Source organism: Chelonia mydas, chromosome 3 (assembly GCF_015237465.2).
Source record: "Chelonia mydas isolate rCheMyd1 chromosome 3, rCheMyd1.pri.v2, whole genome shotgun sequence".
Lineage (NCBI taxonomy): Eukaryota > Metazoa > Chordata > Testudines > Cheloniidae > Chelonia > Chelonia mydas.
The window spans coordinates 161,531,944-161,675,069 of NC_057851.1; the positions used below are offsets into that span (position 1 = coordinate 161,531,944).

At 44.1% G+C, this 143,126-nt stretch overlaps 5 protein-coding genes and 1 long non-coding RNA gene across 17 annotated transcripts; 3 read left to right on the forward strand and 3 right to left on the reverse strand.

Annotated features, from left to right (window-relative positions):
• Positions 1–10,511: 10,511 nt before the first annotated feature.
• FLVCR1 (FLVCR heme transporter 1) lies at positions 10,512–33,690 on the reverse strand. Of its 3 annotated transcripts, XR_006289840.1 has the most exons (11): positions 32,942–33,637; positions 28,199–28,343; positions 22,633–22,773; positions 21,620–21,687; positions 21,267–21,370; positions 20,169–20,279; positions 18,526–18,631; positions 18,170–18,281; positions 13,304–13,371; positions 12,245–12,329; positions 11,812–11,846 (listed from the first exon to the last, which is right to left on the reverse strand). XR_006289840.1 is itself a non-coding variant. In XM_043543672.1 (10 exons), exons 1-10 carry the CDS (start codon positions 33,551–33,553, stop codon positions 11,772–11,774), a joined length of 1,542 nt encoding a protein of 513 aa, XP_043399607.1. In that variant the 5' UTR covers positions 33,554–33,690; the 3' UTR covers positions 10,512–11,771. The 3 variants fall into 3 exon arrangements, 2 of the variants coding, with proteins under 2 accessions (XP_043399607.1, XP_043399608.1); XM_043543672.1 differs by lacking the exon at positions 12,245–12,329 and having other exon boundaries at positions 10,512–11,846; positions 32,942–33,690; XM_043543673.1 differs by lacking the exons at positions 12,245–12,329; positions 22,633–22,773 and having other exon boundaries at positions 10,512–11,846; positions 32,942–33,660.
• A 9,452-nt stretch (positions 33,691–43,142) lies between these two features.
• On the reverse strand, positions 43,143–67,218 carry LOC102930317 (putative deoxyribonuclease tatdn3-A). 8 transcript variants are annotated; one of them, XM_027826015.3, is made up of 11 exons: positions 67,002–67,132; positions 61,738–61,770; positions 60,306–60,379; positions 58,200–58,281; positions 58,053–58,115; positions 55,158–55,220; positions 54,494–54,603; positions 52,105–52,160; positions 50,901–50,920; positions 45,890–45,970; positions 43,143–43,473 (listed from the first exon to the last, which is right to left on the reverse strand). In XM_027826015.3, exons 1-11 carry the CDS (start codon positions 67,059–67,061, stop codon positions 43,330–43,332), a joined length of 786 nt encoding a protein of 261 aa, XP_027681816.1. In that variant the 5' UTR covers positions 67,062–67,132; the 3' UTR covers positions 43,143–43,329. The 8 variants fall into 8 exon arrangements, with proteins under 8 accessions (XP_027681816.1, XP_043399611.1, XP_027681803.1 ...); XM_043543676.1 differs by having other exon boundaries at positions 45,885–45,970; XM_027826002.3 differs by having other exon boundaries at positions 50,901–51,013.
• On the forward strand, positions 67,207–69,591 carry LOC114020328. Its single transcript, XR_005224855.2, has 3 exons — positions 67,207–67,346; positions 69,070–69,178; positions 69,348–69,591. It is a non-coding gene; the product is annotated as an uncharacterized LOC114020328 (long non-coding RNA).
• Positions 69,592–73,714: 4,123 nt separating this feature from the next.
• LOC102930759 (putative deoxyribonuclease TATDN3) lies at positions 73,715–88,519 on the reverse strand. Of its 3 annotated transcripts, none has more exons than XM_037895739.2 (10): positions 88,321–88,519; positions 85,336–85,368; positions 81,485–81,558; positions 80,513–80,597; positions 79,794–79,856; positions 77,577–77,686; positions 77,123–77,178; positions 75,916–76,028; positions 74,330–74,407; positions 73,715–73,941 (listed from the first exon to the last, which is right to left on the reverse strand). In XM_037895739.2, exons 1-10 carry the CDS (start codon positions 88,378–88,380, stop codon positions 73,798–73,800), a joined length of 816 nt encoding a protein of 271 aa, XP_037751667.1. In that variant the 5' UTR covers positions 88,381–88,519; the 3' UTR covers positions 73,715–73,797. The 3 variants fall into 3 exon arrangements, with proteins under 3 accessions (XP_037751667.1, XP_037751666.1, XP_037751668.1); XM_037895738.2 differs by having other exon boundaries at positions 74,330–74,410; XM_037895740.2 differs by lacking the exon at positions 74,330–74,407 and having other exon boundaries at positions 88,321–88,445.
• On the forward strand, positions 88,501–104,543 carry NSL1 (NSL1 component of MIS12 kinetochore complex). The gene is made up of 6 exons (XM_037895737.2): positions 88,501–88,731; positions 90,814–90,898; positions 96,442–96,572; positions 98,142–98,196; positions 102,080–102,147; positions 102,854–104,543. The coding sequence occupies exons 1-6, from the start codon at positions 88,501–88,503 to the stop codon at positions 103,127–103,129; spliced, it is 846 nt and encodes a 281-aa protein (XP_037751665.1). The 3' UTR covers positions 103,130–104,543.
• Positions 104,544–123,960: 19,417 nt separating this feature from the next.
• BATF3 (basic leucine zipper ATF-like transcription factor 3) lies at positions 123,961–130,302 on the forward strand. Its single transcript, XM_037893506.2, has 3 exons — positions 123,961–124,601; positions 127,049–127,153; positions 129,659–130,302. Exons 1-3 carry the CDS (start codon positions 124,530–124,532, stop codon positions 129,842–129,844), a joined length of 363 nt encoding a protein of 120 aa, XP_037749434.1. The 5' UTR covers positions 123,961–124,529; the 3' UTR covers positions 129,845–130,302.
• The last annotated feature ends 12,824 nt before the right edge of the window (positions 130,303–143,126 follow it).

Below are 143,126 nucleotides of genomic sequence, written 5' to 3' on the forward strand. Positions count from 1 at the left end.
CAGTTCAGAGGGACTTGTATTTGATGAGAGAAAGCAAAGGCCAAGATTATTTAGCCCAGCAAATGGAAGGGGCGGAGGGGAGAAGGCAGGACCAATGGAAGTTACCAGGAGGAGAACGAGAGAGATCAGTGGACAAGGAGGGTTTTAAATGAAGGAACACACAGGAAGATGGGCCAGAAAGAGGAAGCATGGTGCAGGAAAGAGTGAGCAAGGTCACAGAAGCTGGGAAGAGGCTCCATAAGAGAGAGCTCAGCCAGGGTGCAACAGCCAGCATGAAGAAGGGACACCCTGCCCTCCTGGACCCAGATGGTCCCCCCAGGACTCACAAGGAAAGGGCGATAGAAAGCAGGAGACATTTGTGCTTTCATACATTTGTTTTCTAGAATCTGTACTCTCCTGTGCTGAACAGGATTAAATTGAAGAGCATAAAGATGTCAGACTGGGCAAAGCATGGGTGTACGTGTATATATGCTTCTCTGCTGTGTGTGAAGCTTCACACCTTTTGGGTGGAGTTCTGGAAAAGGGTGTGTGGTAAGTACTAGGGACCTGAAGGGGTCAGCACTGAGCCCAGGTTATTACATTTTAGGTGTTAAATTCAATACTATAACTACACATTATAAAATACAACAATTAAAAAACATAATACATTAAAAGCATACAAAGACAAATCTAGGGAACCAACACAGGGGGGAATGGCCATGAGAAATTAAGGGAAATGCAAATGAAGAACCACCGATGACCACACAAAAAGCCCATCTCCACTAATACACCCATATGGATCATACTAAAAAAAATACCTAGAGGAAAAATTAGGGGGTTCTGAAACCGGGTAATTTGACTGAAACATACGCTGAAGTGAGTGCCACACTGCAATGAAGCCTAGTACTATAATAAAGGCCAATTGCCTTATAACCTACTGCCTTGTGTACATGGGGACACGCAGGAAAGTTCAGCTAAAGGCATGAAGTCAACACGCATAATTTATAGGGCATTAAACCAGTGCGGACGCACTCATTCGGAAGTAAAGTAGCCTTAGTTTGCTGTAGCTTAATCCCACAGTGAACTAAGGCTGCTTTACTTTTGAATGAGAGCGGCCACACAGCGGTTTAATAAGCTTTAACTAAAGTGCGTTGACCACAGCTTTAGTTGACTTGTCTGCACAGGGACACTCAGGAAAGTTAAGACAAGCCCTAAAATGCAGTAGCGGAATCCCTAGAAATTGGATGATATTTGAATGAAGTCATGGAAAAGGTGGCACTGAGGCAGTGAAATTCAGCTACTTAATAAAGCTTTTGATAATCAATCTGTTAAGTGTGATACTCAGTAACTATAACTATAGCTTTCTCTGATAATGTCAGCAGTGACACTGGTTGAAGGGAATGCAGATTCCGGTGAATAAAGACAAAATGATATGGCCCTGGGGGAAGGCTGCAATCCAGCTTGAGAAGATCCTGTTCTTGTAGCGCTTGTAAAGTTCACGGACTCTGAGTAAAGGATGCCAGAGAGTAAGGATACGCCTACACTTAAAATGCTACAGCTGTGCCACTGTAGCACTTCAGTTTAGACACTGCCTACACCGACAAGAAGGGCTCTCCCATTGGTGTAGGTCAGGGGTCAGCAACCTTTCAGAAGTGGTGTGCCGAGTCTTCATTTATTCACTCTAATTTAAGGTTTCACGTGCCAGTAATACATTTTAATGTTTTTAGAAGGTCTCTTTCTATAAGTCTAGAATATATAACAAAACTATTGTTGTATGTAAAGTAAATAAGGTTTTTAAAATGTTAAGAAGCGTCATTTAAAATTAAATTAAAATGCAGAGCCCCCCAGACCGGTGGCCAGGACCTGGGTAGTGTGAGTGCCATTGCAAATCAGCTCATGTGCCATAGGTTGCCTACCCTTGGTGTAGGTAATCCACCTCCCAGAGAGGTGGTAGCTAAGGCCATGTCTATACTACAAAATTATGTTGATGTAACTTACATCAGCATACAGCCACCGCAGTTATTAAATCGCTTGTGTGCGCGCACACCTGGCAATGCGCATCGTCACCAGGACTGCTTGCATTAATTCTATTATCAGTGTGGGGCATTGTGGGATGGTTCCTGGAGGCCAGTAAAAGTCAACATAAGCAACACAGTGTTTACACTGACACTGCGTTGTCCTAATTACATCGACCGTGACTCTACACCACTCAAGGAGGTGGTGTTACTGAATTGGCATAGAGAGACACTTATGTCAGCGGGAGCCAAATTTAACCGAAGACACTTCCACAGCTAGGTTGACCCAAGGCAGCTTACATCGACCTAACCCCGTAGTGTAGACTAGTCCTAAGTTGAGGGAAGAATTTTGTAGCGCTGTCTATACTGGGGGATAGATTGGTATAGCTACGTCTCTCAGGGGTTTGAAATTTCACACCCCTGAGGCTATGTCTACACTATGAAATTAGGTCGAATTTATAGAAGTCTATTTTTTAGAAATCAATTTTATACAGTCGATTGTGTGTGTCCCCACTTAAGACCATTAAGTTGGGGGAGTGCGTCCACAGTACCAAGGCTAGCATCTACTTCCGGAGTGTTGCACTGTGGGTAGCTATCCCACAGTTCCCGCACTCTCCGCCACCCATTGGAATTCTGGGTTGAGATCCCAATGCCTGATGGGACAAAAAACATTGTCACGGGTGGTTCTGGGTACATGTCGTCAGGCCACCCCTCCCTCCCTCCCTGAAAGCAACAGCAGACAGTCGTTTTGCGCCTTTTTTTCCTGGGTTACCCATGCAGACGCTATACAGAGCAAGCATGAAGCCCACTCAGCTCACCGTCACCGTCCGTCTCCTGGGTGCTGGCAGACGCGGGACTGCATTGCTACACAGCAGCAGCTCATGGCCTTGTGGCAGCAGATGGTGCGTTACAACTGGTAGCCGTCCTCGTCATCTCCTGGGTGCTCTTGGCTGGTCTTGGTGAGGTTGGTCGGGGCACCTGAGCGGACATGGGTACTCCTGGCAGACCTCGGTGAGGTCTGTCAGGGGTGCCTGGACATAAATGGGAGTGACTCAGGTCATTCTCTTCTTTAAGTTTTGTCTAATGGAGATTCTGTCCTGCCTGGAATATCGGCAGAGGGATAGCTCAGTGGTTTGAGCATTGGCCTCCTAAACCCAGGGCTGTGAGCTCAATCCTTGAGGGGGCCATTCTGCCTCAGGCTGCTCTAGCTTGCACTGCAAGCACCCAGGAGATGATGACAGCTAGCAGTCATACTGCACCATCTGCTGCCAGCCTACCCCTTGCTCCTCCCTCTGTGAAAGCAACGGTCGACAATTGTTTTGTGCCTTTTTCCACGCAGGCGCCATATTGCTGTCAGCATCGTCATCCACCCGCCGCTTCTGCTGCCACTCTGCTCTCCTGCAGACGCCGTACCACAGCAAGCATGGAGCCCGCTCAGATCACCGCGGCAGTTGTGACCGTTCTAAACACCATGCGCATTATCCAGCAGTATATGCGGAACCAGAACCTGCAAAAGCAGGCGAGTAGGCGACGGCAGCGCAGTGAGGAGAGTGATGAGAACATGGACACAGACTTCTCTCAAAGCACGGGCCCCAGCAACGTGGACATCATGGTGGCAATGAGGCAGGCTCATGCTGTGGAACGCCGAGTCTGGGCCCAGGAAACAAGCACAGACTGGTGGGACCGCAGAGTGTTGTGGGTCTGGGACGATTCCCAATGGCTGCGAAACTTTCACATGTGTAAGGGCACTTTCATGGCACTGTGTGACTTGCTTTCCCCTGCCCTGAAGCACCAGAATACCAAGATGAGAGCAGCCCTCACAGTTCACAAGTGAGTGGCAATAGCCCTCTAGAAGCTTGCAACACCAGACAGCTACCAGTCAGTCGGGAATCAATTTGGAGTGGGCAAATCTACTGTGGGGGCTGCTGTGATCCAAGTAGCCAACGCAATCACTGAGCTGCTGCTATCAAGGGTAGTGACTCTAGGAAATGTGCAGGTCATAGTGGATGGTTTTGCTGCAAGAGGATTCCCTAACTGTGGTGGGGCGATAGACGGAACCCATATCCCTATCTTGAGACTGGACCACCAAGGCAGCAAGTACAGAAACCGCAAGGGGTACTTTTCAATGGTGCTGCAAGCACTGGTGGATCACAAGGGATGTTTCACCAATATCAAAGTGGGATGGCCGGGAAAAGTTCATGACGCTCGCATCTTCAGGAACTTTGGTCTGTATGAACAGCTGCAGCAGGGGACTTTCTTCCCAGACCAGAAAATAACCACTGGGGATATTGAAATGCCTACAGTTATCCTTGGGGACCCAGCCTACCCCTTAATGCCATGGCTCATGAAGCCACACACCGGCACCCTGGACAGTAGTCAGGAGTTGTTCAACTATAGGCTGAGCAAGTGCAGAATGGTGGCAGAATGTGCATTTGAATGTTTAAAAGCACACTGGCGCAGTTTACTGACCTCAGCAAAACCAATATTCCCATTGTTATTACTGCTTGCTGTGCACTCCACAATATCTGTGAGAGTAAGGGGGAAGATATTTTTGTCCGGGTGGGAGGTTGAGGCAAATTGCCTGGCCGCTGATTACGCGCAGTGACAGCAGGGCAGTTAGAAGAGTACAGGAGGGCACGGTGCACATCAGAGAAGCTTTGAAAACCAGTTTCATGACTGGCCAGGCTACGGTATGAAAGTTGTTTGTTTCTCCTTGATGAAAACCCCCGCCCCTTGGTTCACTCTACTTCCCTGTAAGCAAACCACCTTCCCCTCCCCCCTTTGATCACCGCTGGCAGAGGCAATAAAGTCATTGTTGCTTCACATTCATGCATTCTTTATTAATTCATCACACAAATAGGAAGAACTGCCAAGGTAGCCCAGGAGGGGTGGGGGAGGAGGGAAGGACAAGGCCACACAGCACTTTAAAACTTATTAACTGCCAGCTTTCTGTTTCTTGGGCAGTCCTCTGGGATGGAGTGGTTGGGTGCCCGGAGGCCCCCCCACTGCGTTCTTGGGCGTCTGGGTGAGGAGGCTATGGAACTTGGGGAAGAGGGCGGTTGGTTACACAGGGGCTGTAGCAGGGGTCTGTGCTCATGCTGCCTTTCCTGCACCTCAACCATATGCCAGAGCATAACAGTTTAATCCTTCAGTAGCCTCAGCATTGACTCTTGCCTTCTGTCAGCAAGTTGACGCCACCTATCATCTTCAACCCGCCACCTGTCCCCGTGTTCATATTGTGCTTTCCTGGACTCTAAAATGGTCTGCCTCCACGCATTCTGCTGGGCTCTTTCAGTGTGGGAGGACTGCATGAGCTCAGAGAATATTTCATCACGAGTGCGTTTTTTTCACCTTCTAATCTTTGCTAGCCTCTGGGAAGGAGATGATAGTGTGAGCATTGAAACATTTGCAGCTGTGGGAGCAAAAAAAAAAAAAAAGGGAGACTAGTAGCTGAAAAGACATTTTAGAGGACAATGGGTAGACTCTTTCAGGGTGAACCTTGTTAACATTACATAGCACGTGTGCATTCGGTACAAGGTTGAATTTTACCTCTTTTTTGAGGGTCTGCCAGTTTGGTGTGAGAGATCACACACACAGGGACGGCGGGCAAGAGAATTCAGCTTGCAGGCAGACATGGTAAGCCACAGTCTTTTGGCTTCTTTAACCTTCATAACATGTGGGAATGGTTTCAAACAGCAGCGCCCTCATTTCCCATACCAAATAGCTGTTGGGTTGGCCATTTAAAAGAAGGGGCTGCGGTTTTCAGGTTAATGTGCAGCATAAACCCAACTAAACCCCCCCACAACACACCCAATTCTCTGGGATGATCACTTCACCCCTCCCCCCACCAAGTGGCTAACAGCAGGGAAGATTTCTGTTCAGCCACAGGCAAACAGCCCAGCAGGAACAACCACCTCTGAATGTCTCCTTAATAAAATTACCCTATTTCAACCAGGTGACCATGAATGATATCACTCTCCTGAGGATATCACAGAGAGATAAAGAATGGATGTTGCTTAAATGCCAGCAAACACTGGGACCATACGCTGCCATGCTTTGTTATGCAATGACTCCAGACTACATGCTACTGGCCTGGCGTGGTAAAGTGCCCTACCTTTTGCAAAGCCTTTGGGAGTACATCCAGGAGAGCTTTATGGAGATGTCCCTGGAGGATTTCCGCTCCATCCCCAGACATGTTAACAGACTTTTCCAGTAGCTGTACTGGCCGCAAATTAATCATTAAACACGCTTGCTTTTAAACCATGTATTATATTTACAAAGGTACACTCACCACAGGTCCCTTCTCTGTCTGGCGGGTCCGGAGCCTGCCTTGGGTGGGTTCGGGGGGTACTGGCTCCAGGTCCAGGGTGAGAAACAGTTCCTGGCTGTCAGGAAAACCGGTTTCTCCGCTTGCTTGCTGTGCACTATTTCTCGTCCCCAAAATGCACATCCCTGTTGCGTAATAATCCATTGATGGAGTCAAAGCACAGGGGTTGGGTAGTGGTGGCTGCACCCCCTAGAATGGCATGCAGCTCATCATAGAAGATGCAGACGTTTGCCCCTCTGGTTTTTTGGTAGGCTTGTCTGAGCTCCTTAAGTTTCACGCGGCACTGCTGCGGGTCCCTGTTATAGCCTCTCTCCTTCATGCCCTTGGAAATTTTTTCAAATGTTTTGGCATTTCGTCTTTTGGAACGGAGTTCTGATAGCACGGATTTGTCTCCCCATACAGCAATCAGATCCCGTACCTCCTGTTTGGTCCATGCTGGAGCTCTTTTGCGATTCTGGGACTCCATCATGGTCACCTCTGCTAAGGAGATCTGCACTCACCTGCAGCTTGCCACGCTGGCCAAACAGGAAATGAGATTCAAAAGTTTGTGGGCCTTTTTCTGTCTACCTGGCCAGTGCATCTGAGTCAAGAGCGCTATCCAGAGCGGTCACAATTGAGCACTCTGGGATAGCTCCTGGAGGCCAATACCTTCGAATTGCGTCCACAGTACCCCAAATTCGACCCAGCAAGGTCGATTTTAGCGCTAATCCCCTCCTCAGGGGAGGAGTACAGAAATCGATTTAAGAGCCCTTTAAGACAAAGTAAATGGCTTCGCCGTGTAGACGGGTGCAGGGTTAAATTGATCTAACGCTGCTAAATTCGACCTAAACTCATAGTGTAGACCAGGGCTGAGACACATAGCTATACCAATGTAAGTTCCAAGTGTAGACCAGCGCTAAATACTACGAAGAAAGCTAAGGACTAAAGTGTTCAAACTGGGAGCTGAAAGTTGGGAGCCTTATGTCCATATTTGGGTTCCTAAATAAAAGTGGGCTGCTTTTCAGATTGCCAAGCGCTTACCCCTTCCACTGAAATCACTGAAAGCTTCTAGTGCTCACCATCTTTCTTGACAGGTCTTTAGTAAGGGTTGTGTACTGCCGAGGGTCTCCCATGGCAGGGGTTACAAAACAGGAGCACAGCCTAGGAATAAGATGATCATTGGGAGAATGGGGTTGTATTACTGAAGGTTTTTAATGGCACAAGTACACGGCAGCTGCAGACAATGACCAAGATACTGGCATTTTACAATATCTAGATTGGGGGGGGGGGGGGGGGGGGGAGGAGGAGGAATGAACTGGTGAAACTGCACCATTTCTAGAATGGCAGAAGCCAGCCAGAATTGTACAAGGGAAGCTTCCACAAGCACATTTCTGGAACTTTGTATCTTGCTTGTGCAGGCTGGAAATGTTGGTATCACCAGATTGTATTTCAATCAAAAAGCATGGGAGCAATTCACATTGGAACAAGTAATTAAATTGCTGAGAGTGGCATCATGGAAGCATGGTGCCCCCATTCTCTCCCAAGTATCTATATGCCAACTGAATTACAGATTGCTTTCCCCCATCTCGCCAAAAGCAGGAGAGCGAGCCTGTTTCCATCCTGCACCATAACTGGCAAAAAAAAAAAAAAAAAAAAAAAAAAAGAGTAGGGGGCCTATTTTGGAAGAGGGCTGCTTCAACACACGCTGATCTTATTCAAACACTGTCTATCTTTAATGCACAGTTCTAGTCCCAGCTCAGCCTGTGGTTTTGTTCAGAAAACTACAGACAGAGCATTTCTTATCAAGCTAGCTGACTCCCTAAAGCTGAGGGGCTTCTGGAAAGCTGGGATGGCATTAGGTAAAGAAAGGGCAGAGCAGATTACTTAGCGCCACTTAGCAAGTCTGGAACTCACAACCCTCACTCTAACACTCCCTGGAAGTAATGTTGCAGGATATCCCCTCCTTATTTGCATACCACCCTTGGTCCAGGTCAGGGCTCTCCATTCAGACAGTGTAGAGAAGGAAGGGGAAGAATTTAAATTGTGTCTGGAAATAACCACTTGGGTAGCTTTTAGAGGCCACATGATCAACAGTATCAAATCTGTAGACTCTCACTGTACTATAAGAGAGGTACAAGGGAATATTTCCAAGAAGTTTCAGCTAATACAAGGTAGGTCTTTTTCACAGCACTGACAGGGTCTTAGAATTAATCTATGTGGTGCTTCGTTTTGCAACTGCCTCAGTTACTACTACTTGGTTTGAACAGAGGTAACATCTTCAAATGCGCTTAAGTCCCATTTTCATCAGCAACTTGGGCACTTAAAAGTACAACCACGGAGAGTTTTTAGACCAGGGCCCACATAACACAGAAGCATTAACTCCCTATCCCAAACCAGGAACCTTTGAAATCTTCACAAGAAATGAACAAGAAATTAAACCCTTAAGATGCTAGCATGGATCCTGTGCATTAGACTAGAATGTGCTGTGTTTAAAAGGGAAAAGAAGGAGTCTAAACACTGCAATTTCACTTGGAAAACTTCACAATACAAACAACCTTATTTTGTCCCCTCACCCTTCTTTCCTCCTTTGATCCTTCATTTCCCCCCTTCCTACCCATCAAATAAATTTGTTACTGTTAGATTTTCATTCCCTGCATTTTGTTGGCTTACGGCACAAACTGACGGCACAAACTGTTTGATTCACAAGGGAACTTTTGTGTTTAACTGACTCTTTGGGCACCTAATGCCAATGTTTAAGCACCACTGACATTCACAAAACCACTGCTCAGCTGCTGCCTATCCCCGTAGGTGTCTATTCCCATGATCAAGCAGGTTTCCACTAGGGGGCATATGCAAAGCCCCCTAACACCTGATGCTGCTAACAAGCTGCTCAGAGCCCTACCTCATGCCTAAGACCCAGCAGGGATTCTCAAATGTGGCATTCCCTTATCTATCTCACCTGCAAGACCCAAAATGATAAAGCATGCCTAACCTGCACAGAAGACAGCCAGGGAGGCGGTGAACAGGTCAAAATTTTAGGGGTGGGCTGGCTGGAATATGTGCATCCAAGAATACCTAAAAACCCAGTGGGTAGGGCACTACCTGGGATGCTGAAAACCGAGCTTTGAATCCCCAAACCACATGATTTGGAGCAGGGACTTGAACCCAGATCTCCCACATCTCAGGGAGATGCCCTGACCAATAGGCTATACAGTCACTCTTAGTTTCTCTCTCTCTATCCTAAAAGAATATTTCATTATTAATACAAAGTGGAACAGCTCTAACAGAAAGATCCACCCAAGAATAGCCAATAGCCTAGCGGTAAGGGAGTCACCCGGTTGGTAGAAGACCTGGGGTTCTAGCCCCAGCTCCAAATCAGGCAGAGCAGAGATTTGAAAACTGGTCTCCCAGTTGGATGCCATAACTACTGGGATAGTGGCAATAATGGGATGGCCTCTCTTGCGCTCTCCAGTTTTTCCTGAGAATGGGCTGATATGGCCTAAGTCCAGGAGAGGACATACAGCTAAGAATCCCAACCTGAGATAAGTGCCTAGCAACCAGGATCAATGGAAGTTAAAAGCATAAATACGGAGATGGATCTGGGCCCTGAGCACCACCCCCTTCCTCTGCATTTCACTCCTGGCTAGCTTACATGGGTTCCCATTCACTTTGCTGCCTTCTGAAAAATCCCTTTCTCAGGAATCTAACTCTCCCAATGCAATGCATAGGGAGCCTGGGCAATTAACTCAGGAGCTGTTATTTCCACTGGCAGCAGGGCACCTATTAGTTGAGGAATTAGGGGTTGCAATGCCTAATTCCCCTTTATATTTATGATTAATACTATGACTTGGGCATGGAAATATTCAGTAAATGTCACAGAAAAGGTGCGGGCAAAAGTGATAAGTCACAGAAAGTTAAACAATGTAGTTTTTGTTACATCAACACATGCAAGAGCATAGTGAAGGGTGCTGAAAGGCGAGGCCTGGGGGAGTTATAGAGTGAGCTCACCCCACAGCAGCAGCTCCCCACTCTGGCTGTTGTAACTCAGTGCATTTAGCTCACAGCACCAATCAGCTATGGTCCATCTGCCCCTCTGTAAATGGGGAAAGAAAGTAAATGGGGTCAAACCTGAGTAGCGCTCTGACCCTGAGCACCAGGTTGCAAGGCCACTCTGTCCGGGGGCATAATCAAATATGTTTTACAACCATTTCCAAGATTTCACAGACTTTATTCAAATTCATAATTTCCATGATCAGTGTGACAAAATCACAACCTTATTTATCACACACAGTACAAAGAGCACGGAGGTCATGAAGCACTTCCCTTTCACAATTTGTTTAAATCTGTATGGACTGAAGGACAAACATGTTTTACTTCTAAGCAAGTTGTTTGCAAATTACATGATAAACACAAGCATTGAACTAGAGACGATCATTACAGTTCATGACGCAGAGGCATGGAAAGGATGGAAGACATTTTCTGTTAAGTTAGCAAATACACAGAGGAGGTGTTTAAACCTGTGCAATGGAATTTCCCCGGCAACACAAGACAACACATATAACTTCGACTGAGCCAAGGCTCCGGGTTACAGCGTTCAGCAGCAAAGGCACCATCTTTCTGTAAACATGGACTCCTCTCACACCAGCTCTCTAAAGTAGCATTCAGAGCATTTTATGGAGGTACAGCAAGTCATAGCCCTCCATTGCCTATGACCACTTTACCTTTGTGAAAGGGTTTCGATATTCAATAGATCACTATTAAGTCTCCCCTGTATGTATTATGATTAATTCATGCAGAAAGTGCTTCCCCTTGCCTGTATTGGGGTACCAAAAAGTTTCATATACTGTGGTTTTCCCCAAGGCAGGTAAAGCTTCAGATTTCACTCTGACACATTCATGCCTGCAATTATTTTTTTGTTCTAGGTATTGTGCTAAAGACAGGATCCCTCAAACAGAAGGGCTGGTTTAAAATTTGCAACACATTTATATTAAAAAATACTGTTAAAATATCAATCCCTTTTAGTTGTGTGTCTGCTCAGTCCCTCTCTCCCCAGTAACAGATTGTGCATTAGGAAAGAGTGACTTTGCGCAAGTGAATTCATCAAATGTATTGACTTCATTTAAAACTGACTGGCCATTTGTTATGACATTTATATTTTTGATGCAAGTTTCTTTACCATGAGGTTCTGAGCGTGCACTGCTTTCAGGAGGGTAGACAGCATTCAAAGAAACCTTTACCAATAAGACTACCAAATTTGAAAACAGCTATGATAAATATTCAATATAAAGTTAAAACCATTTATGCCTTAGACAAAATGAATTGTGCATCTTCATTCAGTAATACTGAACGACTCACACCAATATTCTAACAAAATTCTTACGACTCATACATACAAATCCAGTGATTATGCTAATTAGTGCACTTCACTATTACATGAAACTTGTGCGTTTCTACAGTATTTTCCTTCTGTCTCACAGGGCTGATTCTGACTGGTATTTTAACTCAGTATTATTCTTTTCATGTTCTGTAGGACTGTCAACTGGTACCTGCAGAAAGAATTAAGGGATTAAGTAGTTATACAAATGAAGCTATCCCTGACTTCAGTTTGCCAGTGAACAATGAAACTAATCACTAAATTCTACAGTTCATATAGCCAGTTAGACTACATTACTGTTTTAGAAACTAGATTTGGTGAATAATTAGTTTGAGTTAGATAACAGAAAGGCATAAAAAAAAACAGATTCCCTTCCCCCTTCAATTTACGATTAAAAATTATATGGAATTTAGATCTCCTATAATTTTCCCATCTATATTACAGATGAAGTGTTGACATGGATCTTACTGAGATTAACATTCAGTTCATTCCCACTGTATTTAAATACAGTAGAGGAGGATCTTGAAAATAAGGAAATCCTGCTGTAACTTATAGGTACACGTGAATTACCTAAAGTAGGCAGAAAACTATGTGATAGATGCTGTTACAGTAAGACTTCACAAAGGCATCTTCATTTCCTTGAAGGTCAAGAAAAATACAGGATGGAAAATTTCAACTGTTTACCCTCATTTAAACAACTAGTGACTACATAATATATTGCAAAGCTAACAGCTAGGAATACACATCTTGTGATCTACTAAAGAACATAAAGCAATGCTTATTGCTCAACTTTCCCTCACTTCAAAAGGAGCAAAGGGATACACCAGGGATCAGCAACCTTTGGCATGCAGCCCGTCAGGGAAATCCACTGGCGGGCCAGGACGGTTTGTTTACCTGCAGCGTCTGCAGATTCGGCCGATCGCAGCTCCCACTGGCCGTGGTTCGCCGTTCCAGGCCAATGGGGGCTGTGGGAAGCGGCGCAGGCTGAGGGATGTGCTGGCTGCTGCTTCCCACAGCCCCCATTGGCCAGGAGCAGCGAACTGTGGCCAGCGGGAGCTGCGATCTGCCGAACCGGAGGACCCTGCAGGTAAACAAACCGTCCTGGCCCACCAGTGGATTTCCCTGACAGGTTGCGTGCCAAAGGTTGCTGATCCCTGGGATACACCTAAACCGCACTCAATAAATTCACCATGGCATGAAACTCTACCATGCCTCTCTTTCATACATACGTGGATCTCACTTAAAGGGAAGAAATGCCAAATGTATAGCATATACTCCTAAGCCTATACTTAAAAAAAGCTCTTTGCAGTAAGCACTGTAAATTTTGATGCAGTTAAAGGGCTAATCTGCAGCAAGCAATATGGAGACCAATACCAGCTATTAAGAATAGAGGAAACTCTGAAGGCACAGGTGGCACTGTCCTATATTCTGAAGAACCGCTAAGAGATATACACATATCAGTTACATAGAGAAATAATCAGATAACTGAGGGAAGGTCCTAAAGTGTATCAGCTGCTCTAGCTGAATTAGGAAGCAGTCACATATTGTATTTTGATGTTAAATACTCATGTAATTACAATATTAAAGTGCAATAATATAATCAAAATAAAAAAAGGTTAAATCACTTACAGCTTTAATGTCTGTGTTCAAAATCCCAGAATTTATAGTCTGTCTCCGCAAATCTGATTTGATTAAGGCTGAAACAAAGAAAACATTTGTAACCCCCCAACTTTCACATACCGCGACCATTCCAGGAGACTGGCTGTACCACTATGGCACAGATGTGGCAGTTTCTTTATCACCTGTTCAAAAGAGATTTCTTTATTTGCACTCTGACTTATTCACCTACCCATATTCTTCACAAGTTTTAAACTTGTCCCTCACAGAAGTCATTTAACAAGTTTTTACATGAGACATTTTCTTAACCACATTAAGACATCAGTAGGGGCATGGTGAATGTTGATGTTTTTGGCAAATACTTCCCTGTACACATGTAAACTTCCCTGTACACTGAGTAAGTCCCAGGTATAAATTTGTGAACAAACAGTAATTTCTCTAGTCTGAGAACGTTAGAGCTGCCCATAATGAAGTCTTGTCAGGCTGTTTGCATGTCTCTAAATCCCTCAGAAGAAGACCCTCAGAATAGAAGACTTTTGTACAGAATCTCTTATATGAAAGAACAGAACAGTTTTATTTCTAGAGGGAAAGCATCTACTTCCACGCCCCAGCACCTCTCCCACGTTCCCTCTGAGTGCACAATGTCCAGGGATTTCTTACTCAACATCAGACCACCAGAAAAGAATGCTATCAAGCCACCCACTGGGGAATGAAAGCATGTGAGTGGGACACAGTATTCCAGGAATCACTCTCAGTTAAGTTTCCTCCAAGTCAGTTCCTCTCTTCAAAGCAACATGCTTTGACATTCAAATGCATTAAATTACAAGTATGGTCTAGTGAACCAAGCACAGGCCCAAGATCAAAAAATCCCACACTCCAACCATGAATTTGACTTGTTGTGGCACATTGAGCAAGCCACTTTATCTGAGGCATAAACAACCTCCTGTCTATATAATAAGCATGATTTGCTTCAGTTTCTTTGCACCACATTATATAAGTATTAGGATTATTACAGTATCAAAAATGTTCTGGATTACTACAAAAGTGAGGCAGTGCTATCATTCACTTTTATGGGCTGATAAAGCTTTATAGGCCTATTTACAGTAACCACCAAATTTCTAGTTCTTCATTGGATAATTTACCTTTAAAAAGGTCCCTAAGCCAAGGAATCAAACTCAAGCTAGTGAGGGTAAACTTTCATACACACATAAAATGCTATTATTTCTTCACCAGCCAATTGACATTCAGCATTCCTCATAATCAAAAGGTTCTTATCTTAAGCCCACTCTCAGTGGTGGGTATTTCTAATTGGCTAACAAGGTTAGTTTTTCCTCATTATATTCCATAATGGACAGTTTTGCCCTTGCAGACAAAAAATAAATGTGCAGAATGCCAATGCCACCCAAAAATTTAACAAGTCATTAAAAAGTGAATGCCTAATCAGTTCTCAAAAAACAGCTACAAGACATGAATGTTTTGCACAATAGCAGCACACCGCTAAAAAACATTTTTAAAAAAGTAATTCGTAAGACAATTACTAGTAAAATTGTCTATGCCCCACATATATATGGCTTCAGATAACATGAGATCTTATAAGACAGCCTTGCAAGCTTGTCAGTAAAACCTACAGGCAAAAATCTCCTATCACACTCAAACACCAATATGCACAAGAGCCCCATCCCCCAATACACACACCACCTGCACATGTGGATATGTGCAATCCAACACTGTAGTGATGAGGCACATAAAACTTTGAACTCTCTTGAGCTATCAGGTTTGAGTAAAGCTCAACAATACATAAATCTACCACTAGCAACTAGTTTTACAGATTTTAGCCAACTCCTTACTCTCATAATTTTGTAAGTAATACCCCTCTAGCAGTCAAATCTCCAGAAAATGAGATATTAGCCATCAGTGATGGCAGCTACCATAACTAGGCAATTCCATCCCTTTTCTTATGGCAGCTGGAAGGAATTTGTGGTTTTACCTCCAAACTGGCAGATCAAGTTCATACAAAGAAACTTCTTTTTCACAAAATAAAGTTGTGCGCTGTCTGTTTATACAACTATTGGATCATTCTATTTTAGAAGAGTGATCACCTCAGGCAACTACTAGAGAAAGTCATTCACTCCAAAAACATTGAAATCAATTAAAAACACCTGGAGCTTTTCACAGGCCAGAAAGGACCATTGTGATCATTTAGTCTGACCTCCTGTATAACACAGGCCATACTACACAAGGCCAAAATAATTCCTAGAATATATCCTTTAGAAAAAATATCCAATCTCGATTTTAAAATGATTGGTGATTGAGAATCGACCATGACCTTGGTAAGCTGTTCAAATGGTTTATTACTCTCATTGTTAACAATTTATTCCTTATTTCCAGCCTGATTTGCAGTTATTTGCTGAGCAATGTATTTGATTGTAAAAGAAGAAGCTTACAAGAAGTGGAAGGTTGGACATATGACCAGGGAAGAGTATAAAAATATTGCTCGGGCATGTAGGAAAGATATCAGGACGGCCAAATCGCACCTGGAGCTGCAGCTAGCAAGAGATGTCAAGAGTAACAAGAAGGGTTTCTTCAGGTATGTTGGCAACAAGAAGAAAGCCAAGGAAAGTGTGGGCCCCTTACTGAATGAGGGAGGCAACCTAGTGACAGAGGATGTGGAAAAAGCTAATGTACTCAATGCTTTTTTTGCCTCTGTTTTCACTAACAAGGTCAGCTCCCAGACTGCTGCGCTGGGCATCACAAAATGGGGAAGAGATGGCCAGCCCTCTGTGGAGATAGAGGTGGTTAGGGACTATTTAGAAAAGCTGGACGTGCACAAGTCCATGGGGCTGGACGAGTTGCATCCAAGAGTGCTGAAGGAATTGGCTGCTGTGATTGCAGAGCCCTTGGCCATTATCTTTGAAAACTCGTGGCGAACGGGGGAAGTCCCGGATGACTGGAAAAAGGCTAATGTAGTGCCAATCTTTAAAAAAGGGAAGAAGGAGGATCCTGGGAACTATAGGCCAGTCAGCCTCACCTCAGTCCCTGGAAAAATCATGGAGCAGGTCCTCAAAGAATCAATCCTGAAGCACTTACATGAGAGGAAAGTGATCAGGAACAGTCAGCATGGATTCACCAAGGGAAGGTCATGCCTGACTAATCTAATCGCCTTTTATGATGAGATTACTGGTTCTGTGGATGAAGGGAAAGCAGTGGATGTATTGTTTCTTGACTTTAGCAAAGCTTTTGACACGGTCTCCCACAGTATTCTTGTCAGCAAGTTAAGGAAGTATGGGCTGGATGAATGCACTATAAGGTGGGTAGAAAGCTGGCTAGATTGTCGGGCTCAACGGGTAGTGATCAATGGCTCCATGTCTAGTTGGCAGCCGGTGTCAAGTGGAGTGCCCCAGGGGTCGGTCCTGGGGCCGGTTTTGTTCAATATCTTCATAAATGATCTGGAGGATGGTGTGGATTGCACTCTCAGCAAATTTGCGGATGATACTAAACTGGGAGGAGTGGTAGATACGCTGGAGGGGAGGGATAGGATACAGAAGGACCTAGACAAATTGGAGGTTTGGGCCAAAAGAAATCTGATGAGGTTCAATAAGGATAAGTGCAGGGTCCTGCACTTAGGATGGAAGAATCCAATGCACCGCTACAGACTAGGGACCGAATGGCTAGGCAGCAGTTCTGCGGAAAAGGACCTAGGGGTGACAGTGGACGAGAAGCTGGATATGAGTCAGCAGTGTGCTCTTGTTGCCAAGAAGGCCAATGGCATTTTGGGATGTATAAGTAGGAGCATAGCGAGCAGATCGAGGGACGTGATCGTTCCCCTCTATTCGACACTGGTGAGGCCTCATCTGGAGTACTGTGTCCAGTTTTGGGCCCCACACTACAAGAAGGATGTGGATAAATTGGAGAGAGTCCAGCGAAGGGCAACAAAAATGATTAGGGGTCTAGAGCACATGACTTATGAGGAGAGGCTGAGGGAGCTGGGATTGTTTAGTCTGCAGAAGAGAAGAATGAGGGGGGATTTGATAGCTGCTTTCAACTACCTGAAAGGGGGTTCCAAAGAGGATGGCTCTAGACTGTTCTCAATGGTAGCAGATGACAGAACGAGGAGTAATGGTCTCAAGTTGCAATGGGGGAGGTTTAGATTGGATATTAGGAAAAACTTTTTCACTAAGAGGGTGGTGAAACACTGGAATGCGTTACCTAGGGAGGTGGTAGAATCTCCTTCCTTAGAGGTTTTTAAGGTCAGGCTTGACAAAGCCCTGGCTGGGATGATTTAACTGGGACTTGGTCCTGCTTCGAGCAGGGGGTTGGACTAGATGACCTTCTGGGGTCCCTTCCAACCCTGATATTCTATGATTCTATGATTGGTTCTAAAAACCCCCACATATTTAAACGATCATTCTGGCTTGTAAACAGACAGACATTACTGGCAAAACTAACTTCACCCTGTAAATCCATTTAACCAAATCTATCCAAAAATCTCTATTTCTTAAGTGTGTTTTTTCATACTTTGGATTTAAAAATCCAGCTTTATGTACTAATTTAAACTGATGTATGTTTCTTTCATTTGTGTTTACTAAGATGTTTTGCAATGCTTTGAAGATAGTAAAATGTTCTAAATTTATGAAGACACTGTAGAGATGCAGCCAGGAACATGACTGTATACGTAGTTACTGTGTTGTCCTTAGAATGAGGTATGCATGCAGTAAATATTAACAACAATTCTTTAATCAAGGAATAATTTTCCATCCTTTGACATAGATAAGAAAACTGTGTGTTTAAACTCTATTGCTTTGTTGGAGACATTAACTCATCAACAAAGAACAAAAATACCTATATAAATAAAGGTAAATAGCAAATGTGATTAGTTACCTGTCAAAATAATGCCTATTAACATCCAAGCACAGAGGAAAAGGTTTCCTGCACGAGGGCCATAATCTGTTATGAGCTTTCCTTGAACCAGTGTAAAGAAAATCCCAAATATCTGTAATCAATCATAAAACATTTCAGATTTTATTAGACTCATTTAGTAAATCTCTTCTAATTTAGCTTACAAAAAGTCAGATCAGTGTATTATAGTTATTCTACCAGTCTAGAGACTGGTAAACAAACACTATAGGAGCACAATAAAATGCCAGCAGTCAAATCTAGGACTGTTTCCCCAAAAATTCAGGCAGAGAGGCTTTATTAAATGTTACCCTCATTTACAAGAATAAGTCTGCAATAACCTGTGCTGAAGCATTAAGGAGTCCTGATGAAGTGCCTTCAGACTCTGGGTAGGTAATTTCCACAGCAAACTCAAAGCCAAGTGGGAGATAACCCGTCATGAAGAAGCTGAAGGGGGGGAAAAAAGAAAAAAAAAAAAAAGGTGAGAACAAGAGTATCCTAAGTGTGGCGCTATTCCATTGCTATGGATATGAAAAACAAACCTGAACAAAAGGTCATTTTAAAGTATCAGGTTACAGTGTTATGTGCTTGATTTCAAGAATTTATATAGTTTAGGGCTTAATCTGGCCCTCCCTACTTATCTGCCCTTGTTTTACAATGTCATTCTCATATCCTTCCACCATTCTAGTCCTGACACGTTTGTCTGGTTCTCATTCATAAACGATCTGTGCCGTGACTCCACGCAGCTCCTGGAAGCAGCGCGGCATGTCTCCTCTCCAGCTCCTACGCATAGGGGCAGCTAGGTGGCTCTGAACGCTGCCCCTGCCGCAATCACCACCCCCGCAGCTCCTATTGGCCAGGAACCACGGCCAATGGGAGCTGCAGGGGTGGTGCCTGCAGAGAGGGCAGCATGCAGAGCCACCTGGCCGCGCCTCCACATTGGTGATGGAGGCGGGACATGCCACTGCTTCTGGGAGCTGCTTGAGATAAGCGGGCCTGGACCCTGCACCCTGACCCCCTCCCGCACCCCAACCCCTTGCCCCAATCCCCCTCCTGCCCTCCGAACCCCTCAGTCCCAGCCCAGAGCACCCTCCTGCACCCCTCAACCCCTCATCCCCACCCCAGAGCCTGCACCCCCAGCCAGAGCCTCTTCCTGCACCCTGAACTTCTCATTTCTGGCCCCACCCCAGAACCCCCAACCCCAGCCAGAGCCCTCACCCCCTCCTGCATCCCAACCCCCAGTTTTGTGAGCATTCATGGCTCCCCATACAATTTCCATATCCAGATGTGGCCCTCGGGCCAAAGAGAGTGCCCACCCCGCTGTGGAGGAACGGGATTGACCATCAGTAGAGACACTAGAACTGCACCTGGGGATTGCTGTGGAAATTGGGGGAACTGAATGGAGGGCAGATGGGAACTCAGTGTACTTACTTTTTACAATTATAACTTAGACTTAACGCCTATCATCACCCCAGTCGCTTCACTTGTATATCCCTTTCCCCACCTCTTTGTTTTTTTAGATTATATGCTCTTGGGGGCAAGGACTGTATCTTCCTCTGCATTTGGGATGTGCCTAGCATATTTTGGTTGCTAGAAAAATATACATTGTACATAGTAGCAATTATTATTAGTGAGCTCAAATGCCCAACCCCACTACTTTTGTTTATTTGGGGGCCTGATCCAATGCCCACTGAAGTCAATGGGAAGACTCATTTGTTTCAATGGGCTTTGGGTCAGGCTCATATAAGAAAGCTAAATTCTGGTCTTCATCACACTGGTGAAAATTGAGAGTAAATCTACTGACCTCAGTGGACCAGAATTTGGTCCACTCACCCATTGTATCTGTAGTATAAGATAGGTCGTATGTATGGAAAGGGAGTTTTACAGGTATAGTCTTTTAGTTTAAAAAAAGCCATTAGATACCTTCAGATATAGTTTTTAACTGGAATTACAACAGGTCTTCCTTTCCCCTTTGATTCCTTACCCAAGCACTCCTCCAGTCACAAACACTATTACAAGGTGTCCAATGTCCAGGGTGAAAGTAAATATGACCATTCCAACAAATGAGAGAATGTAAACGATTAAAGTAGTCTGTCTGCAAACAAAAGCCAAGAGAAAATACCCACCGTAAACCTGAGAAGGCAATACATATTGTCCAACATGGACATCGTGTGAATATTACATATTCTCTTTGCTATAACTGAAATATGAGTTTTAAAAATCTGCTTCAGGTAATTCCAACTCATATATATACAAATTGTGCTAACGGATGCAGTCTGAGCAACTGAGGCACACATTAGTTTTATTAGCCAATCATATGCAGCAGGGCAACCATCCTACTGCATTACCATCCACTAGGGTTATTAAAGCTACTGTACATAATTTATAATAAAGAAACAGTCACTGAAATAAGAACTTCACTCTAAGACCGTTCTTGTTTTGAAAATCAACATCCCCTATTTCCCTTATACATGTTTGCTAAATACCACAGCATATGCATTCTACAGAGCCTGTAACAGTGTTCTGCTCCACAGACATCCGCTGGATTAAAAGCTATGTTATGCTTATTTAAAGACCCAGTAGAGGGTGCAAAAATTTGAATAAATAAATTAAGCTCCTAATTTAAAATGTGGTGAAGCCAGTATGCTCCACCAAAGGAGGAACTTGTTGGGTCAAAGCTGGAACAAGATAGAATTGGGAGAGGTGGGTCTGCTGGAACCCAAGATGCCTTTCCTATTTTGCTAACGTCATGCATACATTCTCCAGCCACAGGGATAGACAGAAACCCCTACAAATTCTCACATCACCCCATAGTGGACTCAGCCCAACCCTGCCCCAACCTCATTCTGGCCAGAAACCAATGAGATAGACTCTAAGACTCCTACCTCAGTCTCAGTCATGGCACTCCCTCAAGGACAAAGAAAAATCATGGACATACTGTTTTTTTTTTTTTTTTAATCATTTCCCTTCCACAAAGGTGCACTTGAATCTTTGCATTTTTATACAAGACTCCCCCTTCCCCCCCCCAACAATTACACATCCGCCCTACCCCTGCCCATCCCAACTCCACTCACTCACTTACTTGTATGTTTTGGTGTAATCCAGCCACAAACCACAAATAATGGAACCCACCATTCCTGCTACCACCAGTGTCAAGCCAATCCTCCCAGCATTCACTTCTTCTCCCTTTCAACAAATATTTATATGGTGTTTATTAATAACTCACTTCCACTCAAGGAGTCAGGCTCTCAGACCTCTTGACAGTTATAAATTCAAACACTAGTACTTATCACCTCCATAACTGTATGGAGCATGCAATTTTAAGGGACTACAAAGGAGACTGAATCCTTGATCACACAAATGCCCACAAAACACCTGGGAAACCAACTCTGCAGATATACAAATGAAAAAGCAATGGATTCCAGAGAAACTTACCACATAATATGTTACTATCATTTGGTTCAATAATGTGGAGACAGAATAAAATGCCCCAGTCATCATACCTGCAATAGCAAAACAACATGATGCAATCAAACGTTTAAATTAAAAGAAGCAACATTCCCCACCAGGAAACTTAGTAAGTCACCAGCTCGATGTCTACTTATTGCCTTTTTTTTTGGTAAAAGGTTTCTCTGTATCCTAAAGCGCCCCTGCCCTCCCGCTATAATCTGTGCCCAGACTCTCAAGGGCTAGCATTCAAGCCACCATCTGTCTGAATGAGTTGAATTAGAATGACAATTTTAGGGGTCTATGTTAGCTACTCCTTAAAAGGAAGCACTCAAACTAAAAATCACACATGTCCAAATGTATTTTACCTATTCTTAAAAATGGTAATTAAGATAACAATAACTTAAAGAGATTAGAGAAGATATATTTATGCTTTCCTCAGTGGGTTTGCTTTGTGCATTTAAAAGCATTTTATATACAGTCAGCTTCATTGTTCCCACAGTTTGTTTCCCTAGGTCTTCCACACATCAGAGAAAAACAAAGCAATAAAGCTACTTTCCTCAGCAAGTCTTGCTCTCCCAGGCTGTGTCTACACTAGAGACATTTACCATGCTACATGACATTTGTCCCCCCAGAACTACTCTCTTAATCATTTAGCAGCTATAAAGACTATGATTTGTCAAGGCTTCACATCAATTAAGCTTCAGTCATTCCAGGCCCAATCTTAATGTCAGAAGTGCTAGTCCAATTAGTATAAGTAGTCCTACTATAGGGGGTGAAGGATGTCAGGTGTAGAGCTAATGACAGCCTTTCATCTACCTGCTTCCCCCAAAAGTACCATGATGCACTGAATTCTGCTCATAGTTTTTGAGAAGACCACAGGCCACGCACAGTTTTTGATCTCAAGCTGTTAAATGAGTGATAGCATGGCAAAGATTGGATGGACTCTAGGAATGTATCTGGCCTTTATTACCAGCCTAAAGATAAAAGGCAACACTCACCATAACTGATCAGCAAAAGCACAAAAGGAATATTTCTGAACAGATTAATTATTGATTGTTTATAAGAGTAATCTTCAGGAGGAATGTCCTGGAGAACTGCTTGAGCCTGGCTTGGAGGAAATTTAGGCTTTTCATCAAACACTAGAACAAACACAAAAGAACAACATTAATAGAGTTTTTCACCCTACTTACCTTTACCAGTTTACCTTGAGTAATGGCTTGGGATTTTACGTGAATACAAAATGTTCCGGTTTAAGAAACATGGTAAAATAGATTTTTATGAAAGCATAAACAACAAATGTCTTCCATTCAACTTTATCCTCTGACAAGAGCTAGCCAGATTGAACATGCCACCTCCATTCACTCTGGTTGGAGTGCTACTGACAAACATACCCTAGAGACATTTTTCATCTGTCACATGTTTGGGCCCTTATATCTTAGAATACAATTACTCTAAGCAAATGCCCAAGTCATGCTATGGCATAAATTAATTGGCGCACTATTCAGAGCACTATGTCTCTCTTTTCAAGATGACTGAACAGCTTACCCAAACCAGGATCAACATATTCCACTCTATTTGGACCTGGTCCAGTTTGTAGTTGGAGTCCCAGAAGTAAACAAGCCAGTGGATCAGCACTTCCCTAAATACACCTTGAGCTAACTTCAGTTAAGAAAGAAGATGCAACAGTTCAAGTCCTGAAACTGAAGCATTAGTATTGGTAAGCCTCCACCATAACTTCTTTTTAAAGAACTTATTTTCCTCCCGGTTGAGAATAAAGGACCAAGATTAAGGGCTTATCTACACAAATAATTAGTTTGCAGTAGCTGGGATCTGAATCTATCCCACACTAGCCTGCTGTGAACTAAATGCCCATGTGGACTCTGCTCCGCACATAAACAATTCATTAGCACTCTTTGATCTAGTCCTCTTTAAGATGAGGCTAGATCAAAGCGCATTAATGAACTGTTACGGTGTGTCAGCAGGGTCCACATGCACAGTTAATCCACAGCAGGGTAGATTAGGATATTCACAACCCAGCCTGCTGCGAACTAAATGTTCATGTAAATAAGCCCTAAGTGTCCTTTACTCTAGATATCCTTCAAGGGAGACCATTTTGTTTCACTGGAAACTTGTCAAGTTACAGTAACTCAGTTGTCTTCTTTCTGATTGGCCCCACAGATAACTGAAGAACAAAACTTGAGAAAATCTGATCTGTGCTATTGCCCTTACATTAAAGCTAAGATTTTCAACCTTTTCTCATTTGCAGACCCCCAAAGATTTTGAACGGAGATGTGGACCCCTTTGGAAATCTTAGGCACAGTCTGCGGACCCCCAGGGGTCCACGGACCACAGGTAGAAAACCACTGTTCTACAGTAACAATCTTTTGCAGACTGCTTAAATAACCAGTACATTAGAGGACTGGAAAAAAAGGAAGAGTGTTTTAACTGTTGATTGCTCCTTCTCATGCTCTAACGTGTCCTTGTTCTAAAGAAGAAGTCAGCTGACTTTCCCTGAAAGCTTCTTTGAATCCTGGTTTGATGGGAGATTATTTTTGGATAACATTGCTATCACAACCTATGACAACCGATATTAAGGCCTAAACATACTATAATCTATTTAAATTGTTTTAAAAAATAATATTTTATTAGTACATTTGCTGCCTAAGTTTTAGAGTCAAACCATTCAACTGATGGAAGTCACTGGCTAAGTACCTGGAACCAGCTGTTTGTTGAAGTGCTAAGCCAGCTTTTGACAGCAGTAGCTTCTTCTGCAGGTACAGAGAGAATATTTTCTTCATTTCAGTTTATTCCACTAGTTCAGTTCAATGACTAGTCAATTCAAAGGTAAGGAACTGACTGGGAGCTGAAAAAGCAGGAAAGCTTGTTTTCCTCTTCCAATGACTGAATAAAAACAAGATGTCAGAGATCGACTAGCCCTAAAATCTTGAAGGACATGCAGACAAGAAACAATTACTTTAATTCACTATCTACAGACCATACTTCCTTTGATTAATAAAGCAGTTTTAATGCAAAACATGTTTTGATTACTTTGAATATACTGGTTACATACAAAAACAAGTAAGTTAGTCTATTAAAAGCAATTTTAAAATGTTTTTCTGCATTTAACTGAATTTCAAATTCCGTTCAAATTCAGTTTGCCACAAATCACAAGCTAAAAACCAAAAAAATCAAATAAGGAATGTGTCATTCTTCATTTTGTAACACAATAAAAATATAAAAATTAAGAAAATCTGAATATATGTTAAAGTATAAAATTGCTAAAATAAATGTGTATAGATATAGTTTATTAAAGAGTAGTACCAAAAACTTAGCATAAGGGCATTTAATAGCAAATCAACATATTTCAATTGTTACCAACCAATGAGAATCAGCTATTATTTAGGAAAATAACTAAAAAGTACAAAAGCAAAACAAAGAATAAAAGTGATGATTTAACTCAAGGTTTTCTGCTTGCTGATTCATATCATGATTAAAATCAATCCACTCTGGAATGAAGCAGGATCACATTAATCAGATCACCTAGCCCTTGTCTTAAGTATTGAGATGTTCTGCTTACAGTGTCAAAATGAGGGTCAATCTAGCTCCCTTATTTAGTTATAAGGCCAAAAGTGCACTGCTATGCTAACTCCATTATATCTCAGTATTGTAACATTTGTGACAAAGATCACAAGATGAAAAAAAATAACATTTTTGTGCAGAAGACCTGTCAAGGACCTCTACACCATTTATGCACCATTTTAAAGGGCTTAAATGGTACACAAGTCTTCATGCAGACCCTCTACAAAAGGGTGAATTTCACCCCAATCACTAAAGGTTCTACAATACACAAACATAAGAGAATAGGGCAAGAAGAGACTTTCAGTGGTACCTGAATTTACATGCTTTGGTATGTGTTTGTATCAGACCCTTAACAGTCTGTAGTATAACTTATTTTATTTATAATATTAAAAGTTGGATTTCTGTAAATATACCATTGGCTCTGGAGTTTCTTTAGGGATCTTTTGGATACGAATAGGTCAATGAACCCATTAAAACCTTTCTGACCTTTGTGTATCTCTCTAAAGACATAGTCACACCATACTAGTTCAATATGCTGTGGATATAAAACCAGTGTCAAAAATTGTTCAAGTGGCATTCAGCTGTATTTGATGATTTAGTATTTTTCCTTTTTTCACTGTAGGTGGGACCACTAAAACAGAAAGCACATAAAGGTTTATGAAATAAAGTCTAAACACAAATCCTTTCTTACTTGCTATTTAACAATACTTGAATGTGTTTACATTTTATCTTAGTAGGATTCAGTTCTCATTATTTTGATTTATTCAATTAGCATTTTCCCCTACCACTTCCTTAAACTTTCGACATCCTCAGGTTAGACAAATTCAGACACTGATATTTGGTAATCACTAGACACTCAATCACCAATCTGTAGTATTGATCAGCAGCTTTCACATTGACTGTGAATGAGAAATGTGAATTCAATATCGAAGACTGGAAAAATAAGAGCAGCTCACCAGCTTTATAAAACCACAAATGTCCTATCCATCTTCCTGAAGCTTTAGCAAACAAAACCCCACTAAAACCTCACAACTCCTTCCACCCTTCCAATGACAGGTAAGGAGGTTTTATCAAGAAAACAGGAGATAGTTTATCTGGTGTAAGAGGAAATCAAGCTCAACTTCAGGTAAAAGTTATACATGTGGAACATAGACATGTGTATCCATGTGGAATAAAGCAAAGGGAGTATCAACTATGAAAGCCTGCAACTCATTCATTTATCATAGATGTAACTGACCTTGGGCTTGTATAGAAGGGTTAGAGCCTGGCAAGCTGGGATGTAAATCTACTGCTCGCTAACATGCTACACACAGTCTGCGTGTCATGGACGCTGCTGCTGTGCACTGAAAGTTCCCTATTCCGCTTTGAGGTCAGACCAGCCCTAAGAATACTGTTTTTAGCAACCAGTGGAATGAAGAACACCGTCCCCAGGGTTCAAAAGGAGTACTCTAACTCCGGCAGCATTAAGCTAAGATCCTGTTTCTGAACACTTCTTTAAACCGACATCAGTCCTTTAGGGAATCTCCTGATGTTGGGATGGCTGAATATTTTACAGTTGTCAACTGAAGGAATGGCAGAAAATTGAGAGACTTCAGTTATACAACAAGTCCAAAAATAGACTAAGAGGGAGCAGAGCATGGAGACATTTTATCTGCTGCCAACAAAGATAACAGAAATGGACATGGTTAGTAACACTGGAGGGTTTTATGGACTGTAGTATGAAATGCAACTTTGCTGGACACACTAGATCAGAAGCTGATGTCTCATAATCCAAGCTGCAAGATAAAGAGACTCTGGCCTGGGGATGCAGAACAAGGCTGTCTTCCTGGGCTAGACATTCTGAAGACAACCATGACAGATCCAGAAGATGCACATACCTATACTACTTGGCCCAAACAGGAGGGATCAGAATGACACAGGCCTTGTCCTGTCTGATCACCAATGTACATACAAATCCACAGAATAGGAGAACTCTGCTCCAGTCCTAACAAGAACACATCTCTAAATGCGTTTCCATCAATCTCTGCTCTGAAGCAAAACTGAGGGAGTTTTGCATTGCTACACCTGCAGCTAGCCACAGAAAAGGAAGGTACTGAGGCAACTGGGGCCAGGCTCTTACAATCTCACCTGTGAGCATTCAGTGCCTTGAGGCGCTGCTTGTGCAATCCCAACACCCACTGCTTTTTGAGGACCTTGGGGCACATCCCACAAGAGGTAACATGCAGAAACCACCTCACGTATTATCAGTGTACAATTTACTTATTCTCAAATTTTCTGCTCCAATGGCATTTCAACTCGTTTAAAGTTAAAACAGGAAACTGAGGCTAAGTCTACTCTTAAAACATCTGCTGATGTAGTAACAGTTAGGGTTGTGATTTTTCTTTTTAAATAACATTGTATACCAGCAAAAGTTCTAGCTTAGATGCAGTTATACTGGCAAAAAAAACAAACAAACAAACATGCTTTTGTGGGGAAAAGCTCATATAATTTAGGGAGCTGGTATTTGCTATTCTGACAAAAGCACTTTTTGGTATAAGAGGCATCTATACTAGGAGAGTTTGCAGATCTAGCTATTCCTGCAAACTCTTTTTAGTGCAGACTAGGCCTAAGTCTATTCAGGTCTTTTTCTACAGCTCAGGGCCAACACACAACACAACATAGCATGGTTAAACACAGGCAAACACTATTTTAGACAAACAAAACTTGCACATGAATTCAACCTATCTAGATACTTATACAGCCCTTACCATTATAGTAAGCTGCGCCTCCCAAGAACAAAAACAAGCACATTTAATTCACCACTTGCTAAGAGTATCTCGACAGAAAGCAGATGTTTGGTGTGAGACACTGATAAGTTTATTCCAAGGAAAGCTAAGTCAAAGAGGTGGGATTTGCAATTTGTTCTAAAAGCCGCAGTTCATGGAATTTAGAGTCACTACTGGATTGCTTTGCTCACACAGCCACCATATGAAATGTTTCACTTACCAACTAATGTTAATAAGAATAAAAGTGTGGATACTGCTGCTGTTCCATAGAACATGATGCTGATATTATGCCCCATTAGATCAGTATCATCAACTGTGTTTGGAACCAAAACTGGTGGTAACAAGAAGCCAATTGCTGTGCCAAGCTGCAAAAAGAAACAAAAAACAAATACACTTTCCTGTGAACACAAGCAATCAAAAGAACAAAGAAAAAAAGTCCTAACCTGTGGAATACGGAGCTTATATTATAGCACAGAAAGTGATTAATAAGAATTACAAAGGAAAAGTGTTCCTGCATTGTACTGAAGGGCAGCAGTTATTGATCTGTCAATTGTACTTCACAACCAACAGCCAATATTTCCATAAACGAGTTTTCCTCTCTTCACTGCAATGCTACAGTTGGAATGTTACACACTGACAACAAAAAAAATTATGGAAGTCCTTCTGTAAGGAGGAAATTTCATATGAGAACACTGCTTTATGCACAGACATTTACTTGGCTTGTCATTCTGTAACTGAATGTACAGTACATCTAGACAGGACATGCGTTTCTCTTACAAACCAGTCTTCCCTCGTTCTTGATCATAATCCTGCATCTGACTTCACAGCCTGATGTTATAAAAGGGAAGTTCAGCATTATATTTTCACTGCAGGATTAATCAGGAAGAGATTGGCAACTGGGAAGGGAATACCTTTGTAGAAACACATTTTCAGTTACTATTAAGCCTGACAAGAAGTGCCATAAAATACAAAAATAGCAGATTTATGTTTTGGGCCAGTTTCAATTCAGCCTCTAATTCAAGAAAAATAGAAGGCTATGACTTAAAATTTGGCTCCTGGTATGTAAAACATTTGAAAATTTCTGCAGGAATAAGCAGAGTTTCTTTAAATTTCTCTTGGTTTTGTCTCTTGTTACTGGCCGCTGCTGAGGCAGTTTGGGTGGGAGGGGGCTAAGGGCTGGGGAAGGGAGTTGAGGTGCGGGGCGGCACATACCTCGGGGAGGCTCCATGGAAGCTGCCGGCATGTTCCTGCAGCTCCTAAGCGGAGGGGCCAGGGGTCTCAGTACGCTGCACACGCTCACAGGCGCCACCACCACAGCTCCCATTGACTGTGGTTCCCAGCCAATGGGAGCTGCGGAGCCAGAGCTCATGGCGAGGGCAACGCAGGGAGCCCCACTGGCCTTCCTTCCCCCTAGGAGCTGCAGGAACACCCGGAGCCGAGTAGGGAGCTTGCCAGCCCTGCCAAACCTCCCCCTACACAGCAGCAGCGGGGGTGCCGGGCCACGCCCCAGTCCCTGTGGTGCCCCCCCAACCATCCCCCGAGAGCATCCATGGTCCCAAGTGTTAGTTAGGGGAATATAGTACAAGTCATGGACAGGTCATGGGCCATGAATTTTTGTTTACTGCCCGTGACCTGTCCATGTCTTTTCCTAAAAATACCCATGACTAAAACATAGCCTTAGAACTAACTAACTCACTCTTATAGTGGGGTAAGACGACTTCCAGTTGAACAAGAGTGAAATTATCAGCTCCTCTCATGAATTATCCAGTCGTGCTGGCAAGATTACTGAGGATCACCAAAGGGCAATCCTAGTCTGTTTGTCCTGAACTGGTTCATCAGATCAGGACTACAGCTGGTGAGCATGAAGACTTCTACCTGAATTTAGGAGCATGAAAGGGGCAGGTCCTCTTGCCTACCCCCAGCATCCCTCCTCCATATGGCATCCCCCATAGAAACACCACATGAAGGTCTGAGATGTGGAGTCACAGATGTGCGCAGGGAATGGGAGTAATCAGTTCTTAAAGGGATTCCACAGAACTAATAGCTAAGTAACCTAGCACACCAAGGCAGCATCATCATAGAGAGCCTTGATGCAAGAATTGCTCTGATTCAGAAGGACTGAATGACAATTTGCCCCAAGCTCACCCTCAGACCACAAGCCCTGCCTACATCTCCACATGACTCTCATCCCCCACGATCTTCTCGCCTCCACCCCGGATGCTGCAGTATTATAGTAGTATTTGTTAGTGTATTTATTCTCTCTTCTTTTTGTTTGGGAAAATGATAATCAGTTATTTAACACAAAGCTAAACAGACCTTTCACCTCATTACAAGTCTCAACTGAAGCTTGTTTCTCCATTAGTTTTTTTCATTGTTTACCTAACTTTCATTGGATTAGTTTTTCTGAAAAACTCTTAAAAATGGAACCATGCTGTACATATTTGAAACAAGCACTTTGTAAGTTACTTGGTGATGTTACCCGTTTTGTTCTTTGATGTGCTCATTGCTTTTTTTTGCCTCTGTCTTCACGAACAAGGTCAGCTACCAGACTACTGCACTGGGCAGCACAGCATGGGGAGGAGGTGACCAGCCCTCTGTGGTTCGGGACTATTTAGAAAAGCTGGACGAGCACAAGTCCATGGGGCCGGATGCGCTGCATCCAAGAGTGCTAAAGGAGTTGGCGGGTGTGATTGCAGAGCCATTGGCCATTATCTTTGAAAACTCATAGCGATCCAGGGAAGTCCCAGACGACTGGAAAAAGGCTAATGTAGTGCCCATCTTTAAAAAAAGGGAAGGAGGAGGATCCTGGGAACTACAGGCCAGTCAGCCTCACCTCAGTCCCTGGAAAAATCATGGAGCAGGTCCTCGAGGAATCAATTCTGAAGCACTTAGAGGAGAGGAAAGTGATCAGGAACAGTCAGCATGGATTCACCAAGGGCAAGTCATGCCCGACTAATCTAATTGCCTTCTATGATGAGATAACTGGCTCTGTGGATGAGGAGAAAGCGGTGGAAGCGTTATTCCTTGACTTTAGCAAAGCTTTTGACACGGTCTCCCACAGTATTCTTGCCAGCAAGTTAAAGAAGTATGGGCTGGATGAATGGACTATAAGGTGGATAGAAAGTTGGCTAGATTGTTGGGCTCAACGGGTAGTGACCAAATGGCTCCATGTCTAGTTGGCAGCCGGTATCAAGTGGAGTGCCCCAAGGGTCGGTCCTCAGGCCGGTTTTGTTCAGTATCTTCATAAATGATCTGGAGGATGGTGTGGATTGCACCCTCAGCAAGTTTGCAGACGACATTAAACTGGGAGGAGAGATAGATATGCTGGAGGGCAGGGATATGATACAGAGGGACCTAGACAAATCAGAGGATTGGGCCAAAAGAAATCTGATGAGCTTCAACAAGGACAAGTGCAGAGTCCTGCCCTTAAGACGGAAGAACCCCATGCACCGCTACAGACTAGGGACCGAATGGCTCGGCAGCAGTTCTGCAGAAAAGGACCTAGGGGTTACAGTGGACGAGAAGCTGGATATGAGTCAACAGTGTGCCCTTGTTGCCAAGAAGGCCAATGGTATTTTGGGATGTATAAGTAGGGGCACTGCCAGCAGATTGAGGGACGTGATCGTTCCTCTCTATTCAACATTGTTGAGGCCTCATCTGGAGTACTGTGTCCAGTTTTGGGCCCCACACTACAAGAAGGATGTGGAAAAATTGGAAAGCGGAGGGCAACAAAAATGATTAGGGGACTGGAACACATGACTTATGAGGAGAGGCTGAGGGAACTGGGATTGTTTAGTCTGCGGAAGAGAAGAATGAGGGGGGATTTGATAGCTGCTTTCAACTACCTGAGAGGGGGTTCCAAAGAGGATGGATCTAGACTGTTCTCAGTGGTGGCTGATGAGAGAACAAGGAGTAATGGTCTCAAGTTGCAGTGGGGGAGGTTTAGGTTGGATATTAGGAAAAACTTTTTCCACTAGGAGGGTGAAACACTGGAATGCGTTACCTAGGGAGGTGGTGGAATCTCCTTCCTTAAATATTTTTAAGGTCAGGCTTGACAAAGCCCTGGCTGGGATGATTTAGTTGGGGATTGGTCCTGATTTGAGCAGGGGGTTGGACTAGATGACCTCCTGAGGTCCCTTCCAACCCTGATATTCTATGATCCTATGTGGTTTGTTTAAGTACTTGCCATATTGGATCATAAGGGACAGATAATTTAGCTTCTATAACATTTAGTTTAAAAGAAATACATCAGCCAAAGCCTCCATTAAATTATAATGAGTCTCTAACAGCCTTGTGCCTTTGAAAACTTCAGAAAAGATGCTGAATCAGAGCAGTCAGGTTTCTCATACAATGCCAGCTTTGAAATGACTAACTAGTTTAGATTTTCACTTATGTAGGCCTGCCACACTCATTTGCAAGGAAAAAATCACATTAGTTTGTGGGGAGGATGCACAAAAACGTACTGGATCTTAACTCTCTCCTTCTTGTGATAGAGAATTTTGCTGTGTGCATATCAATGGAAAATCTCTCTTGAGGTCTGAGTTTTCCTCATTCAAACAACATCAGTTCCTTATACTGTATTAGAAAAGCAAGCATGCAGAAATACACCATTATCAAAGTGTGCTCCGCCCCCCCGCGCCACATCAGCGCCTTCTAACTTCAGCTGAGATTTTCCCCAGTTTCAACCAGATTCTTCTCTTCCCCTCCTTCCGTCTGGATTTCCTTCCCCTCTTCCTTAACCTCGATTTCTCCCTTCTAAACCATGGATTTGTGGCTGCTGCACTGATGAACACCGACCTACCCCTGTCCCCCCACGACTCAACCGGGCATTTCTTTTCAAAAAAGAAGGGGGCAAAGCCGACTCCCACCTTCCTACACAGCCCATTTCCCCCCGGACCTTTCGCTCCCTTTCCGCATTAGCTCGCTCTGCCCTCCCCTTTGCCCCAGGCCCTCCCAGGCTCACCTGGTTGCCCAGCACGGCCACGGCGCAGGCAGTGGACACCTCCCTGGGCCCAAACCAGACAGCGGCGATGCGGGAGGGCAGCCCCAGGATGAAGACCTGGGCCACCGCGCACACGGTCTGGGCCAGCAGGGTGAGCGGGTAGAGGTCAGGCCGGGCGCTGGCACACTTCAGCCAGGCGCCCAGGCAGTTGAGGCCGGAGCCCAGCAGGGCGGTGAGGCGCAGGCCGCGGGTGTCCAGCAGCCAGGTGGCCGGCAGGATGAGCGGCACGTAGGCCACCATGTAGACCATGGAGAGCCAGTCCACGCGGGAGTGGGAGGCGCCGTAGAAGCGCACGAAGACGCTGCTCAGGATGCTGTACTGGATCCACTGGAAGGCGTTCACCAGCGAGTAGAGGCTGAACACGGCCAGCACGGGCAGCCTGCGCCAGGAGAGCCGGGGGGCCGCCCGCGCCACGCCCGAGGAAGGCAGCATGGCCTGCGCCTCCGGGAGCGCCCCAGCATCCGCCCCGGCCGCGGGGCTGCCGCGCTCGGCCTCCTTCCCCGGGAGGAGCCCATTGGGCTGCGGGGGCATGTCCCCCTCCTCATCTTCCTCCTCCGCCCCGTCCCCAGCCATGGCCGCGCCCTCCCCGCCCAGCTTCCCGAGCCTCACGCCCGCTGCGCCGCTCCCGCGGCCCCGGCCGGCCCCGGCGCCGCCAGCTTGGTAGGAAAGAGGCGACAGAGGCGCGCCGTGGAGAGTCCCTAGTTCTGCCGCGCGCGCGGCCCCGCCCCGGCCCCATCTCCTCCAATCACAAGAGAGGGGCGGAGCTTCTACGCCATCCTTTTATCCTACCTGGGGCGAGCGCGTGCGCCCCAGCCCGTCAGGCCACTTGCGCTCTCCCCGGTGCCCGCGGGCGCTACGCCTGGAGCTGTCCAGCCGCAGCGCCGGGCCGGTGTAGGGCACTAAAGTGCTCACACCGGCCGCCCTCCTGTGACCGCCCTGGCCCGGCCCTTGGCCCTCCCGCGGGTTGTGGGAGGAGGGGCGTAGTGTATTAAACTGCTCCGTGTAGGAATGTGCTACTGGTCGTCGTTACTGATACGTAATGGATTGTAATAAACGGCTGTTGTAGTAAAGTGCTACCGGCTGTAGCAAAGGCCTACAGGTAGCAGGTTCTTGCACTGTGGTGTATGTGAAATTGCTACGTGTAGAAATGTGCTATCCGTAGCAGTTATTTATACGTGAGCATTGTAAGAAACAGCTTTTGTCAAAAGATGCTCAACCCCTGTCCAAAGCAGTCCGCAGAGTCCTCTGGCTAATAAGGGCAGGGTGAAGGGCAGTGGCTTCAGCAGATGTCCTGAGCATGCTCAGTACACTGTAAGTAGCACATTACTACGGAGAGCACTTTACTCCGCTACACCTGGCCTGAGCCAGGTCAAGTGGGGAGTGGGGGGCTGAGAAGAGGGTCTCCCCCCATAGGGAAGCTGGGAGCCCAGCAGAGAAGCAGGATCCAGCCCCCTGCCCTCTCAGTGGCCCTGCCCCTCCCCCGGATGAGGATCCAGCTGCCCCCTGGCAGCAAGACTCCCCAAAGAGAGGAGCCCCTGCCCCCTCCCCGCATGCTCAGGGTCTCTGCCCCATAGGGAAGTTGGAAGTGACGTGGAGAGGATCCAGCCCATCTCACCCCCCACAGAAGGACCACTTCTCTAGAGGGGGCCAAAGCCCAGAAAATGTGGGGAGAGGAGCCAGGGGCCTTTCCCTGCTGAACACCCTTTGAACTGGGGGAGCTAGAGCCCAGACAGGGATGGAGGAAAGTGCCAGCCCCTCTTGCCTGCTGGCAGAGCTACTGTCCAGGACAGCCCATGCTTAGGAGCAGGTGGAAGATGCGCTTCAGCATTGACTGTAATGTATACCCTGCCTGACTAGGAGTGAAGAAAGTCTGGCCCACAGGCTCTCTTAACCTCCCTGGGCCATCGAGGACAATCCCATGTAGTGATGGAGAGGATCCAACCCTTTTACCCCTACAGGAACCCTCTCCCCTCAGGGGAGACAGGTTCAGGTTCTACCCCTCTGCCCTATTGCTCCCCTTGGGAAACTAGAACCCCAAAGTCAAGAGAAGGCATTCCCTCTATACAGTGAGCCAGAGCCCAGCTAGAGAGATGTAGAATAGTTCTGCCAGATAATCTCCCCAAGAGGCAGAGCCAGAGTCCAAAAAGCGAGGAACCAACACCTGTTGTTTTATACACCCTTCCCTGCAGGAGGAGACAGCCCTACTCCCTCACATTAGTATTGCTAATCCCAAGCATTCAAAAACCAAGAATCATGCCTCATTTACATGGTGCCACGCTAATTAGGTTGTAAATTCCAATTTGTACTAGCCCATGTGGATCCTGCTGGCATGCACTGAAAGTTCCCTACTGCATGTTAACGTAGTACTGTTTGAAACAGGATTACATTAATACACACCACAGAACTTTCAGTGTGCACCAGCAGGGTCCGCATGGATCAGTTAGTGCACAATATGCTCGTGTGCATTGGAATTTATATCCCTCCCAGCTATGCGTAGAGCCCTGCTCAGATAAAAAAAAATTTGGATCTGCATCTGAGATAATTAACTTGTATCTGACCCACGATCTGCACTCCACTTTTTAATATGTATCTGCACCAGCACCCTATCTTGTAATCTCACTGGTAGAGCCCTGCACAGATACAAACATTTGGATCTGTGATCAGCAAAGATGGTAAACAATACATCCGCAGATGCAGATATCCACAGATTTGCAGGGCTATAGCTCTGCGGACTAAAGAACCGTGTAGACAAGCCCTCAGAAAAAAAATTTTTTTTCAAAAGCCTTTAGCCGGAAGTTTCCCATCCCCAAAGTGTATGTGATAATTTCACGTTCAAAATACAACCTTAACAACACGCACATGCAGGGCCTGTGGCAGAGCCAGGGGTTGAGCAGTGAGCACCCCCCGGCACATTGGAAAGTTGGCGCCTGTAGCTCCAGCCCCAGAGTCGGTGCCTATACAAGGAGCTGCATATTAACTTCTGAAGAGCCGCATGTGGCTCCAGAGCCACAGGTTGGCCACCCCTGTTCTAGAGACATCGTTTGCTCCAGTCCCTGCTGCTGGGTCTTCAGAGAATCCTCCGTGGGCATGTCTAGCCTAGGAAAGAGAGTTTCTAGGGAGAATCCTCATATTGAACGCCCAGCGTTTAAACATTTGTAAAGCTGTTCATTCCTGTCTATTAGATTCTAAGTGGTATTTAAAAAAGTCAAACATGTTAGCTAATATTTTAAAAACCACTCCTTTTTTCCTGATCTAAAGGGCCTATGTAGGCTGTGCATGGGGATGATTGACAAAAGTCTGGGGAATGTTACCTACAACCCCCACATAACCTCAACAGAAGCAGCACTGCATCCTCAGTGCTATACTAATGCTCTTGGCTGCACCTACCCATGCCAGTCGGGTGTGGTTCTTGGATTTGTACTCACTGACCCTCTGACCCCATTGCCCCTCCATGCTGTGCATTCGCCCATGGAGCACAACACTGGATTATGCAAGGTGCATGGACACTGATGCTGCCTACCTGTATCCTAGCTTTGGCTCAGTGTAGTGAAATTTACTGGCCTTTATTGGAGTTACAGGATTTGGCTCATTGTAGCTGCCATGCAGAAGTGAGAAAAGCTTGTCCTACCTGGTAATTTAAGGCACAGATGGGAAGACATCAGTTGTGATGGAATCATGACCATGTTGAATTGTCAGTTGCTAGGCAATATGGATCTTCACCAACTGCCCCTTGTTCCAAAGTCCTTGGGCAAACATTCCTTTGTTTTTTCTCTCTGCCACTGAAATTTGGCTTGGGCATCACACACATAGATCCCCCTCCCCAGAAAATACAGCACTGCCGAGGCTCAGGTCTGTAGTGTTTTCATATTGTTAAGATATTTTTCTTGTAAAAGACTTTCGCTTCCAGCCCCCCTATTATTATTTATTTGTATTGTGTTAGCACCTACGAGCCCCAGTCCTGGACCAGGATCCTAGTGGAGAAGGCACTATACAAACACAGATTTAAAAAACAGACCCTACCCCAAGGAGTTTAGAGGAAAGATAGATTTTTTTTAAAACCAGGCTTGAGTACTGTTAGAAATTTTAGATCAGCTTTTTGGAGAGAAGGCATTTTAATCAAATAATATTCTGTAAGCTACCTATGAGCTATTTAGATGTGTCTAATAGTAACATTCTGTTTTAGATAAGAAACTATGTTCTTTGCAACAAATGTCCTTTAAGTTCTCATATTTTATGCACTGGCAGTCTTGACAAGATCAAGGGATTTGAGCCTTGGTTTTCTGGCACTATTTAAATTTAGGTAATTATTACAGCTAGAATAATTCTATGAATATATACTGCATTAAAAAAAGTTAACCCTCTGGCTACATTTGCTTTTTCAAAATACTCTAGCAAACAAGTTCTAGCATGGATATTTGCTGACTCCATGACTTTTTAGTGAATATTGGAGAATATTCAGAGGAAAGGAATTATGAATTCATAGAAAACAGATATGCATCAGAAACCTTTAAAGATTATGTTCATCCAATCATGGAGCAGAAACAAATACCATGTGACCTATGTGTCCAATCAGTCCTTAAATATTTTTTGAATATAAAATATAAATTGTAAATAAGCTACAAGCCATGAATTTTTTAAATCTTAAGATTTTCTCAAATTTATTCAATGATTAAGCTGCTGACCAACAATTCAGAAGAGGCAAAATTAGCTAAATAAATGATTCAACACTAATAATTTGTCCAGCTCTAGGAACTATATTCTGCCTAAGTTTTTCCTGCAGTTTCAATTGACTTTTTTGTATGTGAGACTCCATCTGAAGATTTTAAAGTATTGTTAATTAATATGTTATTAGACTTCTAAGGCTTGATTCTAACTGGTCTAACTCCACTGACTTCAGTGAAGATCTTCCTGAATTACTCCTGTGTAAATTAGATTGGAATCAGGCACCTTGGATTTTTTTGTTTGTTCCTAGGATAAGAAAATCTGTAGTTTAATAGTTTATTTATATTTTTATCTGTAAAAAACAGATACAGGGTAAATGTTTCAAACATGCCTAAGTGACTTAGGAGTGTATGCCCCATTTTCAAATCTAAGACACTTTTGCCAGTATAAGCTGTGTCCACATTGGGAGTGCTTTTCTGGTATACCATACTAGTATACCTTCATCAGCAAAGCACTCATAGGCAATATCTGCACTACAGACCTTATGTCATTATAGCTATGGCAACATAGCCTCCTAGTGTAGATGCAGCATATACTGACAGAAGGCCTTAGGCCTTGTCTTTACTTGCAAGCTATTACAGCAAATGCTTCTAGTGGAGACGTAACTTATATAGCCAAAAGTGTGCTTTTGTTAATACAGCTTATACCAGTTCCCTGAATAAAATAAGCTATACTGGCAAATGGACATTGTTACTGGTATAACTGCATCTGCAGTAGGGCTTTTGGTGGCATAGCGATGTCTGTCAGGGTATGATTTTTTACCACACTAGTAACAGACATAGCTATGCCAGCAAAACTTTTAAGCGTAGACCAAGCCATAGGCTCCTAAATCACTTAAATTTATGAACATTTTCTCACAGATTTTAATCTGATTTAGCCAAATTCTGCCCTTGAATTTGTGTGTGTGGTTCTCATTGAAGTTTGGGGAGTCCCCTATGTTCATCCAAAGATACAATCTTTAAAGCTGAAGAAAATACAAGACCTGATTCTGCTCTGATTGGCTTTTCACCATTGTACTCCACTGACTTCAGACTTACTCCTGATTTCCACCAGCAAAGCAAAGTCAGACACTGTGGACACATCTTAAATTTCACTTCCATGGCAAGCGGACAGAGCCAAAGATTCTGTTTACATGAGGATTTGTTTGCTTTTTTACTAGGAATTCTGCTTATAAGAGACACCCACCTAGATACAATGGGTGACGCAGAGAAAAAGCGCCTGATTGAACTGAACATGACAAGGGACCCCTTGTGTATGGTCGAAGGAAAAAGTGACTCAACCTGGCTCAGACCTCAGAGGAGACACTTCCCTCAAAGTAATCGAAGTTCACTAGAGAACTACAGAGAAAAAGAGCCTGAGCTTGACACTGGCAGGAGCTCCTGGACAGCACTCACTCCTCTTCACCACAAGGAGAGAAGGCACTTTCCAGAAAGAAGTAAGTTATATGCATTACAGAGAAGAAACACCTGGGCCCAAATTCATCCCTGGTGTAGCTCCATTGACCTCAGTGAACTTAGACCAGAGATTAATTTGGCCCACTATGACCACTGGAATATGAGGTTACAGGATAAATGTCTTCAGCTGCCACACTGGTACAGGTTGAACCTCTCTAATCCAGCACTCCCTGGTCCGGCAACATTCTTGGTCCGGCATAGGCACTGACTCCGTGGGTGCTCCGGGGCTGGAGCACCCATGGGGGAAAATGAGTAGGTGCGCTGCATCCACTGGTGCCAAGCTCCCCCCCTCTGCCCCCTTCTCCCCGTGCCTCTTGCGCGCCGGCGGCTCCGTGCTTACAAACTCTTCCTCCTCCCTCCCAGCACTTCCAGAGCACCACAAACAGCTGATTTGTGGCATTCAAGCTCCGGGAGGGAGGGGGAGGACCTGGGCCCGGCAGCTGGGACCCTGGGTGAGGGGCTGGGATCTGGGGTTGGCATCAGAGCCCCGGGGTGGGGGTGGGGGGCCACGCTACACTACGTACAGTAACTTTATGAAGTGCTTTGAGATTCTTTGGGATGAAATGGGTGTTGTTCCATAAATGATCACACCACAAGCAATATTTTCCTTTTCTGGGATGGAGGAGAACAAAACCTATTGATTATTCACTGCCCGTCCATTTCATTAACACGGAGTTGAGATTGACTGACAGCGTCTCATACTCTTCTAGAACAATCAAGGGGACCTATACTTAAATCTCTGAAAACCAGGAAATAAAGAGGTATGACACACACCAACCCCACCCGCAATCTTACCTCTGTCTTCAAGCAATGCCCCAACATACCAGTAACACACACACTAGCATTCTACCCTTACAGGTGCTCAAGAACGCTTTGGGAACAGCACTATACCACAGAGCACTATAAAACAGAGTCTAACACCTTTTTGTTAAGGCAAAACTCAAGTTAGGTCTGGTTTAGCAAACAGGAGTTCCCTATACTTGGTCTATATCCAAACACTAAGTCTACTCCACACAGATGACCCCAGACTTGCAAAATGTTACTATCGGTTCACCCTTGCCTAAGGCTTCCTTGTGAAACATGGCCTTCGCTTACCCCTCACTAAGACCCAGAGACTGCTGACATGCATGCCACCAGACTGCTGACAGTCTCCATGGCAAGCAGACATTTTGTGCACTTCTACTAATTCAACCTACACAACTCAGCACTGAAATGTAGCATGCTTGATCCTTCCAGATACATGTAAGGGTACAAGGTACTCCTCATATCAGTGACAGCTCTGGCAACCTGCTCCAACTAATCTTTCTGCCATTCAGTACAGCTACAGCTAACAGTGAATGACAGTCGGAGTGCATGCAGATAAATGATGCCGTGAAAATCTGTGGAACACAAGACAATGGCACATTCTTTTAGTCATGCCTCATGTCTACTTTAGTTCTGGTAACACCCTTTACTGAATCACTCCCAGCAAAGCTATTGTCAGATCAAGAACACTAGGTGGAATGATAACACCACTTATATTAATACTACAAATTCTGCTTTCACTTGCTCATTAGTCAGGCAGTTCTTATTAATACTAGTCAACTACAGACAATGTAAGACTAGAACTCATGGTCTCCTAGTTCTTAGGGCACTTTCTCCAAGGACAAAATGGATTTTGGTGGGGTGGGAGGAAACATAGATCCTCCTGCTCCTTTTGTCTGTGTCCCATCTGGAGGTTCAGTTGTGTGTGGGGCTCTGTTTCAGAATAAGAGAGGAGGCTTAGTTGGAGTTAGGAGCATGTGAAGTGCATTTGGAGTGTTCAGGGTTTGAAGGGATAAGAGCTGAACAAGTTCCAGCGTACATGTTCAAGCAGCCTTTTCCCCCCAATGCTAATAAGTTGGCCACATTCCAATGGATTTTCATTGGGACAGCAAAAGGCACCTCTAACCTCGGAACTAGCCCTCTGCTAAATGTCAAGTTCCTGTTCCAGACCACAAATACTAGAGATGTTTGGAAAAAAAATAAAAAAACTAACATTTTAAAACAACCTATTTTTTGCTGAACTGTTTTTGCTCAAGCTTAAAAAATCCCAAACAACAACTGAATCTCAATCCAAGACCAAACACTGAAATTTTAACTCCGAACAGTTCAAGTTTGCCAGAGTTATAAAGCAACTGAAACGGCAACCTTATACATTCTGCTACTGCTCCTCCTCCTATAATATAAATATATATTACTAAGAGAGGAATTAGTTTTCATAACTATTTTCAAACTTTACTTTTATCCTGCAGATAATGCCATTTTTGGATGAAGCACCACTTAAAAGCGGCCTTCTTGTTTGAGTTCAGGACATTTCAAAAAATAAGGAGAAACTCGATATTACAGGGCTGCTTTTAAAATGCGTTTGGATATCTAACACTGCTAGCTAAGCTGTTTCTACAGTAGCTCAGTTCCCAATTAAACTTGTTACTAACTCTCTAAAGTACATTTTAAAAACAACCTAATGTACTTTTCTTTCTCTTCATGAAACTTGAACCTCAGGACAAGACTCAGAAATGAACAAAAGTTGATTCACTGGAACTGTCTAAGACTGTACAATTTTGACCATGAAACCTACTGTTTATTTCTAAACTGAATTAAAATTATAACTTTTATGTATGGTATGCAGATAGGATTTCCAGTTTATTTTATGTGTATTTCAAGCTGTACATTTCAGTCATTAGAGGTTAAAATTTTAAAATTAATTTCCAAAGCATGTTAATCCAAATTTAACTCCCTGTTACAGTTTTCAGCGCACAGGATGCTCTCACTTAGCACAGGAAAAATCTAAGCAGCAAAAATGCATTGGACAACTAGTTCCCTCTATCTCTAAGTGATTTTTTAAAATTTAACAACAAATTTGGGCAACATAATAGCTTTAAAACAAAACCCCTTAAATTTCATATTAGCTAAAAAAATCAGTTTTCTTCCACGCTTATTTAAAAAAAAGTGACAAAAATGTAGTGAAGAGCCACAGTATTTGTACAATCCTGGACTAAGGGTGGGTGAGGAACAGATTGCTGACTGATGTAACCCTCCCACTCCCTCCCTGATCAGGATGTTGATTGCCCAGCCCCCACACTATTCATCTGGTCACATATCACTTCCCACCTCCGTGGAGGGGTGTTTGGAGCATAAGTCATTGAATGGGGGGAGTGGGCAAGCGTTGGGGGTTCCAGGCAATTGTCTGATCCATGAGGTGTAGAGCGAGGTAATCACTGTGTGTGTGTGTGGGGTGGGGGGGGGGGGGGAGGAATGTTATCAGCCAGTTATCTCTAAAACTACTTAGTTTGTATGTAGCACGTCATCCATAGATAAGTATCATTATCCCATTTTACAAATTGGGAACTGGAGATGTAGAAACATGAAGTGACTTGCCCCAGGTCACCCAGCTGGTCAGTGGCAGAGCTGGGAATAGCATCCACCTCTCCTCCCAGTCCACTGCCAGACCCACTGGACTGCACTGCCTCCAAAAGGCATGAATTGTAAAAATACTGCTGTCTTCTGATTGACCCAGTGGTCCACCCGCAGCTCAGGGGAAGCATCTACATTACAGTGGTACAGCTGCAGGGTAGATGTGGCCTGGTACAAAATTGATGGGAGGTCAGAAATTAGGCCTATTGCATTTTCTTATCAACACTAATTGGCAAACAAAGATTTCTGAAAGCAACCCTCTGTGGCTCTGGAAAGCACCAGCTAGGGGAATGCTGTGGTCTCAATATGCCAATATGATGCAAAAGTTTGGCTCAAATAGCAGAGAAAGGTGCAGCATTATAAGACGTGAGAGTCCCGGTTCAGAAGATTCCTCTTTAAATACCAATGGAAATAAGCATTACTGGATTTTTTGATCTATATAAAAGGCATGGAAAGCTGCAGTCTTGTGGCTCTCTTATTTTCCATCAGCCTGCTCTCAAAATTATTAATCGTAACTGATTTTCACCTCATCAACAGTAAAATAGCCTACCTGGATAAATAGGTAAAACTTTATTGGGCTTTTATTCTTTAAGATGTCATTTTGGTAATACAAAAATTCCACGTAGCATGAAATATGTATACGTACACTGTAAAAAAAAGTAATATAAAATAAAGCCCCAAACTACAGAGCAGGGCTGTGTTTCAGATGCTCTCTTTTTATTGTTGTTTGGCAAGTGTTCATTCTTTCAACCGCTGGTGAACTTTGGGGAACAGCTTCAGGGCATTACATGTTGTTACTTCACAGACTGTTTCTACTGATACTCCTTTCACTGCAGCAATGTACTGACAAGCAATCCTGATCTTCTCTGGTTCATTTCTCTCCTAAAAGAGAATTGCCAACAAGGTTACACGATACAAGAAACCAAGTGAGATCAGCCTGGCTTACCCAGGGCCCATAGGACTGAGTCCCTCCTTTCCGTTAATTACTTCAAAAAGGTCACCACTGGCATTTACAAATCTTAAATCACAACTAGGCTCTATGATAAATTAGATGGAAGAGTCAGCCTGATACTGTGCAGTTTTGGATCTGACACGACCATAGTTCTATGGCAATTTCATTATATTTTAAAGACAACAGCTGGATCAAGCTCAAGAAATTCTACTTCTTTTGTTGCTGAGAAAGAATAAATATTCAGCAACAGTTTGAAGTTCCTGAAACTTCTCTGTGGAGATTATCAGCAGGAAGAAAGCTGTGTTCTTTGAAGTTCTATATATATCAGCCTTGATCCTGCAAGATGTCGAGTGCTTAACTAAAACCCATGCGACTTATTTATTTAAATATAATAAAAACAATACCTAACCAAGGCTTGAGGCACTCTGACATCACTGATGCTACTATAAAATCCCAGCAGCATTAAGAAATCATTTCACAGGAACTCAGGCAGCCAGAGTCCAGAAACTCCTTTCCACCCTTTTATTGCTGCGGGAACCAAAACCTCAACCCTCTCCAAAAACCTTATCAAACAGGTGTTTTTTGAAGCATGGCCAGAATGTCACCAAATTTGGACTATTTAGGGGAGTTAGTTCCAGAGTCCTGGAGCTCTCAGACAGATGCTCTTTCTTTTATAATGAGGGGAGATCCACCTCGAATGTCCCTGCTCACCACAGCTGTTGCAGTGTGGCACAGGGAAAGAGCCAATCCTCCAAGCAGGCCTGTCCCAGGCCATTAATGGCTTTATAGTTCATAACGAAAACCTTAAACTCCACCCGGAGACTAACGGACAGCCAGTGCAGATCCTGGAGTCATATGCTTCTGGTAAGATGCCCCATGCAGTACCTAACATCTCAACTGCCACCGAAGTCAACATGGACTCACAACACACAACAGGTTCAAGCATTGCTCAGCACCTTGCGGGCTCTAATCTATTAAAGAGACATTTTCATGTTGATTTCAAAAATTAAAAAAAAAAATGCAACTAAAATGGGGGTTTTGTTTGAGTGTAAACATTCCTGTGCAGTTTGGTATCCTGAACACTGGCTCTCATGCATTAGCACAAAATGGCAGAACGAGAAACTGACTAGTCTGTTTTCCAAGCTAAATGTAGTGCCAAATGTACACAGACAGCATTAGTGATGACAAATTAGATTTCTAAAATTTGTTGTGTTAATTACCTGTGGTGGTGGTAACAATACAAAGAAGGAAACATTTATTTTAATGATCTGATTTCACATGACAGTGCCCCTTTGAGCTCAGAGGCGCCTGGGGGTGGTGTTTGAGATCTAGGTTAAACTATGTATTTGTTAGTGTGTGTCAATGGAGTGACAGCAATGTAAACCCAGTGATAGCAAAATTAACTCTATAGTACAGTGATTTTCAAACTTTTTTTCTGGGGACCCAGTTGAAGAAAATTGTTGATGCCCATGACCCTATGGAGCTGGGGATGAGAGACTTGGGGTGTGGGAGGAGCTCAGAGCTGGGGCAGAGGGTTGGGGTGCAGGAGGGGGTCAGGGCTCTAGGCTGGGGATGCAGGTTCTGGGATGGGGAAGGGATGAGGGGCTTGGGGTGCAGGAAAGGGGTTCCAGGTTTGGGGGGGCTCAGGGCTGGGGCACAGGGTTGGGGCGCAGACTTACCTCTGGTGGCTCCTGGTCAGTGGCACAGCCAGGGTGCAGAGGCAGGCATCTCGCCTGTCCTAGCACCACGGACGGCACTGCACCCCAGAAGCATCTAGCAACAGGTCCGGCTCCTAGGTGGAGGTGTGCGAGCAGCTTCGCGCATCTCTCACCCACAGGCACCGCCCCCCACCCCCCAGCTCTCATTGGCCGGAAACCAGCCAATGGGAGTGCAAAGCCGGTGCTCGGGGTAGGGGCAGTGTGCAGAGCCCCGTGGCCCCCCTGCTGGCCGCTTCTGGGGCACAGCGCGGTGTCAGAAAAGGTAGGCACTATGCTGCCTTAGCTGGGAAGCACCGTCGACGGGACTTTTAACATCCCGGTCGGCAATGCTGACCAGAGCTACCCAGCACCTTACGTGCCGTGACCCATGGTTTGAAAAACATTGCTATAGTATATGCACCAAGAAATATTTTTCTCTCCTGACATTCTTTTGGCTTTTCTTTTTTAATGTGAGAGAAGGGACCTCTCTTTGCATCTTGCATATGGCTAGTAGTTAGGGCATTAGAGAGCACAAACCCCGAACGCATTAGAGTGCATGAACCCTAATAGTCAGTCACTTCATTTCTGAAACGCAGGTTGGAAGTGTTTAGGATTTAAACTAGTAAGCTACATACTTTACTTACTGTACCTCTTTCTTTGGGCCAAGAGAGGGTGAGTCGGTCTCCAAGCAAATGTTCTCTAGTGGAATCTGTCTTATTAACTTTGCTCGCTTGTAAAGACAGGAGAATAAAACAAGAAACAACACACGTAAGAGTCCGTTCTCGTCGCACTAATCAATAGAGAAAGGAGCACACTATACATTTACACACACAAAATCAATTAATGGCTAACAAGTCTGACTTATTGGCATTTAATAGGCTGTTTGAGTCACTGGGGAGAATCCTATGCCTCCAGTGAGCTGCAAACACAAAGGTTAAGCAGAGTATACTTGCCCATCAGAGCCTCTACCACACTACAAGGATTGTGAATATTCACCCCCCTCAAATGTCTGTTAATCTTTTCTAAATGGAAGCTGTCTTTAACATTCTATTAAGTACATCCACTCACCGAATGACACGTTACTGTGGTTGGGAAAGACAGTACAACAGCCAGCCAGGTGCTGGGCTGGTATTGTAGGAGACCCCCAGTCAAGAACATGCTGTGGACTCCTGTTCTCATAACCATTAAACTAATGACTTCAGGTAGATGGGATGGGTTGTGGTTTTCTCTCTCTTTGTCTAGGCAGTTACAGCATGCTCACTGCCATGCTATCTGAGCCCCTCTCAGGGCTGGTGTGAAAGGTAAAGGGATTCACTTCACCAGAAGATCAGAGAAAGGTCAATGGGGCAGATGGTAGCTTGGACGTGGGAGGGCTCAGTGTCTCAGCACAAGAATTGGTCATTTGGTGTAGGAATCAATAAGTTAACAGCCTTGTGATTCCTTGGATGTCATGGATGCTTGGGCCCAATCATCCGGCTGAGAGGCACTGGCATGACTCATTCAGTTAACACTGAGATCAGCCAGAAGGAGCATGTCAAGGCACTCTCCTCTCACCAAGTAGTTAGTTGTGCTGTCTCAGCAGCACTTCGAGCCCAAGTCAGCAGTGCAGCAAGGGACAAGGATAAATTCAGCTGGCACTACGTAGCAGGCCTGGGTATGAACAGGAAGAGATCTGGAAACCCTGTTGTACAGAAATGAAAGATTAACTGCTTTACCGCTGCTGTACTAGGTGTATGGGGAGGAGGGGAATGAACCTCAAATCCTGCCTCATGTACTTGACACAAGAAGGTAGGAATGAGCCATGCCAAGAGTAACTCCACTGGAGTGTCTTTGATGTAGAATATGTTTAAGTGAGATCAGAATGAGGCCCCTAGATGACAGCCTGCAAAGACCCTCCCCCACTCCAAAGTCTGAGATTCTTTAGATAGGGTATGAATGTGATCCCACTTCCTGACCTTCAGCGTCTGCCCCGCTCTGCCTCCCGAGGGGCTCTATGCTCTTAGACCCAGATCCACAAAGGTACATAAGCACCTAACCCCCTGACGTAGGCACCTCAGTCCCAATTTTATGTTCCATAAAACTCCCACCACACCCTGTGGGCACCTAAACTCAGGGAGGTGCACATCAAACTATCCCATAGTTCAGGGGTTAAAGCACTCTCCTGAGTGGTGGGGAGACCTCTGTTCAAATCCCCCCCCCCCAGTGCTTGTTTAGGTGGCAAGCGCTGGGAGCTAGGGGAAGAAATGGGGATGCGGCGCGCTCAGGGGAGGAGGCGGAGGTGAGGTGAGGTGGGGGGTGGGGAGGGGAGCTTGGCTGCCAGTGGGTACAGAGCACCCACTAATTTTTCTCCGTGCGTGCTCCAGCCCTGGAGCACCCACGGAGTTGGCGCCTTTGGCTGTAAGCACCCAAGTCATCAGCTGGCACCCCGGTGGCAGGGCATGGTGTATCAGGCTCTCATGCTTCAATGGCCCCAGCTGACAACCAGTTTGGTTCTGCAGTAGTCTGCATCTTCTTGCGACCCAGCCCTCCAGCTGAGTCACCTAGACTCCCATCCCTTCTGGAGTAAGCCAATAGTCCCTCAAAACAGGAAAACACAAAGTCTCGTGGCCTCTATGCCAGGCCCTCGGCCCCCATGTTGGACTCATCATTCCTGCCTCTTCCAATCTTCAAGCCTGTACTTCCCCTCTCGGTCTTGTGGGAGAGATAGGGGAATCCAGGCCCAGCCTCTCCTCTGGCTTCCTGCCCAGGGACCCTGTTTAGGTGGTTATGGCCTTGTTGTTCAATCCCTCGCCACTACCCTGGGTTGCCCCTACCTTTCCCTACTTGTCAGCACCTTCCATAGATCTGGGAATACTGCCATGAATTTGTGGCTCCCCACAGCTTCTTCCCAGCTAGCTACTGAGGAGCTTCCTCAAAGTTGCTCCCAGCCTGTGAAATACAGCCCAGCTGCTGCTAAACAGTCCTTCCCATTTACCTCCTTCTGACAGGAGTCCCCCCAGCTCTCCTTCTTGGAGCTGGATTTGTGCTTAAGCCCACTGCAGAGCCTCAGCCACCTTCTCCTTCAGCTAGCTCCTTTTCCCCAGTTAGTCCCAGGCTCAGAGGATCCAGCAGGCCAGCCTTCTCCTCCTGATCTGCTCTCCTTCCTAGTCAGCCCCCTAACTGAGCCATGTTCAGGCCTTTTAACTCCTCCCTCCAGGCTTGACACCTATGCAGGTGTAGTGGGATAAGGCTGACGGCATCGGCTCTCATTAACCTCTTCCGCTCCAGTGTGAGTTTGTTACACCCTCTCACAGGCCCTAAGCCGCCTGACTCCAGGAGAGAGATTGCCAGTTGTGGATGGCTAGCAGAGATAGGCGCATCCCTGCAGGCTGGACTTAGGTGCCTATCCCTGTGAGAGGGGCAGGTCTTAGGACACATCCCTCTCATTAGCATCCCCCATTGGCTATCTTAGGCAGCTCCCCACTTTGTGTGCTGGCTTTTATGGATCTCATTCTAAGGCACTTGTCTCTCCCCAGTCAGTGTATAGGGAGTTGAGGCGCCTAACTCAACTTTGTGAATCGCAGTGTTGTTCCTGTGATTTCCTAGGCACCTAAGAGTTAGGCATTGCAATGCTCAGCCTCACAATGCCTAAGTCCCTTTGTGGATCCAAGCCTTAGGCCCTATCTATGCCAGAGTAATTCTCTGAAAATCTCCCACTGATGTTAACAGTGGTTCAGTTCCACTGGTGTTAGCAACACTGAGTGCCCTAGTGTAAATGGGCCACCAGATACTCAGCAGAGTCATATGACCATGTTAAAAACAGCATTGCTGGTACTGGTAACACTGGTAGAGCTCAACTGATCTCAGCAGCAAGTGCTACAGACCAGGCCTTTGATCGTAAAACTCCTGGCAGCAGGGACTGTCTCCCTCTATGTATTTGTATAGCGCTTATGTAACCCACACACCTTCTGGGTGTGGTGTTCTGTCCCATCTAGTGGCACCAAGACCACTTAGAGAGAGATAAAGTGAGTCTGCTCTACAGCCTTAGCTAACAGTCAGTTGGCTTTTAGCTCATGAGGTAGAGGCTCATGCACTGAACTCCAGAGGCCCCAGGTTCGATCCCACCCACCAACAACCAGGGTCTGTCGGCATTACACCTACCAGAACAAAGCCTCTAACTGGTGCTTAGGAGCATTACTGCAGCACAAACACCACCACTACCAATTCAGCTCACTTTGATTCTGCCTTTGGGCCAGATTTTGATCTCCCTTACACTGGCTGCACACTCATGCACCTTCACTGGTTTCAGTGGACTCACTCCTGATTTACATCCATGTAAGCAAGAGGGGAATTGTCTTTGTCTTCTTCTTGCAGAAGCAACTTTTCACATTTTCTCTTGCCATCCTCCATCCCTGACCCTGTCCATGCACCAGGCCACATCGCTTTCCTCCTTATTCTAACCCTTCTTCCAAACTCACAACAGTTAACCAAACCCAAATATCAGGGATTTAAAACATCAGTGTGTAAAGATCATTAATGCCATTAACCCCAAAAGTGTTTGTTAGGAACGCCAGCTCTAGCTCCATCATCATGTTCCAACCATCGTTCCCCAGCTAAGTGTTCTTCTATAGCCGTAGCCCCATCATTGCTCCACGCTGCAATATATTAAGTTAATTAATCCTCATTTTAAAAAACCCAACAAGAACTAAAAGGCCACATATGTTCCTCCCCACATCCCCTGCTGAGCTATGTGTGATTTAGACTGTAAGCTTCCTGGAGCAGAGACTTGCCATTCTTCATTTGCCTTTAATTCTGTCCTGATATATATAACAGAGAAAGTGTCTCTTAGGAAGTATGGGTATCACATGTGCCTATTACACACACTGGGCCCGATTCTCTTTTACACGAAGGCCCATCTACACGGGGTGACAGTGGGCCAGTACAGGCTGTATGATGTACCGGTAAGAAGCCAGTGCCAGCCTGTACACAGCCCACGTTAAAGAGTTGTGGCGGCAGTGCTTTAACGTTGCTCCCCCTTTTGCCTCCCCTGTCGGCAGAGGGGGGAGGGTGGAAGGGGGAAGTGCTGCCGCGGCAAAGGACGCTCCTTAGCGGCAACGCTTTAACATCGCTGCCCCTTCCCCGTCGGCAGCTCTGCCAGTAGGGACCACCGACGGGGAAGGCAGAAGGGGCAACGATGTTAAAGCAGCGGCCAGAGCCCTGGGCCCTTTTAAATTGCCACCAGAGCCCCGGGCGGTGGGAGCCAGGCAGCGCGGATGGGGCTGGCTGGGAGAGACTGATCCACAGCCCCGCCCCTTCTGCCCGAGACCCCGCACCCTTCAGGGGCCAGAGCCGGTCCCCGTACTGGTACGAATTTAATATTACTTTCACCCCTTCATCTACATTGCTCTGGAGGAGTAAATGTGCCCTAAAGGGGGTATAAATGTAGTTTACAGATGTTATGTACAAAGGCAATTTACTGCCAGAGTGGCATAAAGGAGCCTTGGTGGGCATGAGAATTCATGTCATGGCATGCATGTCCCCAGGGTCATCCTTGCCCTCTGCCTCACCCTACCCTCCCAAATACCATCCCCCAATATCTGAGCCAATGCAGAACGTCATTTCTCGCGCAGTCCAATTAAAACTATGCTGAAACAGAGTCCATGAACTTTCCAGGGACTTACCTGATCATTCCTTGTGACAGCTGGAGGAAAAGAAAAACAAAAGCCAGCTTGTACTCCTTCCAGGGCAACAGAGGGCCTGCCAGCAAAGTTATGAAGCAGTGCGTTCCAAATACCTGCACCACATAGAAGAAACCCAAAAAGCCTAAAGACACTAAAGCTAGGCTGTACGAGTTTAACAGCACCAGAGTAAAGATTTGTATCATGAACGTTTTTTTTCTGTTTTAATTGTAAGAGACTTTAGTGCTGGCTCTCAGTCCTGAAGTCCTTTATTTATCCACAGGCAAAATATGCATCAACCATGGCTTTGTAGGATCCCTCCCTGACGAGTGAGAACATAATTGATTTCACCTCTGACCTCTCTGCTGGGCCTGCCAACAAAGGTGCAGACTCTGATTCCCATGTATCCACGGGGAACCGGACCAAGACCACCAAATTCACTTCATATCAACACCAGAGAGCTGTCAGTGGTAACAATTTTCAGTTGGCATCTGCCGGGGCCAAACTGGAACCTCTAATTAGAGGTGAAAGGCTCCACAGTCAATTACCTACCTCCGCAGCCTTTCTGTCCCTCAGCAGCTTATTTCTGTCCTGCTATCATTAATTGTGTTTGTAATATGCACAGAGATGTAGATAAGTAAATATTTTAAACATATTCTAATTGTATCTTTCTTCACAACATAGGCCAAATTTCAATCTACAGATCTGCTGGAAACAAATCATAAAGAGAAATAAAGCTATCTGGACACCGTATTCTTCTTGCTTCTGTTCAAAGAGTGTAGTGGAAGCTGATGCTGAGACAAAGGCTGCTTTGATTCACTCACAAAAAAAGTTACAATAAAAAAAAGAAACAATTCTGTTTCATCAGAGGTTTTCCACTCTGCAGAAACTGTCACTCCTTGAGCATAATATGTAAACTTGGCAGCTCCACAGCATCTTCCACTCATAGTTTCCAGACTTTAATGAATGGAGTTCTAGGACACACACGTGTGGTAGGGAAGCATTATTAGCTCCATTTTACAAACAGGTAAACTGAGGTAAAGGACTCACTTTTCTTCCCAGTTACAGAGGTAAATCAATTGAATTACACCAGCATATAACTTGTGTAAGAGCAGAAACAGGCCCAGAGAGCAGTTAAGGATTTCTTCTTGCAACAACAATCAGTACTGGTTATAAGGGTTTGATCAGAATGGAAAGCGAGACTTACCTTGCTCCTTAAGAAAAGCAATAGTTTGTCTCCCAGCCGAACGAGAATGCACGTTTCTGGTCATTACAAAAAACATACTTTAGAGAAGCAGAGAAACACTGGTGTTTTTTTTAATATAAAGTGATTTCTTTTTAGAAAATAAGCTCTCTCTCTTAAGGAGAAAACGTTACTGTTCAGGAAAACAAGGGTTACAACTGGCACTGCTGGCAAAGTGAAGAGATTTGGTTCTATTCTGAAAAAACAGCTATAGAAAAACGGCACCTTCTTCCTCACCAGGTCTGCACCTCGTGTGTATTTAGAGTCAGATCTGCTGAATTTAGTGACAAAAATAAGGTGCTACTCTTGTTTGCCATGCAGAGCCAACACAGCTAAGGGAGAGCAAGCTGGATTCCTTTCCTCCTACTGCATCATCATCAGAACTATTTACTTAGTACCAACCAGTTTCACCAACATAAACTGAATGAAGACAATGACACTGCACAGTCACTGAGGGCTTCATGTGACCTGCAAAACTTTTATTACTGGCGATGATGCAAAGAAGAAAAGAACCCAGCTTGGTTTTCAAGTCAAGGGTTGAATCTGAGGGCTGGCAGTTGGGGGGGTGGGGGGGAATCTTTTCACTGGTAAACTGAATACATTTGTTCTGGAAATCACTGGGAGACAATAAACACAGCACCCTGCCACACAAAAGTTACTTTCATTGAAACAAAGAAAGAATTACAAACTAAGAGATTTTATTCTCCATCCCCACTTTTTAAAGTTCCTACCATTTGGGGGCAAAATGAGGTGAGGGGTACAGGTGGTTTAAAGTTCTCCTTTGCACTGCCCCAGTGCTGGTGCTGCTCTGTCCAGGCCATTATCCCTAAGCTGAAAAGCTAAAAGGGGCCAAAAACAGTAGTCCAGGATAATCATGGCAGAGAGGCATTCTAGCGTCTCTCCCCACTCCTTTCTCCAGCCATGCCCCCTTTTATCTGCTAAGTCAGCTGCAAGGGGATCAAGTACAACAAGTTGGTATTACACCACCCAAGGGCCCCCCCGGCACTTGACGAGCCTCCCTGGGCCATTTAAACTGGCTTTATGACCACATTATGCTGGCGGTGCAGTGCAAAGTGGTCATGTTGCACCAAAGGATATGGTCTTTTACTTTTTGAAATATTTTGTTTTAAATTATCACTGCTTACCACATTTCTTTCCAACCCCTTCTTCCTGTCCCCATTTCCCCTCCTCTGTCTGAATTTTAAGAACCAATTGTTTTGACTGGATTTGTTTGTATTCTCCTGTACAGTGCCCCAAGCACCTTGGGAGAGGTACTTGATACATATAATTATCCCCACTCTCCTCCTCGGATGTGGGGTTTGCATGTTGAATACCTGTTGATAGTTAGGAGAGTTAGACATATAGGGAGAAGAGAATAAAGTATTATGGTCTTTGTCTTCCTGTTTCCTGATGCTGAACTTGATATCATCAAATTAAATATAAAAATCTCAGTTTATTTTAATAATACTCTTATTTCCCCCCTAAATGTTCACTTATCAAGTACAGTGGAAAACCACCTATCTCATGGAATAGAGAGTTTTGGGAGAGATGCTGATTTCATTTATGCCAGTGTAACTCCTCTGACACCACTGGATTTATACCCACATAACAGAGATCAGAATCTGAGCCATGGACGTTATTCCAATAAAAGCTCTGGATTAGGGGGCGAGTTTTCCAATGTAAATGACATACATAGAGGCATGAAACCTAAATTTGGACAACAAGGAGTTTAGATAAGAGGGTCTCTCTCTGCTGTGGTGGGTGCATGTGCCTAATCCTGCTCCCATCGAAGTCTGTGGCAAATCTCTCTCTGGTTGAAATCCTGGCCCTAATGAATTGCGGGGGAGCTTTGCCATTCATTTCAAGGGGCCAGAATGTCATCCTCTGACTTAATTTGTGCAGAAGTGGGACATAAAATGATGCCTTGAAATAATACAAGTCTAACCCCCATCGAGGTTTTATTTGGGGAGCATAGCTCAGTTCTTATCCAAAAGATGAAAAGTGTACAGATGGAAAATACACCTCCTTTCAAAAACAATTCTTTCAGAAGAAATGCCAGCAAGTCTCCCACATTTTTAATGATGACTTAGCTAGAGAGGAACATTCATCAGCCCTAATCTCTTGACACAGGCTTTGGCTTCCCAGATGTAAGCCACCTTTTATTATTGTTATTTTTCTTTTTAACCTTAAACCATTGAATATGTTGACTAAAAATAATCCAAACAACCCATCATTATCAATATGCTTTACCGTCCCTCCTGCACTCCAGGAGCTGTGACTTAGGAAACAGGTGCTCAGCTTAGTTAAGATTTGATGTATGAGGAAGACTTTGCTTGGAGGTGTTCTGACTCACACTGGCAGGTCCAGCTGTTTAGCTATATCCAGCTGTAACGCAAAGACCTTCTGCTGCTCCTCTCGTTGCTGGGATGTGGACACAAACCACGGAGTGAAGTCTAGACCAATCTGCAATGAGAATCAGTTAAGGGATGATACAAAGTTTGTGAAATCTTAAGTAAACTTCAAAATGCATGGAGGATTAATGCTTTCAGTACATTAAACTTCAAATGCTGTAGGCTACTATGAGAAACCACTATAACTAAGACAAGATTAGAAGGCACTACAACCTCTATATAAGATCTTTTACCTGGGGGTACAGTAGTACCTGGATGCAGAATAAACTATATTATATATAAGATAACATAAAAATGCTTTGCTAGGAAAAAATCTATAGCAGCTCATCTAGTCTCCCTACCACTGTCCTAGCTGCAGGATTCTAGCATATCTTTGCAGACCATCTCCAATACTTATTCATAAAATGATCACCTGGGGCCTGATTCTAGTCTCACACCAAGAGAGGAGTTTGGGGTTTGTTGAATCTCAGCAAATATGATTTCTGTCTATAAAAACAAACGTAAGCACCATAAACCACAGATTGCAATATATTGCACAGGCCTACCAGAGCAATTTGCTGAGTCAAGAAAACCCTGATACTAATGAAATAAAATAAAGCACTCTACCTCTCCAATAGCCACCAGCTTATCTTTGTGCTTCTCAAAGAATGGAAGGGCAGGTTCCAAGTCCTGTAATAAACCAGCTACAGCTCACATGCTTCGTTAAAATACCAGTGGGGTAAAAGAGGTCCTGGCATGTCAATGAAATTGCAAAACAGGCATTAGTAGACCATGGTGAGGACAGAAGTATAAGGCAGGTATTAAAATTATATACTGAATTGTCTACCAGCTACTGAATGTTTTAAGTACCCATTCTTTAAATAAGACTATAATTAAAAATTAAAAGAAAGCCCAGTCATTCTGCTGGGCTGCCCAGAGCCAGCCACACAGCCACACTACGGTGGAAAGTACAAGCTTGGGCTGGGGCTTGGCCATAAGAGCCAGAAGATGTGTTGATTCAGCATATCTTCAAGGCAGCCTCAGACGGCAGGGCTCCTCTGGAAGTCCTGGGGGAAGTGTAAAGCTGCCCTCCACTTATGGAATCCCCAACAGGGACAGCAGTGGGAATAGCATGGGTCCTCCCCTGAGGATGAATGCCCCAGTATGCAACCTCTCCTGCTGCAATTTGCATCCCATGGGCCAGCAGAGATTAGTCAAAGCCACAGTTTGCAAAGTGCAAAAGCAGCTATATAAATAAAAGGCATCACTATTATCCCATAGGGCTTGTCTACATGGAAGTTAGTGCCCATAAGCTCGGGTCTGAATTTACCAGGGTGGATAAAATCAACGATTTAACTTAAAAAAAAAAATCAGATTTTTTTGATAAAAGGTTTTTTCCCCAAAAAAGCATGTCTAAAGATAGTTTTAATTAAAACACATTATAGTTCAAACATATCTCATCATGGAATAGGGATTATAAATTCTAATTCTATAGTGTGAGACAATATATTCATGTAATGTTTAAAAAAAGTTTTGTAAATGAGTTCCAATAGTTCATGGATTAGGGACCCAATCTTATGGGGTTCCACAGGCTTCTGTATAGATTTTTTAGGTTAATCTTTCTATCTACCCAATGGGACTCAGTGCTCAGTCTAGAAGATACCACCAGAGATGAGTAGTTTTTCAGTTCTCAAACTGTGGATTTGTGTCTCTGGAGGTAACATGCTTGTTAACAGCAAAAATGTTTTTAAATAAATAAATATATATAGAGAGGTGAGAAATAAGACCTCAGCTCTATTGTCCCTCTTCAAATTTGTGTACACAGAGTCAATCCCTTACCTCTCTCTAAAAGTGCAAAGTTTCAAAAAGTTCAATGAATAGAAGATTGTTGGAGCGGAATAGATCTGGACAAGGAGAAGTAGTCCAGGGATAAATGTGAGAAGCGAGGGACAGATGCTTGTTTTGTTAAAATATGTGTTTGCTGTTGAAGAAAAAAATCCAGAATACTTAATGTTGTTGTTTTAGTTAAATAAAACAATTTAAATGTCTGTTTGGTGATGTTCTCCTCCTAATACAACATGGCAAGAAAATCCTCCAAATACTAATGATTAACCTGTTGAATTGGAGATAGTTCAATGACTTCATAAATATCTGCTTCAATTACCTTTGGTAAATGAAATAACCAAACAATCATTCATTTTCTGATATAGCTGTGAAACTCATCTGAAAAGTTTTCAAAATAAATCACTGTTTAAAAATGTATAGTGTGTACCTTCTAAAAATGAAACCTACATTTATCTCTGAGTTGTGAAGAATATGTACTACAGTTCTAACAACCAACAAGATTGCACTTTTATGTAGAAACCCATGATTAAATCGAGTCTTCCTGACTATTTTTTAAATCAAATCCACCCTGGACTTTACAGTGCACTAGCTGCTCCACAGTAACTTCCCATGTGGACACACTGCGCACTACAGCACTTTTGTGCACTTCAGCTTTTTTTGGTCCAGTAAAAGGTATTCCCCACCTTGCCCCTCTAATATCCTAGGACCCACACAGCTAAGACTGCACTGCACAGGGAACTATGACCATCATGATCACACAGCACCCTCTGGAGGCCAGTGAAGGAACTGCCTTCATGTCTATTGACAAGGTGCTGTGGTGATGGCTTATGCATAAGGCTAAGATTTTGTCACAGTTATTTTTAGTAAAAGTCGCAAGCAGGTCACAGGCTTCTGTGGATTTTTGTTTACTGCTCGCGACCTGTCCCTGACTTTTACTAAGAAAACTTACAAAATGGGTAGGAAGGAGGGTCTAGCACCCACCACTTCTGGGGCTCCAAGGTTCTCCCTGCTGCCTTGTGCCTCAGAGCTGTAGAGGAGCCTGCCACCAGCAGCAGCTCAGAGCTGTGGGAAGCTGCAGGGCCCCTGCCGGCTGACAGCTCCAGCCCCGCTGCTGAAGTGGAAAATGTCACGGAGGTTTCTGGAAGTCACTGATTCAGTGACTTCTGTGACCTCCATGACAAAATCTTAGCCGTACTAAGTTATGCATCAAGGAAGAAAAACAGGATAAAAATCATAAAATAAATGGGCCCTTGCTTGAAGTCTCCTTAAATAGCTTTTATCATCTGCTTCAAGTCCTGCTCCTAACCTATTTCCAAGATCTCACCATATTTGCTAATTTTCTTACGTGTTGCTTCCTCTCCAAAAAAGGCAAAAAAACCTGTAATAACTCCGAGGCCAGCCACGACTTCATAGCTGTCACCAGATTGCACAGCAAGGGCACTCCGAACTTCACAGGAAAGGAACTCAGACCTTCCTGCTCTGAAAGCACAGACCCTTACTCCTTAAAGGAGAGCTCCCTCCAGTTGTTAACTAAGTAGGGCCTATGCACAGATCTGATGCCATCTAACAGAGAGCAGTATCAGACATACACACTGGCCAGTTTTCCCCCCAATAAATTGGTGATAATTACATTATCTTTATTAAAGTTAGGCACAGAAGAGAAGTGTCCATACTCACCCATGTGACAGCTGTAGACACAACTGCTACCATGGCAGATTTCTGCTCCAAAGACTTGAAGAGCTACATAAGTGGAGTTACAAATACCCATATGAAGAAATTCATTTGATTTAGCAAAATACAGGCATGGGAAGCTCGGCAAGTCACCTGAACAGTAACACTGCGATGTCCATCTGCACTACTCTGAATCGGATGAATCCCAAAACATGCCATGACAGACTCTGGATACCTTTAGGAGGGGGAAAACATGTCAATGGGATTAAAACGTCTAGCTCAGCAGTGAGAGTAACATCATCCAGTGGCTGTTTGGTGGCCTGTGGCAATAAGTTAGCGGTCACAGCCAAGTTTCTAGCAGAGAGGTGTCCTCACTCAGGGAACACCCATCACAATCAGCACTGAGTTGTCATTCTTAGCAGAAACACCAAGGACTGAACAGATTGGGAAGACTGAAATACCCTTTCACCATTAGAGATGGGATGGTCTCTCAAAGGCCTGTCTACACACAATTTTTGTACTGGTATAATTATGTGAGTTAGGAGTGTGATTAGTTAGTGATACCACTATGCCAGTACCACCCCTACTGTGGTCACAGCTACACGGATATAAAAGTGCCTTATACCAGTAGAGCTTATTCCCCTTCACATGTGTGAACGGCTATAGTGATATAAAGCTCCTTCATTCCTACACAAATACATCCACCCTCGTGGGGCTGCACCACTTTAACTCTAGCAGTATAATCAGAATGGTACAACTTGTGTGTGTAGACAAGGTGGGGCTGAGGCACTTTGGTGAGGCAGAGGACATCTGTAATGCCACCCCCATGCTTTGTCCACTCTTAGGAGAAATAGATGTCTCCAGGACTGCTCCTTTGCACACTGAATTCATACATATGCAGGTGATCAATAATGTTTAACAATGAATACTTGATCTCTTGATATTTCCATGTCTTACATTTTGCTTTTTTTAAAAAACAAAGAAAAATACAATCTCTCTCTCCCACACACATGCACATACATTATTTTTATAAAAGCAAAAGATACTTTTTGTTAGTCTGTTCCAGTTCTCCAGCTCTCTGCCATGGTGAGTCAAAAACAACCCTCAGGCTCATTTGTATGCAATCACCCTGTTTAAAGAGGCCATATTGCAGTCCATTCTCCCTTAGAATTAGAAGAGGAGAGAATTTAGACATGTTACTTCCCCTCTCCACAAAGCACTCATGGAAGAATAAATGTATCTTGATTTTAAGTTCTCACCTCTGTAGCATATATGGTCCATTCCCCTGCCTTACAACAGAAACAGCTTGCTGTTCAGCATGTACCCCTCCAATTAAAGGCAAAATCCTGCTCTTATATTCATATGTTCAGCTCCCATGGAAAGCCCTGTACAGTATAGTCTTAATTTCAAGTATATAGTCAACTTTGCCTTAAACTCCTTTATACCATCACCTCACTCATCATATGGCTGACGTTCCACACTTCAGCAACTCTATGTGATGAAGCCCTTCATAATATCTAGACCAAATGTTACAACTTCAAAACAAGCTGCTACCTTGGAGGGGTGAAGGGGTTATCTCCCGCATCCTCATTCACCTTTAGACACCTGAAAATCATTACAATATCACCTCTTTGTTTCTTCTTTTTCAGGCTAAACATGTTTACATTTTTGTCAGCAGACACACATGCAAGGCCACGATTCTGTCTCATTGCCTTCCCCAGTACTCACCCTGTAATCTGGATATCCTTTTTTAAATGAGATGCACAAAAGTTGCACATGATTCTAAGAACACCATTCGCAAGACCTTATGCGGCGAGATCACTATAACCCAGTTGCTAGGGCACAGGACTGCGAGTTGCGCATGGGGTTTATCCTTGGCTCTGAGATGCAATCACTAGTCCTGATTCCCCACTACCCTAGCTCCCTGTGTTGTCATTTACACGTGCACCAAGTGGGTGTGAAATGCTACCAGATCAGAACAGTAGATTTACCCTGACCATGCACAGATGTAAATGACTATGCAGAGCCCGAGACAGTGGAGAACCAGGCCCAACAGCATGATCGTGGCCAATTCAATTAATCTCTCTGTGTTTCAGTTTTTCTATCAGTAAAGTGAGGATAATGAGACCCATTCACCTCTGTCCAGAATCTGGAGAGCTAGATAAGACAAGTGCTATGGCAAGTGTTAAGTAGAGAGTTATTTCTTTGATCTAAAAGATGTCTTTTTACTGACACAAGGCATGCAGTGAAATAACAAACCTTTCTGCTAGATCAATAACTTCCTCAAATTCACTTTGCTGCTCTGTAACAGAAACAAAGGCTCGAACTCCAGCCTGGATTGAAGAAAAACAAACAAACAAAAACCCCTGTATTTGTTACTGGTGAAAGTTACACTTCCCTCCTGTTTTATGTATGTGTTTCCATTTATAAACGACTTAGCTAGGAACTGCTCTAGGAGCACATTCACTAAACTCACTTCAGTTAAATACATCATTAAATGAGTGGAGGAAAAAAAATAAAGTAGTACCAAAATAAATGACTTCTCACCTATCCAACCATGCAGGATTGAACAATATATTAGCTACACTGCCTCTCTGCCCCTCCTAGTCCAACCCCATCTCAAAATCCTGAGGGAAGAGCTAATCCTTAATTTGCCCTAAAGTTCCACAGATTGAGGGCTTGTCTAGACTACCGCTTAAGTCGATGTAAGTTACATTTGTAGGGGTGTGAAAAAACCACCCCCGAGCGACATAACTTACATCGACTTAAAGCCGTGTCTATGCTATGCTATGTTGATGGGAGATGCTCTTCTGTTGACTTAGCGCATCTTCACCAGGTTGAAGACAAACCCCAAAGCTCTGTTGGGCCAAGGAAGAGAGCAAGCTCCAGAGACTAGGGCCCCTTAATGAGAACACCCTGATGGTAGGCCCCTCTACGAAACCCTGACAGAATAAAGCATTCTTGATTGCTGTTCCTGCGCCCAGAAATTGGGGAGCCCAAATGATCTATGCTAATCCTTCCAGTTGCTTCACACGCACCCCTCCCAAGCCTTTCAGTTGCTTCACCACTCAGTATTACTGCAGTCTTGTCCAATTTGAGTCAGGCAACCAAACTGGCCAGCTGGATGGGATGCAATTACTGAAGATAATGACAGTAAGCCAAGACACTGCAATTCAAACGTCCTCCCTAGCCCTTCTAATGACCCTTTCTGCCCATTAAGTAGAGGAGTGGCAAGACGGAATAAAGTTCAGTGGGCATTTCATATTTGGCTCCACTAACAAATAAACAGATCAAAAAACCTCTACCACTTACAAATTGTGCCCACAAATAGTCTAACATGCTCAGGTTAGTGCTACCCCGTCCTCATGCCATCACCTGCGTGTTTGCTTTACCCACAAGTTACATCTTGTCTTGATCTAGGGTCCTGCTCCTGCTACATCTGCAGCCCTCTGTGCCTGTGTAGAATCCCACTGACTATACTGCAGGATCGGGGCCTACAACTGTAAGCTGTTTGGCACAGGAGCGGTCTTTTAATACATGCTTGTCTAGAACCTAGCACAATGGGGCAACAATCTAGCTGAGGCTTCAAAGTGCTCCTGTAATACATAATAAATAAATCCTAATAATGTCCTGAGTAATGAATAAGGGATTCTGGTGCAGAAAAAGTAATAATTTAAAATAAGTCACTAACCTTTCTTGATTTTTCAATCACATCATTTATGTCCTGCAAGACACAAATGATCAGTTATCATGCAAAGCACTGAGAGACCTGATTTTGTTACATTTAAGCGAGGGATGTGTAATGGGTTCCTCCTCGGGGTGCCACCTGGAACTGAGGTATCACTGAGCCCCCCAACCAGGGCCGGCTCCAGCGTTTTGCCGCCCCAAGCAGTGAAAAAAAACTCGCCGCCGAACTGCCGCCACGGACGGCAGGAGAGAGAAGCTGCCGCCGAATTACCGCCACAGAAACTCTGCCGCCCCTTTCTGACTGCCGCCGAATTGCTGCCGCTGCGGAAACTCTGCCGCCCCTTTCTGACTGCTGCCCCAAGCACCTGCTTGGAACGCTGGTGGCTGGAGCCAGCCCTGCCCCTGCCCCACCAGCCTTGGCTCCCTTTACACTGTACTGCTGTGGCCAGCCGGCACTTTCACCAGCACACATACAGATAGGGACACACCCAGCTGCAGTTATATGCAGACGCTGTGATCAGCTCTGCATGGGAAGGTTCTAGCTAAGGAACTTTCCAGCTACGCAGGCACGCACTCCACTCTGGGGTGTAAACCCAAAATTATACCATCTTTCGCTGCACAGGGAACTGTACAGCATAAGCTCATGAAATTCGTCCCCTCCCTTAATGTGGAGAGGAATATACAAGAGCTTTCTGCCCCAAGTTATGACTCCCACACAAAGCAAAACCAACTTTAACAACTACAAAAAATAGATTTTAAGTGATTATAAGGCATAGCAAACAGATCACCTAGCAAATAAACAAAAATGCAATCTAAGCTTAATAAACTATATAGATCAGATATGAATAGCAAATCCTCACCCTAAGTGATGATACAAGCAGGCTGTAGACTCTTAAGGAGCAAGCTGCACTTGCTTACAGTTCTGAATCCCCCAGGCTAAAGGGAGTTTAGCCTGCGTCCAGCACTTTTCCCAGTTCAGTCTTTGTTCCTCAGGTGTTTCCAGGTGTCTCTTTGGGTGGGGAGTCAGTGAAAAACCTCGATGATGTCACTCCCCTGTCTTAAATAGCCTTTGCATATGACGGGAACCCTTTGTTTCAAAGCTTGGTTCCCACGCCAGTCAGTGGAAAAACACTGATATCCCAAGATGGAGTCCAGCACCAGGAGACCTAGTCACATGTCCCTGTAGTGTCACTGCAGCCATGAGTTGGAGGCTGTCTACAGCATCCTCAGGAAGGCTCCCCAATGGGAGATAAGCTTCTTCTAAGGCCTATTGTTTTCTCCTAATGGCTCATTAACCTGAATGGACCCTTCCCAGCCCGCCATCTAGACTGAGAGCCTTTTGCCTAGTGGGCATTCCCCAAGTGTAAACACATTTGTAATACAGATACATAGTCAATATTCCTAACTTCAGATACAAAAATGATACATGCAGACAAATAGGATAATCATATTCAGTAGATCATAACTTTTCCAATGACACCTCACTTGACTTATCTTGCATAAAATACATTATGTCATAATCATGTCATAACAACATTGCTGTGAAGAATGCTGGGGGGGGCATGTCACAGGATGGTCTTGTGTTTAAGCTACCAGGCTGGGACTCAGGTCATCTAAGGTTCATTAGTGGCTCTGTCACAGACTTCCTGCATCACTTTGGGTAAGTCGTTTAACATTGTGATTTCCATTTTATGTATGGGAAACCGAGTCCATGGCAATGTTTGCCTAGCTGATGGGGGGGTTGTAAAACTAAATTATAAAATATTTTTCAAGTCCTGGGGTGGAAGGTGCTTGATGAGCGCAAAGTAGCATCATTATTATTTTACAAGAATTTGGTGGCATAGCCAGGAAGAGAAGCCAGGTCTTCTGACAGCACAGACATCCTCCCTTCCTCTCCCAACCGTCTTGAAAGCTAAATGTGGAACCCAACTACATCTGTGCTGACCCCTGATCCCCAGTCCTTCCCTTGACGCTTTTGTGCATTACCTTGCTCAGATGCAGGGGCATTTCAAATCCTAATCTCACACGAGAAGGAGTCTGAGGCAGCCAAGACACCAATGGGTAACACTGAGTGCAGAAATTCAAATGGAGGTACTGGAGCCGAGTTCAGCCCAGATTCAGCTACAGAGAACATCAACTATTGGGGGGGTGACAATTTGTACCCCAAAGCAACACTCTAGCACCCCCATATTTACCATGGTGATATAATTATGATATGTTTTGTACAAAGTATGCCTTGTGAGGTATCATTTTAAAAGACTTGATCTTTTGAACATCAATATCAAGTTGGATTGGGTGTGCTGTCATTATATGTGAAGTTATGAAGTTTGCCATGCATGTTACTGAAGTATGTTGTAAGGTTGGGAATACGCACAAGCAGCCTTTCAGGTACAACAATGGGGCAGCCAGATACTGATGATGGCCCATGAAGGGGAATACACACTCACAAGGACTACCCCAGGAACTGTATACAGTGAAGACCTCTCAGAGGGAGCACAAAAACAATGGATATTACTTGACTCACCATAGCAAAAGATCTTTCCAGAAAGCTGGAAGAACTTATAAAGGAGGGGAAGTGACATCATCATTTGTCTTCACTCCCCCCACAACTCAACACCTAGAAACATGTTTGGAGAACAAAGACTGAACTGGGTCCCAGGCTGAAGGGGATTTCCAGCCTGTGTGTGGAAGATCTAAGACCTACTTGTATTGTCGATCAGGGTGAGACACTGCTTGATTCAAATCCTGTCTAGTTTACAGAACTCAGATTGCAATTTTTCTTTTTATTTCTTAGGTAACCAACTTTGATCTGTGCACTTACTACTTATAATCACTTAAAATTTATCTTTCTGTAGTTAATAAACCTCTTTTACCCTTTCCCTAAACAATGTGTTTTTGTTGAAGTACTTGGGGCATCTGCTCAGGAACAAAAACTGGTGCATGTCCTCTCCACCCTGAGGGAGGGGCAGACAGGGTAATAAACTTACACTGGCCAGGCTTCTGACCAGGGCAAGACAGTACAGCTCTGGGGTCCTAGGCTGGGGAGCTGTAGGGAATTCGCTGGAGTCTCGCTATTGTTGGTTCATGGGCGGCTGGCAAAAGCATTCATGTAACCCAGTTGGGCGTGTCCCTGCCTGTGGATATCTGTGTTAAGTGCAGTACCTGGAGAGGTTTGCAGCTAATCACAGCATCACAGTGTGAGAGGGAGTCCAGGCTGGTAAGACAGAGGGCTCAGTGGTACACCAGTTCCAGGTTGCATGCCGTCACAGTGGGTGTATGGTTTCATGAGATTTGCTTACCTGACTTGTTTAAAGAACACTATTTCTTCAAGGAACACCCACCTCAACGACTTCAGCCTTCTGAAGCAAGAGCCCTGATGTCAGTAGCGTCACTGACAAGCAAAAGAAGGAGAGGCCCAGATTCTCCCTCTATTTGGTTAACTCTGTAGCCACGTAGGCAGTGATAGCGATCCTTTTAATACAGGGACACAGCAGTGACTACCAAACCACAGCACGTTCTATCTTGGTGTCACACACACACTTCCTTCCATTTGCCTCTAATGCCAGCAGCAATTTTCAGGTTAACACAACTGCTTTTTCAGAGTTAAATATAATTGCACAATGACAGAACATTCATGTTAGCTCACCAAGTTCATCCCCTGCAAACACAGACTGTGGTCCCCAATAGAGGACGTAGCAGACATGAGAAACAGACCAAAAAGATTATTAACTAAAAGGCTAGGTGTAATCATTTCTTCCTAATCATACTTCTATTTCAATGGGACCTAGATTGCACAATGGATGCATCACATTTGTATTTACTTTGTCCTTGGGGGCGTCAGATCATTCATGCCATGACACAGAGTTTTTAATATTCGGGTCATTGGGGAGAATTACGATTGGCAGGTTATTTTGTTCTTCATCAGACGCACAGCTAATTGCATCTGCTACATTCATTATCAGACCTTGTGTATTGGCAAAGAGTAGAAACTCAGAGTTACGAACACCAGACCTATGAATGGACCGGTCAACCACACACCTCATTTGAAACCGGAAGTACGCAATCAGGCAGCAGCAGAGACCAAACATGTTTTTAAAAAGTCAAGTACCTCACGCTACTGTGTTAAACGTAAACTACTACAAATATAAAGGGAAAGTTTAAAAAAAAATTTGACAAGGTAAGGAAACTTTCTGTGCTTGTTTCATTTAAATTAAGATAGTTAAAAACAGCAATTTTCTTCTGCGTAGTAAGGTTTCAAAACGGTATTAAGCCAATGTTCAGTTGTAAACTTTTGAAAGACCAACCATAACGTTTTGTTCAGAGTTACGAACAATCTCCATTGGCAAGGTGTTTGTAACTCTGAGGTCCTACTGTATGTACCTTGGGAGACTGTTCTTGTGTAACAAGTTTACAAATGTCTGGTTGCAGCTGTTTGTATCTAATGTTAACCTAGAGAGGCATGTCTACCCTTCTTATCTTACCCCAGCCTGGGTGGCCCTTTTTGGGTTTATCACACGACATGTCCCACATTCTACAGGACTGTCTGGATTTAATTAGGGCCACACAGCCCCCTAGAAGCAACTGCACCATCCCGCGAGTTATTTCAGAGTCCTAAAGTGTCATCGTCTTGCAATCACAACAGTGTCATGACACAAGCAAGACCTGAGGAAGAGCTCTGTGTAGCTTGAAAGTTTGTCTCGCTCACCAAGGGAACAGAGTAGCAGCTGTGTTAGCCTGTATTCGCAAAAAGAAAAGGAGGACTTGTGGCACCTTAGAGAATAACAGATTTATTTGAGCATAAGCTTTCGTGAGCTACATGATGAAGTGATGATGATGATGATGAAGTGAGCTGTCGCTCACGAAAGCTTATGCTCAAATAAACTGGTTAGTCTCTAAGGTGCCACTAGTACTCCTTTTCTTTTCACCAAGGGAAGTTAGTCCAATAAAAGCTATTACTTCACCCACCTTGTCTCACAAACCAGTTTGTAAATTACAGAGCAGAGCAAAAGGAACCCTGCTCCTAATCCACCACGTCCGTGCTATAAATGGGGATTCTGCCACGGACTCTAATGGGATCAGGAGCTTCTACAGAGCATACACCAGGCTCAGTGACTACAAGCAGGTAGAGGGAATTCCATCACCAGCCTGGAAACAGCTGTTGTTGCAATCATACTTCGCATACCCAGGGCTGCAAACCCAATAACAGCAGCCCCACAGCATTGGGCCTGTGTACAGAGTGCACCCGCTGCCTGCAGTCTTCAGTCCTACCTGCCTGAACTCCTCGGCCGTGAGGTGGCAATGGCAATCGATGAACCAGCACGTCTCCATGTGCAAAGGCTGCTGAAGGCACCCTGAGCAGGCCAGGCCTGGGCTCCGCCTCTTGCGACTCTGACAGACAGCCGAAAGAGGCTGTGGCTCTTCCCAGGGCAGCGACTACAACCCCTCCCACTCGCCCTATGGCGAGCAGCCCAGCCTAGCCCGGGCACACAGCCGCCTAGCTATGGGGCAGAGGGAGCTGGCGTCTGCTGAGCTCTTCCTCCGCACACACGTGCGGGCAGTTTTGCAGCAGGGAGTTCCAGCCCCAGCTCCGCACTGCAGGAGTATTTACAAACGGTACGTTTGAGTTTCCGGGGGGGGGGGAGCGAACTCGGTTGTGTCTCCCCCTGGAGTCTCTTTCCAAACGATTACCATTGACTGAAGCTGCAGCAAAATGTATCTACAGGGACACTGGCATTTTAGAAATCACGTTTCTTACAATAATCAGTTTCGATGAGGCCAGGAATGTCCAGAAGCAGCGAATCTTGTTGTCGTCTTCTCAGTCAAACGATAGAAGCTGAAGATTTTGAGTAGATGACACACTTTTTTTTTTATACCCACACTTGTAGAATTAGCAATTTCTTCTGTGTTTTATAGGGGCTAATAATTACGGCCTTAGTCCTGAAGAAGTGGTGTTTTACCCACGAAAGCTTATGCCCAAATAAATCTGTTAGTCTTTAAGGTGCCACCAGACTCCTTGTTGTTTTTGTGGATACGGACTAACAGGGCTACCCCCTGAGCCTTAGTCCTGCAGACCCTTAAGCATGTGCATACTTATGCTCATGGGAGGAGGCCCATTGACGTTAGGGACACCACTGGTGAGTATTTACAGACATGCTGAAGCCTTTGCAGGGTCAGGGCCCAGCATGTGTAATTTGATGTCATGCTATGTTTTCAGTATTGCCTACAGCGACACCATTAATTGTGTTGAGTGTTTTATTCTTTGTTTATATGTAACTTTACCTTTTTTTTTTAAATAAAATCTTTCTTAGAATTATAGAATATCAGGGTTGGAAGAGACCTCAGGAGTCTTCTAGTCCAACCCCCTGCTCAAAAGCAGGGCCAATCCCCAATTTTTGCTCCCTCTCCCTAAATGGCCCCCTCAAGGATTGAGCTCACAACGGTGGGTTTAGCAGGCCAATGCTCAAACCACTGAACTATCCCTCCCCATCAAACTCCGTGTTAGAATACAGCCTCTTGTACACAGTTTTTATATCATGGCCCTTGGAGTAAATTTTCTTTTTAACCAGAATAGTTTAATTGGTGCAATCCTTATTGTGGCTGCAGTTACACAAGGTACATTTTACCAGTATGGCTTATTCCCCTTGCCATACACATTAGGCACTTTTATACTGGTATAGCTGCATGCACACTGAGGGGAAGTTATATCACTTTAACTATACTGCATCATTACAACTTGTGTGTGTAGACACAGCTTACTACTTATAGTTTGCAATTACTTCAAAATGTTATAAAATTTTTAAAAATCCTTTTTATATGACTAAAAATAACACGAGCTAATCAACCTGGATGAATTTTAAAATGTAATTTACCAGTCCTTAACTAAGATGTTTTTCTGTATTGCTCTCTGCGTAGACACTGATAACAGACTTTTCAGTGTATTTTTAGTTTATTGTCAATGTTCCATTCCTGGTTCTTCTATATTGCCTGTGTCATTGTAAGTGTAACAAATTCTGAAGTTAGCTATCTCAGAACACATAGGGCCCACTCCTTCACTTACTGAAATTTGTTTGCAACATTGGACTGTAATGACATCAAATGTAGGATATTTGTCATGTGTGTTAGTGCATACAGCACTGCACAGAAGGTGAATTAAATGGTGGGTCTCCACCCTCACCCACATGCTTACATATCTATGGGAAAACATACAAAGACTGGGGGGGCTGTTGTTGTTTGTTTTTACAATTACCTCCAGAACATGTTTGTTTAAAATGTTAAATTTCATCCCATTAAGGATGGTTTAAAAAATTATTAATAACTTCTAAAGTCTTGTTTTCAGATGCTCCATTAATAAAGGGCCCAATCGTTAGGCCCTCGACCTCCACGGAGTTCAATGGAAGTTGAGGAGGCTCACCATTGCCCAGGGGCAGTTTCAATGGCAATGATCTGTAGGTACCTGATGGGGCACCCTCAACTTAAATGTAGCTAACTTAAAAATAAATAAATCATATTTGTACCAGTTGCAGGTACAACCCCTGCCCTCAAGGCCTTGTGTCAGTCTGGCGTTTTGCAGTCACCTATATCGACAAAGAGGATAATCTATGTTCTTCCACTCAGCAGGAGGGGAAAGACCCATACAGATAGCAGAAGAAACTGACTATCTTGATTCTGCAATAAGAGCCTCAAGAGCAGACCCCAGCACCTGCATGTGGCTCCACTGAAGCCAATGACGCTCCATGCAGACCAAGAGGCACCTGTGTGAACTTGTTTGTGGGATCGGGAGTCTAACTGACTAGATGAGGGAAATTGATTATCCATAGAATGCTGTCAAACTAACAAAATAAACACACTGGAAAAAATAGAGAAAAAATATGTCTCTAATCTTTTCAAGTTATCATCTTAGGCGTTACTTGTAATAATGGGAGATAAAAATTTGCACATTGAGGCATGACTTTTAAGTTGAGGGTTTACTCTTAACCATTAAGCAGGTCTAAGTCCATAGTCTGAACAGAAGAAAAAATGGAAGCTGACAGATCAGCAATGGGTAGCGTGCACCCATTTCAAAGTTCTCTAGATGTATCTTGAGCTATACACTACCCTTGATCCATGCCCAGAAAATCCTGATAATGATACAGTGGAAGCTGTGCATGCAGGTGGCTCTGTCATTAATTATCCTTAATCAGGGTTCTCACTTAGACCCAAATGTTTCCCTATTTGCAGTTCTTCCGTCTATTTCCTGTCTTTTAAAACCATAATACACATTGCAATTTATATATGAATGATTCAAATTCAGGTGTTTTCTGAAGACAGAAAAAGACTGAGACATTTTCTTAACTTGATAAGCTAATTAGGTGCAATTTATCTTAACACTGCCACTATCTGAGGAACAAGTAAAGCCAGCCTCCTCCAATGCAGAAAAGTAATCATAGGGATGAAAATGTGAGGGAAAACAAGCACTTAAGGTGGACAGCAGTTACCTTCCATGTGACCTGGAAATAGGCTGCTTACATTTTATCTTACTTAGGGCTCGATCCTTCTCCCATTGAACAACAAACAGCAAAACTCCTACGGACTTCAAAGGCAATAGGCTGTCCCTACTCTGTTGGCACCATGACTACAATGTGTCAGTCAGACATCCATCGGTGGTTCACAAAAAGCCAAGGATGTCAAACAGGAGTTCAAAACAGTGTTTTGTAAGAGATCTTCCAGAATAAAAAAAAAAAGCAGCAGTTAAAAAAACTGTATCCATTAAGGGAGACAAGATTTGACTTGTCTACAGAGTGCGTTAGTCCACATTAGAGGGGTGTAAATTCTAATGCACATACGAGCATGTCACACATTAAGTGGCCCATGTGGACCCTGCTGGCATATGCTAAAAAAGTCCCCTACTGTGTGTTAATGTCTCATATGAAGGAGAGAGGCAATTCTTGATTTAGTCCTGACTGGAGTGCAGAATCTGGTCCAAGAGGTAACTATAACAGGACCGCTTGAAAATAGTGACCACAATATAACAACATTTAACATTCCTGTGGTGGGCAGAAAACCTCAGCAGCCCAACACTGTGGCATTTAATTTCAGAAAGGGGAACTATGCAAAAATGAGGAGGTTAGTTAAACAGAAATTAAAAGGTACAGTGACTAGAGTGAAATCCCTGCAAGCTGTATGGACACTTTTCAAAGACCCCATAATAGAGGCCCAACTTAAATGTGTACCCAAATTAAAAAACACAGTAAAAGAACTAAAAAAGAGCCACCGTGGCTTAACAACCACGTAAAAGAAGCAGTGAGAGATAAAAAGACATCTTTTAAAAAGTGGAAGTCAAATACTAGTGAGGTAAATAGAAAGGAGCATAAACACTGCCAAATTAAGTGTAAAAATGTAATAAGAAAAGCCAAAAAGGAGTTGAAGAACAGCTAGCCAAAAACTCAAAAGGTGGTAATAAAATGTTTTTTAAGTACATCAGAAGCAGGAAGCCTGCTAAACAACCAGTGGGGCCACTGGACGATTGAGATACAAAAGGAGCACTTAAAGACGATAAATTCATTGTGGAGAAACTAAATGAATTCTTTGCTTCAGTCTTCATGGCTGAGGATGTTAGGGAGATTCCCAAACCTGAGCTGTCCTTTGTAGGTGACAAATCTGAGGAATTGTCACAGATTGAAGTGTCACTAGAGGAGGTTTTGGAATTAATTGATAAACTTAACAGTAACAAGTCACCGGGACCAGATGGCATTCACCCAAGAGTTCTGAAAGAACTCAAATGTGAAATTGCAGAACTATTAACTATGGTTTGTAACCTGTCCTTTAAATCAGCTTCTGTACCCACTGACTGGAAGATAGCTAATGTAATGCCAATATTTAAAAAGGGCTCTAGAGGTGATCCTGGCAATTACAGACTGGTAAGTCTAACGTCAGTACCGGGCAAATTAGTTGAAACAATAGTAAAGAATAAAATTGTAAGACGTATAGAAGAACATAAATTGTTGGGAAAAAGTCAACATGGTTTCTGTAAAAGGAGATCATGTCTTACTAATCTATTAGAGTTCTTTGAGGAGGGTCAACAAACGTGGACAAGGGGGATCCAGTGGACATAGTGTACTTAGATTTCCAGAAAGCCTTTGACAAGGTCCCTCACCAAAGGCTCTTACATAAATTAAGTTGTCATGGGATAAGAGGGAAGATCGTTCCATGGATTGAGAACTGGTTAAAAGACAGGGAACAAAGGGTAGGAATAAATGGTAAATTTTCAGAATGGAGAGGAGTAACTAGTGGTGTTCCCCAAGGGTCAATCCTAGGACCAATCCTATTCAACTTATTCATAAAAGATCTGGAGAAAGGGGTAAACAGTGAGGTGGCAACGTTTGCAGACGATACTAAACTGCTAAGGATAGTTAAGACAAAAGCAGACTGAAGAACTTCAAAAAGATCTCACAAAACTAAGTGATTGGGCAACAAAATGGCAAATGAAATTTAATGAGGTTAAATGTAAAGTAATGCACATTGGAAAAAATAACCCCAACTATACATACAATATGATGGGGGGCTAATTTAGCTACAACTAATCAGGAGAAAGATCTTGGAGTCATTGTGGATAGTTCTCTGAAGGTGTCCACACAGTGTGCAGAGGCAGTCAAAAAAGCAAACAGGATGTTAGGAATCATTTAATAACGGGATAGATAATAAGATGGAGAATATCTTATTGCCCTTATATAAATCCATGGTACGCCCACATCTTGAATGGCATACAGATGTGGTTTCCTCATCTAAAAAAAGATATACTGGCATTAGAAAAGGTTCAGAGAAGGGCAACTGAAATGATTAGGGGTTTGGAACGGGTCCCATATGAGGAGAGATTAAAGAGGCTAGGACTTTTGAGCTTAGAAAAGAGGAGACTGAGGGGGGATATGATAGAGGTATATAAAATCATGAGTGGTGTAGAGAAAGTGAATAAGGAAAAGTTATTTACTTGTTCCCATAATATAAAAACTAGGGGCCACCAAATGAAATTAACGGGCAGCAGGTTTAAAACAAATAAAAGGAAGTTCTTCTTCACATAGCGCACAGTCAACCTGTGGAACTCCTTGCCTGAGGAGGTTGTGAAGGCTAGGACTATAACAAGGTTTAAAAGAGAACTAGATAAATTCATGGAGGTTAAGTCCATTAATGGCTATTAGCTAGGATGGGTAAGGAATGGTGTCCCTAGCCTCTGTTTGTCAGAGGGTGGAGATGGATGGCAGGAGAGAGATCACTTGATCATTACCTGTTAGGTTCACTCTCTCTGGGGCACCTGGCATTGGCCACTGTCGACAGACAGGATACTGGGTTAGATGGACCTTTGGTCTGACTCAGTATGGCCATTCTTATGTTCTTATGAAACAGACACACCCTATAGACAAGTCTTAGGTTTTAAAACACATACAAACATTTGATACATGGAAGACATGGGCCCAGACCACAACGCTGGGATGCAGATTTGAACTTGCCAGAGTTTGGAGTGTTCGGACACAGGGTTTTGGTTCAGGTCAGGTCCAGCTCTGGTGTAGAATTGTAGAGTGGCCATCGACTGGGAAAGGAGAACAGATTCTCTCTCGCTGTCCTGTTTTAACACAGTAACTCCACAGAGACCCCACATTCTGCCCCCTTACTCAGCTGGGCCCTAGGAGTAACAATTAGAGTACTATGAAGATAATATCTCTGACTATTGGGATGATATCCTGAGCCTGTTGAAGTTGATGGGAGTTTGGCCATTGACTTCAATAGGGCCAGGATTTTACTTAGTGTTTAGTTAAGTCAGGCAGTCATAGTATTAATTCACCGATATGAGAGAGACCCTTCTTCCATATTTATTTAGTCAACTAATATGAATCTATATCTGGACCAGATATCAGAAGGATGAGTGTGTAACAAGATATAAGAGAGATCCATCATACTCATAACTTTCATTTAAATAACATGTATATTTTCTGAATTATTTGACAGCAAAATTATGCAGGACAGACAGATTTTTTTATTGCACATGTTAGCTGTTGGGACATAATGTAATTGCAAATTTTAAATATTTCTTGGTCTATTTCAAGAGACATTTCTGAAGTTTGGGAAACACTTTCAGTGCATTCTGCGTCGTCACTTCTATAACTTCTTCCACTGGGATTCCTTTCATTTTGGCAATATACTCTGCAGCAATGAAAATATTCTTTGGTTCATTTCTCACCTGCAATGTACAAAAACAGAGAATAAATTAAAGAATCTGCAATGACAGTGTCAGATTTAATTTATCTTCAGAACCAGTTGTTACAAACAGTTTCAAATATACCATTGATAGGGCCTTAAATGTAATTTCTCTGTTATATTTGTTCATCCTCCACCAGTCCCCTCTCAATCTATTCCTGCAATTGGCAAGAGCCTTCTCCTGTGTAGTCCCTGCCTTTCGGAACTGGCTCCTTGTATCACTCTGCCTTATCAACCTGCTATCTCTTTTCCAATTTCATTTGGCAAGGTCTTTCCTTCCTTGTCTCTGCCTATTTAATTTTTGCTCTCTGTTACTGTCCTCAGTAAGCTACATTTTTAGAAATGCAGATCTGGAAAAACCAACAATTTACCTGTTTTTCAGGACCTAGTGCAGGAGAGTCGGTTTCTAAGCACATACATTCTAAGGGCAACTGTTTCACAAGCTTCTGCTTCTTAAAGGAAACAAGAAAGCTATTAAATGGCTCATTCATTCAAACTAGGAAAAAAAGCAGAGGGAGAGAGAGGGAGGGAGGGAGGTATGTTTCATGTTAATGGCATGGCAGTAATACACGTGGGGATCTTGTAAATATATTTTTGCTAATTGCACAATTAGGAAGTAATAAAAATGGTCAAGAATATATGAACTACTTTACAATGAAGTCTCCATAAAATACACGATGCCACCCTTACTGAAGCACTCAGCCCATTATTATCTATTAAATCAAGTAATATTATTGCACATTTAAAAAAAAACTACATTAGGATTGCAAAGTAAAGCACTCAAAAGCTCAGATATACCAGAATCAAAGTTGCCTTTGCAACCCTAATTCATCCTCTTGTGCAGATGTCTTACGATACAATATTTAATTACATGCTTGCAAACTATTTTTTTCTCCTCCAATCTTGTCCCACCTCCCATCCCCAGGGTTCTTGTCCCAATCTATTCCCGCATCCTAGTCTGGCTCTTGTCCCTTCTGCATTCAAATCAGGCAGCTGCTTCCTCCTCCAACTGCCTGGGCCCAGTGGGGGGTTACTAGAGCACAGGAGAGACAGACTCCCTGCTCTCATTTCAGGTGACCAAACCCAGCACAACCTCCAGCGATCCAGGGAAAGTCCTGCTTGGCCTGGGGCTGGAGTGTGCCTAGTGTGGATGGGATCTCTGAAGAATAAAATCTAAAGTCTCTGCTGAGCATGTGCAAACTGCAGTTCTTCATGGACATATAACTTGGCCAAATTAGGGTGGATTTTCACAGGAACAGCATAAGGCTCATTCCTGGCACACAAGTCTCCCCCTGCCAAATTCTGAGTCCCTACTCCACAGCAAGGGAGCACTAGAGCTTTCCAAAGAAAAGGTCACCAGAACATGGGTGAAACTACATATTATAGGGCAGTAGTCGGCAACCTTTGAGAAGTGGCGTGCCAAGTCTTCATTAATTTAAGGTTTTGCATGCCAGTAATAAACTTTACATTTACAGGGCCCCCCCAATGGAATCCTGCGCCGGCAGCAGGCTGAGCAGTGCGGTGGCCGGGACCCCGGCTGGCAGGGGCCGGCGGACAGAACCCCAGACAGGCAGCGTGAGTGGCAGACGGAACCCAAGACCAGCAGCGCGCTGAGCCTCTCAACCCACTGCCAGTCTGAGGTTCCGGCTGCCAGCCCAAGGTTCTGGCTGCCAGCCCTGCTTAGCCCACTGCTGGCCCAGGGTTCTGTCCATCCAGGCCGGCAGCGGGTTGAGCAGGGCCGGTGGCCGGGACCCTGGCTGGCAGCAGAGTGCCACTAAATCAGCTCGGGTGTCGCCTTTGGCACGCGTGCCACAGGTTGCCGACTCCTGTTATAGCGGTTTTATTAAACAAAAAAAAAAATCAGCATAACAAAAGTAATAGTTTCTTTGTGATAAACTGAGGGTTACAGGCTGCAATCCCCAAATACTGAGATAGGACTAGCCCCTTTGAACTTTACCTGTTCACTTCTTATAATGGAAGGAGGAATGGAGAAGAAATATCCAGCCTTCACTCCTTCCATCGCCACAGATGGCCTCCCGTCAAATGCATGGAGCAACACCTTTTCAGCGCCTACAGAGAGCCAAACCAATTAGGAAATAACTATATTCATGGTAGGACTATGATGTCACCTCCTAGTACTAGAACCCATGGTCTCACTGTACTCTAGGATTACAGTGCTTTGGAGAGGAGCAGAGTCAGAATTGCTCCTGTGATGCCACCACACTTGGTGCTTACGGTGTCAGATAGTTTATAGAATAGGTCAGGTGGAGGGGCGGGATGTGGAGAAGAAGAGCCAGTTACAAGAGGAGCCATGTTGGGAGATATGATTGGGATTGCAAGCAGAGACAGCCAAGGGAGGGAGGGAGATAGCACCATGGGAACAATTCTAATCTCTTTCTCTTGAAAGCATTGCAGTCTGAGGAAAGCACAGTTGGACCAAGGAGTTTCTGTCAGGAGTGGACATCATCATTCTAACATAATAGAGGCAAACAGAAATTACATTCACTTTCCTTCCTTTCTTATTTTTACAGGTTTCCCCCCATTAAGTAAAGCAAATAGAGCAATAATGAAGAGATGAAAAAGAAGACCTATTAAATCACCCTAGTCCATTCCCCTACTAGTGCAGGATACCATCCCCCAGGAGTGTGAATATTTGATATTAAACTGATACAACACTTGATCTTAGTTCAAAACACAAGAGATACCAGAGCCTTAATTTTTTTATCAATCTGTTTTAATAATGCTACGATTCCACTTCATGAGCTCCAAGACTTAAGCTGTAGAAGTATCATATCAGTTAATTGCCTGTAACACTATTTGAGATGTATTTAAAATTTCCACCTTTTAAAAATAAAGTAAAATTTCAATGCCAACCTGGAGAGTTTGATGTTCTGAGCAGACGCTGAGCATGGATATGGATCTGTCAGAAGGTGTATTTGAACTGACAAACTGCTAGTCCCTAAGGCAATCTGAACCGTTCTTCAAACAAACAGTAAATCCCATAAATCAAAATTACAGTACTTTGAGAAGGACCTCCATAACTGTGCCCATCCAGCTTTGTGTACGCAAACTGACATGCATGATAAGGAGATATGGTAAAACCAAAGAAAGGCTGCTGAAAAAAACCTGAATTTTTAATAGCATGAAGTGACCCAAAAAAGTACCTTGTTCTTTTAGGAGGTTAATGGTTGGTCTTCCAGCTGAACGAGAATGGACGTTTCTAGTGAAGAAAAGAAAAGCTAGTATGAGGAAATTAAGCAGAGTATTTTTTAAAATAAGATTAACTGATTTGACAGCAATTTTTATAGCACCATTCACCAAGAAAGATTCCCTAAGAACTTTACAAACTTATATAAAGAAATTACTTCAGCCATCATGAAAATACAGTAGCAACAGTCTAGGACAAGAAGAGGAGAAGACTACTATATACAATTGAAACTACAGGGGGTATCCCAGGTAGGCAGAATGTAATTACCATGTTGTAATTTGGCCAAGACAATAAAGTCAATACCTTACTTTTCTAAGTGCTGTGCGCTCTTTAATAACTACAGACATGGAGGAATTTGATTTTAGGTCTCCTCTGAAACACAATAACCTGTCAATATAAACAAGACCTACAAAGGCAAATCCAGTCTTTTCGCTAATTGAATCTGTTTGGTCAAGACTTGTCTTTGTTCTTGCTTCTGTTCATCCGTGCTGGCAAATCTGGGAGTGAAATCTAGTCCAACCTACAGCACAAGAGGAGACATAAGAAAGTTTCACCAACCTGGTTCCTTTACATACTAGTCTGCAGTTCAGTAAAGAAACTGTTTTTCAGTCCTGCCAGTCAATTTTAAATGTATACATTTGGGAGAGATTGCCATTAAAATGAGCTCTATAGCAAACGATCTGTTATCAGCTTAGCTTCAACATTCAATTTATTTTCAACTCTGAAGGTGTTTGAGAGACCCAAGAACTTTATTCAACATTTTAACCTATATATGATTTTTGTGCAGCTATAACCATTGTTTAACAATGATTTCCAAACTAACGCCCCATATCCAGAGTCCTCTGAATTCCAAGGGAAGTTTGGATTCAGATCTGAACCTGTAGCTCAAGCCCATTTCTAGTGAAGTCAGCCAGCTTTATAGTATTGGAATTAAATATTTGCAGTTGATTTTTAAGTTTGTGAAAGGTTCACAGCTGTACCAGCCGAAGTCTTTGACTTATCTACAGAACAGGTGCAGCATGACAAATTTACCTATACTGACATGTCAGTGTGACTCAACTCTGCACAGGGTCAGAGGGTAAACCAAAGGGCATCCAGGTATAAGAGGATCCTTCATACTTATTTAATTCTCTCTGCTAAGACTGCAGGCAAGATTGTCATTTGTTGTGGTGGTTTTGAGATATGACCCTGTGTCTGAGCCCACTTCCTGCAGGCTCAGATATGACCAATCACCTGTCACACAAGCCACTGAACAGCTCTTCTCCTTCATGGCCTGTAATAAATTGTCATGTAGCATTACCTGTGCTCTCATGTTGCTCTGCTGCATTCCACCCTGAATTTCAGTGGCGATTCAAGTGAACACTATGAATTCCCTACCTATTACACTGTGTTTTGAGGGTGAGTAAATTGACATTTTTAGTTTTATTTCAATACATTCCTATATACATGATTTCTGAAGCACTGTGGAATCCACTGAGAGGAAGTAATAACAGCTTTACTTACATTAATTAAGCAAGCCTCAAACCACAACAGCATATAAAACCACACTACAGTTTAGGACAGGAAGTAAAGGAGAATCCCAGCCAAACAAAACTGCTGAGGCAAATTAGGAAAGCAGAATGCAAGTGCCTCAATGGGAATTTGGCCAGGACACTGAGGTGAACACCTGTAATCTGATGAAACGTGCAATGGGATCTTTAATGAACCAAGTTCGTCAGGACCTTGGTTTTATATCTCATCCTAAAAACAGCACCTTCAGCAGCAGTGTCCCTGCACCATACCTCAGTTCAGTAGTGAGTCACAGGTAAGATATCAGCAACTGAACCATGGACACTGCTTTCCATAGTCCCTAAATGGTCAGTGGAGATCTCCCATCCAAGAACTGACCCAGCTTGATCATACTTTGCTCTCAAAATCACCACACAAGTTGGCAGGGCTGCAAGTGAAAGGTAGTATGTATATTTAAGATATTTCATACCAAGTCCACACTATTAACTAAATATAAAATAAAAAGTAGCTAATAGCTTTTAAAACCTCCTCCTTTTCAGTCAACCTTTACTGTCAAGTTCCATTGGCGCTTTCCTATTGGGCTGAAATCAAAATTTTGAGTTATTCTTAGCAGGAAAAGGCAGCTGCAAGGAGCAGGATGGGTCAGGAAACTCTAAAAATGAGAAGTACAACTGAAAAATCCTGAGAGAAAAAGTGGGGGAACGGGAAAGACTGGGGGCAGGAGAGAAGGATGATAAAAAATGCTATTACTGTATTTTTCTTCTATTTTTTTCAGGCTATTCCCTTACTACTGTGTGAATGGTAATTCCCTTCGCCAATTTATTTATTTGAAGGGCATTAATGGCAGATTCAGAGGTAGACAAAAAAATTTCCCGTTCAGATGAAAAATTAGCACTGCAGAGTAAATAGAAGCTGGGGGAGCGGGGAGCTGCATCAGGGAAGTATATGAAGGAAAACATTTTCAGTGCTGGAATGACAGGTCAGGTTCTCCAGCTGCTCAGATTATTAGTATCACTTTTTGTTTCTATAGAACTGATGATGTGCTAAGTGCTTGTAACTCAGAGGACCTATGCTGGCAAAAAAAGAGGATTTAAACAAACCACAGAACTTCTACTTACCTCTCCAACTGCCAACAATCTATCTTTATAGAGTTCTATAAGTGGCAATGCAGCATCCAGGTCCTGCAAGAAGAAAAACAAAGAAATTAAAGAAACAACCCTCTATCCTTGCAAAGCAAGAGCAGGATGAATTCAGTTCCACTGTGATATAGAACCACGTAATCTGTTGCCTGTGTACCTTGAAACATGCTCCTACAGTAGGTTGGGGGGGGGAAGGATCAGGCTGTCAGGTTTTAAGATCCTGCAAGGCCATTGTGCCTTAAAGTTTATTTTTTAGATGAGTGGAACATGTAATTATCTCTTCAAGACAAGATCTATTAATATCCTGAACATGCCAGCTGTTAGTCTGAGTGCAAACAGTCACCAAATATGGTCAGGGCATGGACACAGATGTATACATCTCTCTTTAGTCTTCCACTCCCCATGGAAGTGGAGGGACAGCTAAATGTGCATGTTCATTATGTTGATTGTAAGCAGATCATCCACTCCACTGGAACCCTCTGCAAAACAGAGAGCCAAATGACTTCAGTAGCATTTTGCTTGAGTATTAACAGAATCAAAGACGAGTAAGGACCTTGGGATTTGATCCACAGTGTTTTCTGTATTATGGCAACATGTACAGTTTAGGTTGGATTTATTTTAAATGTTAAATGAATCAATTCTGAATGCCTGCTGCTTGGCCCAATCTGGACATGTGGCAATTAAGAGTTTATTTATACCTTTAAAGTAACACTGCATTGTTCCTCTGGGGGAATACCTTGAACTGGATGAACTCCCAGACATGGCAAGACGAACCCTGGGTACCTAGAAATGAGAAATACATTAACAGTGGGAAAGATCACAAAGCATGCTACATCATGACTATTGTAAAGAACTAGAGAAAAAATTATTAACTGATCAATTAAGGCTACAGTACATTCCTTGTCATTCCAATAACCAGCAATCCACTTGAGCAGCAGCACATCTTATGCCTCGTGCCAGAGAATGAAAGTCAGAGTACCTGGGTTCTATTCTTGCCTCTGACTGGACTTGCTCTCTGACACTGAGCAAGTCACAGCCAGGCTTTCAAAAGTCCTCTCTGATTTTTGGATGTCCAATTTGACACATGTAGTGCCTGATTTTCTAAGGTTTGGGTGCTGAGCACCTCTGAAAATCAGACCATGAGTGTTGGATCCGAAGAAATTGAAGAAACTGAAATCAGTAGTCTCTCTGAAAATTTTAGCCTCAACATCTCTGCGTGTCAATTTCCCTCCCTCTGTAAAATGTGGGAAAATAGCTCCTTCACAAGGATGTTGTGAAGTTTAATTAAAGTTTATAAAAAACTTTGAGATCCTCAGTTGAAAGGAACTACAGAAAAGCATATAGGAGCTTCAGTCACAGACCTGGACCCCATTGTGTTAGGCATTGTTCAAACACAGAACCAGAAGACAGTCCCTGCCCCAAGGAACTTACAGTCTAAATAAGGCCTTGCTGCATCCCATGAACAGCCCTTAATCCTGCTCTGTCCTTTGGGTACTGCTCATGTACAGTCGCAACCTATGTTTTCTTTTTCTCCCTTTCCATAGAACGTGCTTTCCTTGATGTTTTGAATCCCACAGCACCGACCTTATCTAACTGCTCTGCAGTCATTTAAAAATAACTATTGTTTTAATCACATGCAAAGACGACAAAGTTGTTGGAATAAACAATACCTTTCTGAAAGCTGGATAATTTTTTCAAATTCTCCTGAGTGTTCAGCAACTGCCACAAGGGCCAAAACTTTAGCCTGAAACAATAGGAAATAAAATCTCTGTAGCATAGAGGAGCAAATGGAAATCCTAAGTTAACTTCCTCGCTTGACAGAACTTCCAGGCTCTCTCATAGTCTGCATTTAATTGATAAAAATTAGGTGGGGATATTTCATGTAAAATGAACCCTTCTCAGGAAAGCTTAGTGCTGGGGTGGGATTTGGGAGAGAAGGTTTAAATTCCATATGTTCCTAGGAACCAGCCCTGTGCCACCTACTGGTACAAGTACTGAAAACAATAATCAGAATAGTTTTCAAAAATGTCCGTGAATTCAGAATTTTTTAAAGACAACAGGGTATTTTTAAAGAATAGGGTAGGTTAGGTATTTAAAGTCTAAAACAAATTAATGAGCCCTGTGCTTTTTGGCACATCTAATGTAGGTTAAACAGGGGGAACATGACATCTCAGGGTTTTGGTAATGGGCTATGGAACATTTCAACTCGAGACCACTATCTCAAATACAACTAGATGGAAGCAAAAGCATGCCCGTAAAGTCAATGAAAAGACTCCAGTTAATGTCAATAAGAGCTAGGTCAGTAATAAGTGAAAGTTTATTCTATCTGATGGCTTTCATGGTGGTCTAGGTAATAGCCAAATGGTAAACCAACACATTTATTACTTATTGACAGCCTTGTGGCAATCTCAGCACCAAGGACTGAATAGCCATGGAAACTGAAGTACCCAATTGCTCCTAGAATTGGCAGCTCTAAAGTCAGGATGAGAAATGCCAGCATCATACCACAGGGAAGTTTGCATGGTTGCTGCTCCTATTGTAACTCTTCTGTGATAAAGGATTTCAGTTTACTACACTGGCACTAAAGCAACCTGTACCAACATTTATATGAATGATATTAGAAAACCATTATTACATGAAACACACTCAATTTTGACTAATAAGTAAGACAATGAAATAAGAAAAAATAGGTGAATTAGAAAGAAACCCTGCCCTCCTAATAAGGATTTTTCCATAGGATCCATGAAGAAACAGAAATGACAGCTGATTTTCCTGTCCATATAATGCTAGCAAAAGCATCTTAACCATAAATAGTTCCTTTAAGAACCACATGCTACATACAAAGTCATGGCTTCAGAAAAATATAATGCATTCAACAAGATTTGTCTTTCTCAAAATATAACCCCAACTATTTGCCTGCAAAAGACTAGACCTTGATCCTGCAAGCTACTCCACATAGAGAAACCACTGCACCTGCCCAGAGTCGGTTAACTTCACTGGGGCCGGGTACAAACTGGGTGGTCCTTTAAGGCAAGCTGGGCTCAGCTTTGCCTCTAACCAGACAACTATCCTCAAGCTGAGTATGATGAAGACTTAATTATGACTAATCCCAGCTGCAAGGAAGAAGGGGAATCAGAGAGAGGACTCCTTAAACAGATCTGGGAACTCAGTCTGGAGAGGAGGAAGAGGGGTTTCCGTTCTACGGAAATCAAGCTGGAAAAGATCTACAGGAAGTAGGTCAGGCTCCTGTGAGGGTGAGCGGAGGCCCTCGGTTAGGGCCTGTAAAGAGCATGGAGATTCCTGAGATGTGCTGGTGCTGCCAGAATATCTAGCAAGGCAAGGCAGTGGGGGGGAAGCCTGCTGAGGAGATGTAACAAAGGAGAAACTATGTAGGGCCCAGAAATAGGGGCAAAAAGGCAGAGAACTTCAGTGTAGCCTAAGAGGTGCAAAGTATTATTAGTGTAAATATTTATTTGGACTTAGTTGGACCTCTTGTTACCCCAAAAGGGGATTGAATTTTTCAGTGTTCTGGAGAGGACCCAACCAGACAGGCCCTGGTGGGGCTAAGGAAGTGATCACTAAAGGGGCTAGAAATGAAGACCCCTGCCACCCATCATCCAGGCATGAGGGGGAAACCTTGAGGTGAAGACATGCAATTACAGGGTTCCATTCAGGCATGAGTTGGCCCACAAAGAATGGTAGAGAAGTCAGTGGGGCTCTATGGGAAGTCAGTTGGCCTGGCTGTGCAGAGCAGTTTGCAGGATCAGTCCCCAAGTCACTAAAGTTCCTGGACAAAGCATAGCCAGTGGAGGCTTTTACTTTATTACTAATAGACCCTAAGCCGGGCTGTTGTCTAGCTTGTCCTTCTTGTCAGATGAAATAAACACAGTTGTCACACTCCAGGCCCCGCCCCCAGGGAGTCCCCTGGGGGAGGCAGATTAGCATTGTATATGCACTGTCTATTGCTAATGCTGTTGCAAGCATTGCAGGGCAATTTGGGAAGGGTTAAAGGTGTGAGTGGGGAGTGGAAAATTCTTTTGCAGGCTGCAAAAGGTTAAAGGGGAAAAAAAGAGAGGGCAAAAAACGGGTTAACTTAACACTGCAGCTAGCAAGCTTAGTCCAACTTGGCCCCAGTCCAAGGTCACAGCGCTAGACAAAAAGTTATTTTACCCAGCTACAGCCAGCCATAAAAAAAGAAAAAATACACCGAACCAGGGCTGCAGAAATGGAAAACACTGGCGAGACGATGAAGGGGGAGCAGAGCTTTGCGTCCCTGGAGTCATTGTGTTTTGGGAAAGCGGAGAAGACCACAAAAAGCTGGTTTGAACTGGCACAAAAAGCACCAGAAACAGAAGTCCCTGACCAAGATGCCCCCAAAGGACCCTAAGGTTTAAAACCCTCCCGAGAGCTAAAGCAAATTGAAGATCACAGCGGACTCTGGACAACCTGTGCGCACAGGACAAAACTCCTGTCCACCCCTCCCTCTCTTCTTCTTATGTTACACCCAGGCCTGGCCAGCCTCGGGTAGTGCTGGTGTGAGTATTAAAGTGGGTTAGGGCTTGGGGCACTAACGCTTTCTTCCTTCCTCTGAGTGATGTGGGGAACGCCCCTCCCGCCCTCCAGCACTCTCCACTGTTATTTTATCAATAAAGCTTTAAAACTCAGTTACGTGGTATGCTCCGTCATCTCCTCCCTAAAAATCCTGCAGCCTCAGCCTGACCACCTGACACCCCAGGCAGATTGGTAACTTAAATCTGTCACAGTTTTGGTGGAGAATGTGGTCACTGTCCCAGATGACTTGAGATCTGTAAATCAAGATCTCCCAAATTCTAATCTCAGCTCGGACATGGACTCCTATTGTGAAGCTGAATCCCTCACTTCACTTCTCTACCTCAGTTTCCTCCATCTATACAATGGGAATAATAATGAATACTGTAAAGATTACTTCATGTTTGTATAGAGCAGTGGTTCTCAAACTTTTGTACTGGTGACCCCTTTCAAATAGCAAGTCTCTGGGTGTGACCCCCCCCTTATAAATTAAAAACACTTTTTTATATATTTAACATCATTATAAATGCTGGATGCAAAGCAGGGTTTGGGGTGGAGGCTGACAGCTCGTGACCCCCCCATGTAATAACCTTGTGACCCCCTGAGGGGTCCCGACCCCCCCAGTTTGAGAACCCCTGGTATAGTCTGGAAGTGCTGAATATTCAGACTTCATTAGGCTTCCTATAAATTCCACCTTTAACCAAATGTTGTGTTGCTAGCCATCCTGTATTTTAAAGTATAAAACTTTGTGCTCAGCTAACAGGAAACGTGCAATGTTGGTATAAGGCCCAGATCCTGCAAACACACAAGCTCATGCATAACTCTAAAAATGTGGGTAGCATTATTGACCTCAATGAGGCCACTCATATGCCTAAACTTAAGCATGTGTGTAAGTGTTGACAGGAGCAAGACCCATGTTTAGTAAATAGCAAATACTTTGCAACTATGGAAAAATGCCAGTATAGTTACCCACCTTCTTTGCTTCTTCCAATATGTCCTCAATATCCTGAAAGAGATTATAATGTTTTATTGGAAACCTGAATCAGAGGGGGCAACAAAATTTTTAAAATGACAAGTGTCTACTCTTTTAAGGGCTCTGCAAATAGAGCGAGAGCTGAAGGGCTACAGTGGAAAAGTCATGGATGATGCCACAGGGCTGGAAAACACCCATCTGTGAGATGCAAACCTTCCACTTGGGGGAAAAGCAGCCCCAGCAATCCCTGAGCAGCCCCTCACACCCCAAAGCAAGGGCCCCTGATGTAAAGCATTGGGGGTGGGGAGCAAGGTGGAAGGGGTGAGCAAGGGGCAGGAGGAGGTGAAATCCAAATGGGGGGGTTAAGAGTGTAGATAGGCTGGGGGGGTAGAACCTGATAGGGTAGGGAGGGGTAATCAAGGGGCAGAAGGGGGTCCAAGTGGGGCAGACCAAGGGGCAAGACAGGGGAACTGGTTGGGCAGGGTCCCAATAGGGTACAAAGGGAAGATGCCAAGAAGCAAGAGGGGGGGTGCTGGTGGAGTGGGGAGGGGGGTGACCAAGGGGCAGGGTCCAGTAGGGCACGGAGGGGGGTGACCAAGGGGCAGGGTCCCGAGGGGGGGTGACGTAGGGGCGGGAGGGGGATGCTGGTGGAGTGGGGTGACCAAGGGGCAGGGTCGAGTGGGGCACGGAGGGGGGTGACCAAGGGGCAGGGTCCCGAGGAGGGGTGACGTAGGGGCGGGAGGGGGGTGCTGGTGGAGTGGGGCGGGGGTGACCAAGGGGCAGGGTCCAGCGGGGCACGGAGGGGGGTGACCAAGGGGCAGGGTCCCGGGGGGGTGACGTAGGGGCGGGAGGGGGTGCTGGTGGAGTGGGGTGACCAAGGGGCAGGGTCCAGTGGGGCACGGAGGGGGGTGACCAAGGGGCAGGGTCCCGAGGGGGGGGTGACGTAGGGGCGGGAGGGGGTGCTGGTGGAGTGGGGTGACCAAGGGGCAGGGTCCAGTGGGGCACGGAGGGGGGTGACCAAGGGGCAGGGTCCCGAGGGGGGGGTGACGTAGGGGCGGGAGGGGGTGCTGGTGGAGTGGGGAGGGGGGTGACCAAGGGGCAGGGTCCCGAGGAGGGGTGACGTAGGGGTGGGAGGGGGGTGCTGGTGGAGTGGCGCGGGGGTGACCAAGGGGCAGGGTCCCGAGGGGGGGTGACGTAGGGGCGGGAGGGGGTGCTGGTGGAGTGGGGAGGGGGGTGACCAAGGGGCAGGGTCCAGTGGGGCACGGAGGGGGGTGACCAAGGGGCAGGGTCCCGAGGGGGGGTGACGTAGGGGCGGGAGGGGGTGCTGGTGGAGTGGGGAGGGGGGTGACCAAGGGGCAGGGTCCAGTAGAGCACGGAGGGGGGTGACCAAGGGGCAAGGTCCCGGGGGGGGGGGGTGACGTAGGGGCGGGAAGGGGTGCTGGTGGAGTGGGGAGGGGGGTGACCAAGGGGCAGGGTCCTGGGGGGGGTGACGTAGGGGCGGGAGGGGGTGCTGGTGGAGTGGTGAGGGGGGTGACCAAGGGGCAGGGTCCAGTAGGGCACGGAGGGGGGTGACCAAGGGGCAAGGTCCCGGGGGGGGTGACGTAGGGGCGGGAGGGGGTGCTGGTGGAGTGGGGAGGGGGGTGACCAAGGGGCAGGGTCCAGTAGGGCACGGAGGGGGGTGACCAAGGGGCAGGGTCCCGGGGGGGTGACGTAGGGGCGGGAGGGGGTGCTGGTGGAGTGGGGAGGGGGTGACCAAGGGGCGGGAGGGGGTGCTGGTGGAGTGGGGAGGGGGGTGACCAAGGGGCAGGGTCCAGCGGGGCACGGAGGGGGGTGACCAAGGGGCAGGGTCCCGGGGGGGGGGGGGTGACGTAGGGGCGGGAGGGGGTGCTGGTGGAGTGGGGAGGGGGTGACCAAGGGGCAGGGTCCAGTGGGGCACGGAGGGGGGTGACCAAGGGGCAGGTTCCCGGGGGGGTGACGTAGGGGCGGGAGGGGGTGCTGGTGGAGTGGGGAGGGGGGTGACCAAGGGGCAGGGTCCAGTGGGGCACGGAGGGGGGTGACCAAGGGGCAGGGTCCCCAGGGGGCGTGACGTAAGGGCGGGAGGGGGTGCTGGTGGAGTGGTGAGGGGGGTGACCAAGGGGCAGGGTCCAGTGGGGCACGGAGGGGGGTGACCAAGGGGCAGGGTCCCGAGGGGGGGTGACGTAGGGGCGGGAGGGGGTGCTGGTGGAGTGGGGAGGGGGGTGACCAAGGGGCAGGGTCCAGCGGGGCACGGAGGGGGGTGACCAAGGGGCAGGGTCCCGGGGGGGTGACGTAGGGGCGGGAGGGGGTGCTGGTGGAGTGGGGAGGGGGTGACCAAGGGGCAGGGTCCCGAGGGGGGGGTGACGTAGGGGCGGGAAGGGATGCTGGTGGAGTGGGGAGGGGGGTGACCAAGGGGCAGGGTCCAGTAGGGCACGGAGGGGGGTGACCAAGGGGCAGGGTGACGTAGGGGCGGGAGGGGGTGCTGGTGGAGTGGGGAGGGGGGTGACCAAGGGGCAGGGTCCAGTGGGGCACGGAGGGGGGTGACCAAGGGGCAGGGTCCCCAGGGGGCGTGACGTAAGGGCGGGAGGGGGTGCTGGTGGAGTGGGGAGGGGGGTGACCAAGGGGTAGGGTCCAGTGGGGCACGGAGGGGGGTGACCAAGGGGAAGGGTCCCGGGGGGGTGACGTAGGGGCGGGAGGGGGTGCTGGTGGAGTGGGGAGGGGGGTGACCAAGGGGCAGGGTCCTGGGGGGGTGACGTAGGGGCGGGAGGGGGTGCTGGTGGAGTGGGGAGGGGGGTGACCAAGGGACAGGGTCCAGTGGGGCACGGAGGGGGGTGACCAAGGGGCAGGGTCCCCAGGGGGCGTGACGTAAGGGCGGGAGGGGGTGCTGGTGGAGTGGGGAGGGGGGTGACCAAGGGGCAGGGTCCCGATGCGCAGGGGGTGAGCAAGGGCCGCCCCCGGGCTGCTCCGCACCCGCTCAAAGTCCGGCGCCGCGAGGTGGCAGTGACAATCTACCGGACCCGCGGCCCCCATCCCGAGCGCCCCAGGCCGGAACGGCTATGGGGTGCCCAGTTTCCACCCGGACAGATGACCTGAGGCGCCGGTGCACGAAGGGCGGGCGGGTTCCGCTTCCGGCGGTTTGGAAAGCGGGAAATGGCGGCAAGCCTAGCCCGGCCGGGAGCGATGGAGGCTGCAGCGAAGGGGCCGGAGCCGCCGCCGCCCCCTTCCCCGGCCCTCCGGGAAACGCGCGTCCGCTGCTGCTCGAAGCGCTGGGTGGGCGAGGTGCTGGGGCTCTGCGCCCCCTACGTGCGGGCGCTGGCGGACGGGCAGCCCGGCGAGCTCGGGGCCGAGAGCCGGGAGCGGGCGCTGCGGGACGCGCTGTGGGTAAGAGCCACCGCCGCGGGGGTGAACGGGAGCCGCATGCTGCGCCCGCTCGCCTGTGGGAGGCTGGGCCCCGTCCCCGTGGCGTAGAGACTAGAGCCCCGCCCCGCCCCCTAGGGCAAAGCTCCGAGGCGGGCAGATGCCCCTGGTGAGGCCGAGGCACCCCAAAATATTAGCCTTTTTTTGCAACTGCATGACATTGTTGACTCTCGTTCAGTTAGTGATCTGCTATGACCCCCAGGTCCTTTATAGCAGAACCACCACCTATTCCAAATGTATAGTGGTGCATTTGATTTTTTCTTTCTTTCTAAGTGTAGTACTTCGTACTTGTCTTTACTGACTATTTCATCTTGTTGATTTTGGACCAAATCTTAAATTTGTGAACTCCATTTTGAATTCTAATCTAAGAACGGTGATAATATTAGACACTGCTGCCCTGCTTTACATCCCTTGATCTCAACTGCTTCTAAAGACTGGAGGGAGAAATGTCTCTGTGTTTCAGCCTTTGTCTTGTACATTTTAGTGTGCTTTGTGTATAGTCAGTGTCATTGTTATTCCTGTGCCGTCAATTAGGCCCTGATCCGGCCATCCAACCAGTTGGGTGCACACAGAGCACCACTGACTTCCTTGGGGCTCCAAACTTGCTCAGGAATCTGCCTGTGTGGCTCACATTTCAGGACTGGGGATTGGTCTTGTTTCCCCTATTGCTTGTATGGGTCTTTCATGCAGGGACAAGAAAAGAACAAATACAATCACATTCTCCTTTTTTGTAAGGGTGGACTCAGGGCTCTGGGCCGGGGTGGGACCCTTGGGCATAGGTGTTGTTTGACTTCTATTTTGAGGAGGCAAGGGCCGGCAGGGCTTCGGCCAGCTCCGCACAGCAAGGTCCAGGGAGGGAGCACCACCTCCACCCCCGGACTCTCCTCAGCAGGCCACTCACCTGTCTGGAGCTGTGTGCCGGTGTCTGCTCCCTGAGGGCTCTGCCGGCCCCGGAGCCAGCTCCCTGCGTGGGCAGCTCTGACCAGCTGCATGAGCAGTCAAAGGGGGCTGGGAGCTGAGGAGCAGCCGCAACCCTGGGCACCAGCAGCAGATGGGGGAATGCCATGGCTGCCCACTCCATGGCACCACCAGCCAGAGGAGCAGCTGCCCCACACTGCCTGGCTCCGGCTTCCCACCTAGGATCTGGCCAGAGGGTGGGGGCTGAGGGAGAGGAGGAGGTGGGGGCGAGTTGCCCTGGGGACTGCCCCACTCTGGGTAAGGAACTACAGTTTTGGGGAGAGGGGAGCAACACCCTTGTGCCCCCTCAACTCTGCCCATGGGCTCAGGGCTTCAGTCCTGCTGCTCCCAGCCTCAGCGGGGGAGGGGGTGGAGCTCGGAGTTTCAGCCCCCCCCACCGCTCCTGGTTTCGGGGGGGAGCTCGGAGTTTCAGCCCCCCCCGCCACTCCTGGCTTCAACCCTGGGGGGGGGGGGGGGGGGCTGGCTTCAGTGGGCCGGGCCCCTCTGCCCTTCTGAAAGGGCTCATGGACCACCAGGAGGTCACAGACCCTGGTTGAGAACCACTGTCATAGACCATAAAGAAGTGGCCAGTACCCAACCTCCACAAGAGAAGTAATCTTCTTTAGAGGTGAGAATTTGTAACCTATAGACAAAGGTTGCTGCATGGCTTCCCTCCTTATCCTCGCTAACTCCTCCTGGTGCCAAGTCCGGGAGAGGAGGCCAGCGCTTCTCCTTACTCTGCAGCAGTTTCTACTCCTGCCAGACAGGGGGATGGGCTACAGCATGCTCTCATACTTTTACTTTCTTTCAGTTTTTTCTTGCCAGTCCCCTCTTCCTGGATGTGTGCAACAAATGACCATCCTAAATAAAGAGACCACATTCATGTGTTTTAAACTTGAGTTGAGGTACCACATGGGTCACAGAAGGAAAAGGAAAAAAAATACCTCAAGGGAACGTGGATGGAATCCTTGCCTGAATGAAAATGCTGAACAAGTTCTTTAAATTCAGTTGTTAGCTGTGTTATATTACATTGTTAGGCTAGTAAGCATAAATATTTCAAACATTTTGATTGTTCTGAATTTCTTACAGAACTTTGAAACAGCAGTTCAGGAGAATATTACCATTAATGGACACCAATGGCAGGAAACTTCAGATGATGCTGAGCTTCAGAATGGTGTGTGTTTGGTTTTTAATAATGTCTTCACTTTAGTCTAAGCACTTAGCATATTAATCAAGCAATTGTTCCTCCTGTTGTTGCTAACATATGTGATGCTGAGGGAAAAGATCAGACTGAACCCAAGTTTATGTGTGTTCAGATTAATGAGTTACACACACCTTTTCAAGTAAAACCTTTCCCCTAAAACAACCTCCCTATATAAAAAGAGGAAAAATAATCCATGAACATGTAAATTCCTGTATCCCTGTGACCTGGAAACAAACGGGGTGGGGGAGAGAACTCAGTTTGTTCTGAACATTTCAGTTTTGTTTGATACTCAGTTATCAAGATGTTGGGTGATTTATAAATAATAGGTAAATCACATTTCAAAGTAAAGAAGTTTAAGTTTATATAACCAATGTCCAGTGTAATTATCCTGCATAAGGGTTCATAACAAAAGGACTAATGCAATATTTACAAAATAAGATTTAGTTTTGAAAAAATAATCCTCATTTTACATTATCGCTTGTTTTACAGTCCCATTCACTTTGTCTTGTTTCTTCTTATTTTTACTATCTAAATTGAATAGGACAAATGGAAGGGATGTTATTTTTAAAGCTTTAATGCAAAATAAATCAGATTTAACAAAAAAATGAAACTAATGTTCTTCCTAGTAAACTCTCAACCTTTTTTTACTTTGCAATTTTTTTAAATCATGGCACCCCAGCCTCTGATGTAACTCCCTCACACTGATTGTAAGAGAAATACAGTAACAGTTAACATATAATGGAGCAGGGTTCTGAAACTGGGGGTCAGGACCCCTCAGGGGGTCACGAGGTTATTACATGGGGGGTCGCAAGCTGTCAGCCTCCACCCCAAACCCCACTTTGCCTCCAGTATTTATAATGGTGATAAATATACAAAAATATTTTTAATTTATAAGGGGGTCACACTTAGAGGCTTGCTGTGTGAAAGGGGTCACTAGTATCAAAGTTTGAGAGTTTCCAATGGATGCAAATTAATGAAAGTCCCACCCCTGCAAAACCACCAGCCAAAGATTAATGACAAGCTAAATTCCTTGTGCATCCTAAGGGAGCAAAATTGATGTTAGGTAATACTACTGTAATTTCCTATACTATCTTGATGGTTGTTTGGTGGTATCTCAAGCCAGTTCTTGTGAGAAAAGTCTGTTTACATCACAGGGATTGGCATCCTTGATTATATCCAGAGACACAAAAGTGGGTGTAATGAATAGATGAATGGGAAAAATGTTTATTTTGCAGTGTAACGGTGCTGCACTCACCTCTTGCGAGCACCCCCTGGCTGAGTGCATGTGCCTACACTCTCTCGGTTTGTGGTGGGTCTTTGCTGACTCAGCTCTCCGGCCAAGTCATACATATTGTGTCTGTGAGATAAAAGCAACTTGAACCCATTTTGGGGTACAAGTCCAACAGGGGCTTCTCTCAGTGCCCTCTGATGTCTCTCAGTTTGTCCCTGCTCCGGAATAGAGCAGTGGCTCAGGGCTCCTTCCCTGGAGGTAGTGTCTTCACCCTCTTGGGGCTTCCTGGCTACAGCTCTCCAGCTGGGCCACTATAGTTCAGTTCCCTCCTTCGGGGTGTCTCACTGTCCACGCCACTTTCCCCAGTGGCTGTTGGGAAGGTGGGGGGAGGACCGGGCCTGTCCACTACTCCAGGTCCCAGCCCAGGGATCATGTAGATAGCTATCTGCTGTGTCCCTTTATCTAAGGCTATGTCTACACTACCGCGGTAAGTCAGCCTATGCTACGCAACTCCAGCTACATGAATAACGTAGCTGGAGTCGATGTACCTTAGGTCAAGTTACCTTGGAGGGTCGGCAGGAGAAACTCTCCCGTCGACTTACCTTACTCTTCTCGTCACGGGTAGAGTACAGGGGTCAACTGGAGGGCGATCTGCTGTCAATTTGGTAGGTCTTCACTAGACCCGCTAAATTGACCACCGGTGGATCAATCTCAGAGCATCGATCCTGGCTGTAAGTGTAGTCCTGCCCTACCTAAGTCATGCTGCTGCTCTGATTCCTTGAGCCACTTCACCACGGCCCTGTGCTGTCTTCACTCTTACGTCAGGACCTTGTCCTGATGGAGTCCCCGCAATCAGCTCAGGGCTCCTTCTCACTCTGCCAGGCTTCTGGCAGCACTACCTCATCCGAGGTCCTATAGCTCTGTCAGCCACCCACACACCATGCACATTCCTACAACTCCAGCAAGGAACTGAACTTGTTCTGGCTCTGCAGGTCTTCTTATACTGACCTGTTGGGCCCTGAGTGGCTGCTTCCTACACAGCCACTCTAGGCAGCTTGGAGGACCTCTCTGCTGCCCTTTTCTGGGGTGGGGTGCGGCAGGATCACAAGGCGCCCAGCAGGGGGCCTCAGGGCCTAGTCCACCCAGTCACATGCAGTTACTGCTTTTAATATGTTTTAATTTGTAATAATGGGGATTCTTAGCATCCTCTAGTGTTCACAGAAAACAGTATGGTTCAGTTGCATATACCTGTTAGTGAGTGTCAGGTATTCTTCCTCACATGCAACTTCATGGTTGAGTGAAATTGAAAACACAGGTGTGGACTTGAATGTGGAGGAAGAGTTCCCTGAGCTGCTGCTTGGTCAGCAAGCTCTATAAACGCTGCAACTGATGACCTAGGCTGAGGAAACCAGCAAGCTATGTTCTGGAATCACTTCCTCTTAGCTGAAAGTTTGGATCTGAGGAAATGGATTCTGTTTTAGAGAGTCTTGACTTAAACCATTGTAAAAATAGTATTTTTCAAGTTTGCATCATCTTGGAAACTTTCTTTATGGAAGGATATTTTTGTTTCTGTTTTAATGTGGATCAGTTTTTATTGGAATACATTTTTCTTTATGGAAGACTTTTCCCGTTTTTAAAAAAAAATCAAACAAAAAAAGTTTGAATTTTAAAAAAAAAATCTGAAAATTCTTACGAGTAGGTAGAGAAGATTCACCCTAACCCACTTTGGATCATTTTGAATTAATGTCAGTGCTAGTTTCTTATTGGAATATCAGTGGAAACATGCCAGAAATGCTCAAGTCAGCATTTAAGTTTGCAGTTAATACAGTTGTAGGAGAAATATTTATTTTAACATGTAAACTATTGATTTTCATTACAGTAGTGCAAAATCTGTTACAAAAATTCTTATTTTATAAGTCTTGTGAATTTTGGGTGTGTGTGTATAAATAACCCACTTATTTTGATGGGAAAACAAGGTTAGAGCACAACATTGGTTGTTTGCTCTCAACAAATCAAAACTTCAGGGTCGGATTTAGAGCTATTCCACTTTGTATAAATAAGTACATATTTATTGGACCAGAGACAAACTGATTTATGTAGCCAAAGTAGAACAGTTCCAACAGGAAAGATTGAAAGAGGAATTCCCTCCTCTACCCCAGATAGTCGTCAGCCTGGTGGTCAGAGCACTCGCCTGAGAGGGAGGTGTCTGTTATTTTGTGAAAATGTTTGGAAGGACTTGGTTTTGTCCCAGTGCAGAACAGGAAATGTTTTGAAATCTCATAAATTTTCATGGGATGGGAAAACAGTTTCCCACCCTCTTTATTGTTTTGCTTATTGACATTTCTTCCACATCCACTGATGCTGCACAGATTGACCAGTAGAGGGTGCTGAATATCCATCTTTCCGCAATACACTAACATCTAAAATGTGCTCAGCCTTTGGATCGCATGCATTCTAGGATACAGGAATGTAACTGTTACAAAACAGAAGGAAATGGGGTTAGGTTAACTCTAGTTTTCATAGTCTGTAATGATAGAGGATATGACTTTAAATAACATAGGCAGCTGGTTAAAGTTTGTTTGAAACCTCAGACAAATCTAATAGTATTTAGCTTTAAAAATTGTCAATTGCAATATTTGAGAAGCTAAGAACTTATTTTGGACACTAATACTGCAAACACTACTCACATAATACTTCTCTCCTTATTTTACAGCCAAAGGAAAAATGCCTTGCATATTTTGTCTGAAACTTTTAAGAATTTGCTCTTAGAAAAAAAAAATTATGTATTACAGAAAGATCAACTCATAAGTGTGTGGTGTCTGTATAAGTACAGATGTAAAATATAATTTTTATATATTTCATTGCATAGCACAGTGTCAAGATTACCACCCTTCATCTCCTCAGAAAATTTAATTATTTTTTTTAAATGTAGTGAAGAATAGCCGCCATTACTGCTGGAAGAAGAGCATTGTCTTAAAAATAGCCAGCCTTTGTTCTGAGTCACAGTATAGTTACAGCACACCTTGTAATAATTCTCAAAGGAGTACAAAATTTGTCTGAAGTCTAGCATGTGTCTTCAGGCTGAATACATGTCTGAAAGGGCTGCCACAAATATCAAAGTAATGGGGTTTAGTAGATCTGACAAAATACTTGTCAAGCTTGAGGTCCTGATTCAATGCCCATTGAAGTCCATGGGAGTTTTTCCATTGAGTTTAATGGGCTTTGGATCAGTAATCACTTCTAATAGCTAGTTGCTCCAACGTATATTATCTTTGCTGAAGGGAGCTGTTTCTTTCATGAGAACTAGCCTCTTAGAACTTGTCTACTCACAGAAGTTGAACTGCGTTAACTATACTAGTATAGTTATAGCAGAACAATCCCCCTAGTGTGGATGCAATTATAGTGGTATAAAGGAGCTTATACTGGTATATCTTACTCGCAAAAGGGAATAACTAGGGGTTGCCTTGCTATAATTACTTTGGAATAAAATCCCACCCCTGACCGAAATAGTTATACCGGTATAAAACTACCAGATGTGTAGCCCATCTCTTAGCAACAACCAATGCTCTCATAAATCTGAAGCTTCTCAGAAGGATTCAAGGCATCCAGGAAATTAGTGTAATGTGTAAGATCTTGTCTGTACGCAGTTATAATATTAAGCTGACTTTCAGTGTTAGAGTTCTAGAAAGCAGTTACTTTTGGACAGTCCCACGTCCTGTTTGTCTGTGAATCAGTCTCTATTTATATTATATTCAGTGTGGAATCTGAGCACTTAGCACATGTACCTTTAGCAGCTTTACACTGCCAGCATGGCTTCGCTGTATTGTATACATTTATGAGGGGATGGGGCATCCCTCATATAGGCTCACTTTACGTGATTTAGACTAATGGATGCTAACTTCTCCAAAAAACATGAAACACAAACCTGACCCCACCCTCTGTAGCTAACTAAATTTACTTAGATTGTAAGCAGTTCAGGATAGAGATCATCTTTTCATTTTACATTTGTACAGTGCCTAGCGCAGTGGGGCCTGATCCCTGATTGGGCTCTCTAAGCATTGTTCCAGTACAAATAACACTTGTTGAGCCAGCTACCCTGAAACGGGATAACAGTAAGGAGACTAAATGCCATGAGAAATTTCAATGCCTGCTGTTAGGGGGAAGGACTGAGCAACATTTTGCTTTATTTTTCTTTAGTTTCCTGTAATAATTTTAGTATTTTTTTTTAAAGACACTTAAAATAACTGTGTACTGTGTCACCTTGTTTTTCTTGTGAATTTAGGTTCTGACATCAAAATCCTCGAAGATCAGTTTGATGAACTTATAGTAGAGACAGCTACGAAGCGTAAGCAGTGTCCCAGAAAGATATTAGTACATGTAATCAAAACCATGAAAGCAGAGCAAGAAATGTTGGTAAGTATCTTTATTTTGCACTTTGTAAAGATGAAGTCTTAGTAATAAGACTTTATCGCACTCTGCTATTAAATCTTTGCTGAGATGCAGCAAGACGGTTAAGTTTTTTGGGGTTTTTTGCAATAGTTAATGTTTTCAGGTTACAAAGTCAATGTTAATTATGATTTACGGTAGTCCTAAAGTAATTTCCCCAAAGAGACCTCTCCTCTTACTTTTGTTACTGGTGGTCCTTTCAGATTTTGCAGTAATACTAATTAAATTATTCTGTTCTACCTAAATTTTTCAGCAAAAATTACAAAGTTGTTAAAATGTGGCATCACTATACATCACTTTCAACCACTTTTGAGCAATAGTTTTTTATATTTTCCTCATCTTTGGCTGTAAGGCGTCCTCATGGGCAACACAACTCCCACTACCACCACCGTCTCAATATATGTGTCTCGAGGCAGTGGCTTCATATAATAGCCCATAACAATGGAGATCCAGGGCTTCCTTACACTTTTCTCCAAAAACACTCCTCCTGAAAAACAGCTACACCTGCTCTGCACAAGTGTCAATCTCCTACATCTGCCAAAGGGAGGCTGCCTCCTTTAAGGCTCTTCAAGTCAATCCATTAAAAATGCTTGAGCAGTGCAAGTTTTATACTTCCCTCAGTTGGGACTGTTGCCTTCTGTATTTCCAGACTTGCTAACAAAGTGTGTGAGCCACAAGAATTTTGTTCCAATAGTGACTAATGACACAAAGAAGTGACTCTCTTATCCTGATCTGCTCACAATTTTGAGAGGTGACTTGTAGTGGGGAAAATATTGTATGGGTCAGACTTGAATATAAATGTTATTCACCTTTCCCTTGTATTATAAAAACTAAAAACATTTTCTAACTGTTGAAGATGTTGGTACTGAAATAAGTTTGTTTCCTCCCTCATAGCCTATCATTGCTCATCACTCAATCTGAAGTAAAATCCTAATGCTGAATCTACTATTACATTCATTTCTGCTACAACTGTTTGATGTCAGATCACAAGATTCATGGCAGGGTCAAATAGCAGGAGAACCTGAGTTTTGAGGGAGAATGTTCTTATTCATACACAAATACCTGCAAAGATAGAACAGTGGAAACTGACACTGATTGGCCATATTAATAGCTTTCTGTATAAATGTTCCCTTTGTTCCAAGTTTATCCAGGCTCCATGAAGGGTTACCTAAGAGTTGCTCTGCAGTTCTATTTCCTAAATCATGTAGAAGATGGCAATGCTTCTCCCAAAATACCTAGATTTCAGCTAAAAATCTTGCTTTCCTCTGCACTAACAACTGAGTTTAGAGTTTGGCAAAATAAAGCTTAATATGGTGACTGTACATTTAAATAAGAAATGGACTGACAGAGCTAATTAGATCACTGTTTCTAGCAGTTCTCTGTAGTGGATGTAGAGCACTAATCCCACTAACCATTTTTATTACAGTAGTAACTTGTTGTGCTAGGTACTGTGAAAGACATAGATTAAGACACTACTTTAAACCAAGGAAATATTTCAGAGTGAAAAATATTTTGAATTTATTTTTGTGTATGCAGAAGCTCTACCAGCCTGTTGTAAAGCAACAAGAGATAAAACCTGAGCCTTCTCAAGGTAAGTGTTTGTCATGACAATGCAAATGTATAGAGATAACACTACCTAGCACAGGGGTTCTCAAACTGGGGGTCGGGACCCCTCAGGGGGTCATGAGGTTATTACATGGGGGTTTGCAAGCTGTCAACCTCCACCCCAAACCCTGCTTGCCTCCAGCATTTATAGTGGTGTTAAATGTATTAAAAAGTGTGTTTAATTTATTAGGGAGGGTCGCACTCAGAGTCTTGCTGTGTGAAAGGGGTCACCAGTAAAAAAGTTTGAGACCCACTGACCTAGCAGAATCACCAAATGCAATTTTTCAAAGAAACACCAATAAAATTGCTCTCTTTCAAGTGTGACTTTCAGACAAAGTTCATTCTGTTGTCATAGTTATACAAGTGAGAACTTGGTTATTTGAATACACTTCTATTCTGGATGTAACTGTGCAGACATAGAAGCTTGTGGTAGCTGAGCATACTACTACATTGCTTTATTAGCACACATCTAGTTCTCTTGTCCTGAACCTTCATGCTATTACAGGCAGGGCTTTAGGGCAAAAATCAGCCACTAACAAATGATGGGGGTTTGGCAAATATTTTCTGTGGGTCAGATTATCCAATAACTGTGGCAGAGTTTCTTGCATCTTCCTCTGTCCACTGCTGTAGACAAGATACCAAACTCAGTGAATCACTGGCTTCATCCATATACGGCAATTGCTGTGTTCCTATTCATGTCTTATGAGACTACCACTTGGTTCTCAACATCAGTCAGTAGGCAAGCAATTGCTAAGAACTGGCTGACCTGGTAAAGAAGCATAAAGTACGCATTTTTGGACATGCTTTTATTATTCAGTACTGAGTGGCATAGAGTGGATTTTCTTCTTAAAAATTATAACGCTCAAGTCACCTTTTAAAAGTACAACATCAGTGGGACACATATGATATATAAATTGTAACTATTAAAGCAGAAATGAACTATTTAATCAGTGTTCTAAGTTCACTAGGTACAGTACTTTGTAAACAGGACACTGTCCCTGCCCTAAGGAACTTACAGTTAAGAACAAATAAAACATTAAGGGCCATGAGTAGGATGAGTCTTTCAAGGCTTGTCTTTACAAGCTGGATTATCTTCACCACCCTATTTTAAAAGGGTATTGGTTTATTTTTAGCATTTTGAATGCAGTAAATCATACTCTGTGGTTACAAGGTCTTCAGTGTGCCTTGGCGGCACAATGTCATTCACACAATATAAAAATATTTAAACAAATAGAAACATTAACTAGAACTGAGGTAAAGTTTTGATAGAAGCTTTCAATTCTCAAATTGCTGATCTGACTTTACTTTAGGCAATGTTTCCTTTTTGTAACTGAGAGGAGATTGCTCTCAGAAATGCCAGCTTTTGTAGCTAAGGTGACAGCAGAAGCTGTAAAGAACTTCACTTCATAGTTAAGGGTTTTTTTCAGTGGTGGGGTTAGCGTCCACATCTGCAGGTTTAAGCATGGATTAACTTTTTGAACAATAGGCAGTTTTTATTTTGTTGCCCTTTTTAAACAAAGCAACAGCAAGTTATTAACAAAAAGCATGTAGTTTGTGCTGAATCTTAGTATTTGCATAGTCGCTGGGAAGTTAATGCATCCCAGTTTACTAAGTGCAGTGGTCAGAAACCAAAAATGTTTAGATTACTCAATACCTTTCATATCCTTTTTTCATTTCCCTGTGTTTTGGAAAGCCTAGAACAATGAGGAATATAATACTCTCCATGTAAACCTAACCTTTAACCAATAGTGACATGTTAAATGTACTCAATGTGCCATTGTTCCTGATTACCTAGAGGGGTCTCAAGTAACTGCTTTTGTCTTCTCCCTCACAATTTGGGGGAGTCCTTACTTTGTTCAGCCTTCCATCACTCTGTATCCTGTCATCAAAACTTCCTATCGCAGATATACCAGCCTTTTGGATGAGTGTCCATTCATAGTCCATTGCTCTTTCTTTAGTTAGAGGTGTTGCTGTGCAAATACTTTTCCTCCCAAGGTCTGAATAATCCTGCCTGTTGAACATCCTTTGCCATTCCTGAATTATGCAGCCTGACACCTGGATAGGGAATCAGATTAGGTCTCCACTAGTAATACTCTTCCCAGGACAGAGTGCTCATTTTCCTGCTATAGCAGACAAGAGTCCAGGATTGCTTTTGGTAGACTGATGAGGAGCTTGATAGGTCTATTATTCTAGCTTGCAAATTATTCCAAATTTTTTATTTTCCTACTTGTCAGAGTGATCACAAGAACTAATTTTGCATAGAGACTCTCATCCTGTTATTGCCACAGTACGGTAAAATGAAAACGTTTCCTGCATTCTTCATCTACTGTGCAACTTCATTTCTTCCAAACTTCTCTCATCTTTCCAAATTTATCTAATAGAACACCTTCCCATTTTGTTTATAGTGAGTTCTTAATTTTTCTGGAGTAACACTTATCACTCCAGTTTTGCTGAGTGGAAAAGGATAACTGTAACTCTGAATTCTGAGGGCAGCAATTCCAGTTGTATAGCAACAATGAAACCTTTCCTCAAACCTGCTACTTTTGTCTAACTTTCCATTACTGATCTCTTCACATTTGTTGTCTTCTGCCCTACCTTATTGTCTAATATAATGCAATCTTTTAAGCTTCATAAACATGTCACAACAAATAAAACCTAGAAACTGTCTTCCTTCCTTCACAACCTTGTGTTGTCATTGTTTCCTGTGTTTGTCTAATTTAGGTTGCAGACCTCTGGGGCAGGGGCCTTGTATCTTGCTTTTCCTGTCTGCTCCTTGATGAGGCCTTTAGGCAACATAAATGAGTAGGAGTAATAATGGCAACATATAAAACTTAGCACAGAGAGTTATAATTTTAGAGGTGGAAGTTGGTAAATGACCATCCACATCCAGGTTTTTAGAGTGTAAGACCTATGCTATAGGTGAGTTTAAAGACATTTATGCAAGGCCATACTATATTTTCAGTTAGTAGCTCTAACTTTATACAAGTTGCTTACAAGTATTGTGGTGCATGTATGGTAAACAGCAGCCTATCTATACTGGTGGATAAGAAACAATAGAGAGTGCCTCTGGACTTCCTTTGTGGTTTCATGGAGCACATTTACTTACACATCTTTATCAAGAAATCCTAAGATACATACCATTACTTAGCCTTCTCTGGTCTCTCAAAAAATGCTTCAGTCAAGGAGACTTTGAGAACATGGGGTGTGTTGGTTATTTCTCATAAAGTAGCATAAAAGGTGAACAGATAAAAGTAATAAGTGTGAAAGTAAATAGCAAAATATTTCTCATTTTGTAGGCTCATATTCGAAGACCCTAGAACCATAGCCCTTAAAAATCTTTAGTTCAGGTCAAAATTAGTTCAGTTACAACATCTGCAAATGTATATAACTAACAGCTCCTGGGTTTGATGTCAGTGAGGGAAGATTACTTGTAAACATTTCTTGTATATTTTTCCTAAGTGAATAACGCTGTGACTGGCTTGTGGCAACCCTCTGAATGTGGAAACAATATTCTTCTCTAAACACGAAATGAGAAAAATGGGTTGTACAATATGACATGAAGCAGTACTGGCTTTAAGTGACGGGAAATCTGAGGGCTGCTTATTTTTTTTCCTGCTACTGGATAACCTATCAAACTATTATTAATGGGATCACTAAATTTACAAAGCAGTTTATTTTTTCAGTTCCCTGTTATATAAAATACTGAATCACAAAATGCCTTAGAAAGCAACAAAGCAGATGTTTAATAATTTTTAGAAGTATTTTTACAGTTCCCCTTGGGGATATTCTCCTGCTCTCTCTTTTTTTTTTTTGGTCACTTCATGATTCTGGGGGAATATAAAATTTTTGATGTTTGTGTTTCTTTGCAGCTTCTCACATGGCAAATCTTAGGCAGGTAACAGGGGTCACATCCAAGCAGATTAGTGAAGCAATGAAGGTAAGATTTCTGTGTGCCTGTTGGGAAGAAATCTTTCATTTAGATTTTTGTCATCTAACATTTAACATTTTCCATCAATGCTGTAAAACAGCCTGATAAAGCAGAAATCCTAACTAGCCAATATATCCTTTTTATACAAAAATTTGCCATCTCTATTTGCAAAATTACTGACTCTACATCTTTATCAGTCGTAAGTGCAGTAGAACCCTTGCTTTGGACTAGGTTTCCTTTAAGACTCTCAGTGAAAGACCTGTAGAAGTATTCTTGTAATTTGGAATATCCACAGTGTTGGAAAGATTTAAAGATTTCAGTGACTGCAGTGTTTGGAACGTTTAAACCATCATTTTAGAATAATGGTATTGCTTCTATCTACTAAATGGCATTTTATCACTTTGGTAAGAAATTTGAAATGAGCTGTAGTATTTCCACCTTATTTATTCTTGATAAACTGTTCATATGTTCTTCTCTTTAGTCTTTAAACTTGCGCTGAAATTTCCTTACATGAGCTGCTAATGCAGACTCTTGCTATTATTGTTCTATGAGTTGGAATTATAGTTGTGAGTTACCAACACTAAAAGATTGTGTTAGGTGGGGATTTTATGGATGTCAAATTCTAGTTAACATGTTTTTTCTAGCCATAATTAATAATGTTAGTTTAATTATGTAACTTGGGATTGGAGATGCTTTGTTGTTTTTTTCTTTGTAGTCCCTACCAGCATTGATAGAAAGAGCAGAGGGATTTTCCCAAGCGTTAACATTGCAGCCCATCTTAGAACTATGCAAGCTTCGCCAAGAAGTCTTTGCTGGCTGTGAGGCTAAGGAAGAAAATAAAATCCAAAGCGTTATAACACAAGTCGAAGTCACACCAGCAGAGGCTGCTGCCAGTAAAAATTCTAATGTTATCCTGAAAAGAAAGAGAACCGCAGATTCGCCACAGTTGAAATACTACCCACTGAGACGAAGAATTACGTTGAATACGTGAAAGTTTTTCTTACACTTACTTTCAAGCTTGAAAATCTACTCTCCCCATTTCCACAGTATAGTTTAACTCTGTTATTTTCTGACAGTGAATTACAGGTTTTTCAACAAGAGAATTCTTAGTGGCTGTGTAGCCTTTAATGTTTTTCTATATTTTCTCTCTTTACTGTTACATCCTAGTCATGTGAAAATGTGTACATTAGCAGTGATGTTCATCAGAGTGCACTCATATCCCCACAAATTTTTCTCTGTCCTTCAAAATAGTAAACTCTATAGATTAGCCTATAATTCTTTCTATATTCTTTTATTGTAGGGATAAACTCTGGTCTTGATCCTTCAGTTGCTTGCACAAGTGCATAACTTTATGCATGTGAGTAGACCTATTGTGTTCAATTGGATTATTCATGCATAAAGCATGTGTATAAAAGGATTGGAGGATGAACCTATTGTATTGCTCCTTAAATATAGCTAGCTAGATAGCTGTTGATTTCTTTAATTGTTGAGGAAAAGTAATTTTAAAACACGTCCATCTCTGTATAGCAGAAATAGTTTTCATTTATGAAATTCGTGTGCAATTGCAAAACTGGTCCTTTTTTTTTAGTACAATTATTTTTATTCTAAATTTGGGTGGGTTTGGCTTATTTTTTTATAATCCATGTTATACTAACATGGAATTTTAGTAAAATTTGTATGTATTTATCTGTGGTATAGTTTTTGAACAAAAACCAGGCCTTTTCGGTCTTGTAACCTATAACATATCGGTATTTTCATGTCCTCCTAACTACAAGTGTTTAAGTGCAACCACTTTGGGATCCCTAGAGGACACTTCTTCATGTTAGAGGATCTCCAAGCAGAGTGAGTGTGTGTGTGTGTGTGTGTGTGTGTGTGTGTGTGTGTGTATCTGTAAGTAAAGTATTTTTGACTAGACTTTTAAATCAAAGTAGAGTAAAATTAAATTAATATCAAGCTGAACTGTCCCACATCTCAGTTTCTTCATATTATAACAATAACTAGAAGATTGCAGAGTATTAAATTGAGCAGCTTGCCTTAATAATTTATATTTCAGGTGTTCCAGAAGTCAAAGCTATTAATATAACTTTTTCCTGGCTTACGCTTGCAATATAACCTTATCTCTATTACATGCAAAGTGCTTTCTCATACTGAATTACTTTAATTACTCTTTATTGGAGAATTTCACTGATCAAGTAGACTCAGTAAGAGGGAAAGGACAGGCCCCACATAACCCTTCAGAGACTGAAAATCTTTAAGAAAAAATGTGTGGCAAATTTTAGTTTAAAATATTGTAACTAATACATATAAACTGAGTACAGAGTGAGAATTTGTATGTTGAACATTTGTACATAAATATTGTTTTTATGACTTGTATATTTATAAATAAACATTTGTGGTATTCTACAGTTTTATTTGCTTTGTATTTAAAAAATCCTATATGAAATCTCAATTTAGTTTATTTACCAGTTCAAGAGTAATTATCTAATCTGGGAATATGTAGTGACTCTAGTGGGCTAATGTATTAGTACCTTTGGAAACTAGGTTCAGATTTTGTCTTGGATACTAGTAGGTGACCAGATAGCAAGTCTGAAAAATTGGGACCAGGGCACAGGGTGTAAAATAGGATCCTAAGACAAAGCCCCTAACATCAGGACAGTCCTGATAACACGCTGGGTACTGGTCCCATTCTGGTTCTTATTTATCCTCTCCAAACCACTACATAACTCAGTATGGACAGAAGTATCTACTTGAGAGGCCCAGGACTGGGATTGCAAGAGTGTTGGGATTATTTTAGCATATAGAATATAGATAGGAAAGAAGAATACAATCCACCTGCATTATGCAGGGTTGTGTGCTTTTTTTTTTTTTTTTTTTTTATTGGTGGGGATGAGAAGACACCAACCACCCCATTCCTTCACCCAATCATTGATCCACACATATTCTTTTCAGTTCCTTCTGCCCCTTTTCCCGCAACCCCTCAGATAAAAATCTTCCTTTTCTACTTGTAAGACCGATATGTGAGCACTATTTATTTTAAGATTTTGTACTTGCATGTATCACTAGTATCTATGCATCTCCTAAGTTAATAGAATGGCATAACAAAGTCTCTAGTTGGTTTCAGGAAGCCTTTGGCTCTTCTTCCTTAACAGTTGTAGGTAAGCACCAACAGTGTGTTTGATTTGTACAAATCAATAGACTTGACCCCTGACCCAAGGAACAAAAATTCCAAAAGTCAAAAATCAGGTAAACACCTTAATAGAACCTGAGCGAGGCATCTTGGAGCTACTTTTATAAACGGAGCTGAAGATGGCATCATATTGACAGTGTTTGAAGGTTCCATGAAAAGTGGGATTTCAAGAGGGATATGAATGAAGTGAGTATGGATGCTTGGTGTTCTGCAGCAGGGAGACCATTCCAAGCACAGGATGTGGTGTGGAAGAAGACCCAAACCTGAGTGGTAGGGGAAAAAGAGGTTAAAGGGAAACTTGGTAAGAAACAAAAATATCACTTTAAGTCTTGTGGATAGGCTCTGTGTCTGAACAGGGATGCTCTATGAAGTTCAGGATATCCGATGACAACCATGGGCCAGACTTACAGGCAGAGGATATGACAGAGGCAGAATGTTCCGAAAGGCTTCTCTTTGGAGTGGATGTTGTGGTAAGATGAACGACATGGTAAATATGTTGCCGTTTATAAATATGGAAAGCTTTTTAATGCGAACCAAAGAGTGACCCTTCATATACTTTTGCAGCGTTCCTTGTGCATGGCCTCAAGTGTTCGTTCTTTCTTTCTTGGTCTGAATATGCAAAGTGCTTCATTTTTCTTTCTAAGATACTTTTTCCCTTCAGTGAACTTTCCATAGAAATCAACAGTGTTGCAAGGCAAGTGTCTGAAGCATGCATTTACTGAAATGTCACAACAGTCAAACTTTTATTTTTAACTTAGGGTAAAGTGGTATTGCATCAGGAGACGTCTGGCAGTTCTTAATATAGCCTCTGAATTCTGCAAGAGATACCTACTCCATAAAGGAAAGACTGTTCTTGATAGTTATAAGTTCCAACCACATTTCCATTATAAACTGGATTTTTGACCCATTACATTTTTCATTTTAGATGTAATATATCTTACATCTCTCAAGCAGCAGTAGATGCGGGGAGGGGCTGCAGATCCACTCCCCATTGGAGGAGAAATCAGTGATGCAGAGTCTGGGTTTATTTTTGTGGTAACTTGTTTTATTTACGCTTTACATACTGGTTCTTGAACAGAGGTGATCACAAAGAGCATGTAAGTAAATTCCCTTTTCAGAAGTCTCTACCCAGTTCCTAAGAAGCAACACTTCCACAAGAATTTACTCTAGTTGGAGAGGTTAAGAAAGAGAGCAAACTCTTGCTGATTGCCACAGCTCCCCCAAAGAAAACTATACCATCAAATTAACAATACAACATTTCTGCAAGGACTACGTACTGCTTGCACACTAACCGCTGGTCTACATGGTGAGGTAGAGTGTGGTGAGGTAGTGTGTGGCAAGCCAGAGTGTGAACCTACAGCATATTGATAATTCATTGTGTGGGTCCTGCTAGAGCACAGTAAAAGTTTTTTCTTTTTTAAATAGATGCAGCTTAGGTGTGCGCACCGAAGCTGGAGAAATTTGTGTAGCAGTACTGATAGAGGGATGGTGCTTATGACTTGTGCCATATCCCCTCCCCAGGCTATATGAGGCAGCACTGTCCCGACCCCCTCTCAGTTCCTTCTTACCACTCCTAGTTGGAGTTGGAGCTCTGTGTAGTGGAAAAATTGTGAGGTTAAGAACTATTGTTTAGTGTATTTCCTAGTTGTATGTAGTTAGTAGGGAATCTGTTGAGTCCAGTACTGATGAGAGTGATGCTGGCACTGGCTTTTTTCACACCAGCAGACAGCCTTTGCCTTTCCATCCCAGCCTTTCCCTTGGTCCAGGACTTTGCCAAGGCTACATAGTTTATAGCGTCATTGGTTTATGGGCTGCTGAACTTTTGGGTCTGTCGGCACCACACCCCAATGTTCGCCTTCCACAGTCTGTGCAAGCAGAGCAGGTGCTGGGCTTGGTGCAAGGGACTGCCTTGGCACCATTGCATTAGGCATCACTGATGTTTCTGTGGTGGCTCTCACCACACTCCACTTCGGCATCGTCACGTACTTTACTGCTGCTGCTGACTTTGGGGTCAGCAATGGGAACAACGGAGGGAACAACTGGGAACAACAGAGGTGTACTCAGTGCTGACAGTACCATTTCCACTGTCAGCTCCAGTGGACTCCTTTTTGGGGGACAGATGAGTCAGACCAGTTACTTGCCCCTTCAGGGCTGGCTCCACCATTATCCCCAGAAACTCAAAGCTCCTTGGCGTCGAGGCTGGGCTCTTCCTCCTCCCGTTCTCCACTGCCTGGCCCTTATCAGGGGCTGTTAATGGAGCACCATGGGTACCAGAATTGGCACTCGTCTCATTGTTGGGACGGGGGGGCCCTGGCCCAGCACCTCCTGGCCACGAATGTCTTATCCTTATGCTTAGTGACCTCCAAGACTGCGCTGGGCTTTTAGGCAGAGTTCCTGCAGAACACCCCTAAGTTGTTGGATATCCTGCAGCCGTCTGCTCCTGGGAAAGTGGCCCTCCCTATAAATGATGTGCTCCTAGAGCCTGCAAAGGTTCTTTGGAGCATGCTGGCTTCAGTACCACCTATTGTGAAGCACATGAAGAAATGCTACTTAATTTTGATGCAGAAATTGGAGGGCTTTTACTCCCAACGGGTCCCAAATTCCCTGGTAGTAACCACAGTGAATGATCGAGCCCGGCAGGGTGGATTAAAGTCCGCTCCCAAGGACAAGGAGTGTAAAAGATGTACTTAATGGGAAGGAAAATTTACACCACCTCCTCCCCGCAAATACAGATTGCGAACCAGCAGGCATGTCCAAATACAACTCTGTAAAATGGACTGCTATGTCTAAGTTTGCAGACAGGCTGCCTGAAACCTCTACAGAGGAATTTTGGGTGTTGATCACTGAAGGCTGCTTGGTGGAAAAGATGTCGTTGCAGTCCACAGTGGATGTCGCAGTCACTTCATCCGGAGTTATGGCCTCCATGGTGACCATTAAAAGGAAGTCGTAGCTGCAGAATTCGGGCATTGCTCCCAAAGTGCAGCAGACTGTAGAAGATCTGCCCTTCAATGGCTGGGTGCTTTTTTTTGGACAAGACTGACGAGACTGTACTCCTTCAGGGATTTCAGGGCTATCCTATGTTCCATCGGGGTGTATGCACTGTTACTTCAAAGGCACCACTATGATGGCTAACAATAGATGCAATGACATCCGCAATGCATCTTTGGGCAGCTTTTTCCTCTCCCAAGACAGTGGGACTACCCCAGAAAGGGGCATAGGGCCAGAGGAGAAGGAAGATGAGTCCAGGGTTCAGACAGTCCACATGCTCTCCCCGAATGTCCCCCAAGTGCCCATTTTGATTCCTTGGTCCAGAACAGTGGTCCCAGCCATCCCTCCCTGTACCCCTCTTCTGTTCAAGGACAGGATGGCTTGCTTTTACAATGTTTGGGACTCCATCACAACCAACATCTGAGTCCTAAGCACAGTCAGTTCAGGCTACGCTATCCAATTCCTCTCCACTCCTCCTCTCCCCACCTTTCCTCCCCATCCCTCATCAGAAACCTTTCTCACAAGATACTACTCAAGGATACTACTCCTTGAGCATGTCCATTCTCTACTGGCTTTGGGAATGGTGGAGGAAGTTCCTCTGGAACACCGGGGCCAGGGCTTCTATTCCCAGTACCTACTAGTCCCCAAATCCAAAGGCGGGATAAGACCCATTCTCTACCTTCACAGACTCAATAAATATATCCGGTACATGAAGTTTGAAATGGTCACCCTATCAACTATATTCCCCATGTTGTCTCAGAACGACTGGTATGCTGCTCTGGACTTTCAGAATGCCTATTTTCATGCAGCAATTTTGCTGAACCACAGAAAACTCCTCCAGTTTGTCATGGCAGAGTGCTATTTTCAGTACGCGGTGCTTCCTTTTGGCCTCTCTTCTGCCCTCTTCTTCCCCCCCTCCCCCCACCCCCCCCCGTTTTTTAACAAGTGTATGGTTGTAGTGATGACATACCTCAGAAAGAAGGGTATTCATATCTTCCCATATCTGGATGACTTGCTGCTAAGGGACAGGTCCAGAAAGGAAGTTCTTTCTTTCTCGCGTATGCACTACACTGTGCATACTTGACTGTCTGGGTCTCATCCTAAACACCGGGAAGTCAGTGTTGGTTCCCACTCAGAAAATCAAGTTCATTGGGGCCCTAATAGACTCTACAGGTTTGAGAGCATTTTTGCCAACCTACCATTTTCAGACGATTGACCACCTTTGCTTTGATCTGCAGTCCAGCATTCCATGACAGTTCATATATGCCTGAGGCTCTGGAGCAGAGGCAGATTAGGGGTTTGTGGGGCCCTGGACCAGAGCAAGTGGGGTCCCCTCCCCACCCCTTCTGCCTGCAGTCCCTCCCACGCTGCACACCTGCCGGGGGAATGGGGTCTGGGCATGGGTGCTTGCTTCCCCCCCCACCCACCCCCGCGCCTGGCACTCCTGCTGGGGAGCTGGGTGGGGTGCAGGGGCTTCCCTTGCCCACTCAGCACTCCTGCCTGGGATCGGGGTCTGGGTGTGGGGGCTTCCTCTGCTCCCCAGCAGGAGTGCTGGGTGGAGCAGGGCAAGCCCCCATGCCCTGACCCCGCTCCCTGGCAGGAGTGCCGGTGGGGAGGGGCAAGCCCCTGAGCCCCAATCCCGCTCCCCGGCAGGAGCGCCAGGCAGAGCAGGATGCAGGGCACCCATTTTTCCAGGGACTCCCAATTGGCCACAGCTCCAAGGCACAGGCCCCATTGGCCCAGTGGCTAATCTGACACTGCTCTTGGGCCATGTGTGTACTTGCGCGCAGGTGGTCCATTTGCAAGGTTGCATCTTCGACCCTTTCAAATGTGACTTAGGACAATTTACTCTCCAGTTCTTCACTCTGTGGACAGATTGGTCCATATCCCTCAGTTGGTCCTAGACTCCTTGCAGTTGTAGATGCTTCTGGAAACTGTATGTCAGGTTGTTCCCTTTGTCTTGCCCCTACCAACCAGGTCTCTTGTCACTGACGCTTCCCTGGTAGGCTGAAGAGCACATCTGGGGTCACTGAAAGTTTAGTGTCTGTGGTCGGAGCAGGCAACCTCACTGCATATCAAAATGCTAGTGCTTCAGGCCATCTACAATGCTTTTGTCATGCTTTTCTGAACCACATTAGGGGCTGATTTCAGAGGAGCAGCCGTGTTAGTCTGTATTCGCAAAAAGAAAAGGAGTATTTGTGGCACCTTAGAGAGTAACAGATTTATTTGAGCATAAGCTTTCGTGAGCTACAGCTCACTTCATCGGATGCATCTGATGAAGTGAGCTGTAGCTCACGAAAGCCTATGCTCTAATAAATTTGTTAGTCTCTAAGGTGCCACAAGTACTCCTTTTTATTAGGGGCTGAGTGGTTCACATACTTACTGAACACATAGCACTGTGATGTATTATGTGAACAGGCAACGGGGAGCACACCAGGGTGCTCTGCCAAGAGGCGATCAGGTTGTGGCAGTTCTGCATTGACAAAAGTATCACTCCAATAGCTGAGCCCTTGCCTGGAGCCCAGAATCATCTCATGGACTATCTCAGCAGGAATTTTTCCCTAAGTCATGAGTGGTTCCCGAAGACAAGCATCCTGTGGGTCATCTTTGCAGCTTGGGCCATTCTGACGATCAGCCTGTTTGCTGCAAGAGACAACACAAATGCCATCTGTTCTGCTCTCAAGGGGCCCTCGGTCTGGGCTCCCTCACTGACACCTTCCATCTCAGCTGGCAATCGGCTCTTCTGAATGCATTTCCTCCAATCCTGATCATTCGACGCGTCATCCTCAAGTTGAAAGTGGATTGGGCCACACTTATCCTCATTGCCCCCAGCATGGCCGACAGAGTGCTGGTTCTCTAATCTTCTTGCACTGTTGATTCAGCCTCCCATGTTCCTTCCTCTCCCTCCTGACCTACTCAAGCAGAATCCTAATCACACCTTGCATCTTGTTGCGTGGCTGCTTCATAGTTGAATGAGGAGGAAGAGTGTTGATTGGTGGCCGTTCAACAGGTTCTATTCAACAGTAGAAAATTCTCTACCAGAGTTGCCTATTTGGCAAAATGGAAGCAGTTTTCGGTGTGGTCAGCAGCCTGCGGAATTCAGCCAACACTGGCCGCTATTCAGGACATATCCTGGAGTACTAGTTGCATCTTCAGTCTTTGGGCCTTGCACTTAGCTCATTGAAGGTGCACCTGGCAGAAATGTCAGCATTTCATCTCCCCATTGATGGAAGATCAGTCTTTTCCAATGCCATGGTAGCAAGAGTCTTAAAAGGGCTTCTTCGTCTCCATCCTTCGGTCTGAGACCCAGTTCCTCTGTGAGACCTTAATATAGTGTTGGCATAATGGGACCTCCATTCAAGCCTCTGTCATCTAGTCCCTTTCTGCTTTTGTGTCAGAAAACTGCCTTCCTGGTTGCAATAACATCCACTGGGAGAGTCTGTGAATTGCAGGCTGTGATTGCAGAGCCTCCTGATACGCAATTCTCCCAGGACAAAGTGACTTTATGGCCACACCCAAAATTTTTATATAAAGTGGTCTGAGTTTCATTAGAACCAGATGGTATATTTACTCGTGGTCTTCCCAAAGTCACATTCATCTCCAGAGGAGCAGCTTCTTTATGCATTAGATATCAGATATCTGGACAGGACTAAACCATTTTGTGCTTTACCTCGTCTGTGTCATATGCGGATCTTATGAAGGGGCAAGTGGTCTCTTCCCAAACAATGGTTAAATGGATGACATCCTGTATCAAGTCTGCATATCAAATAGCCTCAATCACACCTCCTCAGCAGGCGCGAGCTAATTCTACAAGAGCTCAAGCTATGTCAATAGCGTTCCTCAGTGACGTCTCAGTATTGGACATTTGCAGGGCTGCCACATACTTTATGTACTTTTACAAACCACTATGCCATTACTGCATCTTCCAGAGCTGAGGCAAAATCTGAGAGGGCAGTCCTGCCATCCCTGTGTAGATAGACGCTGAGCCCCACCTCCTGTGGGTATTCCTGGTTAGTCACCTAAGTGGAATACATAGCTGCATCTACTCAAAGAAAAAGAAATGGTTATTTACTGCAACATTGGTGTGATGCAGACATGTATTCCATGACCTTCCATCCCCTCTGTATCGGAATCTAGTGTGTGAAGGAACTGAGGGGGGTTGGGGCGCCACCGCCTCATATAGCCAGGGGAGGGGATATGGCCATGAGGCACAAGCACCGCACCTTTATGCCTAAGCAAAATTCTCCAGCTCCGTTGTGCTGAGTGCACATACCCCTAAATGGAATACACGTCGGCATCACATCTCAAAGACCCACAGTTACAATAAGTAACCGTTTCTCCCGTAACATGCTTTCTGTACTTTTAGGTTAAATACATTATGGATCTTTTATAGACAAGTCATTAGAAAAAGAATTTGTAAGACCATTAACAATGCCATCTGGTGTTCTCCTGCCCTAACAATACTTTCATATGGCAGGAATACCAGTATTTTTCATTGAAAACATTCTTTAAAAAATAGCAAAACAAATATGTCATTAAGGTGAAGTTAAGTTATTAAGTTATTAAGACATAGAAATTGTGTGTGTATGTAAGTGTAAAAATCTTACTGGAATGTTGAAGTTTGAAATAAGGTGGAAAATTTAAATTGTTTTAAAATTACTATAAACTTTAAAAAAAAAAAAAATTAAAGTCTGAAAATATGGAATTATGTCAAACTTAATTCTGCCTCCCTCCAGTTCAGCCATTGCATGTCCATTGCCTATAATACTTCAGCGTTTCTCTCTGCATACTATAGTGTGAATAGTTTGCAAGTTAACTCTTTGTAAACAAATTGCTGCTAAACTTTCACAATAAAAGTTTGTATGTTGTGTTGTAAACCCAAATGACTAGTCTTTGCTTTCTGGATTCCCTTTCTCTTTGACAAGTTTTCTCATGCACGTGGGCTTCTGCTAAAACAATACTTCCAATCCACAGCAGCAGTTCCTTATGTATTTTTGTAGATGTAGTAAAGATGTTTTTAACAAGTCCTAAAGCACTAAACAGAAGCTTGCTCTGCGAAGGAAGTTTTGACCCCCTTCATTTCCTGTGTTGTTGTGAATGAAGGAGACCTTACGCAGCCAGATCTCTCAAGGGGATTGTTTCTTGCAGTATTGTCTGACCTTCTGGAACCTCTTGAAAACTCTCCATTGTCAGCTCCAAAGGATTGTTAGTCTGCCAGATTTGGTATGGGTTGGCTGTAGCAGGGGACTAATTTCTCTCCCTATTATGTTCACAGCCAGAGCCATCCCTTGGGTGGGGAAAATCAGGGCAACCACTCCAGGCCCTGCGCTTTGGGGGCCCTCACAAGCCAGTGCAATTGGCCAAATCTGTCACTTCCGCCCCAGGCTCCAGCAGCTCCCTAGGGATGGCCTTGTTCACAGCATACATACACAGAAGTTAGATAAACATACAAAATGCTCTTGCTGAATGTTTGTACTATAACACTACTTTTTCTCATAACTCAGAACCCTAACTCATAAGAACCCAAAAACAGAGAGGCACAGCTCACCCCACCGTACTCTAGGCTGGCTTACCTGCAGACTGGCTGCACAAGAGTGATGCAGATTGCACACTTCTTACAGAGCCCCCGAGGCTGCTGGCAGGATCAGGAAACCATTTACACTTAAAGTGATAGCTTGCAATTTTGACTCCATTTTAAATACACCACACTCCTCAGCACTATTGTCTCCAATAACAGATTGGGTATTAATGTAGTGCAGTGCTAACTTTTGCTGGATCCCCGCTGCAACTACATCTCTACCCCACAGGGAGGACCAAAATCAACAACAGCATAACTCCTGGAAAAGATGTGCTGGTGGAGAAGCAGGAAAGCGCCGTAGAGGGAGGAGTCCAGTGTCTCTCTGCATCCTCAATAAATGGGGCTTTCCCCTGCAGACTCACATATATTAGTCCAATTACTTACACACACACCAGGACAATCCCTTGGAAACTCCTCAGGGTTCTCTGCCCAAATAACCTATGTGGATTTCTTCACAGGAGGGGATAAGTTTGTCCTCTGTTTTAAGACAATACTGTAGTAAAAAGAGTGCACCTATAATAATGCTTCAGTGTGTTTGATCTCATTCTTGTACCTGTAGCTCAGAAAACCATCATGCAATCTGGCATAGCTGGTATTCTCTGCTCAAAGTTGGAGTCCAGGACTACACTGGCAGTAGTATAACCAATGTCTGCGAAGGTACATTGATGCAGTTACATGTGTAAAGCATAAACACTGCTTGCTTGAAACAAGCATGTTTCATGTCTACTACAAGCCCCTTGCTTTCATGAGCAGCAGTTGTCCTTGCAAATTTGAAGGAAAAAAACATTGCAGTGCAGAGCAGGTGGTGAGAATAGAATTGTTTTAAAGTCAACCCTCTCATCTCTTTATGCAGTAAAGTAGCCTTCCTAGTGGGTTTGGTAATTCTCAAGTAAAGCTAGTAAAATATTGACAGATGAGCACAATTCTCAGGAGGACAGTTGGCATCAATATTGATTATCTTAGATTCATGGATTTTAAGTCCAGAACAGAGCAGTATGATCATCTAAACTGAATTCCTGCATCATACAAGCCAAAGAACCTCACCCAATAATTTTTGCAGAAAACCCAAAACTTCTGTTTAAGCCATTTTACCACCCCCCCGTAACTTAACTGCTAAGAGGCTTCATAACAGGTCACTGGAGGTCAAACCAGGAACCACCATCCATGTGGTGTTTAGCTGCCCACCGAACAAATGTTCTCTGGCTCATCCTTTTTGGAGGCCAATTGTAAAGATCTTTGGCAAACAACAGCAGATTGGCAGTGCTGAGAAATCAATCCTGCTGCCAATTGCCTTTATGACAGTCTGCATATAGCATTACACACTACTTTCCCACAACATTTCAGATTTTTCCTACATTTGCTAATCTAGCCGTGTGTTTATATTGATGTTGGTTTACAAAGGACTGAATGTGTTTTTAACAAGTAAACATCTGCTACAAAGTTTGTCTCCATCAGTAGAACGTGGTTCATTGCTTCAGTCTATCAGCCAAATTTAAAAGCTCCATCCTGCCCATTAAACATGCTATTGGCCTACAGTCTCTGTACAATGTGTACATAACCAAGATCTGAACAGCTCTGCCCATTTGAGTAGAGCTAGGGGAGAATGAATGTGTTCCATATCCTTGGCATTCAGAATATCCCACCCCATTGTGGAACAATCTTTTAAAATGTCATTCTGAAGAACTACAATGATTTTCACAATTATTAAAATATATTTTCTATTTTCCTTCTTAGAGCCACAATTTATTTGTTCCCCTGTTGCATGATTTTACGTGAAATCTGAAGGTCTTGTCTGATCTTTATTTCTCAGTTTTTGCTTTTGAAATATTACAAAATAAAATCAGCTTTACAGTTTCAAAATCCCCATTTAAAATACTTCAACTGGATTATAATAATTCAGGGGCTTTTCTGTTATTATTTGGGCCTCAATCCTACTCTCAGGTAAGTCAATGGAAGTTTTGAACTGACTTATGAAGCAGCAGGATTCTTGTGTGCTTAGCCAGAACTCCTAAAGAAAGAGGATTGACGATGTCTACATTAACAAAAAAAAAGTCTCCTCCTAGAATTTACAGTGTACTAGGTGTGTAATATAAAAGTTCCCCCCCAATTTTAACCAAACCAAATTCTTCAGTGCAATTAAGGGTATGTCTGCACTGCAGCTGGGATGTGTAATTCCCAGCTCAGGTAGACATATGTGCTCTAGTTCACCTTGCATTTGGATAGTGCAGCTCAATACTTTTAGCATCAGTCATCTGAGGTTCAAATGTTGTGACACCACTTAGGTTCTTTGATACAGCTATGTGTTGGTGCAATACCCATTTTGCAGTTGGGTAAAATGAGATAAGGGATGTTTAAGCTGCTTGCCTGAGCAATACAGTAAGAGTTGGGAATAGAACACAGGACTTCTCTCTCCTAAAGTCTACTTAACTCCCATTAAAATCAATTTAGTTAGGTGTCTAAATACTCTTGAGGAGCTGGGTCAAAGTGACTTGCCCAGAGCAAGGAGTTGAGTCTGGGTATCTAGGGTCCCAAGCTAATGCACTAACCACTAACCAGCCTTCCTTCTGACTTCCATGAGTCCTGGATCAAGCCCCTAGCCTTCTACCTTTAGCCATTAGAATATAATGCTTTATATTCCATATAATTGAATTAATATTTTACATTAATTTGTGAGCTGTATAATTTTATATTAATTTAAATTGTATGAATCACATGAAAATATCTGGGAATACCAGAAAATGTAGATGTACACAATTAAAAATGTAGACATACCCAATTAGATCGTTATGATAGATTAGCTGAGGCTTTACAACTACAGCATCTACTGGGTTTTTTCTTGGGCTTGAAGCTATGAATTTCATAGCTGAACAAAATAATGTGTGCTACTAGTAAGATATTTAGATATTCCATCTAAATATGCACTGGATGTGCATAGACATTTTAACCTATACAAATATCCATTGCCTAGTTTAAAGAGGTGTGGGAAGAATCAATATGTTAGTGTCTGAAAAATAATTTGAAGATGAAAAGAAAAATTTAAGTGTTAAGGACTAGTGCTCCATAATGTTGTTAAAATATTATTTGGATAATAAACATGGAGTAGCCTTTTAATCTTGAAACAAAAGGAGTGCATGTTTTCAGCAATCAGACTAGATTTGTCTCTAAATGAAAAATGTGCTAAGTACTTCTTATAAAGGAATATGACTAGTGCATGTGAAAAATGGCTTTTCAAACGTCTCACTTCATGATCCCTAGACAATACATGCATAGTATTTGGCCCACATTTATCTCTGGTATAACTGCACTGAAGTCCACTCCACTTCTGATATCAGTGTTGTTACACCAGGGATTAATTTATTCCACTATGCATAGGGAGTCTGATCCAAAGTCCACTGATGTCAGTGGAATCCTCTCCACCACCATAGTGAATATGTGATAACATGGGAGGTTTAGCTGGGATGAGGTTGAAATGGCTGTATTACCCATGAGGGGTGAAACCACAAGTGAATTATTCAGATTATCCCAAATAGCAGTGCATACAAAGGTAATACCACATTGCGTCATCATATCTTCAGTATCCATCCCTCATGTTTAGAAAAACTACTTTAGAAATGTTTGAGTTGTTTCATATTCCTCCACTCATAAAGCCAGTCTGCCTTAGGTACCATGAGACCAACTGCACTGTTCTCTGATAAATGAGAAAATTAATCATACATTTTGGAAACCTATAAAAGTGCCCTTAAATAGCTTTTCTATATATATTTCTGAACCTACTGAAAATAGAAACAAATGTAGGTTTCTCTTTGCAAAGCTGGGGATCTTCCCTTTCAGTAATACCAAGCTTCCATGTAACCTTGAGGGACCGCAGAATATCAGATCTCAAACCTGTCAGAAGTGCAAGAATTAATATTGCCCATCCTGAGCCTTGGATCAGTGTATTTAGTGGGGAAAAGAATTTGGGGGAAACAGAGAAACATTTTTCTTCTGGTTATTTTTAAAAGAGAAGCAAAACTATTGACTCAGATGCTCAGGAAGGAGTTTGGAATGTAAAACCAATATATCTTCCTTTTAAGTAGCATGAAACATCTTGCATCTGTAGTAGTATATCATCACCAAGTTTCATATAGGTCATGATGAAGGTATGTTAAATTTAACCTCTTGAACTTTTGACTTGTACTAATAATTTTTCAAGAAAAACATTCAGGGAGCTGCAGCAATGCATGTGTTGATGAAAGGAGATCCTCATGAATGATGAGGCCAGAGGTAGCTTCCAGGCATAGCAAGATATCGATTGTCCCTACATAATCTTTGTCTTTCTAGCTAAACAAGGTACAAGAGGTAATATATTTTATTGGACCAACTTCTGTTGGTGCAATAAACAAGCTTTCAATCCCTTCTTGTCTGGGAAACTGAGGCCTTGTCTACACTACCAAGTTTTGTTGAAAAAAGTGATGTTGACACTCAGAAGTCGGCATAATAAAAATCAGAATGTCCTGTTCACACTCGCTCCCTCTGTCAGCACAGCACGTCCACAGTTGGGGCACTGTCATTGACAGTGTGAGCAATGCATTATGGGTACCTATCCCACAGTCCAGCTTCACACCTTCTGTCACTAGGTGGCATGGGAAGGCAGAGTGGATCGCGGCCCATCTTGGAACTGAGCTCAATGTCCCGTGATGCATTGCTTTCTGTCCCAGCACTCCATGGACTTCTGGCTTTCTTTTGTGGTATTTTTCAATGGCGCTTCTTTGCTTTGCACCCCAGCATCTTTGTGAGAAGGGATGGATCTTGCATATGCCCTGTTAACTGTCATGAAGACATTGCAGATGGCAGTGCAGTTAATCACGAAGTTCCTAACTGAAGCAGACTCCCAGTTGCCTGACATGCTGTGTGATATGGATAGGAGCAACTTTAGATTGCTTTTGGCATTCACAGAACAGCTGCATAGGGTACACCATTGCTTTTTGGCTCAGGAAGCAAGCACTGAATGGTGGTATCATATAATCATGCAGGTGTGGGATGACGAGCAGTGGAAAGCCACCTTCCTGGAACTGTGTGTAGAGTTCGCCCCAGCACTGTGTTACAAGGACACAAGAATGAGAGCTAACCTCTCAGTAGAGAAGCGTGTGGCAATCGGTGTGTGGAAGCTGATGACTCCAGACTGCTACTGGTTGGTCGCGAATCAATTTGGAGTCGTGAAGTCCACCATTGGTGCTGCGTTAATGCAAGTGTGCAGGGCAATTAATCGCATCCTGCTACAAAGGACCATGACTCTGGGAAATGTGTGTGAAACAGTGGATGGCTTTGCAGAAATGGGTTTCCCTAACTGTGGAGGGGCAATAGATGGCACGCACATTCCAATCTTGGCATCAGACCACCTTGTGACGGAGTACATTAATAGGAAGAGGTCCTTCTCCATGGTGTTGCAGGACACGGGATGGTCTGGAAAGGTGCATGATGCATGCATCTTCAGAACACCGGCCTGTATAGAAAGCTATAGAAAGCAGTTTCTTTCCAAACGAGAAGATTACATTGGGAGATGTTGAAGAGTCATAGAGATCCTGGGAGACCCAGCTGTGACTTGTGAAAGCTTACACAGGAAACCTGGACAGCAGTAAGGAGTGGTTCAACAACAGGCTGAGTAGGTGCCGGATGACAGGGGAATGTGCTTTTTCCAGATTAAAGCTGCACTGGTGATGCCTTTATGGCAGGTTAGGCCTTAATGAGGATAATGTTCCCATAGTCATAGCCACGTGCTGTACATTGCATAATATTTGTGAAGGTAAAGGTGAAAGGTTTGCTCAGGGGTGGAGTGTTGAGACAGACTGCTTGGCTGCTGATTTTGAGCAGCCAGATAGCAGGGCTGTCAGAGAACCCCAAAGGGGGTGGGGGTTGGGGGGAGGAATTTGAAGCAGGGAGGCTTTGAGGTAACACTTTGAAAATGAGAACCAGTAATGTATATTTCTGACTGGTGCTGCAATGTTACATTACATGTAGTTTTCCTTGGAAGCAATGGTGAGATTTGGGGCCTTACAGTCAAGCAAGCACATGAATAAACTGCCCATGTATGTATTGGTAGTGCCTGCTATCTCAGTGTGTAGGAAACAAATAAAGATGAGTTACCTTTCAAAAACTTTGCTTTTATTGCACAAGCAACAACACACACAAAGATGCTTTGTGGGAAAGGAGGTCCCAGGGAAGGGCAGACTTTCATCATTAAAGTTGGACCTACACAGAGCTCTGAAAATTGGCTGAGGGGGTGGAGCAAATGCGAAACCAAGAAGTCCCAGCGAGTGGAAAGGACTGTGTGGGCGGAGTTGGGGGTGGGGGGCATGGAAAAGCATTCTGAATGTGCGGCAGGGGAGAGCGGGCCCGGATCTGCTCAGTCTGCAGCATTATTAAGGACTTCAGCATCTGCGTTTGCTCCTCTGTGACTTTAATCATCTGCTCACTAGCATCCTTAACAAACTCCTGATTTTCTTTCTGTCCTGCCTTTTGGCTTCCCACCACTCCAAAGCAGAGAAAAGGGAATGCAAGGAGAAGTGCAGGACCTCCCAGAACATGTTGTCTTCGCTCTGTCTTGGGTACTTTCTTATGTGGCGGAGACACTCGGCCAGTGTGTGTGTGTGGAGCGGTGTTCCTGAAGGCCATATCTGCCAAAGCACAAGGAACAATGCACAGAAGCATGATTGTTAAATTCACGCACAGCATTGAAACATTACATTAAAATACACCTTTTGCAACATACGCTCACTTTCTCACTGATCCTTGGCAAGCACACATCTCTGCGAACACCCAAAGCATGGTGAGTGGGAGCTGGGGTGCTGCACATGGGGAAAAGACCACTCATTCTGCAAGGGTTGTGACGCAGCTGACTAGGGGAAAAAATATAAAATTCTCCCACGCTTTTCCACAGGGAGGGGTCATTCTAGCAGATATCTCACTGCTATGGGTAAGCAGGGAAACGCTTGTGCCTTCCGCCCTGGTCCCTATGCTGCTTGTCTGTGTGCCGCTTTGGTCCCTACACAAGTGATTGCCGAATGGTGTGGGAAAGTTTCCTACAATGGGGGAAGGAACAAAGCAGCTCTGCCACGGAACCGTCAGCAGAGGATTATTGAGTACTTTCAGGAAGCTTTCCTGGAGAGCTCTCTGGAGGATTCCCGTGAGATCTCAGCATTCATCAACATCCAGTTCCGCCGCAGTGATTAGCTACACAGGGAAATGTCCAGCTCACAGAAACACAGCTAACCTCCCACATTTCTATACCCTGAACCTACCTTTGCACTACACAAACCAAGCCACTTACCAGGCATCTCTTCTCCTGCTTCTTGCTTGCCGGAGAGCAACTGCTGAGACTGGCTAGATGCCTCTGGAGTGGTGAACAGTTCCTGGCTGCCTGCCTCACCGGCAAACCCCTCCTGGGAGTTCCACATCATCATCTAACTCCACCAGGAGCGGCAAGTTGTATGGGCCTGTGGCACCTGTGCTCCATCAATATGAGAGCACGGGGCCCTGGCTCCACCAAAGTTCACAGCTGGGTCTCTCCCCCGGCCCCGCCTGCCGCCCCCGTGCGCCTCCCCTGGAGCATCCCCCCTGGCCCCGCCTGCCGCCCCCTGGAAATTTAAAAGGGCCCGGGGCCCCCACTGCCACCGGAACAGGGCTAAGGCAGCTTCCTGCCCACCCACTCGCTCACCTGCTCGCCCGCCTGCTCTGCTTCCAGAAGCAGCCGGCACATGCCTGCAGCTCCTGGGGGTGGGGGGCTTGTCTCCGAGCATGCCCCCGCCCTGAGCTGCAGCCAATGGGAGCTGCGGGGATGGTGCCTGTGGGTAGCAGTGCATGGAGACTCCTCCAGCCCCCAGCCTAGGAGTTGCTGCCAGAGGGGGGTGCAGGTCACTTTTGGGAGCTGCCCGAGGTAAGCACTGCATCCCTCACCCTCTCCTGCACCCCTGCCCCAGCCCAGATCCTGCCCCTAAACTCCCTCCCAGAGCCCACACCCCTCCTGCACCGCAACCCCCTGCCCCAGCCCAGACCCCGCACCCAAACTCCCTCCCAGAGCCCATCCCCTGCACCCCATCCTTAGGGTGACCAGATGTCCCGATTTTATAGGGACTGTCCTGATATTTGGGGCATTGTCTTATACAGGTGCTAATTACCCCCCACCTCCTGTCCCAATTTTTCACCCTTGGTATCTGGTCACATACCCATCCCGCACCCCAACCGCCTGCCCTAGCCCAGACCCTGCACTCAAAATCACTCCCAGAGCCTGCCCCCTGCACCCCAACCTCTTGCCCCAGCCCAGAGCCCGCACCCTGCACCCAAACTCCCTCCCAGAGCCTTAGGCAGGTGGGAGGGGGGACGGGACTTGGACCCGTTCTGGGCACCACCAAAAATTATACAAACCTGCTGCCCCTGAACTCCGCTTCTTCATCAATGACTTCGTTCTCCAGGGTAGGTTGTCTTTCCAGTGTCTAGGCCCACTGAAGTATCCATGGGGCTCTTGGCGATGGAGGTGGGGTCGCCATCCAGCTCCTTATAGAACGGGCAGGTCTTAGGTGCAGCACTGGAGTGATGGTTTGGCTCCCTCACCTTATGGTCCGCCTGCCTCGGCTCCTTTATCTTTGCTCTGCACTGCTGTGTGTCCCGATCATAGCCCTTTTCACACAAGACTCGAGAAATCTGCCCATAGGTATCAAAATTCATACGGCTCAAGCACAACTGGGACTGCACAGCCTCCTCTCCCCATATACTGAGCAGATCCAACAGCTCTGCAGTGGTCCAAGCGAGAGAGCGTTTGCTGCGATAACCTGCCATGGGCACATGGGAAGATGCAATGAGACCTCTCCAGGCTGAGCAAACAGGAAACGGAATTTCAAAAATTTCCAGCGCTTCTAAGGGGGAGGGGGGTGGATGGTTGTTTTCCAGGCTGCAGGGCAGTGGAGTCCAAACTGCTGACCAGAGCGGTCACGATGGGCATTGTGGGACACCTCCTGGAGGCCAGTTAAAGCGGTAAAATCAAAGGTGGTGTCTACACTGCCACTTTCAGCACTAAAACTTTAGTCGTTCAGGGGTGTGAAAAAGCACCCCCCGAGCGACAAAAGTGTTAGTGCTGAAAAGTGCCAATATAGACAGCGTTTTATCACCGGGAGTCGTGCTCACGGCGATAAAGCTACTACCCCTCATTTGGGGTGGTTACTTTTTATCGCCGTGAGAGCTTTTCCCCCAGCAATAAAGCATGTCTATGCTGCCCATGTCACAGCGCTGCCACGGCCGCACTGTAACACGGGCAGTGTAGACATACCCTTAACCTCTCCTTGGGGTGGTTATATTTTATTGCCAAAACGGCATTTTTGCCACCAAATGTCGCATTGCAGTATGTACGCACTCACTGTTTTGTCAACAAAAGCTGCCTTTTGTCGACAAAACTTTGTAGTGCAGATAAGGCCTAACTCAAAGTGTCACAGCTAAATACCAGAGTTGGACAGATTGTTTAGCATACGTAGTTAACACATTGCAAGGGCCCATTCAAAGTGAATTGGCCTGTTAACACCCCTCCCGTGGGAGGGAAGGAAAAGTGGGGAAAAGGCAGGCAGCTGGGAGGGTTGTTAGTGCCTTATACATTCTTATAATAAGCCATAAATCCAGTGTGTCTATTCAGGCCATGATTTTTAGTAGTTAGCAAAGTTATGAATTTAAAACTCATCCTTCTTGCTAAGCATTTATACTGGTCTCATCACTGTCCTAGTAGCAGGATAGACTCTTTTTATATAAAGGAAATGGTTGTTTTCGCTGTCCCACTAGAGAATCCATCTAATCCAACGTATGGCGGTGCAGGAAGGAGTGTGTTAAGGATTGTGATCCTGTTTCCTCTTCCTCTTTTCACTCCCCCTCCTAGTCCTTAAAAAATGTAATTGTAGAAATGGGGCTCAGTCCAAACTCCGGATCTGAGCACCCCCTAAATCCCTGTCCCCCTTCAGAGCGGGAGCTGAGTTTTCTCTCTAAGGAGCTGAACTAAACCCTCCCGTCCAGCCCCCTCTGACATGTTCTCTCTTTACTCAGTAGTTAGTGGGTGGGGAAGTTTGGCTCCCATCGCCAAGGAATCGCTTTCCGGTGCGGGTGTAGCCTTCAGTTCTTCTTTCCCAAATTGCCCCCCGGTGCTAGGGTGTCTATCGCTCGGAGTACCGCTCTCACGCGCCCGCCGAGGCGTGCGGGGGAAGGGAGCTCTGGCCTCCCCCGCCTGGCTGTGCTCCGTAGCCCCTCTCGCTTCCCCACGCAGCCACCCTTGCGGTTTCGCAGCTAGTTCCCTCCTAAGTTTCAAAGGGCGCCACGTGACTTCCATGAAATTGACAAGCTAGAGCTGCCGCCGCCGCCGCCGTGAGTGCGGGACTCCCAGGCTCTGCCTCCCGGAGGCTGCGGCAGCGGCCGGATCCGGGCAGAGGGGGCGGCTCCTCCCCGGGGGCTGGGGAAGCACAGAGAGCGTGCGAGCCGCTGCAACCAGGTGCTGGCTGCCGGGATGCCCCGGGCCGGAGTTTCCCCCTAGCTAGGCTGGGGACAGGAGTGCGCTGGCAGGGGCCGGGGTGCGGGGAGCGTGGCTGCTCTTTGGGCTCCCGCCGCGGCCCCGGCCGCTCAGCAGCTCCCGGGATGTCGCACGGTGTCCCGGCTTCGGGCAGCGTTCTGCAGAGAAGCGCCTCTTCCGATGGGAATCAGCCGCAGGTACCGGGCAGGGGAAGGGGAGGATGAAGGGTGCAGGGCAGCGGCAGCGGCAGCGGTAGTCAGGGTCCGAGTGGCACAGCAGCCGGGGCTTGGGGCGGGACACCAGCCGGGCAGGAGCAGGCTGTGGAGAAGCACTGGAGGGCGTGGGCCGGGATGTCAGAGCAGCCTTTCCCTGCTCTCATCCCATTGCCCTCTCCTGTGCAAAGGTGGCTGATGCCCCTTGTGAGCGCCTTGTGCTTTTTTCAATTTGGCACCGACTTGCCTCTGGTCCTCTCTCTCTCTCTCTCTCTCTCTTTTAATTTGAGCAATTGCTGCTTATTCTTTATGGACTCCCTGCAAATCACATCACAGGAGGAAATGTTTTCCTCACTACCATAGGTGGCATCCTTCACCCCCACGTTCCTGAGGCTGTAGATCCGGGTTCCAGCATGGGGATCACTTTTGACATGACCATGTCCTGATCTATGGCACAGCTGGAACTGGGTCCCAAATACATAACGCTGAGTCCCCTATAACATAGTGACCACAGTCAGGTGGGAGGTGCAGGCAAAGAAGGCTTTTCTCCTCGTCTTGGCAGGGCAGATTCACAGGATGGCAGCTAGGATCAGGATGTACAGGTAGGAGACAGGATGATCAGAACTGTAGGGCTGCCAGTTTTAGCTGGACATATTCCTGGAGGTTTCATCACATGACATAACCTTTAATTAAAGATTAATCTTTAATTCCTGGAGACTCCAGGACAATCCTGGCGAGTTGGCAACCGTAAGAGAAATGGCTGCTTCCCTGCTTCCCAAGATGAAGAGCAGCATCTCATTGATGCTGGTATTGGTTGTCCTGAGCTTGTCTTGGGACACTAACTCCTGCCTGGAGATGCCTGTGCTGTAATCTCTAAGCCCCTAGGGAAGATGCAGAACAGAGCAAGATGCCGTCTTTCCATGGATCTGTAATTACCATGGGCGCTCCTCTTGCCCACTGTAGCCCTTTCTTTCATGAAACCACACACAGACATATGTCTCTCCTGAGCATGTCTGACACATGGGGTGGAATTCATCACTGGTGCGACTCCACAGTGTTACCTCAGAGATTAGTTCAGTTCATGGACTTTATCATAAATCTTCCTTGTAAGAGAGGAAATAGTGGTTAACTTGACGTATTTTGGAGTAAACATTGCTAGGAGCAACAGCAGACACCACTGCCAGCGGCCTTAACACTGTCATTGACATGCTGGGATGAACTCTGTGGCTTCTTTCTAAACCAACATGAAAGGCAATTGATCATGTCCTATTACAGAGCTGTAGGGAAATACTTGCAGCACGCTTGGGGAACTCCTCCCCCTGCTCTCCAATCCCTGCTCACTCTTCTGCAGAATTTGCTGCAGCTTGGTGATGAATGTTCTTTCTCTGGACAATAAAAATCTTATTGTCTTCTAAGTCGAATGTGACTTAGATCTGCAGACAACTGTTGCTGGGCATTGTTAGCTACCAGGAACACTTATTTACTCGATTCCTTTAATATATATAAAATTCTGCTCTAGCCTGAGAGGAAGCAAATGAAATTTCAGACCACATGGAGAATTTTTCAGGTATGCAAGGGAGGGTTAATCATTGGATTTATAATGGAAAGCCTCCTGAAGCCTCCACAAACCATGATCAAGACTCCATAATGAAAACAGAAAGTTATTTTCTAGGTTGTGAGTGGATTTTGTGTGTGAACAATACAAGAAAACATTAATCCAAAACAGGATCTCTTAGTAAGATATTTTATATAGGAGATTTTCCTTTCTAAAAAGCTAAAACATCTGTGATGGTGTAAATTTCAAAGATACTGTGGCATGTGTATTATATGCTATTTATGTAATCAACAAGGTTGTTTCTGGAAGACCACATGGTCTACTGGATTAAATGGACATAAACACTATTATTCTGATTGGTGGAGTTAGGGCAAGATACAGGCAGGGGTACTGGAATAATTTTTATAGTGGGGGTGCTGAAAGTGGAAAGAATGTATTTGGTTGTTATTACTACTTCAAGCCAGGGGGTGCTGCTGCACCTTCAGCACCCATAGTTCTAGCCCCTTGGATGCAGGGTACCGCAGAATCAGGCCTCTCTATTTTTTAGTCCTGGTTGTGCCACTGACTTGCTCAACAACCCCAGCTCCCACTGATGTCAATAGGAGCTACAAATGCTCAGCACTTTTGAAAATCAGGCCACAAATCTCTCCATGCCTCATTTTCCCTGTCTGTGTAATGGAGATAATGCTACTTACTGACCTTTGCAAAGTGCTTTAAGATGTGTGGATGGAGAGGATTATGTAAGAATGAAATATTATTATTATGAAGCACACCAGATTGTTTGCTTATTTTCACTAAAAGTTATTTCCTTGCTTTTTGAATCTCAGTGCACTTTTTAAAAAAACAGCAACAAGATGTGTTTGGTTTGGTTTTTCAGAGTCCTGAAGAGGATGATAGGAAGATAAGACGGAGAGAAAAAAACAGAGTCGCTGCCCAGAGAAGCCGGAAGAAACAAACGCAGAAAGCAGACAAACTCCATGAGGTGAATGGGTACTTCATATGTTGCTGTTGTCTTTTGAGCGTTGTGTGCGGAATTTAATCATACTATGCATTTCTTAAACAGGGATATGAAATGGTTTTTGTACTAATCCAGCATGAGGAAGTATGGGTTTGGTGTAAAAACATATGAATTACCATACTGGACAATGCTGGTGAGCTGTCTAGTCCAACATTTTGCCTACATTGAAACATCTGGAACTTGCCAACAGTGTTAGATCTTTATGCTGAACAATTAAGGAATAAGCTTCCATAGGGGAAGCTTCTCCTAACTCCAATAAGTCACTGAAGTATGAGGGTTTAGACACTTTATATATATTTTATCCTATCTTAAACTGTGGATGTTTCCATTGTGCATATAAATGTCTGATCCTTTTTGAAATCCTATTAACAAGCCCTCAGCATCAATAATATAATATGGTAGTCCTATTGTCTGTTCAGTTGTAACTCTAACAGGGCAGGCATTGTCTCTTTTCAGTGTTTGTACAGCAGCCAGTACAATGGGGCTTCCGGCTCGACTGGGGCTTTGGGCACCACCATACTATAAATATTTACTACTATGCTACTAATGCCTTTATGTAAGTGATGCAGCTTCAGGGCCCAGTTCAGCACAGAATTATCTCTATCTTCTACATTGTGAAAATAAAATTTATCCACAGAAGACAATTTTTCATGTCTTTTGTTCTTGCAAAACACTGTGAAGTGCAGGAAATACTTGTACTAGGGTCACCATACCTGGGTTCCACGATACCAACTTCTAGAGATGAAATGCCAAATTTCTGAGCTTTTCTTCCCCTGGTGTCTACTACAGAATGCCTCCAAACTCTTCAATAATTCAATTCAGTTAATTCATTCCCAGAGGCAGTCTCTGCTCAGGTAAGAAGCAGGACTGGAATAACAAGAGTGTGGGTCAGGATTGATGTGGGTGCAATGGCAGAGCTGTGTTTAGAAACCAACATCGAACCTACCTGCATATTTGATTCTTCATAGTGCTCTTGTGAGCATTAAATTCAAACACATTTTAAAGGGGGAACAATAAAGATAACTTCAGAGGGAAACAGTTTGTTACACTTGCTGGATTGTGGGATATTTGCATTTTCAGATAGGAAAATATGATGAATGATTATTTTCTTGCAATATAAGCACACTGGTCATGGTGGTTGGACAGCCTGTGTTGATCTAGATATGAACTTCTGTGGAAGTTAACCCTGCTAACCCACATTCAGTTGAAAGTGAAAACCAGAGAATAACTGCAGTTGCACTGAAACACTGGTCCCACAGCCTTTTCATGCTGATCAATATCATCTCACTGTATTCCTTCATCCGTCTGTTGTCTCGTCTTATATTTAGATTGTAAGCTCTTTGGGGTAGGGACTGTGTTATTGTTCTGTGTCTGTACAGCACCTAGCATAGAGGGGGTACTGGTCCACGAGTAGGACTCCTAGGTGCTACACTAATACAAATAATAATAATAATAAATTAATAATAATACCCCTCTCCCCCAGCATATATACCAGTTCAGTTTATATTACAAGGTCTCTAGCAAGTTACTCAAGTCCCAGAAGAGTGGCAGGTGACAGCAGAAAATGAGGGGCTCACAGATGTTTTCCAATTTTGTAATCATTATTTTATATAGTAGATAATGTAGAAAGAAAGTAGTGCTTAGTTTCGTTCTGAAACATAAATGCAGAATGTAGAGCTGAGTTAGCTGATCTCAGGGCCAGACTTCGGGGTCAGTAGCTTTCATGGCATTACATGGCATTACATGGCCAATCTGGGCTTCGCAGCCACACAAGTCATTGTACACCTGAAAGGGAAGAAACGCCAGGCACAAATTTAGCACTTTGGCAGTTGCCCAACTACTCATGTTTCCCAAAGCAGACCAAGACTCTGCCCAGTCTAACTTAGGTACTTTTCATTTTTTTAGGCAATACAAAACTGCCTTTTGCAGCCTGCAGAGGATGGTGTGGAACTCCTAAACCACCCCATCCCTTCAACCAGTGCAGAGGACATGGTTGGGGAAAGAAGCTGAGTATTCTGGTCACAGCCCACACTCCTGCAATCCCTGGTTCCCAGAATGGTCCCTTTGGGCCATTGCCAGCAAGCAGAACCTAGAGCACCCTCACCCTTAGGCTACAACAGTTTGTGATGGGGGAACTAGAACAAAATAGATTAGCCCAGGATCAGGAGAATGCAAAAGTGGCTAAATGCTAGCTTTGCAATCCCCTCCTGAGTGGGACTATATGTTTCGTGGCCACAGCTCAGGATCTGGGCCCACAACAGTAGCTCAGTAAGAACATGGATAGTAACAGTCGTATTGTTACGAGCATCTGTATTTATTAGGCTAGTTCAGTATTTTGATTCTTACATTAGATTTCAAAACATTAAATAAGCAGAAATAACAATTTATTCTGCTATCGTTTGATTAAAAAAGGTGAAGGCACCGAAAGGAATGTTTTTATTAGCAGTGGGCTTCCTTTTTTCATTCCAGGAATATGAGTGCCTTGAACAAGAAAATACCTCCCTGAAAAGAGAGATTGGGAAGCTAACAGATGAGATGAAACACCTGAGCGAGGTGTTGAAGGACCATGAAAAGATCTGCCCTTTATTGCACTGCTCCATGAACTTTGTGACCATACCCAGGCCTGATGCCCTCACCAGTTGCCTGCCAAGATGAGAACTCCTCCTTATTGCCTTTAAATGCTGGTTATTGTTGCACGTAAATGGGAGAGATTTAAAGATCCAGCTTCTTTTTTTTTTCACCACAATGCAGGCATATCCTCCCTTTTGCAGAGGGATGGACTTGATCTAATAGGCCTTTACATCTCTAAATCCTCTGAATATCAAAAAGGTCAGTGTGGGAAGAACAAGACTGAGCTACAATTTATTTTCTAGAACCTGTAATACACTGTTTCATGTTCATAAATGGCAAAATATGATTCAATCTGCTTTTACAGGATGGAAACTCTGGAGAAAAATAGCAGTCTAGGCTAGGATATGATTTACCCCACACTATGCCAGCTATTATTTTTGAGTTGTTAGGTTGTCATCCATAGTTCTTATATATATAATATCCTGGCTGCTCATTTTTGGTTTACACTCGGGTTTGGCTAATAAAATCAATGTTCTCTTTTTCTCTTTATGGTGTCTCCCACCTTCTTCGATATCCAATGCCTTTTGAACACCTTTACATTTGCTCATTTGTCAAATCCAAAGTCTAATGCTAATCTCCCTGCTTTCAGTGTGCCTTATTATTTGCTTATCACCAGCTTCAGGATGTTTGAAAAGCTTTATTGGTTTCCCTTCTGAAGGTTGTGTAACAATTGAGTGTAGATCATCTTCACTTCCCTAATCACCAGTCCTCAAACTATCAATCCTCAAAGAGTTTTATTCCCATTCTTGCATGACGTGTGTGCCCACTTACAAGGGAGTAAATGTAGAACAGGCAGTTGGGGTCCAGATTCATCCCAAGAGCAAAGCCACTGTAGCCAGTGGAATTCTACCAGGGGGAATTCCCTTTGGGGTTTTTTTGTTTTGTGGTTTGTTTGTATGTTTTGTAATTTACTAGTTGCCCTTTTCCCCATTATCCATTACACATCTAGGGCTAGATTCACCATGGTGACTTTTAGGTGCCTAACTGCCACGTTAGATGCCTAAGCCCAACATTTAGGTGCCACTAGCATTCACCAAATCCCCAAGGTGCCTACATTTTGGCAACAGGTGTGCACAGCTGCCTCAATCCTGCCCCCATCCAGTGTTTAACTTTCACCTAAGCCCCAGCATGATTGATCAACTAGGCATTCCCCTGTCTATGTTGCCTTTGGGGCCTGATCCCATAGGTGTACTGATAGCATGCCTAAACCTGCACAAAAGATGCCAGAGGAGATGGTGGTGATGTCCCCCTTTTGCCCAATAGCCCAGTGGTTAGAGCACTCACCCAGGATGTGGGAGACCTAGGTTCAAATCACTGCTGTACTGCCTCCTGTCTCCACAGGGAAGTTGGTGGTATGGTCGGTAGATAAAAGCATGGCTGCAGGATGGAGACCTGCCTGACTTTTCAGCCGCTGAACAACTAGCTGGCTGCAATGTGAGCCTCCTTCCAGCAGGGGATCCCTTGTACTGTCTGACGAGAATTACAGGTATCTAGGACAGGGCGCTGCTTGGAAGGGAGTTGGCTGCTGAGGAGTAAGAGGCCTAGAGCTGAAGCTGCCTGATGCCCAGGTTTTCCCAGACGTGACCTCTTTTTTTGGTAGCCCACCCTCCATCCGGGCACATTTTTCAAATAAGAGGCAATGTCTAGGATTTTTCGTTGCGGAGCAGACATCGCTGCTCAGAGAGAGCCATCTCCGTGCCCCGATTGGTCCCTCCCTTGCATCCACAGATGCCAGATCCTGCCTTCCCTAGCCCAGCCTGCCAGGTAAGTGGAGCCGCCAAGCAGCTCTCGGCCAGACCACCTGCCCCACCGCGGGGCCTCAGAGCCTGTCTGGGAGGGGTGACAGGGCCAGGCTTTGGTTCCCTGCCCTACAGAGGGGGGAGGCGCTGACTGACAGGCTGGTGCTGCTCTCAGGCCTGGGCCAGCCTCCCTGCCACTGTGATAGGGAGCATGACACTGCCCCCCACCTCGACAGTGAGGCCTCAGGGAGCCCCTCTAACACTTCCCAGGTACTCCTCCCAGTACACACCCCCGCCTCCAGCACCCCCAAATACCCACTCCCAGTACACACGCACTCCCCATATACCCCTTCCATCACCCCACAAATACCTCCTCCTAGAACACACACCCCTCCAGCAGCCACAAATACCCCCTACCAGTACACACACCCCTCCAGCAACCCCAAATACCCCTTCCCTGTACACACACCTCTCCAGCACCCTCCCACACCCCCTCCCAGTACACATATATGTCTCCAGCACCCCCAAATACCCCCTTCTAGTATACACACCCCTCCAACACTCCAAAATATCCCCTTCAGCACCCCCAAAAACCCCCTCCCAGTACACATAAACCCCTCCAACATTCCCAAATCCCCTTCCCAGTACACACACCCCTCCAGCCCTCCCAAATACCCTTCGAGTACACACACCCCTCCAGCACTCCCAAATACCCTCTCCAGCATCCCCAAATCCCCCTCCCAGTAAACATACCCCTCCAGCACCTCCAAATACCCCCTCCCAGTACGCACACACTCCATCCAGCACCCCAAATCCCCCTCCAGCTCCTCCTTTCCCTCCCTACCCCCCAACAGTGTCCTCTAGTTGGGAACTTGAAATATGGTAACCCTATGCCCAGGTAAAGTCCCCACCCCCACTCTTGCTCCCCAGCAACACTAGCTTGTGGTCAGCAATCATCCAGAATCAAATTAGCAGGAACTCTGATTTTAAAAGCCAAATTAAAGAGTCAGGCCATGGATCTTGCTAAGCCGCACACACCCAAATACATCAAGGCATCATTTATTGAATTGTTTCTGCTAATTTGAATAACAATTAAGTAGTAATGGCTGCTTCATTGTTTCTCTTTGATACACTGTCAAAAAAGCAGAGATGTTTATAAAAGGACATTATAATTGAACATTGTAGGCTTCCCTTTGGCATTCATTTACTATGGAATCCAGAAATAGAATAATAGACTCATATAAATGAAGGGCTGGAAGGGAGCTCAACAGGTCATCCACAGCACCCCATGTGCTGAAGCACGGCCAAGTATACTTAGACTGTCCCTGACAGTGTTTGTCCAAACTGTTCTTAAAAACCTCCAGTGATGGGGATTCCACAATCTCTTTGGAACTATTATGTTCATTATGTAAAGACCAAAAGGCACAATAAGTGGCAGACAAAATGGATTATTTTTCCAGCTCTGTCACCAAAGTGTGTATGATATTGTTGACATTGATGTTGATGCATCATTCTCATATTTAATAATAGAGTGGTAACTTACCAAACTTTTTGGTGCCCAATATTCAAAGGCCTTTGGGCATCTTAAAAATAATTAGTTAAAATGAGCAACATTCCACAAATAAATTCAACATTGCTGTCTGTTTATAGTTAGTTTGACGTTTGAGTCCACACCTGGCAAGAACGGAGCTGAGCTAATAAAGCAAAGTCTCACATGGGATAAATAAAAAGATCGACACTGGGGCGAAACTGATTACAAAAACCGAATGAATTGTTCAGGAGGTATAGGTTTGTAATGTATTTAAAAATAGAAATTTATTCTAGAGGCTGGGATAATTGTATTGTTACAATAGAACAAGAAAGAAGAACACAAAGGAAAAGGTTCCTTTGTAAACTAAGCAACAAAAATATCTTGATCAAATCCAAACCTCCCCCTTTGGAGCAGACTAACTCACCATTGCAATATATATTCTAAATCTGTGTATGTGCTAAAATGTCCTGTCCTAGCTAGTCACGTCCTAGCTTTAGAAAACTTCCAAAATACTTGATTTGTTCCCTGTGAATTTGAGCTATTTTGTTTTCTGATGTACAGTATATGTGAGGGATGTGTAGTAAGTGGGAGCTGTGTTATCTTCAGTTGTATGGCATATATGAGGGTTACCATGTAGTCATAGCCTTGTTGTATATGGATGTACAATACATGTGAGGGTTGCCATGTGAGTTTGATTGTGGTTTTCAAATGCACAGTGAAGTTTGCCATCTGTCCAGATTTGGCTGTTATGGTCGTGAGTCTTATATGTTCTATTTATCACAACGAAGAAGCAAAATGCATGATGATCAAGTCTACCAAAGTTAAAAAACATGCTATCAATTAACCAATTGGGCCCAATCCAGCGCTGTCTTTCTATTAATTTTGGTGATGTCCAGAATGACTGAAGTTTCTCTCAAAACCAATTTTAGCCTTAAAAGGTGAAAAATCAACAGAAAATAGTAGTCAAGCCCTCTGAAACCTTTAATTTGATAATAATAGACGCTGACTCTGTACCTTGAGCTAGACATTTAAAGAGAAAAAAAGGAAACGACTTCTTCCACTGATCTTCTATATGTATATTTATGAATATTTACAACCTTCTAGATGCGATTTCAGTGCAGCTTCTTGTTGACTGCTCCAGAAGGTGATGGGGGCATATAATGGATCAGTTTTTATTGTGCAGAATTCAGCAAGGAAAAGTGCTGTGATAGTCACTCTGTATTCCATAATGAACTAGGGTCAGGAGAAATATACTATCAGGTAGTTTTGCACAGCCATTAAACACCCACTGCTGGCCTGTGTCAGCTGACTCGGGCTTCCGGGTCTCAGGCTGCAGGGCGGCTGAAGAAGAGCTCTGTGAGGCTTGAAAGCTTGTGTCTCTCACCAACAGAAGTTGGTCCAATAACAAATATTACCTCACTCACCTTGTCTCTCTAAACTGCAGTGTAGACATTCGGGCTCAGGCTGGACCCTGAGCTTTCGTAGCCCATGAGTGGGGAGTGTCCCAGAGCCTGGGCTCCAGGCTGAGCCCGGGCTCCAGGCTGAGCCCATACATCTACACCACAGTTTTACAAACCTGCAGCCTGAGTCAGCTCACTTGGTCAGCCACAAGTGTATAATTGCTGTGTAGACATACCTTCAGTGGCCTGTGATCTAATTAGCTACGTTCTTGAACTCACCCATCCCTGTGGTATCGGAGCACTGCCTTCCCCTGCAAAAAGCCCTGTCCTTCAGTCATCTCTGTAGCTTTGTAAAATTGCACCTAGACAGCACTTCCCACTGTGCACAGTTGAAAAGGGGGAGGTGGGGGATGGGGAAAACGCATCACTGCTTGTAATGTTTGATGTCCTCGTGAGTACATTTTTTGTAAATCAGAAGGCAGCTATAACATATTCCCCTCAGTGACATTTCTCTGACCTGAACTTCTCCACTGGGTGAAAATAAAGGAAAACCCTTGAGTCTAGTATAGTATAAACTGTCATGAACAGTAAGAAAAAGAAGGTGGCCCTTCCAGGCTCAGGGGGACATGGCTATATCAATTTACACTCACTTCATGTTTTCAAAGGTACCGCCATAACCAGGAGCCCTAAGAATATATTTTTGAAAATTAAAACCCGGACTCTGAAGCAGTTCTGTTGCAGTGGATGGGAGGGGTGGATTCTGTAGCTGTGGAATCTTGGAATCAGGGAGTCTTGCTGTTGATACTCTGCTGTACATAACAATATCCTAGTGTTGCTCCGTTTAATGACTCCTCCCTGTCCAGCCTTGATTGGCTGACCTGGAGCTCCATTTCGACTTCTTTCAGGTAAATGTTTCAAAGACGGCAGGGCTTCTTTTGGGAAAAAGAGCATCCTTAAATCCCTCTCTAGCTCTTCTATCTCTCTCCTTCACTCAGACCTTCTATTTGGGTTCAGAGTTTATAATCTTTGTGTTATTCTTGATTCCAAACTTTGCTTCCCCTCTCACCTCTCCTCTTTCAGCAAATTTGCCTCTTCTATCTCTGTAGCTTTGCCTGTGCACATTCTCTTGACTCCCCCTGTGCTGAAATCCTCATGCATGCCATCATCTTCTCGAGCCTTGGCTATTGCAATTCCCTTCTTAATGGCTTCCAAAACCCCACCCTGTCCACCCTTCTGCATGTGCAGAATACTGTCTCCACCCTGTCACATATACAAAAAGTCGTAACCACATCACACTCATTCTCCACTGGCTGCATAATCATTTCAGTATCCAGTTCAGAACTGCCCTCTTTATATAAATCCTCCATGGACTTGCAGCAGCCTGTCCCACAGACTGTCTCTCTCTCTCTCTCTCTCCTCCCTTCCTTGCTATCTCTCATAGATTAGCACTGGTCTACTCTCTGCTCCTCCTCTAGCCCCTGCTGGTGTGAGAATGTTCTCCTCTGCAGCTGCTGTCATCTGGAAAGCCTACCTGTATCTCTCCATTGAATTTCAGATGTAATCTTTTTGCCTCTGCTTGTATCTCTTAATTGCTTTTTGGTCCTATACCTCTGTAACTCTATTACTTTGTCAGTAATTCTGGAACACAGTTATTCTGAAGGACATTATACAAAGTAGAGTTTTATCATCCAGGTTGTACACTGTGATGGCAGGTTAACGTGTGCAGTTGGTGCTTGTCACTTGGGTGTTGAAGGGAGAAGTCTGAGAACTTGCACTTCCACTCAGTGTAGAAATATTTAGAAGTGGCATAACCTTTAGCCTATAAAACCACAGTGCTTCCTGTCCAAAGGCAACAGCTCTAGTGCACCACGCTTGGGGTTTCCGTTTGTGAATCAGTCTAGAATTTCTTCCTAAGTGCCTCAGTGAAAGTGATGAATAAAGCAAACATAAAAAAATCCCTTCTCTCCTCTTCCCATCAGTGTAGTGGTATCATTCCTGTCACAGGAAGGAAGCATGTCTGATAAGCAGGAGAACTGGTGGGTTTGATTTACTGTTACACAGACTGTTATTCTCTTGAAGGAAGGTTAGCAGATTACTGTATGTATACCCTGTGTTACTGTCATACAGCCATAGGAGAAACATTTTACAAAACTCTGGAGAATTTACACACACACCCAAATTAAGCAGTGTGTACGTGTGTGTGTGAGAGAGAGAGAATTTAGAGTTTAATCCTGTGCAAAGATGTGTGGTTTACATTTACTTCAGTGGAAGAGGGATCAGACCTGTGAATGCTTCAGAAGCGTCCCAGGGCTCCTGCTAACAAACTTCAGGCTAGGTAATATTTAACGCAAGAATAGTTACAAACTAACTTGGAGTGAGTGCTACTTAATAGAAAAACCATAGTAAAAGTTAGCCCTTTGATTACCCAGGAATGAGCCAGATACTCATTTGCTCTTTCCCAGATGGTTCCTTATGGAAAAAACTTATAGAATTTAGTAGGAAAAGTTTTTTCTCGGTAGAATTTTTAAACTATCCTGTAGAATGTAATAGAGAATGGCAGCCCTGCTATAGAGATCTATACATGTAGGTTGCTTTAAACATTGTATAGAAGTGATCTCATTATCTATTAAATTATATAAATTTATTACATTTCTGTAGAACTTCTTGATCTTGCTCCTCTTCTATTATACAGGATATTTCCATCGGGATTAGATCTGCCCTATACTGACCTCTCAGCTGTCTCTCACTGTGAGGGAACTCTCTCATTTACCTGCATGCCACCCTGACCTAATGTTGTCTAGGTTTTGTCACTGTAAATTTTTATATTCAAAACAGTAGATTCATGAAATGGGCATCAGAGTCCAGAAGTTCTAAAGCTGGAATCTTAGGAGACTTTCTTGGGATCAGCAAAGTGCCTGGATTTTTTAATAATAAAAAAATAACATTTTGCAAGGTCTTCATAAATGTATTTGACATAGACCTGCAATGTTTTTTAAACAGCAAGACCACATAAAAAAGACCTGCAAACTACAGTTCTCCCCTCATTGTCCACAGGCTCATTTTGATGGGGGAACTAGGATTGGGGCTGAGGAGTGGGGAGAGGTAGTACCTCTTGTTAAATTAAATCAGTTAGTTTAATCTGTCTAAGGAGAAGACAGAAGAGAGTGGGGATTCTTTTTGTTAACATGTTTATTATTTGAACCATGGTGGAATAAATTACATTCCTTGGTCAGAAAACTTTTCACAGGCAAAACAAAAGCAAACAAACAAACCAAAAAAAGTCACAAGAATTTTGTGAATTTCTCAAACTGTGTTTAGTTGCTTACAGTCAAAATGAACAGTTGTTCTCATTCCACTTGTGGGACATACAGTCTTATAGAGGACTGCAGGCAATTTCCTCAATTTCTCTTATGTCCAGTTCATTGATTAGATGTGTAAACAGGATGCTGTATCTTTAAGAGTAGAAAGCTCTAAAACAGGATTTGATACTAAACAAGAGTCAGTAGTTCCCTTTTAGCTGTTAAAGTTTCATCTTCACTTATAAGAACTGTTTTAGGGGACAGTAATTTCCAAGTGCAATACTGGGTTTGTGGGGTAAAGAATCTCTAGAGATGAATATTCTTTTTCTTTCTTTTTTACTGTAAATGACCATGCTATGTAGTGCTAAAAAATTCCCCCTGTGAATTCTGGTCATCCCATGTATTCACTGAGTTCCAGTATGGACTCAGGACTTGCTCTGTCAATATGTAGAGGAGTTATGCTTCATCACTATGGCCCTACCAAATTCACAGTCCACTTTGGTCAATTTCATGGTCATAGGGTTTAAAAAATCATAAATTTCATGATTTCAGCTATTTCAATCTAAAATTTCACAGTGTTGTAATTGTAGGGATCCTGACCCAAAAAGGAGTCATCGGGGAGGGGAGGCGGGGGAGGTCACAAGATTATTGTAGGGGGTTTGCGGTACTGCTACTCTTACTTCTGCGCTCTTGCTGATGACGGTGCTGCCTTCAGAGATGTGCAGCTAGAGAGTGGCGGATACTGGCCGGGATCCCAGCTCTGAAGGCAGAGCCGCCACTAGCAGCAGTGCAGGAGTAAGGATGGCATGGTATGGTATTGCCACCCTTACTTCTGCACTGTGCTGGTGGGGCACTGCCTTCAGAACTGGGCGCCCAGCCAACAGCTGCCGCTCTGCAGCTGCCCAGCTCTGAAGGCAGTGCAGAAGTAAGGGTGGCAATACCGTGACCCCCCCTCAAATAACCTTCCAACCCCCTTGCAACTCCTTTTTGGGTCAGGACCCCCAATTTGAGAAACACTGGTCTTACCTGTAAAATCTGTATAGTATAGGATAAAAACACACGAAAGATGAGATTTCATGGGAGGAGACCAGATTTCATGGTCTGTGACACACTTTTAATGCCCGTGAATTTGGTAGGGCCCTATCCATGCCTATCTAGAGGAGAATTGACCATTAACTGTGTTTGAGAACTTGGCTAACGGCTAAAGTGCAAAAAGTTTGGAGAAGACTTCTTATAGTAATGATAGTGATAGTAGTGATTTTAGGGTATTCATTATTACTCTTTATTATTTTTACGGTACACAAAATGTGGAAAGGTTCTGCTTTACAGACAAATAAAGTATATATAGCACCTGCCTCAAAGAGCATGTAAACTAAGGCCTTGATATTGCAGACTGCTCCATGTAGGCAGACCCCTGCTCCTGCCTGGAGCTCTGTTGACATAAATGGGGCTCAGAACAGGCGTAGGGGTCAGCCCAAATAGAGCAGCTTGAAGGATCAGGACCTAATTATAGACATGATTCAAACGGTAGGATATAAATAAGGGTAATGGAGGATGAGAATTGTAATAATAGTTACAAAATAGTTACTTAAGTTTGTTATGGATTTTTGTAGATGACATTTACAGGCACACACACACACATCATATACATATTTACCATTATGTTAATAAACTAAATAATCAATAATTTTTTCTTTTCTGTAGCTCATATTCTTTCCCCAGTTGTTGAATTTTGCCTGATAATTCTTTTCAATATTTCACTAAATTTACAGCTAAACTAATTTCCATATTCTTCACTGATTGATTTTATCCCACTATTTGTTTCCATTTTTTTTCCATTTTCCAACTTTAAATGGAAAATAACTATAAAATTCCAGAGGACCTATGTACAGTTCTAGATGAGTTTCCATGTAACCGATTATTATTTTTTAAATTTCATGTTTGTAGTTTTTATTAGGGTTAGTGAAAATGAGATTTTTATGAAGAAATCTTGTTACTTTAAACAGTTTAATTTTTTCTATTTAAGGCTAGACATAAATGATCTATGGTGTGTTTGTCATTTTGTTTTGTTAACAAAGTATATCATACTGGGATGGCACCTCACGTACCCATTCACTAAATTCAGGCTTTTAGTGGCTTTGTTGTATTGTACAGTGTGCTACCAGAAACAGGGACACTGTGCTATTATTAAACACTAAACTGTTTCTTTGATCTCTTAATAAAAATTTCATTAGACAGCCTATTTACCTGTTCCATTAAATAAAGGGTTTCAAACTCTAGGGCTGTAATTCAACTACTGAATTAATATTTTAAAAAATTATCAATTCTGAATCAATGTGCAACATCTACATTTCTCCTATATCAGTGGTTTTCAACCTTTTTCATTTGCGGACCCTTTAAAATTTTCAAATAGAAGTACAGACCCCTTTGGAAATCTTAGACATAGTCTGTGGACCCCCAGTGGTCCACGGACCACAGGTTGAAAACCACTGCCCTATATCTGTAAATTTTGGTATCATGACAAATAATAATACTTAGCATTTTTAGTATAGAGGTTTATAAAGTTCTGTTTAATTATGTACTGGGGAGCATGGATTCATGTTCATGTTGCATGCCCATCAGTACCTGGGCTGGGCCTGGCAGGGAAGCAAATGCTCCAACCAACGGACCGAATTCAGTATGAATCTGAGGCATGTTGCACATACGCTAAGAAGAATTATGTACTAACTCATCCTTCCAACACCTTTGTGAGGTACATTATTTTGTGTTATTAATCATAAATAAATGCTTACCAAATGGACAATTAAAATTCTTACCCCATTAATTATTTTTTTAGTGTCTATGCCTGAAGTATAAGCTTTATCTGTAACTCTTTCCCTTACCCTACATCTGTCTTGTCTGTTTGCATGGTGAGTTTTTTGGAGCAGGCACTGTCTACTATTCTGTGTTAAAAAAGTGCCTAACACAACAGGGCCCCAATTTTGGTTGGTCTCTAGGTACTACCATAATACAAATAATAAATAAATACTTTGATTGTAGTATTAGTAAGGAAAGCATCCTCAAATAACTACTGTACTGGAGCAATTTCAGGGTGATTTCCTAACTTGCAGTGCTTTCCTGGTTTGTCCATGCATTGATCCATTCTTGGCAAATTTCCCTTTCATTATTCATGCTTGTTATGCTATTGTGAAGAAAACCGCAACACCTGAGCTGTAGTCCCATATTCTGAAATGGTTAGCCATATGTTTTACTGGTAGATTCTAATAATTCAGTTATGATTTTTAAATCTATCTATCTATCTATCTATCTCTCTATCTGATCATTAACATGCTCATCAAATATGTTCCTGTTAGTTTTCCTACTGTGCCATACAATACACAGTCCCTGTTTTTACAGTGGTTAGGTTACCTGAGGTGCGTTATAACAATTCACTATTATTTCATTTTCTTCTTGTTGAAATATTTTCTTAAATACAATGTAATAATATCAGTGCCATATATTTCTAGAACCAAATTCTGTTCTCACAAACCCTGTGCAACATCACTGAAATCCAAGAGGCACTAGTCATCCACACTGATGTCAAAAGACAGACTTTGCACCAGAATGTCTTACGCACAAATATTTCCATATGTATCAAAAATAAGGCTTTGATCCTGTAATATGCAGCATTCAAACTGACTGCTGTGCCCGTGCAAAGCTCCACTGAAGTCAATGTGGCTCTGTGTAGGCACAGCAATCTGTCTGCAGGCTGCTCATTAAAGGATAAGGTCCTGCGCTGATATCCTCTTGATCCGAGAAATGAGGGGATTTCATTTAGGGGATTCCTTTTTGTTCAGATGGCATCCCACATGATATTTGCTCTTTTTCAAACACTTCTATAATATGACATATTTTCCTATATATTTTTAAATGGTCCCCATATGATATATAATTTGTCTGTCTTATTTTTTATACTATGCATCACTTTCTCATTATTGCTTACTAGTGCCAGTAATTCATTCCCTCCAGAAGGCCCAGTTTAAGCCCAAGTAATAAAATACAGATAGAAGAGTATTAGGATTGATGACAATTCATTTAATGAAACTCTTACCAATACTCTCCAGAGTATAGAAAATTGGCAGAATGCTATTAATGGTAAGTTTGGGGCTGCTTTCTGATGTCATTCAATTAACAACTAATGGGCTATTCTCTTGGGTTATCATTTCACAATTTAGTGCAATGCAGGCAGATTTCTTTTTAGTCTTCAGTTTTCATGAGGAATAATAACAGTTGATTTAATTTGTGTGTATGTGATTTGAAAGTGGATCTTCTTAGATTACAAATCAAGGACCATATTATCCTCTAATCATAAAAAATAACATTTTGAGATGTTTACATAAACATTTGACATGAGACCTGTAGTGTATTTTAAATAGCAAGATGTATGTATGTATGTTTTTTAAACTACAAGATGTATGTATGATTTCTGCATACATATCTCAATTTGATTGTTACCACAATTAGTAATAGCTGAACTGCTGGTCATAAACATTTGGATATTGGTGGCAAAATTGCAACCACTGATTTCCTGAAATTACCACTTTCACAGATTAAGATGATAGCATGATTTCTCAGCACTACATTACTAATATTTGTCATTTCGCTGGAACTTTATTGACTTACATGTGGTATCCTGGAATAAACCTTTCTACCTTTCTGATCAAGGCTTAGGAACAACCAAAGTAGAGACAGCCCTGAAAAAAATCCAGCTCGGGTTTTACACAAGACCAAGTGTATTTCAGGACAGGATTTTGTGAGTTATCAATCATTCAGTGTAGAGTTTCAACAAAATTGGATTTTTATCAATATGAAATTGCTAGTTCTTTATCCTAAAAGTGAGTCTTAATATATCAGTTCTAATTTCCCAGTAGCTTTGCACATACCAACAATATGAGCAACAAAAAGCAAATTGTAAATTGTCAGGATCATGTGTGAATTTATAATTTCTATGTTGTGTTTGTGGATTTCTCTTTAAGCCTTTAAATATTACTACTATTTTGCATTTCTGCCTCCTAGCCCTAATCTTTAGCCTCAGAGTTTGACGTTTTAATGGTGATTTCTTGGTGTAATATATAGTAATAGGGCAGTATCTCTTTAATAAATAAATAAAAACTGCTAGAAACCAGTCAGAGCAGCAATCTGTATGTAATTAGGCTTTGCAGGTTTGTGTATGTACACTGGCCAAACCAGACGGTCTCTATGCAAAAGAATAAATGGACACAAATCAGACATCAAAAATTGTAACATTCAAAAACCAGTAGGAGACCACTTCAATCTCCCTGGACACTTAATAACAGT

Excerpts from the sequence above, each read along its gene's own strand:
- LOC102930759 (XM_037895738.2), bottom strand. The coding sequence starts at position 88,380 with ATGGGGGCCGCGGGTCCGGTAGATTGTCACTGCCACCTCGCGGCGCCG. Across the intron at positions 85,369-88,320 it reads CGGCGCCGGACTTTGAGCGG|GATATTGAGGACATATTGGA; the intron begins GTGCGGAGCAGC and ends AATCTCTTTCAG. Across the intron at positions 74,411-75,915 it reads CCATTATAAGAAGTGAACAG|AAGCAGAAGCTTGTGAAACA; the intron begins GTAAAGTTCAAA and ends GTTTCCTTTAAG.
- BATF3 (XM_037893506.2), top strand. The coding sequence starts at position 124,530 with ATGTCGCACGGTGTCCCGGCTTCGGGCAGCGTTCTGCAGAGAAGCGCC. Across the intron at positions 124,602-127,048 it reads CCGATGGGAATCAGCCGCAG|AGTCCTGAAGAGGATGATAG; the intron begins GTACCGGGCAGG and ends TTGGTTTTTCAG. Across the intron at positions 127,154-129,658 it reads AAGCAGACAAACTCCATGAG|GAATATGAGTGCCTTGAACA; the intron begins GTGAATGGGTAC and ends TTTTCATTCCAG.
- LOC102930317 (XM_027826002.3), bottom strand. The coding sequence starts at position 67,061 with ATGGAGACGTGCTGGTTCATCGATTGCCATTGCCACCTCACGGCCGAG. Across the intron at positions 61,771-67,001 it reads CGGCCGAGGAGTTCAGGCAG|GACATAAATGATGTGATTGA; the intron begins GTAGGACTGAAG and ends TGTGTCTTGCAG. Across the intron at positions 54,604-55,157 it reads AGCTGGTGGCTATTGGAGAG|ATTGGTCTAGACTTCACTCC; the intron begins GTAGAGTGCTTT and ends TTCTCATTGCAG.
- FLVCR1 (XM_043543672.1), bottom strand. The coding sequence starts at position 33,553 with ATGGCTGGGGACGGGGCGGAGGAGGAAGATGAGGAGGGGGACATGCCC. Across the intron at positions 18,632-20,168 it reads GTGACTGGAGGAGTGCTTGG|CTTCTTCATGACGGGTTATC; the intron begins GTAAGGAATCAA and ends CCCCCCCTTCAG. Across the intron at positions 13,372-18,169 it reads AATAGGCATTATTTTGACAG|CCTTAATCAAATCAGATTTG; the intron begins GTAACTAATCAC and ends TCTTTGTTTCAG.
- NSL1 (XM_037895737.2), top strand. The coding sequence starts at position 88,501 with ATGGCGGCAAGCCTAGCCCGGCCGGGAGCGATGGAGGCTGCAGCGAAG. Across the intron at positions 90,899-96,441 it reads TGATGCTGAGCTTCAGAATG|GTTCTGACATCAAAATCCTC; the intron begins GTGTGTGTTTGG and ends TTGTGAATTTAG. Across the intron at positions 102,148-102,853 it reads AGATTAGTGAAGCAATGAAG|TCCCTACCAGCATTGATAGA; the intron begins GTAAGATTTCTG and ends TTTTCTTTGTAG.